Consider the following 144,179-nt stretch of genomic DNA (forward strand, 5'->3'; position numbering starts at 1 on the left):
AATTATTTATAACATACCTAAGCCACTTTTGCGACATCGGAAAAAAAATGTTTTTTTACGAGGGTGGATATATTTTGATATGTCATTTGTATTATACAAACATTGTAATTTTAGACCCACATAATGTAAAGACATACTAAAAGTTTGTGTAATATCCTATGTCAGCATGTCTATATCTCTTGTGTTTTTTTTTTCTGTAAACAGTTCTTATTTTAATGTATGCGAATAAAATGGTAGTATGCTGGACAGTCTAAATAGGCTCCCATTCTATGATTATATTTAACTCATTCAATAAATTCAATATTGAACTGACACTCATTCAGTATCTGTTTAATGAAATATCACATGTACTGTACAGCTAAAGCTGCTTGTTACTTATTAGTGCTTGTTTGTTTTCATTATGAAAGAAAATTCATATATTTTGTTGTTATTGTTTTGTTGTTTTTGTTTTTCTTTAAATTTTAAGAGGTATATTAATAACCTAGATATTGTTTTGATATATCCTGATATTTAAATACAGTAGTACACGGAAGTACATAAAATAAAACTCAAGAAAATATTTATTTTATTTGAAAACATTGAAAAAAAAATTACAATATTCACATTGATAAAAATATGCATTGACATTTTATTGAATTTAAAGAAATCCTTAAAAGAAATCCAATTATTAGATATATATATAACTGCTTAAAAGACATAAATGCTAATATGACACTCCCCCATATAAGACACTCCCCCTTATAAGACACTCCCCCTTAGAAGACACTCCCCCATATAAGACACTCCCCCCTTGTAAGACACTCCCATATAAGACATTCCCATTTATTAGACACTCCCGATTATACGACACTCCCATAATTCACAAACCAGTGACTTTTTGCATTTCATCTTAAAATAAGTGATCATATTTTTATGCCACCGCAGCATCTGCAATGCGGTGGCATATAGCGATTCACCTGTGTGTGTGTTTGTTTGTGTGTGTGTGTGTTATATAGATTATATAGTGAACTTAAAAAATCTTCTTGTGAAAAACCACTAGTCCAATTTCAACCAAACTTGGCAGGATTGATCCTTGGGTGAAGGCCTTCCAAAGTTGTTCAAAGAATTTCATTCCATGCAGAATTCTGGTTGCCATGGCAACCAAAAGGAATTATAAGAATAAATTTAAAAAATCTTCTTGTAAAGACCCAAAAGGCCTAGAGCTTAGATATTTTGCATAAGGCATTGTCTGGTAGACCTCTACCAAGATTGTTCAGATTATAGCCCTGGGGTCCAAATCGGCCCCGCCCCGGGGGTCATTGATTTTCACTAGATGTACATATAGTAAAAACTTGAAATACCTTCTTGTCTGAAGGTACCAGGCTTAGAGGTTTGATATTTGGTATGTGTTATTATCTATAGGTACTCTACCAAAGTTGTTCAAATTTTGCCTCTAGTGTCAAAATTAGCCCTGCCCTGGGGGTCATAGGTTTTCCTCATATGTATATAGTAAAAACTTAAAATCATCTTCTCTAAATTGACAAAGGCTAGAGGTTAGATATTTTGCATGAAACATTGTGTAGTGAACCTCTAGCAAGATTGAACAAATTATAGCCCTGGGGTCAAAATTGGCCCCACCCCCGGGGGTCATTGATTTTCACTATGTACATATAGTAAAAAATTTAAAAAATCTTATTGTCTGAAGGTACAAGGCTTAGAGCTTTAATATTTGTTAAATGATATCATCTATAGGTACTCTACCAAAGTTGTTCAAATTTTGCCTCTAGTGTCAAAACTAGCCCTGCCCCGGGGTCATAGGTTTTCTTTACATGTATATAGTAAAAACTTTAAAAAATCACCTTCTCGAATTGACAAAGGCTAGAGGTGAGACATTTTGCAGTAAACATTGTGTAGTGAAACTTTAGCAAGATTATTCAAATTAAAGCCCTTTTTGTTCCTAAATTAGTATTTTAGTGTTGTATTTATGCGGTGGCATAGCATTTTTTACAAATGCAATCTTGTTTATTTTACCTTCAGTGGGATGGAAAATTTTCAGTACACAATTTGATATCATATTTTTATGCCACCGCAGCATCTGCGATGCGGTGGCATATAGCGATTCACCTGTGTGTGCGTGTGTGTGTGTGTTTGTTTGTTTGTGTGTGTGTGTGTTATATAGATTATATAGTGAACTTCAAACATCTTCTTGTGAAAAACCACTGGTCCAATTTCAACCAAACTTGGCAGGATTTATCCTTGGGTGAAGGGCTTCCAAAGTTGTTCAAAGAATTTCATTCCATGCAGAAATCTGGTTGCCATGGCAACCAAAAGGAATTATAAGAATAAATTTAAAAAATCTTCTTGTAAAGACCCAAAAGGCCTAGAGCTTAGATACTTTGCATAAAGCATTGTCTGGTAGACCTCTACTAAGATTGTTCAAATTATAGCCCTGGGGTCAAAATCGGCCCCGCCCCGGGGGTCATTGATTTTCACTATATGTACATATAGTAAAAACTTAAAATACCTTCTTGTAAAGACCCAAAAGGCCTAGAGCTTTGATATTTTGCATAAGGCATTGTCTGGTAGACCCTTACCAAGATTGTTCAAATGATAGCCCTGGGGTCAAAATCGGCCCCGCCCCGGGGGTCATTGATTTTCACTATATGTACATATAGTAAAAACTTAAAATACCTTCTTGTAAAGACCCAAAAGGCCTAGAGTTTAGATATTTTGCATAAGGCATTGTCTGGTAGACTTCTACCCAGATTGTTCAAATGATAGCCCTAGGGTCAAAATCGGCCCCGCCCCGGGGGTCATTGGTTTTCCTTATATGTATATAGTAAAAACTTATAGTTAAAACTTTAAAAAAATTCTAGCAATTGACAAATGCTAGAGGTTAGATATTTTGCATGAAACATTGTGTAGTAAACCTCTAGCAAGATTGTACAAATTATAGCCCTGGGGTCAAAATTGGCCCCACCCCCAGGGGTCATTGATTTTCACTATGTACATATAGTAAAAAAAAAGACTTCTTGTCTGAAGGTACAAGGCCTAGAGATTTTATATTTGGTATGTAATATCATGGGTCCTCTACTAAAGTTGTTTTAATTATGCCCCTAGTGTTAAAATTGCCCTGCCCCAGAGGCGATAGTTTTCCTTATATGTATAAAGTAAAAACTTGAAAAACTTCTTCTCTGAATTGACAAAGGCTAGAGGTTAAATATATGGCATTAGACTTTGCGATTTGAACCTCTGCCAAGATTGTTCAAATTAAAGCCCTTGGGTCAAAATTGGTTCCACCCCGGGGGTCATTGATTTTCATTATGTACATATAGTAAAAAAAAAAAAAAAAAAATATTTTTGTCTGAAGAAACAAGGCATAGAGCTTTGATCTTTGCTATATAATATCATCTATAGGTCCTCTACCAAAGTTGTTTAAATTTTTCCCTTGGTGTCAAAATTGGCCCTGCCCGGAGGCAGTGATTCTCATTATGTACACATAGTAAAAACAGAAAATAAAACAAATGTTTTCTGAATGGAAGAAAGCTACAGCTTAGATATTTGACTTGAAATGTTGTTTGGTGGACCTGTATCAAGATTGTTTTGAATTAAACCCTTGGGTCAAAATTTTGCCTTGCCCAAGGGGAAAGTGACCTACTTTCTTATCCTTTGATGTACAGCAATGAAATTTTGACCATGTGCACAGTTTAAGTTGTAAAATTGAACTTTGATATCAGGTGATCTAGATTTTGATGATGTGACCTACTTTCTTGTCCTTTGATGTACAGCTATGAAATTTGAACCATGTGCACAGATTAAGATGTAAAGTGAACTTTGATATCAGCTGGATTTAGATTTTAACAAAGTGTCTTACTGTGTTGTCCATTGATAGAGTCATGAAATTTAGGCTGTGTGAAAATATTACCTTCACCACCAAATTCACCAGACTCAAGTGCATTGATATATTCCTACTCTGATCTTTTATTGGATTAACAATAGATTCAACCACTAATCTGATGATAAGAATTAGATAGGTCAGGGATCTATGCATTATGACAATCTTCAATTGTATAGAAACAAAAAATATCTGTTCCTACACTACTATTTAGTGTTGTATTAATGCGGTGGCATAGCATTTTTCTCAAATGCAATCTTGTTTTTGTAGTTATGGTTCTTTTGTTTCTTTCTTCTATTTTTCCAGAGTTTTATTATTGTTTTAGAAATAATATTTATGTACAATATGATAAATAGATTATTTAAGAATAAATCATATTTATTAACATATGTGTCTTCAGCTTAAAGTTTAAGTTCAATTTTTAAACTTCATTTTACAGTTACATTTCTTGTTTCAAGTTATGATTTATATTAAATGCCAATTGTTACAGGCATTCATCATGGTAAAATCATTTTAAAATATTACCCAGACAATTTATTACAGACATTGAGTTTAATGGTCATTTGTCTCTTACTGCATTTTAATTTATCCTTAAACTGCAGATATATAGCTACAGAAGCTAGTCATGTGACCAGTGCAGACCAAGATTATTTGGCATGTGCCTGCCGTCTGATCATGGTCTGCACTGTTCCTTATTCAGTTCAGTACATATTTTATAAAATTTTAATAAGAATGATTTATGGTTTTGTCCAGATTGAAGGAGAGACAAGTCTATAAATTTTTTTAGATGAATGCACCTTACTAATGAAGATGCCCTCATTGCCCTTGTCTGAAATTTAAATATAGTAGCCATTTTTTATTGCAATAAGTGGGAGAAAAAACATGGGTTTGGGGACAGTGAGGCCCCTTAATGCAACAGATAAGCCATGTAATGATAAACAAAACTGAATAGCAAATTATGCTTATTTGTTGCTAAAATTAAGTGAGCTTGTTACATGAACTTGTGCTCTATGTACTGGAAAGTACATTAGTCCCTTGTATTTAGCATAGAAATGGGTAATAATTGACAGTGATCTGACAATTTTTATAAAAATTCAGCTGAATTAAAATGGAATTAAAATCGTAATTTTTCTTACTCAAAAAGGATCCTCTCAAATTTACACACCTCATAAAATGCATACACTTGGTAAACTTTTATGAACATAATTTACATTTAGTATACTACTAATGGAACTCGGGTAAGAAATTACAATTTTAATAAAATTTCATTTGAAAAATAGTTTCTGATTTTTATCTGAGAAAAATATTTAAACTACTTTCTATGAACACGTTGTAAACCTTTTTAAATGGGCAATTAATTTTTGTCAATTTATTAAAATATCATTCAATCTATTACACAAGAAAAAATTGTTAATGGCTCAAATTATACAAATTATAAGATTTAGGGTGTTGTTAGAAAAAAAAGATAAATACTGTATCTAAAAAGGACTAGATAATTATGTAATCTCATAAGTAGGACATTGTTTTCAATAAATTCCCAAAGCACTACTTATGATTGACTTTCTATGCTTCAAGTCTTTCCATGCTAAATATCAAAAATGGATTTGACCTGAATTTTCAATCTGGACAAAACAATTCTTTTTAGGGAAAGTTCAGAAATAAGTATACTGATTAAATAGTGAACAGTGCAGACCATGATCGGAAGGCAGACTAATCATGGTCTGCACTGGCTGTACAGAGAGATACTGTCCCTGCCAACATGGCCAAAAGATAAATTTGGAACAGTCCTTTGTAATTTATGGGGGATTCAATATAGAAATGCTTAAAATATATAAAGTCTGGTTTAACTTCAGCTCAGAGATGTACCTTGGCATGATTTTATATTTCTGGCTTAGGTATAACCATTTTTTTTGGTTATTTTCAATTCACTGAAACATAACCATTTTAATTTTGTAATTTTTTTTAATGCTGCAAGCCTCGATCCTAACAACCAAAGTTAAAAACAAATCAAACTTGGGGGAAGAAAGAGAAAAATATATAAGAAGAGTTGAAGAAAGAAGTACATCTATGTATTAAATATTCATATAATGCTTTTACTAGTGATGCGCAAAATTTCTCATAATTTACTATTATTTATCATCAAATTTCTACCCCTTTGCTTTGGTTACTGCTTTTTAATTGCTCATTTGCATGTTATGACTAGTTGAAGATTATTTATATGGATTTTAAGTGCCTTAAGGTAGCTTTAATAAATTTACTTTATTTGTTCACCCTAAAGTACTTGTATTATTTGAAACATGTTTTAAATACAAAAGTATGCATCAGTTTTATTTATACAAATTAACATATTAGAGGCATTCTGCTTTAAGAACAACATAATAATATAATATTATTTTAACCACTATCCTGATGGTACAGAATGTGAGTAGCCTTTGCTGCCAGTATAAACACAGGCCAGCTTGGACTAACCAACAATCTGACCAGGCTGTATACTGTTGGTAGATTATTTTTAGTATTTTGATATTTGAAATCCCTTGAATTAAATAGGAAGAGGAAATGTTTTACTCTGGAAGCATTGATACAAATGAGTTACTATGAATTATCACTTTATTTCCATATTTACTTGGGCATTAGATTTTAATGATTCATTCTAAATGTTAATTTGATAGGGGTGTAACTGTGGTAGTTTGTAGATTATATCTTGAAATTGTGTATTTCATATTTCATGCATTAAAGTGGATTGGTCTACAATGAGCACATTTTCCGTAAATATTTCAAATATCTATAAAAACAACAGAAATGTAACTTTTGGATATTCGTGAAAAAATATTTTGCCGAAAAAGAAAGGTTGATAAAGTTTTAAGTGATTAAGTTGGAACATTTTTTTTATGATTAGCAATAATATTCTGTTTCTAGAATAAAAACAATAGAAATGTTACTTTTGGATATTCTTAAAAAACATTTTGCCGAAAAAGAATTTTGATAAAGTTTTAAGTGATTTAGTATTTTTATTTGATAACAACAATATTTTGTTATAGAACATCTTATTATCTGCTATATAAATATATGTAGTATGGGATCATGCATCTCACACTTGCAAATAACATACATATATATATATAATTCTTTAATGGTTTGATGTTATGACCGATATTAAATATTACCAACATAATTATTTATTGTATAACATACCTAATCTATCATAGACCATTTCACTTTAAGGAAAAAGTGATATTGATAATAGACCATTTCACTTTAAGGGAGTAGGGATCATAGAGATATTACAAACATAAGTTTCTCCTTTGAAGTAATACAGTCATATTATTTTTTAAAGGATGATGTAAATTTTGAATCAAGTTTGATTTGATTTGTTCTTGTATTTAGTTTTTGTACCTTTGTTAGATTGTTATTATAGCGTACAATTTTGAAATACTCTCACAATGGCATTACATGTACTTTGGCATAATACAGCAAGTGTAATATTTATTATGTTAATATCACAATAAATACACAAATCGGAATGTTTATATATCACAATAAATACACAAATCCGAATGTTTATAAAAAAACATTTTTAATAAACATTACAATAATTTAACAGTTTGCAACTTTGTTATTTATTTTTATTGTATTTTAAAATTTAAAAAAAAATAAATAAATTTTAAAAATTCAAATTTTCAAAAATTTCTGCCAGACCGATTCTTAAGAGGAAAATTCTATATAAATTTTTAGTAACAATCTATCTATATTTTTTTAATTCTCAATTTTAAGTCTTTTTTCACTGTCATACCAAGTATGTATTACATATATAAGTTACTTCCCTTGTTTTCAATCATACTCACCAAGGTGTTTGCATTCTTGGAAGACAAGCATTAAGATAACCTAAACTATAAGTCTACTTCTTTCTCCAACTGTAAATTTAAGTGTGAAAAATAAAATCAGACACTCTCGTTGAATTTTCTTACATTTTCAGGATTTTTTTTTGCTATTGGGACTCCACTGAGGTTTTTCGACATGACTGGACTGGAAATATTTTTTTGAGATTATTACTCCATTTGATGTAGGTCTATACTAATAACTTATGTGCAAAATTTCAGATCATTAGCTGGCTCCGTTTTCCCAGAATAATTATTATAATAGTGAAAAATGACCCAAAATTGAAAAGCGTTTAAACGCTTTTCACTCAAATCGGACTGAGCGTAGCACAAACATATGATTTTCAATGTATTTCTTGTGTATTTCTAAGTTATATTTCATTTATATTTCCGTTTAAATTGCTCATGTTTATCTATGCGAAAAATTAAAATGTTATGTTTTTAGGCTTATAAACCTCAGTGGAGTTCCTTTAAAGTTAAATATTTTATTTTGGCTAAATGCGATGTCTTTGTTTTTTCAAAGCTAATATCAACATTTTTTTTCAGCTTGCATTGTAAACTTAAGTGAAATCTTCACATTCATAGGCTTACCACATATTGTAAACTTGCATTGAAACCATTCATTCATTCTATCATTTATGATTTAATCATTATTTCTTCAGTTGCAATATTGAATATATAATATTTCATAAAAATATTACTCATATATTTTCATCTAAATTGTTGTCCCTGGTTTAACCAGTGTATCTTGATGTTTTTAAGAACAGTTTTTAACTAATATTTATGCACTTATTTAATGTTTAATATGCAAATTGATTGACAACTTGTTTGTTTGACATTTTTCAAATCTTACAACTTGTTTGATTAACAACATGTTAGAACTGTCAACTTATTTGATTGACAACTTGTTTGATTAACAACTTGTTTTGTTTGGGATTTTTACCATATTGTCTACAGTATTGATAGATTCACATGTACATAGTTAATATACATTTAGATTTCATTGTAAATAGTCATGTTGACTAAGAATTATTTAATCAAATATTGTGTCCGAAAGACTTGCTCACAGTGCTAAATTTTGCTCATATGGATTGTTATTATATTTGAGCCGCGTCACGACAAAACCAACATAATGGGTTTGTGACCAGCATGGATCCAGACTTATCAGGCTTGCAAACCCTATAGCAAGTAGAGAAACTGATAGCGAACAGCATGGATCCTGTTCAGGCTGCGTGCGGATGCGCAGGCTGGTCTGGATTCATGCTGGTCGCAAACCCATTATGTTGGTTTTGTTGTGACGCGGCTCAATTCGAGGGCTCGGCGCAAGACTATTCTAACTTGTATTTTGAAAATTTTTCAGGAAATGGAAAAAATATGTTATTTTATTGTGATTTCATTTTTTGAAAAAAAAATTTACAACCAATCTTATCAAAAAATAGAAATAAGTTGTGTACATGTTCATTTTTTCAAGAAAAGTGTAAAATATGCATTTTATTGCCTACATGTTAACATAGCCTAGTATTGCACTAGAAAAGCTACTTTTTCCTGAATATTTATTGTGCAAAACTATTCTATCTTGAGTTAGAATACTTTAACACTATAAAATATGTCCCTTTGATTCCTAAATCTTGTGCAAAACTATTCTATCTTAAGATAGATTACTTTTGCAATAACTTAAAAGTTAAGAATGTCTTTTATCTATCAAGTTAGAATATATGTTTACTTTTTGAAAGTAAATTTGATTTCTTAAATAATATTTTTTGAAGGGATATTAGGGTTTGGGGCTGTTCTAATACCATATTATATAGTATAATTTGATATTGTTACATATTTGCATAATTATTGGTAATTAATATACCCTACTAAAATATATAGTAGGTACAAGTGATGCCAACCTTGACTTATTATCTCATACAAACACAAAAATAGGGTAATAATTTTCATTCTAGTCATATCTTTTGTGTTTATACAAATTCTTAAAAATGAAATCTGCAGATTCTTAATATTAAATCTCATGTTGAGGCAAAAGCCCTTGTTGCAAAGTTTTTTTATATGCATGACTCTGACAGCAACCACCCTGTAAAAATAACTGACTGCAATGACACAAATAATGAAATGATGAACACATGGTACTTTGTGCTAGAAAGCATCGCATGCATGCTTGTTGATGCACAATTAAAGGACTGCTTTAACCCTTCATTGGAGGAATTTTACTATCCTTTAAATTAAAGCAGCACGCCTCCAGATTCATGCTAATTTTCATGAAAAATTTGAAAATGTATTATAAAGTAAAATATTGTGAAGTGAAAAAAGAAAATAACTTTCATATTGCAAACAGCACTTACAATCCATAATAATTACCAAAAAGAGCTAAGGCTGAAAAATACTGCAAAATCGGTTATGAATCACATATAACATGGAAATTATTACTTTTATTTTGAATCTTTTTACTTAACTATTCTTAAAATCTGAATACTTTTGTTCTAAGTTTGGTTTTATTGAAATATTTTGGTTCATCTGGAGGCATGCAGCTTTAAGTCTCTTATTATTTTTAATTTAAATAGGTACTCACTGAGTCTCAGGTAAGAAATACATGATGTTATTGAGAATTATTTACCAACACATTAGACATTTTGCAAATCTAAAAGACATATCATAATATCATTAAATCAATTTATAGAAAAATTGTTCTGTGACTATAATTTTACAAATATAAAATGATCTTGCATACAAAAAAAACCACAAATTTTCTATTTATTCCATGCTTTTTATCGGTTTTAATCTTTTTTTCCTGACTTTTGCCAAATAATGACATGCACTCTCATTAATGATGTCATAAAATCATGATGTCGCATAGTTCTTGTTGAAAAATAATCCATTAAACTTTTACGAAATAATGTTACATTTTTGAAATGATATGACTGTGTAAATAAATATATGATGATATGCAGAAAGAAATCAAAGTGCCTTAAACCATTAAAAACATATTAAATGAATGCACAATTTGTTTATTTTGCATGTAAGATCAAATAATATTTCATTTAATTTATTTGTGAACACCAGCAGTGTTATATTTTCACTTGTGGCTGTGTCAAAATATTGCATTGGATGTTCATTTTATGAAATATATTTCAATCTGTCTCTTCTAAAATACTAAACCCCCACTTTAAAATAACTGAAATATTTTATCTAAGGAAACATTTTATTCTTTTAACATTTGTACCAATAACTTATGTAGATTATATTCAATAAATGATAGACACTATTGAAACATAATAGAATTGACAATTATGCACCAGGAAAACACTTTTTTTTAAATTTTACAAAGTTTGCCAATCAAAATTTACAATTTCTTAGAAACTGACATTTTAAAAGTGTATTTAAATACAAAACACAAAATTTAATGAAACTCTTGAGAACTTTAAAAGATATATTTTAGTAGTAATTAATTGTCATAATATTGTAGTATTACTTAATTGTCATAATGTAAAAGAATGTGCTGCTTAGGTAAAAACAATCCTTATGTTAAGAAATTAAACCTCAAAAACAAAATAATTTTTTGCTGTAAGCAATAAAGGTTGCTGAAGATACATAAATTCAGTGAAGGTTCTGGCAGTTTTCAAAATTAAAAATGTCAAAAATTCAATATTCATAAACACATAACTCTGATTAAATTGTATTTCTAGATTATCTAGTATCATTAAGTATACTTTTGTAAATACACTTTAAGAAAGAATACAATTATGTACAGGCTTGAAAACTTAAGTCTTTCTATTTGAACTGGTAATAATTAGAATCTTTAAGAGTACTGGTACTAGAAAAGATGCTATAAGAGTTTCTTCTCATTTTTCTTCCCTTTTCTTACCCAACTTCCAAACAAATTATAAATTCCTTTAAGAAATAGGAGGCAATATAGTTTCACTGTAAAAAATGAAAATGTTGAGCATAAATTGCATGCAAATGTAAGAATGGGCTCCAATATGATTAAAATCAGCTCCTAATTAACACTATGCTTAAGGATCTGACGACCACCAATAGGTTGTCACCTTCTCATAACCTTTCAAACAGCCAATCATCGTAGAGCTTTCACAATTTTGCAAGTGATATGGTTTCTAATTTTAATGGCTGGAAAACCATTACTCAGTAGGTCATTTTCACAATTTTCGAGAACAAACATGGTGTTGTCCATATAGCCGGCAGGTAAACTGGCAAAACAACAATCATTTGCCTATTAAAAATTTAGTCATTAATTTCCAGTGTATTTCACATTACTTCAACAAATTTTTTTTTCTATCAAAAATCAACAATATGTTTACTTTAACAGAAAACGATATTTTGATACTTTGTCTTATTCTTATCTGTAAAGGACGGTTTTATTTCATTGCTAAAAATAGCTTTTCTGGGAAATCCAAATTACAATGAAGATTTAAAACAAATACGGGGGCAATCAGATCTACATGTAAGAAATAAGTAGATTTGAACTTTTGTCAGACTGGAAAGGGCCTTTCTATAAAATCTGCACGCTTTCATAAACACTGATTGTCGGAAAATATTATCGCCCACTTTGCATACTTTATCCCAGGATTTAACATTATATACTGTTTTAATACTTTAATACTGTTACAGACATATTGTTGCCTTTTTGCTTGTTCCTTTTTCTGTTCCCATATGAGTATTTAAAAAGAATTTTAAAAATATCATAGCACGAAAGTATTCATTGCAAAGTTGGTATAATAATGATGATAAAACTTGTAAGCACTCAAAAATGTTCCACATACAGAAAAAAATGGAAACAAGGGGACTCAAACCATACACCATATGGATGTGAATGCTTAGTGTTTCATCACTGAGGTAATTTGACTTGCTACCTATCTGCTGTGATTGTCCAGAATTTTTGAGACACACAAATAATTTGAAACAGTGTATTTTGGTTAAGATATGGGTATTTTACAGTGGTCTTCTTCACCCAAGAAATTTTGAACGGTTTAATACACCTTAATTAAAGCTTCCTAAATAAAGGTTAATAATTTGTGCGTACTGGCAACACTTCATTCAAATCAATATATTTTTTATTTTTGAATTGGATTTAATTCAGAGATGAGTTTTGCATGATTGTATTGACATAAAGCTTTTTTATTCTTCTGTTGTTGTATTGAAACTTACTGAAAGCCATGCAGTAGTCAGGAGCACTTAAATGTCACTTTCTCCATCCAGTGAACTTGATTGGCCATAAATCATAAATCTTTAAATGTAAGCAACTTTTATATTCATCATTAACTATAAACAAAGAAATTTCGAGACTAAAAAGGGAAAATTTCTTCTAATATTGTATAATACTGAGTTCTGATTTTTTATTTTTTTATTCTTTGTACAAAGAATTTGAATGTCATGCAGTCAGTAAAAAAAAAAAAAATCTTTAAAAGTGTTTTAAATTGACTGTTACACTTAGTATAAATAAATGAGGAATCAAATTTTCTTCATCTTGAAAACAAAAAAAAAAAAACACGCAAAACACATCAGAATATGTTTTTTAAACTGTAAAATTCTGTAAAATATGATCATACAAAAAGTGTCATAAATATTCTTGAAGTTATGACATCACAAAAGCTTGTGATGACATCACCAAACTTTGTTATTTTCAGTTAGAATAGTTCCAATAGCAATAACTCCTGTTAACAGCATCTTTAATTTCGCTAGACTATTCTAACTTGAAGTTAGCATAGTCTTGCATATAGGAATATCAAGTTTTTAACTTAAAAGTGATTGTCAAACTATTCTAACTTGACTTAGAATAGTTTTGCACTGAATATATTATATCACCAGATAGAATATTTTCTTAAAATGTGTAAAACTTAAAAAATAGTGGGAAATAAATTATTTCTTTTTAACAGAACATGCATTGAAGGAATTTATACAAGAAAATGTCAAAAAACCATTTTCTGAAAAATATTGAGTTAGAATAGTCTTGCGCTGAGCCCTCGAATTATTAATGTGTAAATCACAAAAAGCCTGTAGTATATAGATTAGTATAGCATGATGTTTAAATGTGTAATGATGATATGTAAAAAATGATATTTTTATGCAAGTGACATTCCTGCCATATAATCCATTGTTGTTAAAAAAATGGAAAAGTATTTTTTATACCCCCGCACAACAAAGTTGTAAGGGGGGTATACTGGAATCAGCTTGTCCGTCCGTCCGTCCGTCCGGCTGTCCGTCCGTCCGGCCGTCCGGCCGTCCGTCGGTTTTTTCTTGTCCGCCCAATAACTTAAGATTCCTTTGACCCTTAGTCTTCATATTTGGCATGGAGGTTAGTCATGATTAGTAGATGACCCCTATTGATTTTGAGGTCACTAGGTCAAAGGTCAAGGTCACAGGGGCCTTGACTTCAAAAAGCTTGTCCGCCCAATAACTTAAGATTCCTTTGACCTACAGTCGTCATATTTCGCATGGAGATTAGTCATGATTAGTAGATGACCCCTATTGATTTTGAGGTCACTAGGTCAAAGGTCAAGGTCACAGGGGCTTTGACTTCAAAAAGCTTGTCCGCCCAATAACTTAAGATTCCTTTGACCTACAGTCGTCATATTTGGCATGGAGGTTAGTCATGATTAGTAGATGACCCCTATTGACTTTGAGGTCACCAGGTCAAAGGTCAAGGTCACAGGGGGCTTGACTTCAAAAAAGCTTGTCCGCCCAATAACTTAAGATTCCTTTGACCCACAGTCGTCATATTTGGCATGGAGGTTAGTCATGATTAGTAGATGACCCCTATTGATTTTGAGATCACTAGGTCAAAGGTCAAGGTCACAGGGGCCTTGACTTCAAAAAAGCTTGTCCGCCCAATAACTTAAGATTCCTTTGACCTACAGTCGTCATATTTGGCATGGAGGTTAGTCATGATTAGTAGATGACCCCTATTGATTTTGAGGTCACTAGGTCAAAGGTCACAGGGGCCTTGACTTCAAAAAGCTTGTCCGCCCAATAACTAAAGATTCCTTTGACCCACAGTCGTCATATTTGGCATGGAGGTTAGTCATGATTAGTAGATGACCCCTATTGATTTTGAGGTCACTAGGTCAAAGGTCAAGGTCACAGGGGCCTTGACTTCAAAAAGCTTGTCCGCCCAATAACTTAAGATTCCTTTGACCCACAGTCGTCATATTTGGCATGGAGGTTAGTCATGATTAGTAGATGACCCCTATTGACTTTGAGGTCACCAGGTCAAAGGTCAAGGTCACAGGGGCCTTGACTTCAAAAAGCTTGTCCGCCCAATAACTTAAGATTCCTTTGACCCACAGTCGTCATATTTGGCATGGAGGTTAGTCATGATTAGTAGATGACCCCTATTGACTTTGAGGTCACCAGGTCAAAGGTCAAGGTCACAGGGGTCTTGACTTCAAAAAGCTTGTCCGCCCTATAACTTAAGATTCCTTTGACCCACAGTCTTCATATTTGGCATTGAGGTTAGTCGTGATTAGTAGATGACCCTATTGACTTTGAGGTCACCAGGTCAAAGGTCAAGGTCACAGGGGCCTTTACTTCAAAAAGCTTGTCCGCCCTATAACTTAAGATTCCTATGACCCACAGTCTTCATATTTGGAATGGAGGTTAGTCATGATTAGTAGATGACCCCTATTGATTTTGTGGTCACCAGGTCAAAGGTCAAGGTCACAGGGCCTTGACTTCAAAAAGCTTGTCCGCCCAATAACTTAAGATTCCTATGACCCACAGTCTTCATATTTGGAATGGAGGTTAGTCATGATTAGTAGATGACCCCTTTTGATTTTGAGGTCACTGGATCAAAGGTCAAGGTCATAGGGACTTTGACTTCAAAAAGTTTGTCCACCCATTAACTTAAGATTCCTTGACCCACAGTCTTCAAATTTGGCATGGATGTTGATCATGGACTATAAGGTGACCCCCTATTGACTTTTGAGGCTCACTGGGTCAAAGTTCAAGGTCAACAGGGACCTTGAACAAAAAAAAGCTTTTCTTCCCTCACATTGCTACAAGAATGTCCTGTCTGCAATGTATTGACTTTGACATTTCACATTTGAAGGCATGTTAGAATACATAACTTACGCAATGCACTGGCTTAGTAACCTCAGATTGGCAGGAGGTTGTCTTGCGCTCTAATGGCCACTGTTAGATTCTGACACAAAGTTGGTTATGGCGGGGTATCACGCAAGATAGTAGGCAGTTCTAGTTTTCTATACAGGTCTTTAACTTATTTGAACTATAAATATGCATCGATTTTTGTTAATATGTTGGAGAATGGTGGATCAGGTCATACGAAATTTGTTTATTAACTTAACAGTTGTATTTAGTTACTGCACAATTTGCTAAATCAGAGAACACTTCAATATGTACAATTTGCCTGATTAACAACTTGTTTGATTAACAATTTGATTGTTTTACTTGTTTGATTGACAGTGTCTTACTTGTTTGATTTACAACTTGTTTGGCTGTGTAATAAAAATTTTCTTATGGTGATGTCTTTTAGAAGATTTGAAACTTTTGTTATTAAGAGGTATACAGGAATTCACTTTGTAGAGGTGGCACTTTTTTTTAGTTTGTTTGTAAATGTTTTAATAATATTTGTCAAGAACAAACTGGAAAACTGTTACTAAGAGATCATAATGATTTTTTTTTATCTTATTTTAAAATCTATGCAAGTGTTTTGACATTGTAATAATTGTATACTTACTGACAAATATTGCCTTATCATCCGGTATCTGAGGCCCGCATGGAAGATACCCAAGATTCAGCCTTGTCCTTCATTCAACACCATTTTTATTTATGACCAAAGGTGACTCATCAATGTCTATTGCATGAAGACGCCATTGGATTAATGCACAAGTTTTACAGTTATATCTGTTCATAGGTGGCCTTTAGCACGGGTTTTGACTGTACTGATATCTTATTATTGCATTACCGGGTACATTCTGGCACTATTTTCTTGTGATAAAATATTTCATTTTAAGATGTACTCTGCATTGATTTAACAAACTGATGGCATGAAGAGGAAGGGGAGGTAATTCAATATTATTTTTTTTTGCATATACTTGTTCATGGGTTTGTTCTTTCTTTGTTCATTTTTACTATCTTCTGCATTTTATTCTTTCTTATTTTTGCTTTTTATGTATCCCCTATGTTCTGCTGGCTGTTGGCATCCCATTTTTCACAAGTAAAAAAAATGGTGTTTTTTTCTAGTGTGTACCTTCCTTTATTACTCACCCCTGTTTGTGTTCGAATCTAATTATCTTAGAATCAAAACAAAATGAAATTACCTAAGTGATTACATTTAGTCATAGATTGATTAGATGAACATGATTCATCCATACTTTAGATATGGTAACACTTTACCTGTTGATAAACACTTTTACCGACTGTTAAAATTCAACCGCGACGCACCTTCTACGTCAAAATACCGCAGATTGACACTCTTATAGTTGACCTTATTCTTGGTAAGCGTTCTCAATAAAGGATACAATGTTTTTTGTCTGTCTTTCACTTTGCTTCGCACGGTAAATTAACAACTTTCTGACAAAGCTTTGTTTATCATCAAATTAGCTCTGTATAGCTCATACTAACATCCATATAACACCATCCTCATTTAAACGTCAATTACTCTGGATAACACTACGCATCATTTTCGTTACTTTATGCAGCTACTGTAATAAAGTGCCATAATAGATTTTTAAGCAGTAGGTTTTAGTGTGTTTTATTTTACTATTTTAGCCTTATCAAGGCGTTACACTTTTAATTTATTTATTATCAAAACTCTTATCCTTTATACGCTTCTCCACCCTGCTTGGAACTTAAACATCATTACGCGCCTTCTTCGTGCCAAACTGTAAACGGTTAGGTAGCCCGTTCTTAAAGGGCCTTAACCTGAGGACATTATGACACTGCGAGGTACGGAAATATCTTTTTTTCGAACGACTTACTTATCCATTTGCCATGACGTCCTAACGAAGACCAATACAAGTGTGCAAAATTTCAGATCATCCACTCACTTCATTTTTCCAGAATAATTACCCGCCATTTTTATCGATTAACTATTCTAACTGTGAAAAATGACCAAAAATTGAAAAGTGTCATAGAGCTTTTTACAAAAATACGATTTTCAATTCATTTATATTTCTTAATTATCCTTTGCATATTTTTCTGTGTAAATTAAGTGTCTTGACTGTCATAAATTATGTAAGAAATTCAGTTTTTATCAAAATTTATGTTTTTAAGCTTTTGTCTCTCCGAGGAGTTCCTTAAATTGCAGTTTGACCAGGCTCTATACTAGTGACAAACTAACTTTCTTGATATCCCAAAAATTGATCATGGACAGTTCAGAAAATAGAAGCTGAACATGTCTAAGAAATTCAACAGGGTTAAAAGTCATCTATATATAGTTGTGTTCACCTATCAACCGACCAGTAAAAAGTCCCCCCCCCCCTTTTTTTTTTGAAGGTCACAACTGACTCTACGCAGTATGTGGTCTATAATATGTCAGTTTTACGCACAACGAGGGTAACAAAATTAAGATGTGATTTAGTTTATTTTCTATAGTCTGTTTTCTTTGTGAATGTAAATTTTGTAATGAAGATGTTATTTTTATATATACAATTGTATGTAGAAATCCAGAGGAAAAATTCAAGCTTTATTTTCAGTCATACTGATGTGCCATTATCATACATTTATCATGTATATATCAATAAAATCATCAATTCATCACAAGATAATTAAAATCAACCATAACAAACCATTTTACATACTATTAGGCATTATAGTCTTCGGCATTCTATTTTTAGATGCAACCTCAGTTTTCAACATCTGATTGGTTATTTGAAAATGCTTTTTTTCAAATGGACCAATCAGAGTGTTTTTAAATCATGACAAGCCTAAGTGCACTCTTTTTTATCTTCATTCCAGAAGAGTATAAATGTAGCTTAATGTATATAGCGAGTAAAAATGCTTTGTTTGAATCTTGAGCTTAGAAAATTATAATTTAACAGTCATGTTTTAATGTCTTTATTTTATTAAATATTTTATTTATTAGAAAAAGAAATCAATAAATGGCTGCTTGCAATTTTGTTTATGCTTACTTTCAAGTTTTTAAAATATTTTATGCAAAGTTTGATGTAAGGCTTGTTGAAGATTATCATTATTTATTAAGAATTTTATAAGTCGTGCTTGGTACTCGTAATAATAGAATTTAATTGTATGGTTAGACTATAATTAATGATGTCATATAACTATACGATGATGTCAATATAATAATAAATAAATGTCATGTAATCAATAACAATTAATAATGATTCATGATGTGCGTACTAAGTGTCTGTAAATGTTTGATATTATTGTTTTGAATAAAGACTAGAAAAAGAATTAAGTATGCCTTTGTTGTTAATTTACATAATTCTATATTGATGTTCCCAATTTAAATTGATATGGACTAATGTAAATATTAGACTTCTAAATCTCTGTTTCTGGCAACAACATTTTTACACTCACAGGTATATTTTCTCACTTTATTCTCCTTTACATTCAACAACCAAAAGGGTTACTTCCTTTCTTTACTGAAATTTGTGTTGCACAAACACCAAAGGTCATATGACACTTTCAGGCTTTACTGGTGGAGGACGACCTCTGGTGCATTTCGGGCACAAGCAGGCACCTTAGTTTGAACCATTGATATTCTGTAGCTCAGCTGGATAGCTTCACGACATGAAGGAATCCAAAGTCTCTGGTGGGATTCAAACCAAAAATGTTGAGGAACAAGTGGCTTGAACAAGCATTATTTGTAGAAATCATTCATACACCAAGTCATTTAGATTTATGGTTCTTTGACTCTGCACTTCCTCTTATTAGTCTATTTCTGTATGAAGTTTCAATCAAATATCATTGACAGTTTAGAAGTTCTACTCCAATCACATCAGATAATAACAACACGATCTGTCAATAAGATGTGCTAGCTCAACTATTACTAGTACTGTCTGTAAGTGGGGAAGATGGTCACTAACAAGTATTTAAAGTTTCAAAGCAATACCTCAAAAAAGGGTATTTAGGCGAAAAAGTGGGGTGGTACAATAAACTTAACCAAAATTAAAGGGGTGAACAATCTTGTCAAAATTCTTGACAGAGTTATGTCCTCATGCCTGTAAGTTGGGATGATGGTCAAAAACAATTATACAAAGTTTCAAAGCAACATCTCAAGGGGTATAAGAAATAAGCGCAGTGGTACAAAATACTTAACCAAAAGTGTGACCCAGACAGGACACCCAAGTGAGTAGGATAGCTCTCCCTAATATACATGTATAAATATTTAGTCAAGCTAAAAATAAGCAAGATAAAATTATTGTTTCTTGGATACTGCATTTCCTCTCTCTAGGGTTAATAAGGTAAGAGGAAGGTGATTCAAACTAAAAGATCTTTATGTGTAAACAAACGAAAAAAAACAGCGAAATACATCAGGTTGAAATTATGGCATTTTCTATTCAAAAAGTGGATTGTATGAATAGATTATGTGTTCACATTTATGAAATGAGCCGTGTCCTTTCAGCTACAGTGTATAATCTAAAATATGACCACCATTAAGGGTCCTATAGTGAGCCACAAATGAAGTAGCTATCCAGCTAGCTTACGGAACGTGGGTGGTTCTACTCAGATGCCCGTTCGTGTCTGAAATAATGCACAGAGGGGCACCTGAGGTCTTCCTCCACCAGTAAAGCTGGAACCTCGCGATATGACCTATACTGTGTCGATGTGACTTAAAACCAAATCAAACAAACAAACAAAACAAATGAAGTATTTAACATCAATGATTTTTATCTTACAGCCACTTAAATTATTTGTATTTTTTTTCAATATTCAAAGCATACTGTCACTAGACATCAAATGCAAAATAATTAGTTCTTGTAAACACCACATTTACACATTTACTCAAACACTACATTTACTTCATCATTTATGACTCGCATACTTTGAAATAGAAAGTTAGCCGTGACCCTAACTGTTATGACATCAGGTGACGCTCAATACCAAAATAGATGAAAACATACACTAAATGTTTTCCAACAGCTAGTCGGCTTCGCCGTTAAGATTTTATTAATTTGTAAGGCTAGTTGCATGTGAAGTATGTCTACAAGCAGAAGTAGTTCATAATTTTTACTAAGTTTATTACATCATACCTTCAGTTATAGCACAATAAATATTGTTAATTTAAAATAGATTATAATACAAATGCATCTTGAAAACTACTCGCTCTAACTTTTACCTAGATTAAGCAATTCCCAACAGGGCATAATTTTTACATTTTTTTTAATTGAAATTTCACACAATAAAGTCTTATGTTTCACATCAATCAATTCATAAGTATGACAACTCGTGTAACAGTTGTTCCTTGGCAATTAACTTTATATTAAATATATAAATAACAATCATATAAACAACTGTCAGGTTGCATTAATTTTCACATGTTACAAGGTGACACTGACATTATCTGATAATATTTATCCTCCTCCTATTTTTAGAAACATCCTGACTGTATTACTTCATTTATTCACATTGCCCTTTTGTAACCGTGGCAACAATTCAGTAAGGGTTTTAACGTTGGTCTCTATGTCTATTTCTATGTCTGTCATCATAGTTTTGACCATGATGACCTTGACCTCTGTCATCTCTATCACGATAGCTGTGACCTTGATCTTGACCTCTATCACGATAACCTTGACCTTGATCTCTGTCACGATAACCTTGACCTCTGTCTCGATAACCTTGACCTTGATCTCTATCACGATAACCATGATCTCGACCTCTGTCATCTCTGTAATTGTTACTTCTACCTTGCCATTGACCTCTATCTCTTTGACCCCACTGACCTCTTCCACCTTGATTCCTATTGTCTCTACAAACAAAAAAAGATATAAAAATTTATGCAATAAATCTTTAAAAAAAAAAGTTAATGGACAGTCTGTCATTCAGGAAAAGTGCATTTTTTTTATATTTTCATAATTTGGTAAAAAATATCCAGAAATTCCTTGAGTAGGTATTCAGCGGAAGCATTGTTCTGTTGAGCATATGTAACTATTTTGAAATTGTCTATTTTTCCCTAACAAGACATTCACAGATTAAAAGTTTTCAGAGTATTAACTTTAAACCATGTGACAATTACCAATATGGAATGCACTTGACTTCTTTTGAAATTATTAACTCGAGGAATTTTCTTATTCAACTGCTTTATTTAGCCATTCAACATTATGGTGTCCAGTCAGAAGGTTGGCATGACACAATACCAGTGGCATAGAGCAAGTATCCCATTCAATTGCCAGTACTATGATAGATGTACATAAAAAGAATAAAATATCTGGGCTTAATTTGTATATCAAAACACAAGCCCCTGTTTAGTAATGCCAAAGCCATACACTTTGTATTGACAAGTAGTGTTATGGATATACATGTAAACAATTTGACAGTGTGACGAGATATTACCTTTCCTTTACTTAAATTCTGCTCTGTCATTTCCGTGATTTGTGTGGTTGTTTATCAACTATATATATAACAGTAAACAGTATACATATTCAATGATTCGAGTTAAAGAACCATTGAAATATCGTTCAGAACTATGTGAACATGATCCGGGTCGCGAAATAACCTGACAATTGAGCGTAGATACTCAACTGACCAAAGAATAACAATAATAACAATCAGATATGTAGAAATATATCTGAACTATAATTCCATTATAATAGATGCAGAAAGTATACACTAAAAGTGTCACTATAACACAAAGATGTGTATTATTTACATTTTCTTGCAACGAAACTACCATAATCATATTTTGGAAAAAGAGTGACTATTATATAAAAATCTGCCAATATTTTATGTCTTTATTATTCTATAAAAGAATAATAACATTTTAGCGGATCCTTGACGGATCTATTTTGTCTGACGGCGTATGAGCCATGACTGTGCTATGTTTAGCGGAACGCATTGATTGGTTAACTAATTCCGTTGTCGAATCTTATTGGATAAGAGTACTTTTGAATGTTTTAGCGGCGGGCAAATTTCATTTCGGAATTAACACGCCAAAGTCTATAAATACAGACGCTCAATTCAGTTGAGCAGCTTTTCCAACCGTGAAACACGGACTAACAAGGTTATTATTTGAACAGTAGCTCAACCCTAACTAAAAATCCGCCAAACAACGGAAATCCGTCAAAACTTGAACAATCCGCTAAATAAATATTCCGCTAGAAGTTTTTTTACTGTAATTTACGCGAAACACGTTCATATAACCCCCTTCTTTAACAACTTTACATTGACGAACTCATTAGATCTACAATAATAATACCAAGGGCAATAATTTACATGTTTTAAAGTATTTAATTATCCTGTTTTATGCATTTGTTTAACAGAAGATCTTAATAAATAAGATTAACTGTACTTGAGCGTTTTGGTATTTTCAAGTGTTTATATTGTTTTTCATTGATTAAGTTTTATGGTAAATTACCGTACCATTTAACTTCAGTAGCCTTAAAAGTGATCCTGACAAAATCATTTCAACAGTGACAACGGTAACAGTATGTACAGTATGAATCTAATTTTGAACAGATAGAAGATAAGATGTGATCCAATTCATCTAAGACACATTTTCATGAAAGGGAAATAACATGGAAAAAATAGATGTCATAGTTATGTGACTTGCCAAGGTCACAACCTTTGTACTTGTTAGTAAGAGTGTAAATTATACAGCCATAGTATCAATCGACAGAGAAAATTTAAGTTATTTAGAAATTTTGACAGGTTATATACAGTGTATCTCTATATAAATGGTTGCTTGCTAGTAGGTGAGGGTTATATTGCGAAGAACAGTTAATATTATGGCCATATTATCGCATATAACCTATCAAAAAATCACAAAATTTATAATACACCATATTTCCTTTTTAGAAGAAAAAATATGATTTCTTCATAAATTAATTACAGCTGTGTATATAAAACTATATAAAAGTCCCAATTATCCAATGAAAAGCGACATTACAAAGTGAAACATGCAGTATGACAAAAAATGATTAAATAGTAAAACCTGTTGTCAAAATTTTTTTTTGATCTGGTAAAATATCTTGTTATACATGGACATGGTGGAATAGGTTCTGAGATGGTCTGCTTGTAGTCAGGATCGTCATCTGTGTACCTGTAATATACAATATAGTAGTGCATGATGATGAAATTCTGACTATTTTTAGACATGATTAATATATGCCCATTATAACAGCAGCAAACAGTGATGTCTAGTATTGCCTGCCCTTTAAAAGCATCATAATACAATGGTCCAACAAATTGTATTCGAGTTCTGACAAAAAAGTAACTCAGAATCTGGACAAGGCATCACTAAATCAACCCTTACCATCCTAAACATCTTAAACATCTTTCAATCTTGACAAAACTATTTATCATTTTGAAAGAATATCAAAATATGAAATGACAGAATAGTGCAGACCATGATCAGAGTGACGGTTTGCCAGCTGTTCTTGGTCTGCACTGTTTGCATTGGTATCAGCAAGCTCAAGGGAAACTTGACAACAATGTGTGGTATATATCTGACAAAAAAAGATTATCATGAGTAAATCTTAGTCCAAAAATTTAGATCTTAACGCGCTTGTGATAGTTGTATGGACATAATTATGCTTAGTCCATCAAATTCGACTTGTCAAGTAGGCATTGAGATTATTTTTGGACGGTCAATGTCTTTTTCCAGAATGACAGTAGGGAAAAACAGTCTCTTAAATGAGGCAAACCTATCACCCTTAATTTATTAGGCTAAATCATGCTAGGCAATAGGGATCAAAAATTATTTTCAGAGCCACTCAACCTGTAGGACTAGCTGCTGCTAAATTCTACCAGCGGGCTATAATTTTCAACTTGTCTTATTTTAAATTCTCTCAATTACTAACCATAAATACAAGTGGATGAGCAGAATTTTCTATCCCTCAGGCAAGCTTTCCCAGAGAACAAATATTGCAAATCATACTAGCCTGGGGTGTGAAAATCCTATTCTGGACTTGTCTGACTCGGAAGTTATCCTGGCAGACTAGTACAGATTTTTCTATTGAACTTGTTTGTGGACAAGAGAAAATCTGTGCCAGTAGAAGACATGAAATACTGCATTTCTACCCCTTATCAATGAGGAACATTCATTCTAGTAGATTTAATAAGCAACTAAATGAAGATATTTACAGGCCCGTCGTCACGATTTTGTGATTGGTGCGGCCAATTTGGTAGATTTTAGCCAGAATCTAGGGGGGTACGGGGGCATGCTCCCCCGGAAATTTTTTTTATTCTAGGATGCTCTCAGGGGCGTTTTCCCGTATATTTGGCACATTTTACAGCCTGTCGATAGAACATGTTATAGTAAAATGTCAACGATTTTTTTACAGATTTAAGTGCGTCGTAAGTTTTAAGGGTGAAATTTAAGGTTTGCATAACGGACAGGCAGGTGAACATAAAAGATGAATACATGTAATTGGTATATGGCGAATGAAAAATAAACATTCTAACACTATCGGAATTTTTTCTATACATGTATAAACAAAGCACGTCCGAAGCGTGCATTATTCTACAACAATGCACTCGCCGTTCTTATTATCTCCCTGTGTATTTTCATATTTATTCTTTTGAGCTCCGAGAATGTCCTTTCACTGGTAGCATTAGTAGCAGGCATTACTAACAAATTTTTTAACAACACAACGACCTCGATCAGTTCTAGCACCGATTGTTTTGACACAAATTTCAAAGCGTCAGGTAGAGTAACAGTACTATTTTCTGATTTGTCAAAATGTGAACGTTACAGCTGAAGCTGCACCTCTAAGATGTCTCGGTTAATATCGTTGCAATATAAATCACAAACAAAACCAAGTTTTCTAGTGAACGGTCTTCAAAGGTTGTGCGGCCTTAATAAATAAACCCTCCACGTTCTGAAGTACGCGATATCTCGGTTGGTCAAATCTCTCTTTAACACTGGCCATGGCAAGATCGATTGCTTCAAAATACTTAGGCCGGAACACGTCCTGCACTGTAATTATGTAATAGAGTAATTGAATGAGTTTATTACTGAATTTATTTTAGGAGTTGAATGAAAATTTATTTTATTCAACGAGTTCAATAAATTCAGTAATGAACTTACATGAATTCAATATTCTGTTTATAACATACCAAAAATAATTTAAGTACCTTTTGAAGTGAAAAAGAACCATTTTTCATTGACGCCCATAGAAAAACGCTAACATTTATATAGTGTGTATAACGCAAATGACGTCAAAATATATGCACGGCCGTGCAATACCATTTTCAAGGAGTCGCAAAAACGGCACGGATATGTGATAAAAATATGACTTTTGAACGGTTGCCGCGTACAATCAATAAAATATTATCAAGTTCTCGGAGAATTCAGCCATACGAGTTCATGCAAGATACTCATAATGCACATATATATACATGTATATACGGTGAACTGTACAAAGCCACGTCGATGTCAATTAACTTCACACTTAACTTCGTAGGACCCCTACATATACCTGGTCAATAAACAGTGTCCATTTGTTTCTTCGCGTCATGTTTGTATGTTACCGCGTATTGCATAAGGGGCCAGTTAAGTGTCAGATTGCTAATCAGCGATGCGTGTTTTTCTAATTTTTAAAATTTTTTTTTTTTTTTTTTTTTTTTACTCATTTTTTGGCCAAAATATTGGTCCGGCCAAGGCCGGACCGGCCGGACCATCGACGACGGCCTTGATTTACCTAAACGCAAACATCTGATCATACAGTTTCTCTAGGTCCTCTTTTATTTCACCATCATCAGCCATAGTTTATGTATCTGGAATAATGAAATATTAATATTGTTTGAAAGGCTCATATAACAAAGTTACAGAAACCAGTTTTTTTTAAAAATTTTGGCCTGGGTGTAAATAGTAATGCAATTGAATATTATCGAAATGATCCACAAGATTGATCAATGCAAACTGTGAATTAGCTTTTCTCAGTTGGTGACATTAAGCAGAGAAAACTCTAAGTCGATGCTTTGTAATGTCATGAACTGTAATGTCATGGACTGTGATGAGGGTGTAAGAGGAGGCTCTCCAGAGTGACTTGCTCCAAATTGTCACTGTTTAAGCAGGGATGGTAAAACTGATTGTCCGTATCACCCAGGTGGTAACACAGCCTGTACTGACAAGTGGAAATTTTCAAGAATTAACTATATAAATATCATGCGGACAAGTTAAGAAATACTTGAGACAAAAACAGACAAGTAAATTAAAATCAGATTTTGCCAACCCTGGTTAGTTTACCTTCCAGTTAAAATCTATGGAGAAAAGTAGTTATTACATGTATATAGGCAATTTCCAACAGCCTCGCTGTTGTGTTAACCGTCTAGCAATGTGGTTGAGTGTCAACTTTGTAATCGAGAGGTCCTGGGTTCGAAGCCCGGTCAGTGCCTGAGGGCCGTGAATGAACTACATACATATATCTTAACTTGCTTAAATCACAGGAACTTGAAATTTAATCAATAGATCACAAAATATGCGTGTATTAGTGATATAGCCCTTACCTCTATATAAAAACACATGTTTGTGATCTATTGATTAAATTTCAAGTTCATGTGCTTAAATTTACAATAGATCACAGAAGATATTTATTGAGTTCCGGGTTCGAATCTTGGTTAGGCTGCATATTTTTTCACCTGGTCAAAATATAGCATATGCTCTCACTGTAGAAGCAGGTACGTATAGTACGTTAATATACGTACCTGGTAGAAGTAAAGACATATAAGAATTAATTTCTATTTCAGACCAAGGTACAAAATGTAGATCAACTTTGTTTACAATTTTAACCATTTCCTTGACTCAGGCACTAAAAGCAAACATTAATTAATTATCTGTATAAAATTAAAACCATTTCAAGCATTGTTCAAAAGACATAATGGCCAGATTTCCAGGCAATTTGAAATTTTTACTACCTGTCCACTTTGGGTTTCACTTTTAAATGGTACCACACTCACAATGAAAGTACTTCAACTACCACAAGCAGATCGGGAACCAGCAATCAAGCGTTTAAAGACAGAGACGAAACTGGCCGGATATTTTGTGGTAAAATTGTTTCTTTGTTGTTATTTGTCATGACCCTAAGAAATGACTTGTTTTTATTTAAGTTTTTTCAATGCTTAAGATAAATATTCTCTTGTGTGACAGTAGAAAAAGAATAAATGGTTTAAATTAATGTAAAGTTACTCGTGCGTAAGTCAATTCGTACCTGATTTATTCGTACACAATCCCACTCATACCTGTGTTAATTTTTAATTTTATGTACGAAAGCGATATTTACACTAATAATGTCAATTTGTTTTAATGGTAGGTAAAGTTTTAGATTTAACTTTGAAATTTTAAAAGAAATACATCGAGAAAATTTAATGAGTGTAACTGTAAGTAGATCTAACTACATAAGTTCAATTCTAAATTTATTCAGCAAGTTCAATAAATCAGTAATGAACTTACACGAATTTAAAATTCTATTTATCGCATACAAAATTGACGCACCTATGTATATAATGCTAACATTTAGTGCGTCTTTACACTGTTTGTATAACGCAAATGGTGTTGCAACAAATTATAATCACGACCGTGCAATACCATTTTTACGGAGTTGCAAAAGCGGCACGGGTATGTGAACAAATGTTTTACTTAAAACAACGCAGATGGTGTTGCAACAAATTATATGCACGACCATGCAATACCATTTTTACGGAGTTGCAAAAGCGGCACGGGTATGTGATCAAATGTTTTACTTAAAACATCACTTTCAAATAGGAACTTCCATAAAGACTTGATCATCGGAATGGTATCAGGGTTGTGTGAGTGCAACAGAATAAGTCATCATACTCATTGTGCAATCGCAACTTTTCCATCAGTCTTCGGATAAGGACCCCAAACACAATAGTATAAATACACAGAACGGATGCTGTATTTCAGTCTAACCTACGCAAAGAAACTTAACATGTAAACAAATAGCAATTTGATGCTGGGAGTTGTTGACAAGTTTATTTCCAATATTAGTAAAAGTCCACCTAAAATAAATGAATTCATAGATACAAAATCAAACATTACATTATTTATATATTTATTATTATGGTTGTAGAAACTGAAAGAACAAAAAATTAACCTGTTGACATTTAGTAGGATTTGTTTAAAATTGTACATCAGTGGGCATTTTTAAATTACAAGTTGTTAACAGACATATTTTCAATCATAAGAGTACCGAAACAGACATTACTTTTCTTTTTGATGTCAAATATATACATTAGCGTACATTACATTTGTTTCTGTTTACATCTGAAACCACATTATAGAACTAATTTCAATCCGTATTGTTTCTGAGGTTATTATTGATAATAGCCGAGGATGTTCCGATTGACTCATTGTGAATGCGTAATGTAAAGATAATAAATAAATTTAAACTTTACAGATGTCAGATATGAAAGATGTTTGCATCAGGAACTCAGAGGAAACATTGGATGTTCACTGGGGTTTCAGAAATAGATCTGCTACGTAAGGAAGCAAATGAGAGATTCATTAAAATATTTGGAGACAATATGGATGTAAGTAGCCTACTTTTTGCTTCTTTTTCTTTTTATGCCCCTGGCATATAGTAATTGAACCGTCTGTCCGTCTGTCTGTAGAGGTTAACTTAGAACGGCAAGTTGGATTTTTCTTAAGTTCTACCTGTACCAATAGCTTCTTAGTTAACACACTTACTAAAGTTACATAACTATGGCTTCCATATTTACCAAGTTATTGCCCTTTTCAGCACTTAGAAAATGAATAATGGTTAACCTAAAATGGCAAGTTGGAAATATCTTAAGTTCTATCTATACTAATGGCTTCATAATTTACACACTTACTTATCAATACAAAGTACATGATATTGCCAAGTTATATAACTGTGTCATCCATATTTCCCACTTATTTCCCTTTTTTCACTTCGAAAATAGGACCTTGTCTGGTTAACCTATTCCGGCAAGTTGGATTTATCGTAAATTTCTCTTAATTGTTTAATTTATTTAATGATATCTTGCATATTTGGTAGGTGGATACCTTTAATGGTCCTCTTATTTTTTGTGGAGTAAGTGGTCTCTAGGGTCAAGGTCAAGGTCACTGGTTTAGAAAATAAATTTAAACATTTTTGCTCATACAGCCTTTATTTTTGGTTGATGTCTTTCCATGTTTAATACAAACATGCCAAGGGAGGTCCTCCTTCTTTTGGTGTAGTAAGGGGTCATTTGGGTCAAGGTCAATGTCACCAATGTCAAGGTCACCAATGTTAAAAATAGATTTTTACATTTTTACAGGTGTATTAACCATATTCTATAGACAGATGTCATTTATTATTGATAGGAACATAAAATTTGATGGAGTTAGTGGTCAGTTGGGTCAAGGTCACCAGTGCTAAAAATAGATTTTTACACTTTTGCTCATACAGCCTTTATTTATTGACAGATATTTTTCATATTTGGTAGGAAGATAACTTGCATGGTATTCATCCTTTTGATTTGCGTAGGGATCAGTGGGTCAAGGTCACTTGTGCTAAAAATAGATTTTTACACTTTTGCCCATACAGGCTTTATTTATGGACAGGTGTATTTCATATTTGATAGGAAGATAACTTGCACGGTATTCTTCCTTTTGATTTAGTTAGGGATCAGTGTGTCAAGGTCACTAGTGATAAAAATAGATTTTTACACTTTTGCCCATACAGCCTTTATTTATTGACAGATATATTTCATATTTGGTAGGAAGATAACTTGCATGTTTTTCTTACTTTGGATGGAGTTAGGGGTCAGTTGGGTCAAGGTCACAAGTACTAAAAATAGATTTTTACACTTTTGTTCATACAGCCTTTATTTATTGACAGATTTATTTCATATTTGGTTGGAAGATAACTTGCATGGTATTCTTCCTTTGGATGGAGTTAGGGGTCAGTTTGGTCAAGGTCATCAATGCTCAAAATAGATTTTAATATTTTTGCCCATACAGCCTTTATTTATTGACAGGTGTATTTCATATTTGATTACTTTAAGTGAGGAAGCAATTTACAGCTTAGATGCCTGAAATAATGCACAAATTTTCTTTGGCATCAGATGTCTTCCCTCACCAGTTATGCTTGAAAGTAACCATATGACCTTTACTGTGTTGGTGCGATGTAAAACCGAACAATAAATTTTTAACAATAATGATATTACATTTTTTTTTTGAACTACTAGTATTCAATTTTTAGCTTTGAAACAGACACATTTTCACAATTATCTTGATTAATTATTAAATATATAATTCATTATTACAGGAAAGCAGTCGACATGAGAATTTCCTTAACCCAGCAGAAGAAAAACTTTTAATGCGACATTTTGAATTTATTTTGAGGGAATTCTGTAAGAAGTTTAACCCTACAATGCCAAAATATGTACAGGTAACTACAGTTTATAGTTTCGACCTGTATATCCGACACAGTGAATATATTTATGTTTTAAGACACTTATTACACCTTAAATATCTTGAATGGTCTCATCTGTCTATAGACCGGACAAAACCATTTATCATTTATAGGGGAATTTTTAAAATGTACTAGTATACTGACTGAATAGCAAACTGCAGAAAATAATCAGAAGGCATGGTCACATGGGTAGATTCAATTGCCTTTCACATGGTAGAGGTTAATAGAAATGAATCAGATATGTATAAAAGTATATTTACTGAATAAAAGTCCCAACTAGACAACTGACATTGTAGTTTTTGCTGTATAATTCGAGCATTATTGGTGGTGCAATATAATATTTGTATGGACATGATGAAGGAAAATTTCTAATGCATTCAATAGTGTAATGAAGTTAACAAGTCAGACTAGTAATCTATGGATTGCTGGCCGCATAGGTTTGGACCGAGTCAGGGGCAAGCCATTGTTTCCTTGAGCAAGCAACTTTACATTCATTGCTTAATACTGGTTTGAACAGATTCAAGAGTGTTTCAATAATCTTTTAAGTTCCAACATAGACAAACTAAAATAAATTTGTATAAACTAATAGCATAAAAATTTAATTTGATATTTGTTTATTTTATTAACAATGTTTGATACAATTCCTTTTTTCCTACAGGGGACTGCTCTAACGTACTTCAAACGGTTTTATATCCATAATTCTATAATGGATTATCATCCTAGGGATCTCATGTAAGTGTCTTGTCTTTTGTTTTTTTCTTAGTGCAAAACGCTTGAAAAATGAAAGCTTTTTTTTCTAGACTTGTTCAGAGGAGAGAATGTAATTAAGAATGTCCGAAATAACTTTTAGTTCATCTCATCAGTTGTGGACTCTGGTAGAGCATTTTTAATGCAATTTAGATCACATTTTATAGCTAAACTATCCTGATAAAAGTCATGTAATACTTATCACCTAAGGGCAATAATGGGTTAACTTTTTTTTAAATTTAGTAGGAGCTAACCCATTACTGCACTTTTTTTTACTATTGCCCATATTTAATTGCAATTGTAGCAGTAATTTTCTTCAAAATAATGAGGCTAAGACCTCTTTCCAGATAAGTGAGACAAACTACTGGGTGTTGATTTGTACAATATGTCCCTTGTTTAAAAAATTTGTCTGATTTTTCTTGCAGGTTGACTTGTGTATACCTATCATGTAAGGTAGAGGAATTTAACGTGTCTATCGGACAGTTTGTTGGTAACCTGAAGGGAGATAGGGAGAAATTTGCCAACATTATCCTCGGCTTTGAACTTCTCTTAATGGATAAACTACATTATCATTTGACTGTACACAACCCATTCAGACCCCTCGAGGGATTTCTCATTGATCTTAAAGTAAGTAAAATTGTTCCATCTTTTGATAACATATTTTCAGCCGCATGTCTCCAAATAGAGACTTGTTTCAGGACAATTTTTTGCAGTTTTGCCCATTGTTTTCTCAATGGAAAATTTACAATGCAAACTGATTTAGACATTGTACTGTTTCCTGTTTTATTTTGAAATTTGTAATTTTTTTAAATTTGCATTTTGATAATAAAATCACCCTATTAACAATGGACATTCAGCAGTGTAAGATATTTGAGCAGCGTCAGGACGAAACCAACATAATGGGTTTGCAACCAGCATGGATCCAGACCAGCCTGTGCATCCGCGCAGTCTGATCAGGATCCATGCTGTTCGCTTACAAACCCTAAAACAAGTACAGAAACTGATAGCGAACAGCATGGATCCTGATCAGCGCAGGCTGGTCTGGATCCATGCTGGTCGCAAATCCATTATGTTGGTTTTGTCGTGACGTGGCTCATTTTATATTGTACTATTTTTACAGACTCGTTATTTCAAGGATAAACCAGAGAGTGTAGAGAGGTTTAGAAAAAATGCGGAGGAGTTTGTGGAGAAATCTTTGTCGACAGACGTTTGTCTTATATATTCACCTTCACAGGTATGTTTGCATGTTTGTATAGGTTAAAACAAGGATACATATACTTAATACTATAAGTGCATTGTTGTATGTTGTTTCGCTGAGTCCTTTAAGTTGGTGACTTCAAAATCATTTGCCACTCTCTCTGCTTTGGGTTCAAATATCATCGCTTTGGGTTCAAATTTCATCACTTTGGGTTCAAATTTCATCATGGATTTGGAATTCTTTTAATGTGAGGAAGCTGTCAAGCTAGCTTACAGAAAGTTGGACAGCTTTATTTATTCTTAGGTACATAGGCCTGAGTAATAAAATATATTACATCTGAAATAGATATATGATAACCCAAGAAAAATAAATCAACATGTATTTCTATAGTTATATGTAATATGTACATAGAAAGGGAATGAATGGAAATATGTTAAACTTTATTTAGCAGAGATTTTATTTGATTTTTTTGTTGACTTTGTATCTGACGTGTAAACATTCTATGCCTTATCCCATGTAGATATCGCTAAAATTTTGTTTTTGTTTATTATGGAAAACTTCGAACAATGTTTTCATTTAAAGAGATGAAACTATTCATGGATTTAACAGCAGTTGCGGTTTAACTCCAGGTGGCTAAAACATACTTTACATGGATAAAGGCAAGAGGGGAATATCTTCATCCACTAGCGTTTCTTTTCATTTTTATGGACAAAAGATTTCTGATCGCATGCCAGGAAGAAAATTTAAGCTTCGTAAATCCATTGCGAACATTAAAATAATAGTAGTTGATTATCTCTCAGGATTTCTTGTTTTTCTTATCTTGAAAATTATTTATTTTTATTTTCTTTGTTATTTAACTCTCTGGTTTAGATTGCCCTGGCTGGAGTGATATGTAGTGCTGGTGAAGAGGGGATAGCTCTAGATAAGTAAGTGCAAATATATACAAAAATGAGCAGCATCATGACAAAACCAACATAGTGCGTTTGCGACCAGCATGGATCCAGACCAGCCTTGCGCATTGGCATAGTCTGATCAGGATCTATGCTGTTGGCTTTCAATTTCTCTACTTGTTATAGGGTTGGTAAGCGAACAGCATGGATCCTGATCAGACTGCGCGGATACGCAGGCTGGTCTGAATCCATGCTGGTCGCAAACGCACTATGTTGGTTTTGTCGTGACGCGGCTCATTAGTAATATAAAGTTTATTTTGTATTAGTTTAAGACTCCCTATCTTCTCAGTTAAAACAGTTCATTTTGAGTGTTGGATGCACTTTTTCGTCCATGGAGATAAATAAGATATAAAGTTGAGAAACCCATTGTTGTGTGTTATCTTGAAAAGAATCAAAGTATTAATGTAGGAAAACAGTCAAACTTGTATTAAGCGAATGCGCAAGGGAAACACCCAAAACGGTCATTTAATGAAACAGTCTCTTAAGACAAAGCATGATAAAAAGTCAAAATTTATACATGACATCTTTCTTTTGCTGTGGGAATGTTTTTCAACTTCATTTATATAGATATTTAATAATTAGAATGCTCCGATAATCTAAATGAATGCTAATGTAAAAAAATAACTTTCAGATATTTTACAAATCAGTTTTGATCCATTACGTACATGTTTGACATTTTTCCAGAATTTTAAACTTCTCTGTTGTATTTCCTTGTCTCCAACACGAAAACCCTGATAAGTGAAGCTTTTTTCTGTTGTGCATTTTTCATTTGAAATAAACAAACTACATCTGATTGTAACAATTAATTTAATTGCTGATCAAGTTCAAGGTCAATTTAATGCAGTCTAAATATCAACAGCTAAGCGTATACACCATCTGAGTAGGGGCGGAGCGTTGCATTGTTTTATCAATATTACTGGATAATACAAGTCATGCGTATACTTACCTTTATTTGCATACACTAAAACGGTTTGGCAAATAGAGTTTTTCACACATTTATATATTGTGTTTTGATTGTTGACATTTGTGACATTATAAGGCGGCTTTCTCTAAAAACACAATTACTTGACATGTTAAAGTGGTTGTTTAATTAAAAGATTGATCTCAATTAGCTGACTAATTAGCGGTCGTTGGTCGCGTTGAGCAAAAGTCGCTTAATACATTAAAGATATAGAGAGAAAATGAACTGGGGGAATTGAAAGTGGCCGCTTAAGACAAAAGTCGCTTAATACACGTGGTCGCATGGGCAAGTTGGGGTGTATAAGGATTGTTCACAAGATGTATTAAGTTTGTTTGCTGAAGTAATAAAAAAAGATGTTAATATGTTTTGGCTAACCATGAGGTGAAGCCAGAAGGGCTTATAGAAGTAGCAATATTGATTTTGTCAACCTCAAAACATGTTTATATTGTAAAGTAGTATTTCCAGCAATTAAATTTATGAAAAATAAAAATAAAAAAGGACCACAGTACTTTTTTTATAATTTTTCAAAACAACCTTTGACTTTGTGAAGGGGAAAATATAGCACAATTAATCTAAAAAAGATAAATCAAATTTTCCATTTTAAATGTAAAGAGTAGCAACCCCAGCTTATCCGATAATCAATCGCAAATCAGCTGGAAATCCACTTAATTTTGACGGTCGGTGTACTTTTTACATCATAAAATCATTATTTCCAAAGGTATTTCAAAAGCAATTACACGCTGTGAAAGGTAATAAAATTGTCTTTAAGATGGTATAGATAAGATCATAATCAATTTTATGTTATGCCATTTGCCCCTGTTTATAACCACTGACCATTGGTGTTGTTGACATGTTGTTGATAATCGGCAATCATGCCTATCGCGTGTGACACCCATCAACTTCAAACAGAAATGCGGCGGTCTGATTCCTATTTAATATTCATGAATTTAATTTTAGAAGACAGCTGATTGGCTGACCTTTCCCAAAGGTGTGTCTTAAATTTGCATATGACCTCTAGCGCCTACAATATAGTCCACCAAAGTTGAGGCCAAAATTACGCTAAAAAAGATCGTTTTTGTTAAATTAAGATTTATTTTCTTAAATTTAAAGGTTTAACAAATCATTTGATACCAAAATTATTTTTCGGAACGAACTATAAGTATTCCGCGTTTTAATTTGAAAAAGCACGTTGTCACCCTCACTGAAGTTCATTTCCGTTCTGCCATATTGATTAAAAAAAATTAATTGAGGTCAAGTTACCTTCAGCTGATATAATTGTTTTCAACAAACATTATGAGAGATGTTTATTTGGTAATTTAACTTCTTTTACTGAAGAACTTTTTTTCTGTTCAAAGGGAACATAAAGGGGAAAATAAAGTATTTTTAGCTTAGTGAAACAGCCTTTTGGCTTTGGGAAACAGCCTGTTTCAGTTAGCTTGCAGAAATTGTATATTAAATTAGATTTATATTCATTATAATGTTTCATTTTCAGTTATGTTACCACAGTTTTATTAAGGGGTTCTCCAACAGAAGAAATAAAGAAAATGGCTACTCAGATTAAAAGTAAGTAATATTACATGTAGTATTAGGTGATAGATATAAAATATCGATGTTAATAATAGATCAGGAAATGTTTGTGGCAGTTCTTTTAAGAGATCAGTATCTACATGTATATTAATAAAGAACTAGTAAACTTTCTGGAATTGGTATATCTAATTTTTTAGCTCGACTATTCGATAAGAATAAGTAGAGCTATTGCAGTCACCCGAGCGTCGGCGTCCGCGTCGGCGTAACCACTTATGTTAAAGTTTTTGTATAGTTAAAATATTTTCAAAGTCCATTGACATATGGCTTTGAAACTTTGCACACTTGTTCACCATCATGACCCCAACCTGTAGACAGGAGAAGGTAACTCTATCAAGCATTTTGACAGAATTATGCCCCTTTTTCGACTTAGAATTTACGTTAAAGTTTTTGTAATAGTTCAAATATTTTCAAAGTCCAATGACATATGGCTTTGAAACTTTGCACACTTGTATACCATCATGACCCCAACCTGTAGACAGGAGAAGGTAACTCTATCAAGCATTTTGACAGAATTATGCCCCTTTTTCGACTTAGAATTTATGTTAAAGTTTTTGTAATAGTTCAAATATTTTCAAAGTCCATAGACATATGGCTTTGAAACTTTGCACACTTGTTCACCATCATGACCCCAACCTGTAGACAGGAGAAGGTAACTCTATCAAGCATTTTGACAGAATTATGCCCCTTTTTCGACTTAGAATTTACGTTAAAGTTTTTGTAATAGTTCAAATATTTTCAAAGTCCATAGACATATGGCTTTGAAACTTTGCACACTTGTTCCCCATCATGACCCCAACCTGTAAACAGGAGGAGGTAACTGTATCAAGCATTTTTTTTACTATCAAGCACTAAGAATAGTTGAGCGTTGCTGTCCTACCGACAGCTCTTGTTTAAGCTTCAAGTGAATATATTCTATATTATCTTTTGCATACCTTTCTGTTTTAAGTACCCCAGTTGATCTTTGTAAAAAAAATCAAATTTTGTGATTTTAGGCTTTTGCTTTGAATCTCAGTGGAGTCCCTTTAATATAGCTAAATTTCTATAATGGACTTATCTGGCATAGATTTGGAACAATCCATTCTAATTTTAAGGGGACAATACTGATATAAAGTTGCCAACTATATAAAGCCCTGTTAGACTGACTTCACTACTGTTGGAATAGACAAGTTACAATTCTTGGTTACATTCAGATAGTTGATTATAACATAAGTTTCTATATTTAACTCACTAGTGTTTCTGGAACTATATTGCCTTCAAAGTATTTTATGTTATGTTTGTAGGAATTAAGAGTATAGTTAAGAATCAGGAAGCTCTGCAGCGTGAGTTAATCGGTCCAGTACAACGGAAGCTTGAAAACTGTCGGAACCAAGCTAATAATCCTGAATCTGAAGTGTAAGAGTAATCTTTATATATAATTAGGAACTAAAGTAATGAGATTGAGAAATATATAAGTCAGCAGACTACTGATTGATAAAGCTTTTTTTGTTATGGCTGTGTTTGATAAAGTTCTGTTTTGTTAAAGCTTTCATTGTTAAAGCTCTGTTTGTTAAAGCTATTGGTGTTATAGCCTTGTTTGTTGTAGCCTTGTTTGTTTTAGTTAGCTTTGTTTGTTGTAGCTCTGCTTGATAAAGATCTGTTTGTTATAGTTAATGTTTGTTATTTTTCTGTTTGTTATAGCTCTGTTTGTAATAGCTTTGTTTGTTATAACTCTGTTTGTTAAAGCTCTGTTATAGCCTTGTTTTCTGTAGCTTTGTTATAGCTTTGTTTGTTGTAGTTAGCTTTGTTGTAGATTTTTTTTGTTATAGCTTTGTTTGTTATAGCTTTGTTTGTTGTAGCCTTATTTGTTATAGTTTTGTTTGTTGTAGATTTGTTTGTTATAGCTTTGTTTGTTATAGCTTTGTTTGTTGTAGCCTTTTTTGTTAGCTTTGTTGTAGTTTTTATACGCCCGTTTGAAAACGGGACGTATTATGGGAACGCCCCTGGCGGGCGGGCGGCGTCCAATTTTGTCCGGAGCATATCTCCTACATGTATGGAGGGATTTTAATGAAACTTCATAGAAATGTTCACCACTATGAGGAGCAGTGTCGCGCACATGAACCAGGTCTCTAGGTCAAAGGTCAAGGTCACACTTAGAGCTCATTGAAAAATGCTTGTCCGGAGCAAAACTTCCACATGTATAGAGGGATTTCAATATTACTTGGCACAAATGTTCACCATTGTGAGGCGGAGTGTCGCACGCAAGATTCAGGTCCTTGCGGCCAAGGTCAAGGTCACACATAGAGGTCAAAGTTCAGATAAAATTATGAAGATGTGTATATGGACCATTTAGTCATCATTTATTGAGGGATTGTAACACAAATGGTCATAATCAAGACTATGGCTGTGATACATATAATTTAGGTCAATATATACAAGGTCAAGGTCACTAAAGATGATGAAATATCCAGATTTTGTGCGGAGCATATCTCCTTCACACATGGAGGGATTTTAATGAAATTTCATAGAAATGTTCACCATTATGAGAAGCCATGTCACGCACATGAACTAGGTCTCTAAGTCAAAGGTCAAGGTCACACTTAGAGCTCATTGAAAAACGCTTGTCCGGAGCAAACCTTCCACATGCATAGAGGGATTTCAATATAACTTGGCACAAATGTTCACCATTGTGAGGCGGAGTGTCGTGCGCAAGATTCAGGTCCTTGCGGTCAAGGTCACACATAGAGGTCAAAGTTCAGATAAAATTATGAAGATGTGTATATGGACCATTTAGTCAGCATTTATTGAGGGATTGTAACACAAATGGTCATTATCATGACTATGGCTGTGACACATGTACTTTAGGTCAATATATGCAAGGTCAAGGTCACTAAAGATGGTGAAATATCCAGATTTTGTGCGGAGCATATCTCCTACATGTATGGAAGAATTTTTATAATACTTTATGGAAATGTTCACCACCATGATATGTATTGCTCCATGCATGATCCAGGTCAAAGGTCAAGGTCACACTTAGAGCTCATTGAAAAGCGCTTGTCCGGAGCAAAACTTCTACATTCATAGGGGGATTTCAATATAACTTGGCACAAATGTTCACCATTGTGAGGCTGAGTGTCGCACGCAAAATTCAGATCCCTGTGACCAAAGTCAAGGTTACACATAGAGGTCAAAGTTCAGATAAAAATTTGAAGATGTGTATAGGGACCATTTAGTCATCATTTATTGATGGATTGTAGCACAAATGGTAACTGTCATGACTACAGGTGTGACACATTTAATTTAGGTTAATATTTGCAAGGTCAAGGTCACTGGAGATGATTAAATATCCAGATGTTGTCCGGAGCATATTTTCTACATGCATGGAGGAATTTTAAAGTTACTTTATAGAATTGTTCACCACCATGAGACGTAGTGCCCTGCACATGAACCAAGTCTCTAAGTCAAAGGTGAAGGTCACAGTTAGAGCTCATAGAAAAACGCTTGTCTGGAGCAAAACTTCTACATGCATAGAGGAATTTCAATATAATTTGGCACAAATGTTCATCATTGTGAGGCTGAGTGCCGTGCATAAAATTCAGGTCCCTGCGACCAAGGTCAAGGTCACACATCCTGTGCATATCTTCCCTACTGATTTGTTTTAAGGTTCATTTAACAACACAGTGCCAAGAATAGAAACTTGCTTGCTAGATAACACTTATCCATAATGCCCCCATCTCCATCTAAAGCTTTCGTAAACGGGCGTATTTTGTGACTATGGCACCCTTGTTTGTTATAGCTTTGTTTGTTAAAGCTTTGTTTGCTGTAGCCTTGTTTGTTATAGTTTTGTTTGTTGTATATTTGTTTGTTATAGCTTTGTTATAGTCTTTCGCTATGACTTTGTTTGTTATAGCCTTGTTTGTTGTAGTCTTGTTATAGAATTTTTGTTGTAGATTTTTTTGTTATAGCTTTGTTGTAGCCATGTTTGTTATAGCTCTGTATGTTAAAGCCCTGTTTGTTATAACATTGTTTGTTATAGCTGTGTTTGCTATAGCTTTGTTTGTGTTTGTCTTAGTTTGTTATAGCTATGGTTGTTATAGCTTTGTTTGAAATGATATTCAATAAATTGCAAAGTTTTGTCATTTGCCAAACGATATCATACTCGACAACGAAAAAAAAATTCTTACGAATAAAGAACTATTCTTCAGATAAATACATCAATGCTATGAATTTGATTATGACAATTGATGTTTCATTCAGTAATTGGACTTTGAAATGATATGTAATCATATTAATAGAGATTTATGATGTTAATTTTAGTTACAAACGTCGATTGGAGGAGATGTTTGAGGAAGAAGAAGAAGAGCGGAGTCGGAAACGAGCTAAAATTGCTCATGTGAGTAAATTTATTAATCTGTAAATGCTAAAATTTGATTTTGATTCATAGATTTTATAGCACATAGCTGAACTTTTATTGATGGCAAGATGTCTGTTGATTGTTAAATTCCACAATTTCATTAAACTTTTCCTAAACTACCAGGTGGATTTTGTCCAAACTTCACAGGAATAATCATAAGGCTGCCATCTACAAAAAATGTATAAATACAGGATTCTCAAGTAGGTCACAAGTGCTGAAAATAGACATTAGAAATGAAATCTTTTGAATACCCTCTCCTCAGAAACTATAATGCCTAGAGCATAGATATTTAGCTTGTAGCATCACTCTATGGTTTTCTACAAAAGTTCCATGTAAGTAAATTATGTCCTTGCCCCAGGGATCATTAAGTTTACATTGATTTATAAAGGACTACATATTTAAAGTTTTCTTGTGTGAATCTACAATGCCAAAGAGAATAGTTTTTTTACTCAAGCATTGCAAGAGTTACATAAATTATGCCCCTAGAGTGAAAATATGACCCCCCACCCTTAGGGTTACCTAGTTTACATATACTTAGTACTTAATAAAAATGTCTTAAACATATTCTCCTTTAAAAAGAAGTAAAGAGGTTTGTTCAGAAATTGTCTACCCATTAATCAGTTATAGACTATCACCTAATTCAGCTCGTGGTAGAAGACAAGGACCCTTGACAGTTGATCTAAAGCTCTACCAACTGAAAAATATAGACTGATGAACATATTATGTGCATTTACTCTTTGTTATCCCCCGCCGATGGAATCGGGAGGGGGATATAGTTTTGGCGTTGTCCATCCGTCCGTCCGAATTTCGTTTCCGGAGTAGTTCTCTGCAACTACTGGCTGGAATTCAACGAAACTTTATGGGAATCATCTATATCAAGAGGAGATGCGCATATCGTCAGATTGTTCCGGTCAGACCCTTTAACTCAGAGTTATGGCCCTTGATAAGTTATGTAGTATGCATATAGAGTAAAAATCGTTTCCGCACTACTTCTCTGCAACTATTGCCTAGTATTCAAAGAAACTTTATGGGAACCTTCAATACCAAGAGGAGATGCGCATATCGTCTGCTTGTTCCGGTCAGACACTTAAACTCAGAGTTATGGCCCTTGATTAGTTATGCAGTATGCATATGGAGTAAAAATCCTTTCCGCGCTACTTCTCTGCAACTACTGGCTGGAATTCAATGAAACTTTATGGGAATCTTCAATACTAAGAGGAGATGCACATATCCTCAGCTTGTTCCGGTCAGACACTTTAACTCAGAGTTATGGCCCTTGATTAGTTATGCAGTATGCATATAGAGTAAAAATCGTTTCCGCGCTACTTCTCTGCAACTACTGGCTGGAATTCAACCAAACTTTATTGGAATTTTCAGTATCAAGAAGAGATGCGCATATCGTTGCCTTGTTCCGGTCAGACACTTTAACTCAGAGTTATGGCCCTTGATTAGTTATGCAGTATGCATATAGAGAAAAAATTGTTTCTGCACTACTTCTCTGCAACTATTGCCTAGTATTCAAAGAAACTTTATGGGAACCTTCAATATCAAGAGGAGATGCGCATATCGTCGCCTTGTTCCGGTCAGACACTTAAACTCAGAGCTATGGCCCTTGATTAGTTATGCAGTATGCATATAGAGCAAATATTGTTACCGCGCTACTTCTCTGCAACTACTGGCTGGAATTCAATGAAACTTTATGGGAACCTTCAATACCAAGAGGAGATGCGCATATTGTCGCCTTGTTCGGGTCAGACATTTTAACTTAGAGTTATGACCCTTGATAACTTAGGCAGTATACAACCAGAGCAATAATTGTTTCAGTGCTACTTCTCTGTAACTACTGGCTGGAATTCAATGAAACTTAATGGGATACTAAGAGGAGATGTGCATATAGTCTTCTTGTTCCGGTCAGATACTTATAACTCAGATTTATGGCCCTTTATTAGTTATGTAGTATGCATACATCTCATCGGCATTTCCAGATATTACTATTTAACACAAAGTTATGGCTCTGGTATTGCCCTGAATATTTATCAAGTTCAAAGAATATTACTTTTTATGCCATGATTAATATAGAAATAAAGCCTCATGTCTTCAGTTGTTGTGTTAATAATGACCAGTACTCGGCGGGGGATATAAATTCAACGAATTTGCTTGTTACCTATGTTTCTTTCCCTATTTGCTATTTCAGGAAGAGATGGAGAGTGAAAGAATGCTGCTTAGCAATTGATAATACAAGCCATCTGATTAGTTAATTTATTGATATCACAACAGACATTTTGATTGGCTGATATAACAGATGTTTTGATTGGACGGAAATTTAGATTGTCCAGCAGGGAAATTAAAAGGAAATCAATTTGACTATTGTGATGGGAAAGCTTTGTGTAACATATCAGATAGATGACTGTTATTATTTATTTTTTGAAAAATCAAAAAAGCACCCATTTCATAATAGCTTTAATTTCTAACTGTATGATGGGAATGGATAATTTGAGAGGCAAATTGCATGGAGGGACCATGATTGAAGCAATTTTTGCTGCATTAAAGTGCTAATATTTTATTTTCGCAGAAAATTAAGTATTTCTATGTTGATGTGCTTTCAAATATCTCGAGGGTTGTTTGCAAAACTGTTGTAAGTCCTTTATTTCATATAAGTTACTGCAGTTTTGCGGTCAACCTTTGATATACCAATTAATGTGTTCAATAGGAAAGCTTCTTGGTTAGTTCAGACTATAACAGAAGATGGAAATTCCATGTGGAATTTAACTTTTAAAGATAGAAATTTTGTTTTGAAAATTGATGTGGATTTATATATTTGAAAATAGAAATTTCATATGGATGGTTACATGTTTTAAGATGAAAATTTTATGTGGATTTTTGAACTTGAATGATCGAAGTTTATTTTTTATTTTTTATTTTTTTTTTCATTTAAAAGAATGTTACAACTAATTGGATAATTTATGTCTGATATTTTTGGATTTTAAGTGACACCAGGTTGTGTTCAAGCAGGAGAAATCTGTTAGACTGTGAAGATTAGAATTTTCAAATGTGTATCATAAATAATACTGATTTTCAGTTTGCAAAGAGAAATGGGTAATCCAATGATTGTAAGATGTGGTTTTGATTAAAAAAAATCATACAGGATTAGTAGTTGCTAATTTGCTGAGAAATTGGTAATGACTGGTTAGTTATTGAGGAAAGCTGGTCATATGGATCAAACAGCAATATATGACTAAAAATGTGGGGGGGTTGTGTAAAAACCAGATAAAGGAACAAATAAAAAGATGTGACATATTGAGTACATAATGTAGTAAATTTGTGTTATATACTTGACATGTCTTTGAAATCTGTTTTTGTAATGAGTGAATTAATGCTTACGATGAATTATTGGTAAAATATTGTTTAAGTTAGTTAGAAATAAATGTATAAAAAATAATTATTGTTTCTTATTTATTGATATAATTGTTATTGAAGGAATGGTATAGAATTGTGATAACATGTTTTTGTGTGTTAAAAAATAGTATAGATTTCTGATAGCATGTTTTTGTGCTAAAAATGATGAGCACATTTTTAACACCATTTCAATCCTGTCCTTCATTATTCTTCTTTACCTTAGGTATAGTAATATCAAACCCAGAAGATAATGGCCTTCATGGTCGTACTGTAAGATAAACATATATCGGGTAAAGTGTTTGTTCATGAGTGTGACCACTTGTATCACCAAAACTGAGAGCATAGGAGCTATATATACAGCAGTAAGGAAGAACTTTGCATGAAAATCTTTATCATAAAATGATATGTCTTTCATATATATATTTTAAATTATCACATTAACATACAAAATGTAAAGATTTAGTTTTTATTTCCCTATAGTTATACAGTTGTATGGTTAACCTTTTACAGAGCACCATACACTTAACTTACAGAATGGAAATTAAGTTTGGTATTAGGTAGACTGCTTTAAATATAACTAAAAAAGCACAGTTCTAATAAGTGGTAAATTTGATTCTTAACAACAGGAATATACCAATGTTTGAAGTAACAAGGGAAAATACTGTCATTTGGATGAGTTAAAATAATTTGCTTTCAACTGCATCATTAGTGAGAGATATAGGTACATGCAATCCAGGTGAAGTTTTTCTTTTCCATATTAAAACTTAAGTTCAGAACTGTTCACTATTTAGGGAAAGCAGTGTGTAAGCAGCCATCTGATGGCTCAGTCGGTAGAGCCACAGAACAGAATTCCAAAGGTCCCATGTTTAAGTCTTGGTCAGGCTGCACATTTTTCTCACCCTGTGACATTAGCGCCCAACAGGGGACCATGACTGTATATAGCTCGGAGTTTAATTCACATGGCTCTGTAAAAATTTGAGAATGAATTTCATTTTTGAGGGGGCAGTATGTTATGGTTCAGAACAGTTCACTATTTAGGGTAGAAGATTTGTAAGTTCCCAAATAGCTCAGTCGGTAGAACATTATTATTATAGATGTTGAAATATGAATTTTTTTCAAAACGGCTTATATTAAGTTTTTTTGATATATGATCAGTACATGTGCTGGGATTGACAAATATGCATTTTATTTGGATTTTAAAGGCGTTTTGAGCTCCAAACCCCAAGTGTCTGTGGAAGGACCCAGGTTGAAATTTTCTCACCCTGTGAGACGAGGAATTTAATTATATCTGAATGTTCATGAAGGACATTATCTTACTGATTTAGATGATATTATGCTATTAAGGTGTTTCATCTTGATTCACAATATGCATATACTGACCTATGCATTGTAAACATAATGGATTTTAATCCAACCAGAGGCGATTTCTTCTTTCGGCTTCCCCAATCCACTTTGATGTGCTTGCTTTAAAAAAAAATCAATTAAGCAGTTATTTTGTCTGATATAACAGGGCCATGTTAATAGAAAAAAACAGAAGTTCGTTTCCATATTTTGCATTAATCCAATGTTAAAATGTTTAATTTGTGGAAGCAATTTCGTTATTAAAAAATCTTTGCGGTGTTTAATATTCTTCGCTGTAATTTTTATTGTTTGGGTTCGTTAGGAAAATAGAAATACTCTTCAATTAAGAGAATTACTGGACACTGACAAAATCGTGACTTCCTTGTTTGTATGAAATCATGGATAAGCCACCACCGCCCCGTCGTAGACATTCAAGCACTATCAGAAGAGATGACGCAAAATCAAATGTTGATATTCTACAGCTGATGGGGTTTCCAAAACATAGAGCGTAAGTTTCCAAATTATTTCAAACAACAAATTTACATTGGAATCACACTGATGAGTGGTGAACAGGTGAACATGTTTAATTTTATTTGTTTTCAAATTATTGCTTGATTTACTGTATAGTTATAGATTTAAAGCAGTTGTTAAAGATTTGCTTAGTCAGGTAATGAGGACATATTTATAAAAAATGAAAGTATTGTTTGAGTCAACATATCAGGCTACATGTATTATGATGAGGCTACTTTATCATGAAAGGCATTCAAACTATTCTCAACCTTACCAGTTTCTCCCCTCATGTTTCACCCTATTTTGGAGGAGAACTGTAGGTGTGTCATGGTTAGAAAGAAAGGTACCCGTTTAAACGGCAACCTTATTTAACTTTTTACCTGTGTTGCATCTAGAATTTCAAAATTATGGGGATTGTCCCGCACTCAACTGAAAAATGTGGGAGATTTGGAAAAATAGGGGGACATACATTTATCTTACAATATGAAGTACCGTCAAGAATTCATTTTATGTTAAGGCATTTTTGACAGCTATCGTCTGCTCAACAACAGAAATAGAAAAAATAAAATACAGTCAAAACTGTCTTATGTGACCCTACAGGGGACTTTCTTAAGAAGGTCACATAAGACAGTGAGTCTCTTAATACAGGTTTACAATAAAACATCCAAACACTATTAAAAAGTTAAATAATACTAATACAGCATATACATTTAGTGTTAATACATTTATTTATGATAAGAGCAGTATAAGTGTGTACAGTGTTAAAATTGTATACATGTAAAATGCTATTGAATATTTGATTGTAAAATTGATTATTAAAAATTAATGTTCATATATTTAATAAAATTATTAAAATGTCATAATTATATTGTTTCTTTACCGTGTTAAAAATTTATACATGTACAATGTTATTGATATTTAAAATTCATGATTATGAAACTAATAAAATAATGTCAGAATCACATTGTGTCTTTCATTTAAGTTGTCCTATTGAAAAAATCACTTATTTTTTACTGTTTATTTTTGCTTGCAACTAGACCTCTAGTTTTGACAGAATGATGCTACATTATACTGGCATGTCCATGATGCAATGCATAAGATTTCAGTTGTAACACCATTTCATTTGCTTGGGTCAGTGATGGAGCATTTAGCATGACAGACCCTTGAGCGTCATACATTTCTCAATTTCATCTTCACTGTCATCAGAATCTAAGTTAAGTCATTGATTTTCTCGAACATTATTTTCAAAGTCCGAAATTACTTCCTATTTACGTAAACAAAGGTTTTGGATTTGTGTTTTTTCAACAAAAAGTTCTTCTGCCACTTTATACGCCGATATTCCTTTATCCAATTTTTGTAAGGCTTCATATTTCTTTCCGACATTTTTTTTCAATGATACAGGAAGTAGAATCAGAGTTATCTTTCATAACAAAGTCGCTAAAAACAGTGCTTAGCCCGTTCCGGACCGTTCAAATCACGGTCGCTAGTCACGTAACACAGTGAGTCGTTTAATACAGTGCAGCTATATAGCCAAAATCGTTGGGCGGACCCAAATAGGGTCACATAAGACAGGAAGTCGCTGAATACAGTGGGTCACTATGGCAGTTTTGACTGTATTGACAAATACTACAAAATATAGAATTACAGTCAACCCGGCCCCAAGTTAACCCGGCCCCAAGTCAACCCGGCCTCAAAATTGGTCAACCCGGCCCCAAAATTGGTCAATCCGGCCCCACAGTATTTTTATTTGGTCAATGCGGCCCCAAAATTGGTCAGTGCGGCCCCAAAATCGGCCATTCCGGCCCCAAAATATGTATTTTTCAAAGAAAACTCTTCAGGTCATTTTGTTGTATGATGGAATGAAATTGTTAATTGAATATTATTAACTATAGAACAATAGTAAAAAAACGCGAATTGGCATAAAAGTGTAGGTAAATTTAATTGCGCCGATTAAGACTTTAATACGCAATGGTGATAATAAATAATTATATAACATCAACAATTATATGTAACTTAACATTATTTCAGATGTGATAATGAAACAGTTTAAAGCAATCAATTAACAAAAAAGGTATAGCTGTGAAAACAAATCCTTTAAATTTGATGTAAATTAAAGATGGTTTCATAAGTTTTAATGCGATAATTAGGAAGAAATGCATAGAATTTCGAGTTAAAAGGTTTGTATTAATTAAGTTTACAACAATCTTTTTTCAGTTCATTTGAATGTTTTTATTGAATACGTTCATCGGTATAATTAATATTTGTTTCGTATTTTATTAACTTATTTTCAAAGAATATTTACTGTGTAAAAAAGTATTGGAATATTACTAAGTGTTTGAAAAATTGATAGTGTTTTGTGTTTAATCATTTTATGTCATTATGACTGATAACTGTATTGATTGTGGATATCTTACTTAAAAACTGTTAATGGAAACACTTTAGTGTGCTTTTGGTCATTTCTTTTTTTAACAAACAATAACATAGTAATGTCAGATTTGAACACATTAAGGTTTCTTTTCCATGATTTGTCAAGAAAAAAGTTTAGTTTTTAGCTCGACTTTTCTATGAAAAGGGGAGCTATCCTACTCGCCCCGGCGTCGGCGTCGGCGTTGGCGTCACACCTTGGTTAAGTTTTTCGTACCACCCCACTTTATTTCAGAAGTATTACAAGTATGGCTTTGAAACTTACCATACTTGTTCACCATCATAACCTCCATCTACAGACAAGAGTACATAACTCTGTCAAGGTTTTTGACAGAATTATGGCCCTTTTTTGACTTAGAAAGTGTATTGAGCTTGGTTAAGTTTTTTGTACCACCTCACTTTATTTCAAAACCATTGGAGGTATTGCTTTGAAACTGACCATACTTGTTTACCATCACGACCTTCATCAACAGACAAGAGGACATAACTCTGTCAAGGTTTTTGACAGAATTATGCCCCTTTTTGACTTAGAAAATACATTGAATATGGGTAAAATCCACTTATTGCCTTAACCCTTTGAGATATTGCTTTGAAACTTTTAATGCTATTTCACATCATTACCCCCATCTGTACGCAAGAGAAGGTAACTCTGTCAAGGATTTGCTCATGGCCATTGTTCACTTTAAAAATACAGAGATTCTTGTATTGCCTTTTACTGCAAAAACTTTTTTTATTGGCAAGCAATAAAAAAGTCGAGCGCGCTGTCTTACGGACAGCTCTTGTTTCTTAATACTTCTATCGTAGAAGGGTTAAGGTTGAAGACAGACGTCACCTTATTTTCGCGACGGTAAAAACAGTAAACTATGCATGTGTTGCTTGTTTGTTAATATTGATAGTTTTTATATAAAATATATAAAATAAATAATAAAAAATATCACCGTTAAACTTTTGTTGTTAATTTTTATTTATTTCTTGATAAGTGTTTATATTTTAAAGCAAAAAAGTAATTTAAAAAAATGGGGCCGGGTTGACCAGAAATAACATTGGTTTGGGGCCGGGTTGACCAATTTGGGGCCGGGCTGACTTGAGGCCGGGTTGACTTGGGGCCGGGTTGACTTGTACCGCAAAATATACGCAAAATGATCCAGTCGGCTGCTACACCCGATTTAGTATGTATTTTAGTCATTACCACAAGTGAAAACAAACATGGCTGAAGCATTCAACCTCATTCAAGATACAATGAAGATAAACTGAATTAAGTTAAAAAACATCGTCAGATGTGCGGTTTGGTGCGCATTGACTTCATTAAAAAAAATGCGTAATCTGCTTAAAATATGCGCAACTACTTTTAACCAACCATGATAATAAAATAAAATCCTTAGATTTTCAATATTAATGCCAAGATGTGACATTTTGTTCGCACTTTGTTGAACTCAAATTGATTATAATACATGTCCAAATATGGAATAACAATTTTCGATTCAGGTTGTACTGTACTTGATCAAATAGGAAAAATACATCTTTGAGTAGAACTGATATACAAACATTTTGTCATATCATGTTATGAAAAATTAGGTAATATTTAGAATCAATTTAAGAGTTTGCCTCTTTGTCAAATACTAATACCGATTGCTGACATTTCTATAAACAGGTTTTTATTTTTTAAACGGACCATACCCGTTTTTTAACAGATAAACATGGCACCCTTAGAGAACTGCCTGCATATCAGTCCTACAATTTCTTCTTTTTCATTGTGATGGTTTTGCCTTAATTGGTGGGATATGTCCACTTGCTGGGTGGTGCCTGACATTTACTGATTGACCTTGCAACTCATTACCTTTTTAGCTCACCTGTCACAAAGTGACATGATGAGCTTTTGTGATCGCTTTTCGTCCGGCGTGCATCCGTCCGTAAACTTTTACTTTAAACGACATCTCCTCATAAACTGCTGGGCCAATTTCATCCAAACTTCCCACGAATGTTCCTTTGGTAGTCAACTATAGAAATTATTCAAAGAATTTAATTCCAAGCACTCTGGTTGCCATGGCAACCGAAAGAATAAAAACTTATAATATCTTCTTTTAAAAAAAACGAAAGAGATAAAGCTTTAATATATGGCATGAAACATCATCTAGTCAGTGTCTACCAAGTTTGTTCAAATAAATGCCCTGGTATCAAAATTGGCCCGCTCCTGGGGGTCATTGATTATAGTAAAAAATTAAAAAATCCTCTTTTAAAAAACCAAATTAGCTAGAGATTAGATATTAAACATGAAACATCTTCTAGTGGCTGTCTACCAAGGATGTTGAAATAAATGCCTAAGGGTAAAAATTGGCCTGCCCCGGGGTCATTGTTTTTCCCTTTATGATTATAGTAAAAACTTAAAAAATCTTCTTTTAAAAAGCACAAAGAGCTAGAGCTAAGATATTTAGCATGAAACATCTTATAATGGATGTCTACCAAGTTTGTTCAAATAAGGGCTTTTGGGTGAAAATTAGCCCCGCCCCAGGGGTCATAGATTTTCCTTATTTGTGTATAGTTAAAACTTAAAAATCTTCTTATAAAAAAATGCAAACAGCTAGAGTTTAGATACTAAGCATGAAATATCTTCTAGTGAGGGTTAACCAAGTTTGTTCAAATAAAAGCCCTGAGGTCAAATTGGCCCCTCTGAGGGGGGTCATTGTTTTTCCCAATATATATATAGTTAAAACTTAAAAAATCTTCTTGTAAAAACCCCAAAGAGCTAGAGCTTAGATATTTATCATGAAACATCTTCTAATGGGTGTTTACCAAGTTTGTTCAAATAAAAGCTCCTGGTTTAAAATTGGCCCAGGGGCCTATATACAGGTGAGCGATTTCATGGTCATCATGGCCCTCTTGTTTGTGAGTGTGACTCCTCCTGTGTGGCATGGCCATTTCTTTGGGTTTTTTTTTTGCTTCAGGGCTGATTGTCAAAAATAAAACAGTGCCTGGTTTACAGTCAACTAGTGTGAAACTTTCAACTGGATTTGAAACAATTTTAAGCTCTTTACTTTTTATTCCATCCTCTAAGATAAAGGTTAACATGCGTTTCTGATTGTTCCTTATCTGATTTTTTTTTTAGTTTTTAGAATCTACATCTAGCTGGAGCTCTTGAAGAATAAAAAGAGTAACTGATTTCAAAATTAAAGGTAATTGATTATATATTTCAGAGAGAAAGCTATTGCTGCAACCGGAGACAAAGGAGTAAATCTGGCATCAGATTGGTAAGCAAAGTATATTTTTTTAAAATTTCCTCTAGCTCATACCCGGTATGGGCAGGCTGGTCTGGATCCATGCTGGTCGCAAACCCATTATGTTGGTTTTGTCATGACGCAGCTCATATGTGACTGCTCATCATTTAATCATGTTTGTTAAAACATGAAATTGTCTAAAAGTATATACATCTATTCTATATTGAAATATAGATCACTTTCCTTGAGTTTTAGAATTTTTGCATGCCACATAACCTTGGGAATTTTATGTGAAATAATAATGATGAAATGAAGTCACGTAATTGAAATACATGCTGTTTGTAACACATGCATATTACCTTAGCAACAATACAATTGCGAATGTTTTTGACTTGGTGAAAGTAAATGGAATGTTATAGTATATACATAATTTGTTTACGGGTGATCATGAAGGAAGTTATAAGCTGATATAAACACTCCCTCAAACCTTTTCCTGGAACCTAAAGTACTGAGCAATGTGTGTAAAGTTTCATGCTCAAGGAAACAATGACTTGCCTGTGACAGGGTTTAAACCCTGGGTGACTCGATTCGCATACATTGTATCTTAATGAGAATCAAACATGTTTCATAAAATTTCTCCATTTTTTTTTTTTACAAACTGGTGGATAAAGAAAGGAAATTCAAACTTAGATAGCAGTGGAAAGAATTTTCTTTAACTTTCAATGATATATAAAGAGAATCATAATATTATTGTAGCAAATGTTTCGGGGCATTGATTTTTCACCTTATGTAATAGAGGGCTATAAAAGGCCTTTTCCAAATTGGAATTTTCTACAAAATCATGCAGCTTTCCCATAACTCTGAACTTACACCAGCTTTTTTATTTCCAAAAATAGCAATTTTAATGATGATTTTTCCCAAAATCAAGATGCTCAGACTTCTTCCTAATTCAGTGAAAAAAGAAACGGGCGGGGGGGGGGGGGGGGGGCTGCAGAATTGATGAACAATGTGCTACTTTTTGAGTTGCTGTTATAGCCAGTATAGGAAACTACTTAAATAAGAGATATAACTGATTTGCTGGTTGAACATCAAGATGTGGTTAGATTGCATGTCTATGTTGATATTGATTTATTTTTCTCACAACATCAAGGATTTAGGGCATAATTACATTTTGTAACAACTTTTATTTTCCTTCTTCTTCTTCCTATAACAAAGATAATTAAAATTCCCCTATTGTTTTAATTTGAATATATTGAAATAAAGCTAGGTTTAAAGTACAACCCATCATCTAAAATCATTTCCTTTTAATGATCCAGACTCGGAGACTGTGAGATATCTCGATTTAAGATAATTAGCGAGGTAAGAGTTAATTATTGTTAAGTGATATGTATATCATTCTGCTATTATTTACTTCTTAAACAGGAAGACGTTTTAACACTTTAATTTCCCACATGCTGATACCATTAACATGCCATTGTAAAAATTCATGTTTAGAAAATAAAGCCTGTATAACTACTACTTGTATGTGGATTGAACCTGCACAAGTATGCATTGTAAATGAGAATGGGAATCTGACAGTTTGTTGTATAATGCATGCAGAGGTATTAAATAATTGTTAGGGGAAAGTACCCAATGGTTTTCCTTAAGGAAAAACGGTTGAATTTTTTTGCAAAAGGTAATAAAAGCATGTCAGTTTGTATAAGGAAATCATGAACAAAATTGTTGATTTATGGGAGTAGTTTGAGTTGAGAAAGCAGCTTAAATATTTTAAATAATTTACATAAAAATATAACCTCATAGTAATTTACGTGGTTTATTGGAATAAGATGTATGTAGATGTATGTATTTAGAGATGTTTCTGAGCAAAACTAACAACATCTCAGAAAATAAAGTACACCAGTACTTAATACATACAGACAAGAAGTGAGGTGCTTTTTCTTCATTATCCCTTTCACTGCCATAGCGACAGCTTATGCCGTCCCTGTTATTTTCGGCGTATTTGCCATATGTACAACTTTAGCCGTTTCTATAAAAATAATAGTGATAATATTAAATTAATGATAAAAATTAATAAAAATAATAATAAATTCATGTAATCAGAAACTTATAAATGTTGTTTTATTTCCTATCCAATTCATTGTCATAACATATCTTTGTGTAAATATACTAAATTGTTTCTTTAAAGAATAAATGATACGGTTTAAAGTTATATGTATTTGTCAGCGTTTAATATAAACATAAGTACATGTATTTAGTTTTTCTGCTGGTCAACTTCTATCCTTCGCCTTAATCGGGGAGGAGTTTTACTTTCAATGGGATGGTTAGACTCACTGGGTAAAATGTGGTATTCAACAAGGATTTATTTGATAATTGGGATTTATTAGATTAATTGGAATTTGTTTGAATAATTACGATTTGTTTAATTAATACGGTATGTGGTTTTGTTTGATTTTGCAGATTTGTTTGATAATTAGGATTTATCACATAAATTGCAGCAAAGGAGTGTAGTAACCATATTTAGAAATAAATATATTATTATTTATTACATGCTTTTCGGTGGTTTATAGAAATATATCAGTGATATAAAACTGGTAATTTCACTGTTTGAAACAGTGAAATTACCACTTTGATAATTTCACTGTTTTGAATTTAAGCCCCTTACGTTGTTTCAGTGTAATACCAGCGTGCACAGTACTGGGTACCAACTTAATGACGTGACGTCGTAAATGACGTCACGTTGTATTATTATTTGGCGCGCTTTTCATTCAGTATTAGGTTAAATGTCTTTTTAAAACGTTTCTTTGCATATAATAAAAAGAAAATTTGTTTAGTTTAGTGTAAGATCGAAATATATTTCACCTTGTGAACACCAAAAGTTCATATTTCACTCGTGGCTGCGCCACTCGTGAAATATTCCTTTTGGTGCTCACTCGGTGAAATATATTCCGATCTTACACTGAACTAAACAAATATCCTCTATACAATCTATAAATAGCTTTGAAATGCCTTTCCCTGATTGGCTAACAAGCAAATTTTTGTAAAAAATAACTAGTCAATATGAGAGTATATTCACTGTTTTTTCCTAAAAATAGATTTTTAGAGTATATTCACCGGTTTTTCTTCTAAAAATAGATATTCTGGAAATCTCTAAACGACGCTAGACTATGACGTGATGTCATGCCAAGTTTATTGTTATTATTCTAAAAAAAACGTTGAGTGGGGTGTACATAAGAGTCAAATAAGTATATTTTAGTTACCGTTTTACATTTTTTAGAACCATAGGGATTAGCATGCCAATGGAAAGGGCCAAATTATGGAAACAGTAGACAAGCTGAAAAATAATGATTTCTGTCATATGCAATGTCAGATGTGATAAGCCATATAAAAGCTGTTTATAAATTATATAATAAAACAGATATGTATTTTTTAGCTGTTGAATATGATGTGATATGTACTGAAAAATAAATATTGAATTCAGCTATTGCCTCGGTCAATATTAATTTTCAGTACATATAACACCATATTCAACAGCTAAAAAGTCCATATTTGTATAATATTATACTTGTGAAATAGTACTTTGATGTGACGTTATTTGCAAAATATAAAAACATTGTTTGAAAGCTCACTGAAATTGGCATACCAGTAACAAAACAAATGGCTCTTTTATCTGTTAACCATTCTTATTTAACATGTGTTATAAAAAGAATATGTATTAATGTAGATTCAATACTTCATTTATTGAACTCGTTTAATAAGTAATAGAAAGAGCATCGAAACATGAGGCTATCTGATTGGTACGAGGGGGCATAGCCCCCGAGTATAAATCAGATTGCTGAGTGTTTTGATGTTCTTTCTCTTTTTTATCATAGTCAAACATAAAAACACGTTCCCTGATACCACAAAATGAAACCCCACAAAAAAGTAACCAATGAACGAGCATCTGAATATGATATTTCCATCACTATTCCTTGCTCTGTCGTCACATTATATGTAAACCCCGTACAAAATGAACCAATCATAATGCGCACGCTCTGGATTGCGGGTAACTAATACCTGCACTCCAGTTAAAGCACTGTGCATGTATATGTATACGATTTAACTCTGACACATTTTTAACAGAAAGGTCCCCAAACTATGATACAAAACAATATTACTGTTAAATTTATGGCCATTTGTTGCATTTTGCGTTGTTTTATAATTTCTATAGAAATTAAGTAGCATAAATGCTTGACAACATTTGTTTCATAGTTACTGAAAACAATTTCACTGAGTGATTCCCAATTTATTTATTTCAGGTTGTTGTCGCATGTAAATGACCCGGATATTGATTCTCTGACCCCGCGGCAGTATGTACTCTACCTGTGCCCAGTGGGCCCGCTGCAGGAACAAATGATGAAGTTTTACAATGACTCTTTGAAAACATGCGGCTGGAACGGATCGCACTCTTACTTCCCCCATATTACACTATGTCCATTCTTTAATGTAAGTTATTTTAAAGATCATTGTCATCATAGGGGACTTATATCTATATTCATTTTCCCTATAATTAATTTATAGGGGAAAAATGAGTAAATAGATATATTCAGAATTCCATCTTTTTGATATATTCAGAATTCATTCTTTTTAGTTTTACATACATGTACTCTGAAGAAATAAATTTTTAATAACTTGGACAGTTTCAGCTATCATCTTAAGGGACTGTTGTTTATATTCATTTTCTCTATAGCTATGGAGGGGCCTCCGTGGCTGAGTGGTTAAGGTCGTTGACTTCAAACCACTTGCCCCTCACCGCTGTGGGTTCAAATCCCAACAGGGACTTTGGATTCTTTCATGTGAGGAAGCAATCCAGCTAGCTTGCGGAACATCGGTGGTTCTACTCAGGTGCCCGTTCATGCCTGAAATAATGCACAGAAGGGCACCTGAGGTCTTCCTGGAACGTTGCAATATAACCTATAATGTGTTGATGTGACGTAAAACCCAAAACAAACTATAGCTATGGAGCCCGGGGGAAAGAGGGGATATTATATGTCCATATATTTACATACATGTTGTACTCTGAAGTTATCAACTTTAAATGATCTGGACAATAACTTGCTATAAATAGATTTGTAAAATGGGTTTGCTCTGCTTTGAATATGGAACTATCCGTTATAACTAGAAGGGATTTCAATAGTAAAAGTTAAGAATAGCAGCAAACAGTAAAAATTTTGCAGGTGAAGGCATAGAGGAATCAATCTTTTACTAGCATTCAAGTAGGGGCATCCCTGGCTGAGTGGTTAAGGATGTTGACTTCAACCACTCACTGCTGCAGAATGTTAATGGTTTTACTCAGCTGAAATACTACAAAAAGCGTGCTTCTTAAGGTCTTCCTCACCCGTATAGCTAAAGTTGCCATATGGCATAATATATATATATACTGTTTTGGTAAGACGTTAAACCCAACAAAAATAAAAACAAGAAACTAGCATTCATAGAGGTGATGTTTACTGCTTGATATGTATATTGTATAAAACCACAGATTAATTGTATGTATCATTGAATTAACCCATTACTTCATGAGCATTTTGTGAAAAATGGCTGTTTTCATTGAAAAGTCTCCCGTTACAAGTTCAAATTGCTATAATACTATAAAAACTGCTTCAACACTAATCAAACTTGGCACAAATGTTGACTGGACCATTGCACTTGCAACAACATGCTCAGGCTTAAATTTTCTGTTACCATGGCAACGAGGGGACATCTCAAAATTGCCAAAAATCACTATTTTGCGTTGATTTTTTCCATCAAAATTGATTTCAAAGTGCTGCACTTTCTCAATGGATTGAGATAGAGTCAAATGCTTTTCAGCGTTGGTTACACGTTACCTTATGATCAATCTGGGGTCATTTACAGCCTCTCACAAGTCCAAAATTTTTCTTGGCGATGAGGGGGACTCCGCCCCCCTTCAAACCCCCCAAACAGAAGGGGGCACATCTCCCTTCTGGCAACCCCCTGATGTATCTTTTGTTTGGGGGGCCGCGCCGAAAAAGAGGTCACTTTTTTAACAACATTTCTCAAACAAAAACAAGTGTTTGGGGCCTAAATAAGGCATTTTTCATCATTTGAGACAACAAAGAGGGGGGGGGGGGGTAAAAAAGGCGTTAAAAGGCGTGTATATGAAGGAATGGGTTAAATGAAAATGATAAAAATACTTGAAATTACCCTAAATCGCGTTTTTTCATGTTTAAACATGGCCTGTCATATAAATTTGAAGAAAAATTGTTGTTTTGTAGATTTTTTTATTTTTTTCATTAACCCATTACTTCATGAGCATTTTGTGAAAAATGGCTGTTTTCATTGAAAAGTCTCCCGTTACAAGTTCAAATTGCTATAATACTATAAAAACTGCTTCAACACTAATCAAACTTGGCACAAATGTTGACTGGACCATTGCACTTGCAACAACATGCTCAGGCTTAAATTTTCTGTTACCATGGCAACGAGGGGACATCTCAAAATTGCCAAAAATCACTATTTTGCGTTGATTTTTTCCATCAAAATTGATTTCAAAGTGCTGCACTTTCTCAATGGATTGAGATAGAGTCAAATGCTTTTCAGCGTTGGTTACACGTTACCTTATGATCAATCTGGGGTCATTTACAGCCTCTCACAAGTCCAAAATTTTTCTTGGCGATGAGGGGGACTCCGCCCCCCTTCAAACCCCCCAAACAGAAGGGGGCACATCTCCCTTCTGGCAACCCCCTGATGTATCTTTTGTTTGGGGGGCCGCGCCGAAAAAGAGGTCACTTTTTTAACAACATTTCTCAAACAAAAACAAGTGTTTGGGGCCTAAATAAGGCATTTTTCATCATTTGAGACAACAAAGAGGGGGGGGGGGGTAAAAAAGGCGTTAAAAGGCGTGTATATGAAGTAATGGGTTAATTGTAGTTGACTTGAGGCTTTTTCTCTGTTCTAGGAACTTTACCTGTACCTGTAGGAGGGGGAATTTTCATTTTCTCTTGCAGGGGGAATTTAAGTAATTTTTGGTGCACATATATACAAATTCACATGATGTTAAGTATTACAAAATTGTTTCATGTTCCAAAAAGCAAGTTTCATTAGGATTTTGTTAAAGGTCTCCTGCTTTTGGCAAGTATAGGCAGGTAGAATTAAAACTGAATAAATTTGGGAGGTTCTTTTTTCAAAAATCAGTAAAAAATATTTACTTTTTTGAGATGTGTCAAATTTTGTCTCCAAAATTATGTAAAATGAGCGCCATCATGGTAGTATTAAACTTATAACTCATTTGAATTTGAATAAAATTTGCTTGGTTTATTTATATTGTTAAAATGATATATTATAAACAAACACTTGAGATATATAAATGCTGAAGTTGTTTGATTGTGTTTGATTGAAGAAAGCCACCTACAGATTTCTACTTTATTAACATTTAAATGTATTTTTATTGATTAAAGATACATAGACAATTGAAGTGATTAAGAAAACTTGTACTTCTTAAATGCTGTTTTTTTTACTTAATAGATTATTTGTAATGATTGTTTAATTTGCTGCAGGCACAACTTGTTTTTCTCTTCATGTAAATGTATATATACTGAAACAAAAAAGAAATTTTCTCCAAGTTTGAATGTAGATATGTTAGTACAGTTTTTCAATCCTTTTGAAACTCGATTTTTACATTGAATAAACATATCAGGCTTTTATACGGGGATTAGCTGACCGATTTTTCAAACAAAACGAGTTTTACAAGCTACTACATGTATATAAGTGTGTACATCTACGTGGTACCCTTGAACAGGCACATACTTTGCAAAAGTGTCTTTTTTGGTTCAGTATATCTGTATGTCAAAAACATAATTGATGATTTCACATTTATATATTAAAGGAAAGCTTATATGAATAGAAGTAAACTTGAAAAACCTGTGTGATTGATTGATATATTTATAAAATGAAAATAAAGGTGTTATTGATTATTTATTGTTGAAGTTTAATTCTGTATCAGTTTATAAAATACACATGTACTGTACAATTCTGGATTTAACAACAACAAATGCTTTGCTTAATTCAAGACTTTAATTTTTTTATCTGTCTTATGATTCAGGTGGGTTTTCTGGGTAATTGGGTCAAGGTCACTGATGCTAAAAATAGATTTTCCTACAATTCCTAGTACTAGTAATTTCTAGTTCCTTGTATTTAGTCATGTTTAAAAGCCATATTAAAGGATTATCAATCAATTGTAGAAGTGTCCATCATTAAATTTGGAGAAAATAATTATGAAAATTTGATGTTGGTCAGCCAACAGCATGGCACTTGGTTTGACGGCACATATTTGGCAAAGACGAGGTAGGTCCAGCAAGGTTTGGAATAATTTATATTGTATATTATATAGAGGATATTTGTTTGTGTGTAAGATGAAATTTTATTTCATCGAGTGGACTTTAAAAACAGTAATTGTTTTACTTACAGGTCGAAAACAGCAAGACCCATGTTGTGAAGGAAGCCATGAAAAACATAGAGCACTATTTGTTGAATACCCCAGGCCCGTTAAAACTGGACTTCTTTAGTCAGACTCAAATTTTATTGGACTTTTTGTACAGGATGACTATTACAGATATTTGTCAGAGCTAGTCAAAAATCTTTGCTAAAGATTGCAAGGCATAATGGTCAAGGTTTTAATCTGTTACTCTTAACACCCTTAGGTGTTACCTAGCAACTGTTAGGTGTAAACCTAGCAAACTGTAGGTGTTACCTAGCAACTGTAGGTGTTACCTAGCAACTGTAGGTGTTTACCTAGCAACTGTAAGTGTTGCATAGCAACTGTAGGTGTTACCTAGCAACTGTAGGTGTTACCTAGCAACTGTAGGTTTAAACCTAGCAACTGTAGGTGTTACCTAGCAACTGTAGGTGTTACCTAGCAACTGTAGGTGGTTACCTAGCAACTGTAAGTGTTACCTAGCAACTGTAGGTGTAAACCTAGCAACTGTAGGTTTGTAACCTAGCAACTGTAGGTGTTACCTAGCAACCGTAGGTGTTACCTAGCAACTGTAAGTGTGTTACCTAGCAACTGTAGGTGTAACCTAGCAACTGTAGGTGTAACCTAGCAACTGTAGGTGTTACCTAGCAACTGTAAGTGTTACCTAGCAACTGTAGGTGTAACCTAGCGACTGTAGGTGTTACCTAGCAACTGTAGGTGTAACCTAGCAACTGTAGGTGTTACCTAGCAACCGTAGGTGTTACCTAGCAACTGTAGGTAAGTATTAAGTAATAATTTGTTTGACAAAAGTTGCCATTGCTCTTTCTTCATAGGAAAATTCATTGTTACCTGAATCAAGTTCCATTCTACATTGAATCAAAAAAATATTTTTTTCGCATCACTGGGTATTGAAAGAGGGTACATAAAAATGCTCTTGTATGAAATTGACACCATTGACAGCTACATGTGATCCACACAATTTGGACATATATCATTCTGTACCCTTTTTAATAAAGTTTAATGATTTTTCTTAAAAACTTCATATGATACCATACTGGTTGGTTCTAGCAAATGGACTCCACAGTGATTAAAGTGGCAAGAAACTTATTTGGCAATCAAGCTAAATAATGTTTAAACCAATCAGTATGCAGATATTTTCTAATGGTTCCCGACAATGATTTTCAGGTGCTATATAGTCACTGCTTTGTTCCTTTATCTAAGTGTTTTCTCTACAATTTTTCTGGGTAAACTGATATTTAATGGGAGCTAGTCTGCAAAGAGGACCTACACATTTGTTGACTGGCCTGTTTCAATACAGCAAAAGTTAAGAATTTTGAAATGGTTTATTCTGCTTAAGCCGGTGCTAGGGAGGTAACGTGCATTTTCCAGTGCCTTCATGAACAGGCTCAATCAAACAGAACCTATTACATTTTCAATTTTGTAGATTTGGGCATTTTTTAGGAATTTTGTTTTTCTCTATGTTATGTAAATAATTTTCTCTCAACAATTAAAATTAGTCTGTTATCATACAGGTATAGATGTAGAACCACCAAAAAAGCAGCTACATATAACATTGGCATACCAGTATTCTGGGGAGCAGCATGATAAATTAACTAGTTTAGCTAAACAGATTGATCTCAGGGCTGAATGTGTGTGGGAACTCAGGGCATACTCTAGGGATCCTAGAATTGGGAAAAGTGAGGTAAGATCAGGACAGAATGTGTGTGGGAACTCAGGGCTTACTCTAGGGATCCAAGAAGTGGGAAAAGTGATGTAAGATCAGGGCAGAATGTGTGTGGGAACTCAGGGCTTACTGTAGGGATCCAAGAAGTGGGAAAAGTGAGGTAAAATTAGGGCAAAATCTTGTGAAAACAAAAAGAATTGGGAAAGGTGTGGTAAGATACGGGCAGAATGTGTGTTGGAACTCAGAGCTTACAAAAGGGATACTAGAACTGGGAAAAGTGAGGTTAGATCAAGGCAGATTGTATGTGGGAACTCAGGGCTTACTATAGAGATCATAGAATTTGGAAAAGTGAGGTAAGATCAGGGCAGAATTGTGGTTAGGATCTTGGGGTGTTCTCTAGGGATCCTAGAATAGGGAAAATTGAGGTAAGGTCAGGGCAGAATTGTGTGTAGGAACTCCGGAGCAAAATCTATGAATCCTAAAATTTGGGGAAAAAAAAAAAAATTTTTTTTTTGGAGATAAGTTTCAGAGAAAGAATTGTTTGGGGGAAAACTTGTTGTCTAAAAGATCCTAAAATTTGGGAAAAAAAAGTGAGGAAAGGGATCAGGGCAAAATTTGTTGGTTAGGATTTTTGGGTTTTTCTTTTGGGACCCTAGTAGGGAAAATTGGGGAAAGACCCGGGGCAAAATTTTGTGTTTGGGGGAACTTTGGGGGATATTCGGGCCATTGTAAAATTTGGAAAAGTGAAGGTAAGTGTTGTGGAGCAGTAATTTGGTTTGTTATAATAACAAAAATACTGAGAAAATGTGAGTCTTATGAAAAGTTCCTAAAATGTTTTTAGTTAACTGTAAAAATTGTAGAACAGTGATAAATTGTAAACTTTTACATATTCATTTTTGAATCTTGTTTATTGTGACCTTGTGCTTATTTATGAATAGGCTGAGACAAGTACATCGTGCAACAATTCTAAATTTGACATTATAAGAGTTCTTAAAGGAACTCCTGCTGACTGAGGTCCAAAAGCCTACAAACACAAAAATTCCAAATCTTTCTTAGATCAACTGGGGCAATTAAAACAGAAATATGCAAATGATAACTTAAAACTATACTGAGAAATAAATTGAAAATCATATTTTGTGCTATTGTTATCCCTATTCGAGTGAAAGCATTGCAACGCTTTTCCCAGTGTTGGTCATTTTTCACGATAAAAATAATTATTCTGGAAAAACAGAGTGAGCAAATAATCTGAAAAATTTGCACACAAGTTATTGGTCTAGATCTACATCAAAAGGGAACACTTACTCAAAAATTATTTCCAGTCCTGTCACGTCAAAAAACTCCAGTGTAGTCCCTTTAAAGAACTACATTTTCTCAATTTTTCTGATGAAATCTTGTATACACTAAGATAAATACTCAAATTTCTAGGTAAGGAAAGTGAAGCAGGCTTACAAAGGTTCACTTGAGGATGAGCTAGACTTGATAATGGGAGACTACGTGTTCATGGATATGAATGAGAGCACTAGAAGTACGGATAAATGGTATAACGGAACATCCTGGCTTACTGGACAACAAGGAATGTTCCCTGGACCATTCACAGAGAGAACGGCTGAAACTTGGACATGGGCACTGCATGAGTAAGTCAATTTAAAAAAAAAGCCCAAACAAAATACAAAAAACTTCTATTGCAGGTTTCTTATATAAAAAGAGTATTATGCTATCTCAAGTAATTATTAGTCGCCTACCGGTTTAACCGGAGGGGACTTTAGGTTTACCCTGCGTCCGAAAATATTTTTATTGAAATTTGATATATGGATAAATGGCAGTATGGAGATTATACACGTCTTTTTCTTTTCATACTCATAATATAACAAAAAAGTGACTCATGCTTATGATGAAATTTTATTCGATAATAAATTAAGTTTTTGATAATATATTTTAGATCACATTTAATGGGAACAAATGAAGAGGAAGAGCTGCAGCAGCCCCACTGACTAACGGGGTGCGGCCACCACCATGTACAGGTGGTCAGGAGGAATATGAGGCCCTCTGGAAAAATCCCGATGACCTCTATGCAAAGGTTTATATTTTGATGTTTTTAAAGTGGATTGTTGGACAGTAGCACATTTTCCATAAGTGTGTCAAATATTGGCAAAACAATAGATATGTATATATCATTCAGGTATTCTCAAGAAATATTTAAGAAGAAAAATGTTGATACTTTTCTTGGATTTATTATGAACATTAATATGATAAGTAAAAATATTTTGTTTTAGAACATAATATTATCTGCTTTATATAGATAAGTGCAGTGATTTTCCTCCCTTATATAAAAAACTCTGATAAAAGGCCTTTTGCCAATTAAAATTTTTCCTTTAAATTTGTTTTTTCCCCAAATTTATTTTAAAACAAAATTGTAATTTTTCTAAAAAATAAAGAGGCTTCGGCCTTTTTCCCCAATTAAGTGAAAAAAAACCACTGAAGTAATTTGGTTTTTTTTTTTATAATTTCTTTAGGGAAGGGTGGGGAACTATAAATTAATTTTTTAAAATTTAATCTTTTTATGGTCAAAATTCATTTAAAATCCCCCATAATAAATTAAATGGGGAGTTTGGGATGTTTTGTGAAGTGCAGACAACTTTAAAAATTTCCCCAAAACCCCCCCCCCTTTTAAAATCAATTTTAAAAAAAGGGGAAGAGCTTTTTTAAATTTCCCCTGGGGCTTCAAAAACCCACACTTTTTGAAAAAAGTTTTTGTGTGCATGTTGTTATCTACAGAACTTATGATGGAAATGAGTTGAAACTTCACACACTTATTTGAGAGCATAATAGGAGGTCACTATCTAATGTCCGTAACTCTAACATAGATTTTGACAGAATTATGGCCCTTTTTGAACTAAAGAATGCTATTAACACTTGGCAATTCAGAAGGCAAAATCTCATTGATATTTGTGTTATAGGTAAACAAGCCACACAAAGAAAATAGAGGCCTTTTAATAGATCACCCAATCCCAGAGAAAAGAGAACCTGTGGTACAGAAGAAACCACCTGTAGTAGATAAGAGAAAGAACTAGGTCCACGTCAGTTATATGTGATACGTCATGCGGAGAGAATGGACTTCCTGTTTTGGGAGAAGTTATTGTGACACAATATTCGATGATGCAGGTATGCGTTTTCTGAATGATTTTGTTATTATTATCTCATAATCTGAAAATGATAACTGCTTTTGTTTTTTACTCCCTCCAATATAATTATAAAATTCTAACACTATCGAAAAAATTTTCTACATAAACAAAGAAGGCCGGAAGCTTGCATTATTCTACAACGAATCACTTGCCGTTCTTATTACCTCCCTGTTTATTTTCAAACCGACACATTGACAGCGCCATTTTGATTGAAAAGATCTGATAAATATAAAAAAAATTGTTAAATGTTGTTGTCAAAAACTATCTAGAATGAAAGAAAATGGTCTATCTTAGAAAATGAATCCGAACACCAATATCTTCAATTCAGCCGTTAAGATGAACAGACGTTTAAAGTGTTGTTTACATGACATCACAATGTAGCGCCAAACAGCATGTGTAAAAACAATCAAATCAAAAACTATATCAGTGTCGCAAACGAGTTAAATTTCACATTTATTTCACTATTAATACTTTATATTGAAAAATATAGAGTGAAATAAAAATAAACAAAGTTTTATCAACTTTTTAAAATTTGTTGTTCTCAAAATGTTTCTACACACGGTAGACTTAACAACAGTTTTTTTCAACCCGCTGGAACAGCCTTTAAAGAACGTTTCTATTGGAAACTTTGAGGCGAAAACAAATTTAACCACCAAAAATAAAGTCCAACTATATAAAAATTACTTTTTTTTTTGGGCGTGTTAAAAATGGAAAAAAGAATTTTTCTAGAGTGCATTTTTTTTTAATAATGCAGGGTTTTTTCTTTTCAATTGCTTGTTAAATTAAATCACTCAGGCCTTTTGGCCCTTTGGCGTTTAAAATTAACTACAAAATTTGAACTAAAATTCGTGAAATTATTCTACAAAAATTTGCACTCAGAATTGATATCTATTTCCTAAATAGATAACAATTTTAAGTGAATTTTTGTGAATTAATATAAGTTGCAAGAACTTGTGTCACAATCGAGCTAAAATAAATATGTTTAAACCAAACTGTATACATTTATATTTTCAGGTAATTATACACCTGTGGATTTAAACATGCCAAAACAGATACCAAAACGAGCGTCTAATCAGTGGGACTATGCTAAAGATGCCCCACTGACATGTCTGGGTAAATTCCAGGCATTTGTTACAGGTATGTTGATAAATTAAACACCTCAAAGTTCCATATTCTTTTTTCCTTTTTTTCCGGGTGGGGGGATTACCTCTGTGCTTTATTTCAGGTACAAATAGGCACCTGAGTAGTTACACTGACATACCATAAGCTAATTGGTTAGCTTTCTCACATGAAAGAATTCGAAAACGCTAGCAAGGCTCGCATCTACAGCGGTGAAAAGGCAAGTGGTTGGGAGTGAACAAACTTAACCACTCAGCCCGGACAACTCCCAAAAAGTTTTTGTATAGATTAATTGATTGAGTTAGTTAGCTTTTTGACACAAAATGGATCATTTATTAAACCCATAACAGGTGGATTTTTTTAATTCAGAAATTTTCCCTTCTTAAAAATTGGAAATGTCATTAGTTTAAAGTTGTTTGGTATTTTGATATAAAAAAATTTCCCAGGGGCCCAACAATGAATAAAACCCTGGTCAGACACAGGGATATGCCGTCCTGTCAGCTAAATAGGTTGAGCGTTTGATGTGAATAAAAGGTGACCTAAATTTTAAATTCCGGAAGTGCAGCTTCACTTTTTGTTGGTGATTCATCATGAAATCCTTTCTTTAGTCATTCGCTCATGGTACCTCCTGTCCTTGCAGGTACGGAAAGTATTCACGTTCCTTGTTGAAATAAAGGCCAACTAGTACTTTGGTAATGCTTTGCTTAACAGTCTGCCTGGAACGTTGCCGGTGGAAATTGTACTCTGGTTAAGTCAATGTGGCTAACTTGCCGTGATAGGAGTAAAAACTACCAACACCACCACCAGGGTTAACGATTAAATAGGCCTTGCAGAATTTTAAAATCAAAATTTAAAACCACCAAAGATTCAAACTATTTATTACTTGTTTTTATTTGTTTCCCTGTGACAGGTGAAAGCTTTAAAGACAAAAAGGGTGTTAGTATTTCATCATGTCTATGCCCGCCCCATCATTTAGATGTGTACAAACAGTCACTGAGATTCTAAGAAGTGAGTAAATTTAAAATACATCTACTGCCATATTGAACACACCTGCAGATGTTTTCTAATTCAAAAATTTCATCAAAATTCCACATTTAAATTTGGTGAATTCTGCTTTTATTAAACTTGGTTTACTATGGTGGCATGCCTTTCGGGTTTGCACTTAACAGTACCATTCATTTTAAACAGGTTCAATCAAACTGAGCCTGCAACATTTGAACATGAAACAGGCTCAATCAAAACTTGGCGTGAAACATTTTTTAATTTTGCCATTTTGGACTTTCGATTTGGGATTCCTATTGTTTCTATTTTACCTTATACTAAATGTTTATCTAATTTCTTTTTTTATTTCACTCTTGGGATTCCTAATCCATACCTATTCATGCTAATATTACTTTAAGCTTTGATCAAAGGTTTTGTGTAATTAAGTTTAATACATTGAAGATATAAGAAAAGTATTGACAACAAAACACTCGTTTGAATGTTGGAACCAGGATTATTTTAGTTAAAATGCGAATAAATCTTAATATCTCTAAAGGTATGGGACAACAAAATATTCCTATAAGAGTGGAACCAGGCATATTTGAATGGCTAGGCTGGGTACCAGTTAGGATTACCTAGGTTTTTTCACACCAACAGAATTGAAAGGACACGGGGTATAACGTGGACGTTAACTATCAAACCAGTTATCACAACAGCCAAGTTTGACATGGAGGAGGATATTCAAGATTATTATTCAAACGATCAGGAGAAACTTCGAAAAGAATACTCGCCAAACAATCAACATGAAGGTAGTGATGTATCATACATTATTCTTTAATACACAATCTGTTCATTTTGAGTTATTTAAATTGGTGAAAACCAAAAAAATACAGTTTCTTTACGTTTAGTTCAGGACTAGCAAAATCTGGTTTTGACTTACTTGTCCAATGTTACCTAAATCATATATTTACTTTGCTGTATGATATCTATTGAATATGTATGTTGATTTTTCAGGTGGAAATGTATTAATGTTGGGACATGCAGGCTCAGTGGAGGTCTGTGTTAGACAACTTGTTGGCAAGAGTCCAAGAAGTACGCAAGATTTTCGCGAAAATTTTTGCCCAAAAGTTCCGTACTGTGGACTTATAGTTTGTCAGGAAGACCCACAAACGAGAAAATGGTCGGTGATAGACACTCCTATATTACCGTTTACGCATGGACAGAATAAAAAAAGTCGTAGTGAAAGAACTTCTCTATCCTTCCTAGTTATAACTACAGTGCTTTCATTGTTGTTACCGAAAACCTTTTTTAGCTGTTACAAAAAAAAACTTTGATCTATTATGATCGCCTATGTCGTCGCTGTTGATATCATGAAAAGCTGTAATGTTGCCCAATATTCAAATATTTTAAATGGTATCAACAGGATTAGCCTGTCTCTTTTAAAAAAAAGGCAAGCAAATATAGTCCATGTGTCGCCCTTTTCTTTCCCGCAAAAAAACTTTGTTGTAGCCCCCTTTCTTACACAATTTTTAAAGGTATCAACATGAAACTGAAAATTTAATAATCATATATCTAGAAAAAGTTGTTTATGACCCAGAATATTTATGGGAAAAATTTTTTTTACGGTAAATGACAAGAAATTAAAAACTCTTGCAGTGCCCCTTTTTAAAGGATTTTAGCTGGGAAATTTATTTCAATGCCCAAATTTTCCCCCTGCTTTTATTTTACGTGTTTTAAAGGGAGGTGCCCAAAAAAGAAAATTGTTTTTGATTTTTACTTTAAATTTCTCCCGTTCTGCTGTTGAAATTGTTATGCAGGGTAAAAATATTTGTATATTTATATTCGAACTCTGTATTATGGACGCATCTCTTGTTACTGATGTATTCCGAATATTTTGTAAAATGTGCAGTCATGCATATGTTCAAATGAAAACATCTTTGCAAAAAAGCAATGTTTTCATTAAAATATAAATTATTATTAAAGTACATCAATGAAATTAAATGCAGGCACATATAAAACAATAAGTATGTCGATAATTCGGAGTTCCAGTTGCATATTTAGGGTTTGATGCAAAATAGTCCTATTTTACATGATATACAAGAAGGAGTTACACACATTTTGCATCAAACCTTGAGTTATGAAATAAAGGCCATGAAGCACTCTATTTTAAGATTTTAAGCTACCCCCTTAGTGGATAGTGGAGATTTTTTGTCATTGAGTCCTCTCCATTTTTGAAATCAGTTAAAGCTTTGATGTTGCTCAACTTTTTGTTCAAGTTTATTTCTCAAACACTTTCAGAGGTATTCACTTACAGCTTATTTATGATCATTTGCTTACATGCAGGATTGACTGCAAAAAATTTCAGTAAATTTATTAAATAAAAAAAAGGAAATTAAAAAAAATTTTGCGGTTTAACCCCCAATTTTAAAATATAAATTTTGCTTCATTTTTTGAAAATTTTTTTAAAAAATTTTTTGATCTGACATGTTTTTTCAGTGATTTTTGTTTGTGCTTTTAAGCATAAAACGAGTATAGAAAACATGTTTTTTTTTAAAGTTTAAAAATATATAATTACTAATCTTTGTTGTTGAAGTATTTCATCGCACATTTAAGTTAAAAATAGAAATTTTAAAACCTTTTTTGCTGCAAAACCCCCAGTTTCTTGCCAAAAATTTAAATTTAAAAATTAAAAAAAGTGTTTTTTAAACAGCAAAAACCTTGTATGATTTTTCAAAATGTTTTTTAAGGCATTAAAAAACCACAAAATCCTTAAGGGTTTTGACCGGAATATGGCCCAAAAACCCCGGGTTTTTTATTTGAAGCTTAAGATAAAGTTGAAAGAAGGGAAATGAGGCAAAAATTTTCTAAAAAAACATTTTGGGGGTTAAAAATACATTTATTTAAATATGCAAAATTTTTTGAAAATCAAAATTCTAAAATATTCAGTGCTTTTTCTTTGTTTTACGGTATTTAACTCTTTAAGCAAGAAGGGAAAAATTTTTGGTATTTTCAAGGAAAAACATTAAATTTTATCAAAATCAATTTTTAAAGGTCAAAACCAAAATCATTGGTTGGGGCCCTTTTTTAAAAAAAGAATGTCATAAATTTTAAACCAATAAATAGTTTACACTTTGAGTTTTTCATGTTTCAAAAGATTACTTAATGTGATAGCTCAATTTTAAAAGCTCCTTTTGGAGGTTTGCAGTTTTAAAGTTGGGGGGAAAAATTTATGTGAAATATACAAACCCTTAAAAATTTTTATCATTGGGTTCATTGGGACAGCACCTTTTTATAAAACATACGTCAAACATGACCATTGGCTTTTAATGGCTTGTTCATTGTTTCCAGTTTGAAATTTGTGATATGTTTTGGTCATCTACATTCCATTATGTTACTTGCTGTTAGATTGTTTAACTCTTACCACGCTATTAAAATATTTTAAATGGGCTTGTTCATCTTTCAATCTGGACAGAAGGCTCGGATGAGCTGGCTGATCTTGGTCTGCACAGGTTGCATTGGTCGAACCTCTTGCAGCTTGCTGGCTAATAGTGAAAGTTTAAGTTCCAACATGATGTCAAAGACATGTTGACAAGATTATAATTTGATACAATATGACCAATGGACAAGAGTAAGTTTTTAAGAGCGTGCTGTCTGATGGACAAGAGTGAGTTTTCAAGAGCTTGCTTGTCTTAATGACAGCTCTTGTTGGTATTACAATTGCTTGTAAAGGATACATACATTATCATTTTACTGTGGTCAATGTCATTTTATTTTGGTGAGACCTTTTGTGCAAACATGACCTGACATTTTTATTCAGAAATTTTTATTGAACAATTTTTTTTATACACCTTGTTTTTTTTTCATTTTAATATAAAAAACTTTGTTTTATGATTATTTTGTATTTTGTAGATTCTTGCTTGACCCAAATGTGGCCTTTGCTTCCTGCCTATTTATTGTGTTCACTTTGTCCATGTTGTCTAATAGTATGCAAATTATGTATGTTAATTGATTGTTGATGTTGGTCTTGAATTGTTTTTCAAAAGAAACGCAAAATATTGAACAAATTTATGACTGATCTTGAAATGTGAAGTACATGTATCTATCATATTTTATGATCGGTATTATTCAATGTATATTTGGAGGAAATAAGATTTACAAATGTTGTAAGAAAAAAGGAGTAAGAAATTGAGCTCAGAAAATGTTTAAATATATGTCCGAAGAAGAAAATCCTCATAAACTTTCATCAATATAGTTTGATCAAATGCTCATGATATTTTGTTAAAGAATTGTTGATGTGTACTTTATTACCATTATAATTAATTACAGATATTTTGATAATTACATTTACAATGATTATTGTAAAACACATTTTAGTAGTAATATTGTCTACCCATAAGATATAATGGCTTTTCTGGCCTTTTATTTATGTATTAGGAACTATATGTCACAGATCATGTTTATGTTTCTCATGTCAAAAAGTTGGGGCATAAATGCCAAATTGACACACTTTATAACATTTCGTAGATATTTCTTTGCGAAAGAACAAGATAATGCTCAAATATTTTCTTTTGTGATATTTTTTTTATATTAAGGAGTTTTATTTGATATAAATATGTATATTTCTAACTGATTGTAAGACATTTTAGCTTTATAGATAGAATTAAGGTATTTTAGCTTTTTGTTAATGGGTAAATTTACACGTGCATTCAAATGGGATGCACATGTGAAACCCATGATGATTTGGTATTTTAGTTGACAATTTGGTGTAGAAAATAGAGGATATTGAATGAGTGTAGATTTAATTAATTTATTTACAAAAAGTTATTACAAATGAATTGCCCAAGAGCATATTTTACAAAAAGTTATACACATGAAGTTCTTAGAGCATATCAAGTACCAAAGAGCATATTTTACAAGGAGTTATTACACATAAAGTGCCGAGATCAAATATACAATAAGTTATTGCACATCAAGTACCCAAGAGCTTATTTACAAATAGTTATAACACATTGATGCCCAAGAGCATTTTTATAAACAGTTATCACACATGAAGTGCCCAAAAGCATGTTTACAAAAATTTATTATTTTACTTATCAAGTGCCCAGGAGCATTTTATTACACATAAAGTGCCGAAGAGCATATTAACAGAAAGTTATTAGTACATGAAGTGCCCAAGAGCATACATACATATGTATTTACAAATAGTTATTACAAAATAACATAGATGAAGACTTTATGTAGATAATGAACTTACACTTAAGTATTGTTATTTTTGTGTTATATACATAGTTTTGTATATTCTAGAGATAATTATTAGCCCTATTTATGTATTTAAGATAGTTAACTTAAACCATTCCATAATGGCAACACAGCTCACAGTGATATATGTTAGTTTAAATTTTAATTTTCTAGGTGATAAAACAACAAAAAATGTTTTGGATGTTTTTTTTTTAATTTTGCCAGTACAAGATAAGCATGTTAACAATTTTGGTATTTTCTTACTATGTATATATCTATATAAAGATGTAAAGATGTTTAAATATATCCAGTTATAGATTTCTTGTACAGTTACTATAAATGTTAACAAATTTTGCAACATCTGCAAAATATTTCATATATAATATATTATTATTCAGATATAATCAGTAAGTGAAATGACATATGTATTTCACTTTCTAAATATACAATGTAGTAACAAAATCCAGGGGAAGTTCCTGAATCAATGTTATTAATATTAATTTAAATGTTGGCTATCATGTTACTATTTATAAAGTTATTTTGATAGCATTAAACCAGGAAAAATTTGTTATTAACTAAAGACTGAATATTCTGTGAAAGTGATGTAAAATATTTTTTTACACCAAAATGCCATCTTTTTGTCTTCAGTGCATCACAAATAGATATCCTTACATGTTCATTATTCGAATTAAAGTACGTAAATTTATTGTGATTGGTTAATTAACCCTTAAATACTCTAAATATCTCGTACATTTTCAATCTGGAAAAGACCATTCATCAAGTTGAGGGAGAATTAAAAAAATAAGTATTAACAGAAAAGCATGCACTGACCGTGTAAAGGTGCAGGCTGATCTTGGTCACCACTGGTCCAATGGGTAAAATCTGTTTGAGCTTCAGAAACTTTTCTCATTTAATTGGGAAATGGCCTTATCCTCTTGATTTTGGGAAAAAAATGTTAAAATAGCAATTTTGGGAAGTAAAAAAGCTAGTGTAAGTAGTATATGGGCCGGTTTGGACACAAGACTGCGCATGCGATGATGTCATTCTAAAAATATAACGATAATGTCATTCTAAATAGAGAATCCAATATGGCGCCGCGCATGCACAGTCTTGGGGCCAAACCGACCCATATACTACTAGTGTAAGTTATGATTTTTGGTAAAACTGCATGATTTCAAAGATAATTTCAGTTGAAAAGAGGTCTTTAAATTATAGAAGAAAAAAATCACTGAGTTTATAGGTTTAAGGTTTAACATCATACAGATAATTTCTTCAATATCATCTTAACGTTATACATGTTTTTCCAAAATTTACATGCCCAGTTTTGAATTTGGAACAGTTTATTGATTATGTTATGTGGTCGAACTGTATTGTTGTACATGCTTGCTTGACTTTAAACTGATGTTATACTCAATTTCATGATTGATAAAAGGCGTGTTTTTGTATAATACATTTTTTTCGCTCACAATTATTTTAGTATGTAAATTAACTATAGCATATTCATAAAGACAGGGCTGCTGGCAGCCTTCATTTACCTTGTATACATGCATTTATGATATGTTTAAACATATTTGTGGTCCTTTTTCAGCCTTTTACTTGTAAAGTTCTGTGTCCTGTTTAACAACCCTCTTGTTCTGCTTAAATCATATAATGGATTTGTCATGCTTTGAATTTGAAACTGTCCATTATTAATATTAGGGATTTTGATATTGAAATTTTTGATAAATAAAGCAGCAGGTAGTACAGAGCGTGGTCAGACTGCTTAGGTACAATGTATCATTTTATATAGGCTGAAATCTGACCTGATTTTATATTACTGGCAAAAGTCTGTTATCATCAGCACTAGCTTTCAAACATTTTTAAATGTTGTTAAAACTAAAAAAAATGAAGTTATTGCATCAGTTTGTTAGTTAAGGTAACTGTCATTAAATAGAGAAGCATTTAAAAATGTAAAATTTGAATTTTGTTATTAGATCAATGGGGACACTTAAAAAAAAAGCCAAAATATATATAAGAAATATACTCAGATATGACAAAGCTATTTAAGAAATATTTTCAGAATAATTTTAAAATTGTATTTTTATGCTATTTTAGCCCAATTTGAGTGAAAAACATTTCTATGCGTCTCAATATTGGATCATTTTCACAATTACAATTAATAAATTAAATAATTATTCTTGCAAAACAGTGAGCTAATGATATGAACTTTTGCAGACGAGTTATTGGTCTAGACCTACATTAAATGGAACATTAATCTCAAAAATTATTTCTTGTACCGTCTGTCAAAAAACCTCGGTGGAGTCCCTTTAAATTATATAAATAAAGATTTTATTAAGACATATTTAAGGGAAACATAGTTATGCTCAGTAAAAGTTACCCATAGATATGTTTGTGAAGTCTATTGTTTATTTGTTGGGTAGAAATTTATGTTATTGGTCAGTACAGGTCTATTATCATTGTAAACATCTCTTACAAGATTTGTTTAAGTTATAAATATTTCCCAGTTATAGAATTATTTTTCTCCCTGTTGTGTTTTTCTCTCCTATATGTTTATTGACTACGTATGTCTCTGTACTGACCTTTAACCATAACCTTATTAGTTTAAACAGAAACTATTTTAGTTTGGATGTGCAAAATTATATAATTATGCTTATAGACATGTTCTAAAAGTCAACCCCATCCCGCCCACCGCTTAGCTATAATGGAGAGCATCGGATAAGTAATCCAGGGGTCACTGGTTTGATCGTGAGTATTTGTGAAAATTGATCTTGTACATTGTGTGTAATGGTCATTTGTCTCTCACCGTTGATTCAGAAATTAAGTGGAATTAGTATTCGGACACTTTATAAATGATAATGCGGGTAAGATATGCAAGGAAAGCCTGAAAGTTAGATTGTCCACAGAGATATGACCAATATTATCTGTTAAAATTGGTGTAAACCCCAGAACAACATACAAACTTGAACCAACCAGTACTAAGCAATCAGTATAACGTTTCTTCCTCAAGGGAACAACAGATTGCCGAAACAACACGGCGAGCAATCCTTAGATTACTAGTCTGATGCTTAAATCACTCGGACAGAGGAAAATGATATTACCGGTTATATACCCAGAAAAGCCTGTAAGGTGGATTGTCCACAGAGATATGACAAAAAATATCTGTTAAAAATGCTGTAAAAACCAAAACAACATACAAACTGGAACCAACCAGTACTCAAGCAATCAGTATAAAGTTTCTTGCTCAAGGGAACAACAGCTTGCCGAAACCACACGGCCAACAATCCCTCGATTACTAGTCTGAGGCTTAAATCATATTTTATTCATTCCATAAGTAAAATTTTTAAATTTTCATACTTGGACACAAAATACCTTAAAATGACAGATTCATTTTGACTTATTGAGAAACAAATTTGACAGCTTCATTTTGACTAATTCAAATTCAAATTTGACACCTTTATGTCCTTAACATTCAAGGTCATACATGTATTATTAAATTTCAGATATATTTATGTGAACTTTATTCAGTATCTTAACAAATTAAATTTATACTTTGTCACAAGATGTCTCAAGTAAAAACCTTTGACCCTTAAATTACATGACCTTTCAAAGACAGATGTTCAGAATAAAGAAATTCAACTAGCAAATTGTTATTTGTTAACTTTTATTTTATTTTTTTCCAAAAAGTTACTTTAGATTTTTTTCTTACCTGTATAGGGTATAGAACCATTTGTGTTTTACAAGCATATCTTGTGTTATTTTGTGACTTTGCTGTAAAACTGTATAATTGGTAAGTTGATAAACTGTATTCATGTTTTTTATGTATGAATTAATAAAGTGAACAAATGTTTCATTTTTGTTTTTATGCTAACGTATGTTCCAAGCTAAAAAAATTGAGATTTTTTTCTATTTTGTGTTTGATTTAACTGTTCAGTGGTAAGACATTTAATGCACAATCCAATGGTAACATTAAATATAAAAATAATCCAATTTCCATTAATCTCAAAACACAAAGTTAACTTTACCAAAATACCTACTGCAAAATCATATTTGTGGTTTACATGGATAGGTCAATCCATGCATTTAAGATCCAACAAAATTTCACTTGTCAGCTGTAAGATTATTTTGTATCCCACTATTTTCAGTTCACCTTTTGGAAACCTGGTGAGTCCATGAATTTAAGAACACGTGAAAATCATCTTTGTGACAAAACCATGAAATTGCATGCCTATGAAATTTAGTGAATGTACAGTATATCAAAATTGTGTATGGAGGTTCCAAAAAGGTGCTGTAAAAGGCACTTGAAGAAACACGGGCCAAGGGGCCTATATACAGGTGAGCGATTCAGGGCCATCATTGCCCTCTTGTTCACTTAAACCTTTTCATTTCTTAAGGTATCAACTTCAAACTTTAAATATATGTTCCTTATTATCAGCCCCATCTTATGTGTTAATGTTCAGAACTCTTGCACAAATATTACAAGAATAATCTCCCCTTGAACTTAGAATTTTCCTTTAAAATATAATTTTTTACTCTACCTTTTTCATTTCTTAAGGTATCAACTTCAAACTTCAAATATATGTTCCTTATCATCAACCACATCTTTTGAGATAAGGTCCATAACTCTAGCACTAATATTTTCAGATTTATCTCCCCTTGAACTAAGAATTTTCCTTAAAAATATTACTTTTTACTGTTTCTTTATTTCTAAAGGGATCAACTTTATACTTCAAATATATGCTCTTATCATAAACCACATCTTATGTGACAAGATTCATAACTCTAGCACTAATATTGCAAGAATTATCTCTCCATTAACATGGATTCTTTCCTTGAAAAATGCTATTGTTTACCATTACTTCTTTAGTTTTAAAGATATCTACATCAAACTTCAAATACATATTCCTTATAATCAACCAGATCTTATGTGACAAGGTTCATATCTCTTGAAGGGGCTCCTCAGTTTTATATTAAAGTATATACAAAAATCTTAAAAAAATCTTCTTGTCAAAATCCACAAGAGCCTTGCTATTTGGTACGTAAAATGATCTAGTGGTCCTCTACAAGATTGTTCAAATAATGCCCCTAGGATGATAATGGGCCAAGGGGGCTTATGGATTTCTAGCTCACCAATGTCAAAGAGTAACATTTTAGGTGAGCTTTTGTGGTCGTCCGTCGTCTGTTTCGTCTGTTTTACTGTTTCAATGCATAAAGTTATATTGTAAGTGACTTGTATTTAGTTTCAAATGACAACCAAATAATGGTGATAATTAAACCTGGTTTTCATGGCGTTGCCATGTTTTTTGTTATTCATTATTGCTCCATGTTCTTTTCTTTTTAACAGATTTATCTTTCAGATATCTTTGTCACCCAGACTGTATTCAAATAAACAGTGTAATTTCAAGTCTTCGTATAAATAAAACAATTCTTCATTTACTTGTAGTCTTTGTTATTCTCTTACAGTTTTACACATTGGCCACAATATTTTGTGAGATGCATTTTTGCGATGTTATTGACGCTTTTAAACCAATTCTAATAGATATTAATTTTATCAACATATATATCTCAAAAAGTCATATAGGTTCAAAAAAATAAGTCACCCGGTCAGATCTTGGGGGGAAAGCTTTGTAAAACAGAAATCACCTTTTACCCAGTTCATTTGAAACAAAGAATGTTTGTCTTCACAAACTGTAAATATACACCAAGTTTCAGGTGAGCGACCCAGGGCCCAATGACCCTCTTGTTTTATTTTTTATGCTATTTTAGAATCAGTAGCAATTATTTCTAATAAGAATCACATTTTGCAAACTTGGTTATCACTTGTTCAAAGTAATTTTGCACTGGTTCATACAATATCACTTTTCCACCCTGAATGTAAAGTTGTTTTATTAAATACTGAATACATTTCATCAAAACAACCTTTTGCTTTTTTCCTCTATTTAGTTTAAGTTACAATTTTTCCTATTTCTGTTCGAGAGTAAGATAATTCAACCTGAAATGTTAACTTTTTGGTCGATTTGACTAGTATACCTATGTAATCTTAGATAAATATTGACCGTAGGTGTCATACAGACATGTTAATACATGTATATCTATGTCGCAGTCCAAAAGATAAGGGGGTTTCTGATGGACGCTGTGGGTTAAAGTACTTGGGACCTGGACAGAGGGTCTGTAAATACACAAATGATGCGCTTTCAAATAACTTTAATAGCAATCAAAAATCGCGGCTCTCGCCATCAAAATCTTTCAAAATAGTGCAAAATACAAAATATCAATGAAAATGATGAATGACAAAATGGAAAGAATGAATTAGAGCATCAAAACAATCTACCAATTTACCTGTAAATACACAAATGATGCGCTTTCAAATAACTTTAATAGCAATCAAAAATCGCGGCTCTCGCCATCAAAATCTTTCAAAATAGTGCAAAATACAAAATATCAATGAAAATGATGAATGGCAAAATGGAAAGAATGAATTAGAGCATCAAAACAATCTACCAATTTACCTGTAAATACACAAATGATGCGCTTTCAAATAACTTTAACAGCAATCAAAAATCGCGGCTCTCGCCATCAAAATCTTTCAAAATAGTGCGCATGCGTAGTGTAGTGAATCAATGAAGTAGAAAGTATATGATCAATATGGGGATGAATGAAAAGTATGATGAAAATTAAAGCTATAGGACATTTAATAGGACAAGCAATAACACATACAAACATGTACCGTACTACGTATATGAACCTGTGACATCTAAATACTGCGATTATGTAATTATCTAATTTTTAAGATACCGGTATGCACTTGGGACATTTGTGAAAGGTTCTTATCATTTTTACTTTGAAGAAATAAACAAAAAACAATCAGTGTTGGGAAACTAAAACTTAAGGGAGGCAAGTTGAAGTTGAGCTGGACTTGTCTTTTTACAAGTTTATTTGAGAAATTTGTTTCTCTATAATCACTGAAAAACAGTTGTAATCACTGAAAAACAGTTGTTCCTGGTGAGCGATTCAGGGCTATCTTGGCTTTCTTGTATGAACTTAACTTTATGCATTCTGGGGTTAAGGCAATGGCGAAAGAGGATTTATCAATAGAATTTTATTTTTTTCACGCACAGAAGTATAAAAAAGCCATTAAATGAAAATGAATATTACACTAGTGTAACGACAATTTAACATGACATATTGTGTTATTCAAACATCAAAATAGGCTAAATATTAAAATTACACTATACATGCATCAATGAAAAGAATGACCTTTTTACTGTATATCATTCTTTTTTTGGGTTTGTAATAAATAACAATCAATCAATTGTATTCAACTTGCTAATTGAAACAATATTCATAATGCTCGCCAAATACTCTCATGATATTTCTTGTAATATAACAAAAACATTTAAACCAGATGCATTCAAAAATGGGAACTCCAAAAGAAATTATTACCTATAATAAATAAGACATGTTATACTCCTTGCATACATTTTGAGAGTAAGGCATATATAAAAAATGTTTATTTTTCTTTTCTGAATCATTTGTTTTACTGATTAGATGTCATACACTTCAATGTTGTTATCTGAAAGTCTAAATATACACATCTTTGTCATTTGTTGATTACAACAAACTGATGTAATGCCCTTTTTTCTGCTATCATCTTTTATAACCTCTCCTATCAGCGCACCATCACATGTAAACTGTAAAACATTATTGGATTTGAATCCAGATACCAGCACACTTCCTGCTTTAGTAAGATAACAACAGTTAGCCCCCTTTAATTGTTCATCATCATAAAATGATGTAATTACCTGACCATTGTTGTCCAGTACTATCAGTCCATTAAAGTAGTCAGCAACATAAATCCTAGTAGCATCCTTACTGACAGCTAGACTAAATATTTTAGAAAACAACTTATGTCCTGATTGATCCTTACTAAACTGATTGAGTTTCCTACCAGACAATGTATACATATAAACTGATGTGTATAAATCTGAAATATATAAGTTATTGTTTGCATATGCAACACCGACACATGTAAAATCAGTGTTTATCTTGTTTGTTGTTCTCATTTTTCTCTCAAGAGAAATGAAATGAACTCCCTGTTGTGATATCAAAGTTACTGCTACTTGTGTGTTACTGATCATACACACTTGCCATGGCTTTCCAGGTAGATCACAGTAGTCTGTGACAGTATAGTTATAACTGTGTAAACGTTTAAGCTCGCTGTTGTAGTTATCTGCTAGAAGTATTGTACCATCATCCATACAGCAGGCACTGGTGACATAACAATCGTTTTTATCTGACTTAACTTTAACATTATATGATTGATTTCCTTTAATCTGAAATAAATTGACAGCAGTCTTTGTAGGTTTCTCTGATAGTGTGCCTAGGGTCTTCTTTTGTTCTAACTGTGTAAGAATTGTTCTGTCAGGTTGAAACTCTATGTCTTCTACTGTACTTTTTATTTTGGCATGCTCCATATATTTGTTGGCAACATTTGCAGCATCTTCTCCCATCTTCACATAAACAAACACTTCAGAATGATTTGTGTTTGTAGATGCTAACTTATCATTAGCTGATTTAATCCTGGACTTGTTTGCTTGTAGCTGTTTTAAACTGTCTTCGATTTTGTCTTCAAGACATTTGACTCTACTTTCTATCTCATCAATAGAACTTTTCTCCAGCTTGTCAAGTTGGCCATTGATTTCTTGTCGGAATTTTCTGATATCAGCCAGAAACTCTGCTTTCCTCTTTAACAGCCTTTGTTTATCTTGTTTAAATCTATCAGCTTGTTTTTCAAGGGTCTTGGCTATTTCCTTGAGTTTTGTTTGAATGTCTCTCGATTCAACTTGGTAAGTATTGTTTTGGATAAATTCTGGTATGTAGAATGTATCCTTACATAATCTGAAAAATAAGTTCAGACAGTTTATGAGGCTATGAGGTGATGGATGTTAATATATTATTTACTGTTATATATTGAAAATTGAATATTATGTAAAATGCCTTACTAAACATTCCATATACTTTTTACTCAAAAATATCTTTGTTTAAATACTATAGTTTACCTGTGATCAACTGCCATACATGTAGAACAGCCAACATTATCATGGTTCTGACAGTACATATCAATGTGTTTATGACTGTGTCTGTCACATCTCTCTGCTGGTGCCCTCGACAGACCTTTACTGGTTCCTGACTTAACTTGAGATTTATCCAACACCTTGTGACCAGCTAATACAGGCACTTTACTGTGAACTTTGACACAACTAACACAGAAATAATCGTTACAATCAACACAGTATTTTTCACCTTCAGTGTTTCTGCCTTCATTTCTACACATTGAACATAATACATCAAATATTTCATCCGAAAGAATATCCGTATCAATTTGTCGACCTGTAGCCATTTTGTCTTTTTCCCAACTAGGTTTTTAGTTGATCTTTTTACATTGTAAAATCGATAAAAATGGTCTCTATTTCTTTCACAGTTATTTTAAATTTTAAACATTGATGTACTCTATAATAGTGATAACTGTAAGCCTTAAGTATCTTCTACATTGTACCTCTGGGAAAATATCAATTTCTACATTATAATTTTTTCATTGATATAAATCCTCTCCTTTCGCTAAATAATGTTAAAATGATTTGACCAACTTTGAGTTAAATTTATCAAAGGAACCTTTATGCCTCTTTGCACAAGTCTAACTTTATCTGTGTAATATGATCTACCCAATACTTAATTATTAAACTTTAAGGTATATAAAGACTATTTACATAGGGCTGGTTTAACATTATGGTACAGAAATCAATATAACCCGGTAGACGATATCTAACCTTAGATAATGAAATGAATAAAAAAATAACGAACTTTATCTTGGCATAGCAACAGTTGTGTATAGTCTGATTTTATTGACCTGTCAATTATGAATACATTAAAGCACTCATTTAAATATTCGATCCCACTTCGGTTGTGTCCGTTTATTTACGAGAATTAATATGGGGAATATATAAATAAGGTTTGGAAATATGGCTTCTCGTAACATCCGTAATAGCGCAGTCGGTTAAGTGATTACCTAATGCATGACAAGTCCATGGTTCGATGCCTTCTTCTGACATTCTTTTTAGACTTATTCTTTCTTAATTTTTAAGTTTATTTTAATGAAAATGGCCAAGCGCTTGCTAAATTGTCTACACGGATAAGAAACAACTAAATTACACTGAATTGTCACATTTTGTAAAGTATTTACGGCACTGAAATTACATTTATTGATTTAAATCCGAATGAATTTTCAGTATTAATTCTTAAACAGTGTTATATACAAAAGTATAGTATTTACAAAAAAGTGCAAAACATATTAAAAACAGAACAACCATAACTTCAAAAATGTTGAAAATAGTTATGAATAAGAAAAAAACCTGGACATACTCTGTTTCGATCTGACAACGCGTTGGACATTCAGATAAACTATCCCCGTAGTTCACCCTATTGCGCTATAACGGTCAATGTAACTAAATCATAGAAAATAGACGTAATTAATCACATCTTACTGCGTTCTTCTCACGGAATTTACTGAACATTTATCGAATATTAATATATTCTGTGCATTGACCGTATAATCAGTATGAAATTGACAGGTTAATAAAATCAAACAATACATTTAATTATTAGTCCTTTGTTGTTGTATTAAGGACACTCTAAAAAATGAGCTGGTGTAATATAAAAATTATTTATTTGTCAGAATTCAATTCATTGGCTTTGATTGGTTATGAGTATTTTTGCCATTTTAAATAGGACTTATGTGAGGGTTTGTCCATTAAAAGTTCTAATTAGACCTCATTATCAAAGGAAGACTCATACGAATATAGGAAAGAGTACAAAATCACCTCTTTAAATTCAGATTTTAGAAATAATGCAAGTTAAAATCTTAAAGTACATGTACTTGTATTTTATATATTGAAAATACATTGTATACTGGTTTCCTAGCAGTTTCCAATACAAAAAGTTGCCCTTTTTAGCTCACCTGAGCTAGGTCAGGTTGAGCTTTTAGGATTGTTGAATGTCCATCGTCCATCCACATTTATTCGTTAACATTCTAGTGGTCACATTTTTGCTTCAATCATTATCAAACTTGGTCAGGATGCTTGTCTAGGTATTTGCTCAAATGAGTTCGAACATGGGCCATCTCAGATGAAAAACTTAAAGTTCACAGGAGGAAAAAATAGAAAAATCTTGTGAGCACTTTTGCTCGGGTGAGCTTGATTGGTCAGGTGAGCAATCTAGGGTCATCTTGGCCCTCTTGTTTTTCCAAAATTTCATTTTGTTATTTCTAAGAATTGTAGAAAATTGTTGGAGTTTTGGTAATTTGTCAGATTTTTTGGTAATTTGTTAGATTATGGTGATTTGTGGTAATTTGATGGTTATTTGTTAGATTAAAGGTAATTTGTTGGATTTGTGTTGGTTTTTTAGTTCATCTGAGCACAAAGTGCTCAAGGGTGAGCTTTTGTCATCACTCTGCGTGCATCGTGCGTCCGTGCGTCATGCGTCCTTCAAAAAATGGCGTCAAACTTTTCAAACAACATCTCCTCCTAAACCACATGGCCAATTGCAACCAAACTTTACAGAAATGATCCTTAGGTGAACCCCTTTCAAAGTTGTTCAAAAATTTAAATTCCATTAAAAACTCTGGTTGCCATGGCAACCAATAGGAAAAACTTAAAAAATCTTCTTTTAAAAAACCCAAAGAGCTAGAGCTTAGATAATTGGCATGAAACATCTTCTAATGAGTGTCTACCAAGTTTGTTCAAATAAAAGCCCTGGGGTCAAAATTGGCCCCGCCCCAGGGGGTCTTTGATTTTCCCTATATGCATATAGTAAAAACTTTAAAAATCTTCTTTTAAAGAGCTCAAAGAGCTAGAGCTAAGATATTTAGCATGAAACATGTTCTAATGGGTGTCTACCAAGTTTGTTCAAATAAAAGCCCTGGGGTCAAAATTGGCCCCGCCCATGGGGTCATTGATTTTCCTTATATGACAGTGTATAGCAAAAACTTAAAAATCTTTTTTGAAAAAACCCAGATAGGTAGAGTTTAGATATTAAGCATGAAACATCTTCTAGTGAGTGTCTACCAAGTTTTTTCAAATAAAAGCCCTGGGGTCAAAATTAGCCCTGCCGCCCCAGGGTGTCTTTGATTTTCCCTAAATGCATATAGTTAAAACTTAAAAAATCTTCTTTTAAAGAACCCAAAGAGCTGGAGTTAAGATATTAAACATGAAAGTGAGTGTCTACAAAGTTCGTTCAAACAAAATCCATGGGGTCAAAATTGGCCCCACCCCGGGGGTCATTGATTTTCCTTATATGTGTATAGCAAAAACTTAAAAATCTTCTTTGAAAAAAACCCATATAGCTACAGTTTAGATATTAAGCTTGAAACATCTTCTAGTGAGTGTCTACCAAGTTTAACAGATAAAAGCCCTGCCGTCAAAATTGGCCCCGCCCCAGAGGGTCTTTGATTTTCCCTATATGCATATAGGTAAAAACTTAAAAAATCTTCTTTTAAAGAATCCAAAGAGCTAGAGCTAAGATATTTAGCATGAAACATCTTCTAATGAGTGTCTACCAAGTTTGTTCAAATAAAAGCCCTGGGGTCAAAATTGGCCCTGCCCCAGGGAGTCATTGATTTTCCCTATATGCATATAGTAAAAGCTTAAAAAATCTTCTTTGAAAGAACTCAAAGAGCTAGAGCTAAGATATTTAGCATGAAACATTTTCTAATGAGTGTCTACCAAGTTTGTTCAAATTAAAGCCCTGGGGTCAAAATTGGCCCCGCCCGGGGGTCATAGATTTTCCTTATATGTGTATAGCAAAAACTTAAAAAATCTTTTTTGAAAAAACCCAAATAGCTGGAGTTTAGATATTAAGCATGAAACATCTTCTAGTGAGTGTCTACAAAGTTTGTTCAAATAAAAGCCCTGAGGTCAAAACTGGCCCCGCCCCGGGTGTCATTGATTTTCCTTATATGTGTATAGCAAAAACTTAAAATCTTCTTTGAAAAAACCCAAATAGCTGGAGTTTAGATATTAAGCATGATACATCTCCTAGTGAGTGTCTACAAAAGTTTTTCAAATAAAAGCCTTGGGGTCAAAACTGGCCCCGTCCCAGGGGTGTCATTGTTTTTAACTATATGTGTATAACAATAACTTAAAAAATCTTCTTTTAAAAAACCCAATGAGCTAGAGCTTAGATGTTAAGCATGAAACATCTTCTTATTGGTGTCTACCAAGTTTGTTCAAATAACAGCCCCTGGATTAAAATTGGCCCTGACAGGGGGTGGGGGGGAGTAGATCATTTTTTTTCTTTGTATGTGTGTAGTAAAAACTTAACATCATGAAACATCTTCTAATGGGTGTCTTCTAAGTTTGTTCAAATAAAAGCCCTGGGGTTTAAACTGGCCCCGCTCCGGCGCCTTTATACAGGTGAGCGACCTCAGGGCCATCATGGCCCTCTTGTTTATGTATTAGGATTTGGATGATTTATTCTTGATTGATTGGAATTTGTTTTATTTAATATGGGATATTATCATACACCCGCGCCTCTCTTTTGCGACTTAGTAAAAGTGGTATTGCACGGGCGTGCATATATTTTGATGTGACATCATTTTTGTTATACAAACATATCTTAAAGACTAGCTTAATGTAAGCGTTATTCTATAGACACCTCAATGAAAAATGAATCTGTTTGATTTTAAACAGATTTTATATTCCTTAAAGAATATTATATTTCTGTATATTCATTACAGAATTTATTAAACTTGTTAAATAAAATAATATTAAGCTTGCCAGCAGCTTGCATAATATAATTTTTTTCACCTTGTTCAATAAATTCAGTATTGAACCTACACTCATTCAATATCCTCTATCTATTTAATTTATGTTTATTTATTTATTTGATTTTTAGGGATTTTTTAAAGTATTAATTGGGATTTATTAGATTAATTGATTAATTGGGTTTTGTTTGATTTATGGGTTTTTTTGATTGTGCAGATTTGTTTGATAATTAGGATTTATCACTTAAACTGCATTTTAATTACCCCAATTAGTAATAAAAATGATATTACACTAGTGACATCATTTGCAAAATATGCAACCATTGTGTGTAAGCGCGCTGAAATTGGCATACTGGTAACAGGACAAATGGCTCTTTTTAACTATAAACCATATTTATTTTATATATGTAATAAAAAGAATATTTGTATTTATGTAGATTCAATACTAAATTTTTTGAACTTTGATGGCCATTTGTTGCATTTTGCGTTGTTTTATAATTTGTATAGAAATAGTAGCATAAATGCTTGACAACATTTGCTTCAATTTTACTGAAAACAATTTCACAGAGTGATTCCCAATTTATTTATTTCAGGTTGTTGTCACATGTGAATGACCCGGATATTGATTCTCCGACCCCGCGGCAGTATGTACTCTACCTGTGCCCAGTCGGCCCGCTGCAGGAACAGATGATGAAATTTTACAATGACTCTTTGAAAACATGTGGCTGGAACGGATCACACTCTTACTTCCCTCATATCACTCTATGTCCTTTCTTCAATGTAAGTCACTTATAGTGATCATTATAGGGGATTTTATTTAGATTTAATTTCCCTATAATTAATTAATGGGGAAAAAATTAGGAAATATATATATATATATATATGGATATATTCCTAAATCCATATTTTTAGTTTTTACATACATGTACTCTGAAGAATAAACATTTAATGACTTGTTGAATCACCCTTAGGATATGTTGCCTGCTTTTTAAATTTGTCTTTTGACGTCTTATCTGTGATACGCAGGCTTCATAACCTCTGATCCCCTTTCAAAATTCCATTTTATTTAGTTCCGCCCATTGTTTTCTCGTTTAGGGCACACGTATTTTTTTAATTGGGGACCATACGCCGCTTTTCATGGAATGGCACTACTGTGTCACATTGAAGGTTCCATGATAACCGCCGTATGAACACATCTGCGGATGTTTTTAAATTCAAAATTTTACTATTTCATGTTTAAATGTTGAATTCTGCTTAAGCCGGTGCTAGGGGGCGTGGACGGTAACTTGCACTTTCCAGTACCGTCCATGAACAGGCTCAATCAAACCGAGCCTGCAACATTTTCAATTTTGTCGTGTTGGGCTTTCTTTAGGGATTCTGTATTTATCTATTTTATTGGACAATTTCAGTTACCATTTCAGTTAAGGTCGTTGACTCAAACCACTTGTGCCTCACCGCTGTGGGTTTGATTCACCGACAGGGACTTTGGATTCTCTCATGTGAGGAAGCTATCCAGCTAGCAAAAGTAAAAGTTGTGTCCCTTGTAATGGCTGCACGTGTTTTTCTCGCTGAATAATAATTGTCAATAAATACTAAGTATGGGAATAGACGTTGTTGCTTATAGAATAAGGATTGGATTATTTTTGATGCCACGCAAGTGCCGAACTAGATTATGTACAGTGTGTATTAGCAAACGTAGTGTAAGTGTTTGTTTACGACTAGTAGCTTTTCTCGCTGTGTTAACTTTACTGGGTGGGGATGTGGAAACTAACCCCGGGCCGCCAAGGTCACAGAAACAGCGTACACTTTCTTTTGCTGAAGTGACGAGCTCTCCCTCAGGATCGGTAACAATTCCGACAACATCCCAGGAAAATGCAAAGCGAACAACAAGAGCAACGGCAGGGCAGGATAGTGAGGTATTATCTTTTCTTCGAGATATGAAAAATGAAATGCGGACTGATTTAGCGGCCATTAATTCAAAAATTGACGATATAACTTCTGCTGTAAATGCTTTAAAATCAGAAAATCAAGCACTTAGACAAGAAAATCAAGATATGAAAAAACAAATGCAGAAACTATTTATAAAAGTTGACAATTTTGAAGGACAATCCCGTCGAAATCATCTTAGATTCCATGGAATAAATGGCAAACTAGGTGAAAAATGGGAGGACACCGATGTAAAGGTTCGGGAATTTATCAAAAATGACTTGGGTGTACCAGAAATGGAAAATGTGCATATCGAAAAAGCCCATCGTGTTGGCAGTAGGTTTACAGAAACATGCTTTAAGGATCGCGAAAATATTATCCAAAAAGCGAGACAAGTTTTGAATAGAGGGTCTCCTTTTTCAGTAAGGGAAGATTTCACAAAAACGTGTTCAGTTACAAAGGCGTGAACTAGGTCAAAAACTAGTACATGCTAGAAATAGTGGACAATACGCGTCACTACGCTATGATAAACTTATTGTTGACGATAGTGTTTACAAATATGACGATCTAACCAATTAGATTACCAGAATCGGATCTACACGAGTGAGAGGCGAACGTGTTACAGGACCACGTGATCGAAATTTTAGGCGGGAAACAGTGTCACATGATACATTTGTTAGCGATGGCGACCAATCAGGAAACGAAGGAGGAATCGAAAGTGAGGTTTTAGGCGGAGACTAGGAAACAGGTCAAGGCCCAAGTGTAAATATAAACATTGTCACGTGGAACATTTGCGGTTTAAAGAAACATGTACATGACTACAATTTCTTAAATTATTTACAAAGGTTTGACATTATTGGTTTGATAGAAACTTGGAATGATGTTGAAAATGAATTTGCAAATATTTTGTATGGTTATACGTGTTTTGATAACATACGTTTAAAATCTTCTGGCTCTTTACGTAACAGTGGTGGTGTTTCCGTGTATATTAAATCGCACCTGATAAAAAACAATTTTATTTCACGTATATGCACCGACTTTAACGATTGTATAGTTTTATATATTACAAGTGCTTTGTATAGATCCATGCAAGATATTATTTTATACATTGTTTATGTTTCTCCAGAAGGATCAAATATTTATGACAAAAAGTCCGAAAAAAATGGAATTAAAACCATTCAAAGTAAAATTGAAATATTAAATAATATGTATCCAAATGTATATCTATACTTAGGTGGCGATTTCAATGCACGTACGAAGGATTTGTTAGATTATATTCCACATGACAATTTAGATGTTATATTTAATACAGAAGTTGATTATGATTCAGACTATTTCGAAATTTCTAGAAATAACAAAGATATTGAGAGATATAATTTATTTGGGAGATCTCTTGTAGAATTGTGTTGTATTCATAGTATCCATATTTTAAATGGTCGTTTGTACAATGATGTTGCAGGTAATTTTACTTGTTTAACTTTACAATGGAGCAAGTGTTGTTGACTATCACATTGTCTCGCCTGGTATTTTTTCTCATATAAGTTATTTTAAAGTTGAAGAACGTCACGTGTCAGGTCATTTACCAATTTGTGCAAGATTGACTTTAGAGCAAACATTTGTTAGATGTAACAAGAAAAATGAAACCTTTAATGGAATACATGTCGACAAATATAGATGGAATGATAGGCATATGGCGGATTTCTTACAATTATTTACCGCGGAGTATAATTCATTACGAGATAATTTACTTAATGAAATAGATCTAAGTATTAACAATGCAGTTAATCATATCATTAATAACAATACAGTTAATCATATCATTAATATTTATAAAAAAAAATCATCAGCAAATATGCGCGTTAGATATTTAGCGCGAAATAGTGTAAATAATAATCAACCCTGGTTGGATCGAGAATGTGAAACAACTAAGCAGCTTAAATACGCAGCTCTACGACGTTTTCGCTGGACTAATAACACATTAGACTTTCAACAATTTGTAGCGCTCCGAAAACGTTTTAAAAAAACTTGTTATATAAAAAAGTATCTTTACCAAAAGTCTAAGCGCGATCAACTAATTACGTTACGATCAAATCCCAAAGCCTTTTGGAAACTGTTAAAATCTAGAAATGGTAATATAAATGAACAATCTTCATTGATAGATACGGGAGCTTGGTTTGATTATTTTCATGAGTTATTATTTAAAAGTAACCAGCCTTACATATATAAAAGTAATTGGGACTTTAGAGTTAATCAAAAGTATAAACAAATTGAAATGTGGAAAATCACAGGGAAGTGATGGCATCGGAGCAGAATTCTATAAAAAAAAAACGTCATTAATCGCACATATCCTTTGTAAATTGTTTAATAAAATATTTAGTACTGGGGTTTTCCCAGACATTTGGAGGGATAGTATTATAGTACCCGTGTACAAGTCTGGGCCTCAGTATTACCCTTCTAATTATAGAGGAATTTCCTTAATCAATGTTATGTATAAGATATTTTCGAATATTATATATGATAGGTTATATAATTGGGCTGAGAAAGTTGATAAAATAGATGAATCCCAAGCCGGATTTCAAGCCGGTTACTGTACAATTGATAATATTTTTATAATACAAAGTATGGTACAGAAATATATTAGTAAACCGGGCGGACGATTTTATGTTTTTTATGTAGATTTTAAAAAAGCATTTGATGGACTTCAACATTTTAATTTATTCAATACTATAAACAGATGTGGCGTTAGGGGGAATTTATTTCGTGTTCTTTTATCAATGTACTCAAAACTGCGTGGATGTGTACAAGTTAGTACTACCAAAACTACAGACTATTTTAAATGTAACATAGGTACAAGACAAGGGGACATAACATGTACGATTATGTTTAATCTGTATATAAATGAGTTATCTCCCTTCCTGCGTAATAAGGGACATCGCGCTATATTTATTACGGATCAAATTCCCGATATTATATGCATTCTTTTCGCTGATGATGTTGCAAATTGCGCCGATACTGCGATCGAACTTCAGTCTCAATTAAATTCAATTTCAGATTTTTGTAATAATACCGGTATGTCTATAAATGATAATAAAACTGAAATTATTGTATTTAGAAATGGTGGACCGCTCAGATCATATGAAAAATGGTTATACAACGGCAGTTCAGTAAATGTCACCTCAATGTACAAATATATGGGTCTTTTATTTACAACTTAATTATCTTGGACAAAAGCAAAAACTAAACTTGCTGCACAAGGTAGGAAATCTATTTCAGCTATTAAATCATATCAAAGAAATTTTGGACAGTTTTTTACACTCTGATTATTTTAAATTATTTGACTCTATGGTAAAACCTATACTAACCTATGGTGCCGAAATCTATGGAAGTGAAATCTCCGAAAATCTTGAACAAGTTCAAATACAATATTGTAAAGATTTTCTAGGTGTAAATTATTCTGTTAATGACAATGTTGCACTGGGAGAATGTGGAAGGATGCCTTTATGTATTGATCATCATGTAAAAATTATCAAATATTGGTATAAACTTCTTTGTATGCCAGAACATAGATATCCTAGAAATTGTTATTTGATGTTAACTAGACAAGATAATGTTGGAAAGAAAAATTGGGCTACTTCAGTAAAAAACTTATTGTATACTTATGGGTTTGGCTTTGTATGGCTAAGTCAAGAAATTGGGGATATCAATCTATTTATTTGTCAATTTAAACAAAGAATTATTGATTGTAAAACACAAAATTGGATGGAAGAAATTCAGAATTCACCCCGATGTGACACCTATAAATTTTTCAAATCTATGTTAAATCCTGAAAAGTATTTATCTATTGATATGCCATTTTATGTAAAAAGATCATTATCGAGATTTAGATGTTCTAGTCATAAATTATATATAGAAACTGGACGACATTTGGGTATACCAAGATATGAGCGAATTTGCCAACACTGTTTGCAAAATTATAACAATTCGTTCATCGAAGATGAATTTCATGTATTTTTTATTTGTAATAGATTTTCCCAACAAAGACAACGTTATATATCTCCATGGTACAGTCATGATTATACATTCCATAATTTTTGTAATTTGATTAAAACTAAAAATGAAGAAAACATAAAGAATATTGCTTTTTTTGTTCATGAAATTATGAAAATTGTTGATAATTAATATCAATAGGAAAGCATGTCATATATAACAATGTATATTGTAGACACAGCTAAATATGTATTTCTGTTTTGATTATATTGTGTATTTTGGGCCGGAGGCCTTTATTTACAAAATAAAATGTTGATGTTGATGATGTTGATGTTAGCTTAGTGAATGTCGGTGGTTATACTCAGGTGCCGTTCGTGCCTGAAATAATGGTAGGGCACCTGAGGTCTTCTTCCAACGTCGCCATATGACCTATACTGTGTGGGTGTGACTTAAAACCCAATCAACTCTGAAGTTATAAACTGAAACTAATCTTGACAAAAATGGCTCTAAATTTGTAAAATGGATTTTCTATGAATTTGGAACTATTTATTATTATTTGAAGGGATTTCAATATTTAAAAGCCAACGGTAAAAATTGTGCAGCTGAAGGCATAGACGAGTTGTTCTTCTGTTAATGCATAAATAATGCAAAAAGGGGCATCTGAGGTCTTTCCTCTCCCATATATAAGCTGGAAAGTTGCCATATGACCTATGCCAGTATTGGTGCGATATACCAAATACCCCCCCCCCCAAAAAAAAAAAAATAAAAAATAAATAAATAAATAAATTAAATAAGAAATAAAAAAACCCTCGCATTCAAAGATGTAAAGTCCCCTGCTAGATAGGTATATAAATGTAAGACCACCAAGATTATATTATTGTATGTATGAATTGTATATCCTTTAAAGTTTCCTGCTTTTGGCATTGGCAAAAAAAAATTGGGGAATTTTTTTTTATCATGGGATAATGATAACTTTTTTGGTAAGGTGAATGGTGGCAAATTTTGTCTCCAAAATTTGTAAAATGAGCTTCCTGGTATTAATAAACTGATAAATCATTCGAATTTGAATAAAATTTGCTTCGTTTGTTTATATTGTTAGAGAAAGGTACATAATGTATTGTAAACAAACACTTGTGAGATATATAAATGCTAAAGTTGTTTAATTTGTAATGATTGTTTAATTTGCTGCAGGCATAACTTGTTTAATTCTCTGCAGGCACAACTTGTTTTTCTCTTCATGTAAATGTATATATCTGTATGTCAAAAACATAATTGATGATTTCACATTAAATTTTATATAAATGAAAGCTTAGATGAATAGAAGTAAACTTGAAAAACGTGTCTGATTGATTGATATATTTAAAAAATGAAAATAAGGCTGTTATTGATTATTTATTGCTGATGTTAGTTCTGTAGCAGTTTGCAAAGTACACATGTACTGTACAATTCTGGATTAAGCAACAAAATAAGTGATTTGCTTAATTCAAGGCCGTATATCAGTTTAACGATTCAGGTGGATTTTCAGGGTAATTGGGTCAAGGTCACTGAAGCTAAAAATAGATTTTATTACATTTCCTAGTACTAAGGCCATGCTTGTATTTAGCCATTTTTAAAAGCCATATTAAAGGATAATCAATCAATTTTAGAAGTGTCCACCATCAAATTTGGAGAAAATCATGATGAAAATTTGATGTTGGTCAGCCAACAGCATAGCACTAGGTTTGACGGCACATATTTGGCAAAGACTAGGTTCAGCAAGGTTGGGGATAATTTATATTGTATATTATATTGTTATTACTTACAGGTTGAAAACAGCAAGACCCATGTTGTGAAGGAAGCCATGAAAAACATAGAGCACTATTTGTTGAATACACCAGGCCCGTTAAAACTGGACTTCTTTAGTCAGACAAATTTTATTGGACTTTTTGTACAGGATGACTATTACAGATATCTGTCAGAGCTAGTCAAAATCTTTGCTAAAGATTGCAAGGCATATGGTAGGTTTTAATCTGTTACTTAACTACCTTAGGTGTTACCTAGCAACTGTAGGTGTTACCTAGCAACTGTAGGTGTTACCTAGCAACTGTAGGTGTTACCTAGCAACTGTAGGTGTTACCTAGCAACTGTAGGTGTAACCTAGCAACTGTAGGTGTTACCTAGCAACTGTAGGTGTTACCTAGCAACTGTAGGTGTAACCTAGCAACTGAAGATTTAACCTAGCAACTGTAGGTGTAACCTAGCAACTGAAGGTTTAACCTAGCAACTGTAGGTGTTACCTAGCAACTGTAGGTGTAACCTAGCAACTGTAGGTGTAACCTAGCAACTGTAGGTGTTACCTAGCAACTGTAGGTGTAACCTAGCAACTGTAGGTGTTACCTAGCAACTGTAGGTGTAACCTAGCAACTGTAGGTGTTACCTAGCAACTGTAGGTTTAACCTAGCAACTGTAGGTGTAACCTAGCAACTGTAGGTGTAACCTAGCAACTGTAGGTGTTACCTAGCAACTGTAGGTTTAACCTAGCAACTGTAGGTTTAACCTAGCAACTGTAGGTGTAACCTAGCAACTGTAGTTGTTACCTAGCAACTGTAGGTGTAACCTAGCAACTGTAGGTGTTACCTAGCAACTGTAGGTGTTACCTAGCAACTGTAGGTGTTACCTAGCAACTGTAGGTGTTACCTAGCAACTGTAGGTGTTACCTAGCAACTGTAGGTGTTACCTAGCAACTGTAGGTGTAACCTAGCAACTGTAGGTGTTACCTAGCAACTGTAGGTGTAACCTAGCAACTGTAGGTAAGTATTAAGTAATAATGTGTTTGACAAAAGATGTCATTGCTCTTTCTTAGTAGGAAAATTTATTATTACCTGAATCAAGTTCCAATTTAAATTGAATCAAAAATTAATGTTTTCGCATCACTAGGTATTGAAAGAGGGTACATAAAAAGGCTTTTGTATGAAATTGACACCATTGACAGCTACATGTGACACACAATTTGGACATATATCAGTCTGTACCCTTTTTAATAAGTTTAATGATTTTTCTTTAGCACTTCATATGATACCATACTGGTTGGTTCCAGGAAGTGGACTCGAAAGTGATTAAAGTTGCAAGAACTGATTTGGCAATCAAGCTTAAATAAATATGTTTAAACCAATCAGTATACAGATATTTCTAATGGATTCCGACAAACATTATTCGATGTCATATAGTCACTGCTTTGTTCCTTTATCTTAGTGTTTTCTCTACAATTTTTCTGGGTAACTGATATTTTATGGGAGCTAGTCTGCAAAGAGGACCTACACATTTGTTGACTGGCCTGTTTCAATACAGCAAATTTCAGAATTTTGAAATGTTAAATTTTGCTTAAGCCTGTGCTAGGGAGGTAACATGCATTTTCCAGTGCCTTCATGAACAGGCTCAATCAAACAGAGCCTATTACATTTTCAATTTTGTCGTTTTGGGCATTCTTTAGGAATTCCGTTTTTCTCTATGTTATGTAAATAATTTTTTCTCAGCAATTAAAATGAGTCTGTTATCATACAGGTATAGATGTAGAACCACCAAAGAAGCAGCTACATGTAACATTGGCATACCAGTATTCCGGGGAGCAGCATGATAAATTAACTAGTTTAGCTAAACAGATTGATCTCAGGGCAGAATGTGTGTGGGAACTCAGGGCATACTCTAGGGATCCAAGAATTGGGAAAAGTGAGGTAAGATCAGGGCAAATGTCTTGTGAAAACAAAAAGAATTGGAAAAGGTGTGGTAAGATCCGGGCAGAATGTGTGTGGGAACTTGGAGCTTACAAAAGGGATCCTAGAACTGGGAAAAGTGAGGTTAGATCAAGGCAGATTGTATGTGGGAACTCAGGGCTTACTCTAGAGATCCTAGAATTGGGAAAAGTGAGATAAGATCAGAGCAGAATTGTGTGTGGGAACTTGGGGCTTACTCTAGAGATCCTAGAATTGGGAAAAGTGAGGTAAGATCAAGGCAGAATTGTGTGTGGGAACTTGGGGTGTACTCTAGGGATCCTAGAATTGGCAAAAGTGAGGTAAGATCAGGGCAGAATTGTGATTGGGAACTTTGGGCATACTCTAGGGATCCTAGAAATGGGAAAAGTTAAGTAAGATCAGGGCAGAATTGTGATTGGGAACTTTGGGCATACTCTAGGCATTGTAGAATTTGGAAAAGTGAGGTAAGTGTTGTGGAGCAGTAATTTGGTTTGTTATAATAACAAAAATACTGAGAAAATGTGAGTCTTATGAAAAGTTCCTAAAATGTTTTTAGTTAACTGTAGAAATTCTAGAACAGTGATAAATTGTAAATTTTTACATTTTCATTTATGAATCTTGTTTATTGTGACCTTGTGCTATCCATGAATAGGCTGAGACAAGTACATCCTGCAACAATTCTAAATTTGACATTATGGGAGTTCTTAAAGGAACTCCTGGTGACTGAGGTCCAAAAGCCTACAAACACAAAAATTCCAAACCTTTCTTAGATCAATTGGGGCACTTAAAATAGAAATATGCAAACGATAATTTAAAACTATACTGAGAAATAAATTGAAAAACATATTTTTGTGCTACTTTTATCCCATTTGAGTGAAAGCATTGCAATGCTTTTCAGTGTTGGTCATTTTTCACAATAAGAATAATTATTCTGGAAAAACAGAGAGGGCAAATAATCAGAAATTTTGCACACAAGTTATTGTTCTAGACCTAAATGGAAGACTTATTCAAAAATTATCTCCAGTCCTGTCATGTCAAAAACTTCAGTGGAGTCCTTGTAAAGGAATCCATTTTCTCTATTTTCCTGTTGAAATCTTATATAAACTAAGATAAATATTCAAATTTCTAGGTAAGGAAAGTGAAGCAGGCTTACAAAGGTTCTCTTGAGGATGAGTTAGACTTGATAATGGGAGACTACGTGTTCATGGATATGAATGAGAGCACTAGAAGTACAGATAAATGGTATAACGGAACATCCTGGCTTACTGGACAACAAGGAATGTTCCCTGGACCATTCACAGAGAGGACGGCTGAAACTTGGACATGGGCACTACATGAGTAAGTCAATGTAACTCTTAACCTGTTGGCTGCCAGGGAATCTACCTATGTGCTGACCAAGATCAAACAACACCTGTGTGCCATGTGACCAATATCTGTACTAGCCTCTTTCCAGTCAGTAGATATTTTAAAATTTTCCCAAAAAATATGAATTACCGCGGATTTGAAGCAATTTTTTACATAGGTCCAATTCGCTTTTCGTATTTTCTGATAAACGTAAAACTGAAGGACTATCGTGCAATATGTGTGCCAATTACAAGGTATTCATGGAAATGTAAATTATATAAATGACAACATTGATCAGCAAGAGTTCTACTTTTTGGTGACATGTAGAGCAAGTTGTTCATTATACTCATATTATAACAAAAAGTGACTCATGGCTTATGATGAAATTTTATTCGATAAATTAAGTTTTGATAATATATTTTAGATCACATTTAATGGGAACAAATGAAGAGGAAGGAGCGGCAGCAGCCCCACTGACTAACGGGGTACGGCCACCACCATGTACAGGTGGTCAGGAGGAATATGAGGCCCTCTGGAAAAATCCCGATGACCTCTATGCAAAGGTTTATATTTTGATGTTTTTAAAGTGGATTGTTTGACAGTAGCACATTTTCCATAAGTGTGTCAATATTGGCAAAACAATAGAAATGTATATTTAAAAAACAATAGATATGTATATATCATTCAGGTATTCTCAAGAAATATTTCTTGGAGAAGAAAAACGTTGATACTTTTCTTGGATTTATTATGAACATTAATATGATAAGTAAAAATATTTTGTTTTAGAACATAATATTATCTGCTTTATATAGATAAGTGCAGTGATTTTCCTGCTTATATAAACAACTCCGATAAAAGGCCTCTTTCCAATTGAAATTTTCTTTAAAATCATGCTTTTTCCCAAAAATCTTAACTAAGTGATAATTTTTCCCAAAATCAAGAGGCTTCGGCCTCTTCCCAATTAAGTGAGAAAAACCACTGAAGTAATATTGGTTCATGTTTTTGATAATTACTTTAGTGACACATACTATGAACTAATAATATAATTATCTATTATGGACAAATTCACTTAAATCCCCATAATCATTAATGTAGTACACCCCTAATGGGCACCATAAGGAACTGTAAAATTGACAACATAGGACAGTTGTATGCCTTAAATGTCACCTGTATGCAAAAGTTAAATAAAATTTACCGTGTGGTTTATGAGTTATGGACATTTTTCTGAACAAGGGCTTTTGTTCAGAAATGAGGAAATTGTAAATAATCTATATTATCATCATGAAAAATGTTTTCCTATTGCTCATTGTAAAGAAACAAAAAATCGACATTTAGGTACCAAATTAAACTAGCAAAGTGATTGTTTTTAAACGAAATGTTTTTAATATGTATATAAATGTGACCCTACCCCACCCACTTTTAACACTTATGTGACCATTTCCATGTGTAAAAAGCCTTTTTTAAGCTATTCCTAAAGTTTATTTGACCATTTCCATATGTAAAAAGCCTTTTTAAGCTATTCCTAAAGTTTTCCACAATGAGGGGCTGTTTTCAAAAATTTTCCTAAATTTTCTTAAATGTATATTGGTTGGTCTTGCAAAATATAAAATACTTTTACCGTGTAGTTTTTATTCTATAAAACTTTCAAAATATCTGGTATCATATTTTGCTATTAAATTTGGCATTATTTAGTAAATAAATACCTACAAAAAATTATATAATTAAATGAAACAGTTTTATTCTTCCGTTAGGGATCTGAGAGATTAATAAAAAAAATGTGAGAAAGTATAAAAGAAAGAAAAAAAATGTCCCTTCTGAGGTTTGAACCCACACCCCTCAATTTCTATACACTTTACAGTGATTCTAGCCTATTTGAATACTCTTCAAAGTGGAGATAGTGCATTAGGGGTGTACTACCTTAAATGAGAGATTTGATGTATGTGAAGTGCAGACAACTTTAACAATATAACAGTTTTAAATCAACTATTCTAAGAAAAGGAAGAGCTATTACACTCACCTAGAACGGCCTCCGGAATAAGTTTGCAAATCCGGAATTTTCGCAAACTCAACTACCCTTTTTAACATAGTTTCAATACAAAAAGTTAAATCAAACAGTAATTTGGATAAAAATTAACGATTATTGACCGTTTACACAAAGACAGCGCAATAATTAAACCCTGGGTGAGCGTTCAAAGTGTGACCTCCCATGGGGTTTTTCAGTTCTCCCACGGGTTTTTATGTATCCCACTGAGACTTTAGTTGGGTTTAAACCCCATTTCTTATAGTGGGAGAATAAAACCGTGGGAGGAAAAAGAATTTTTTTTCTTAAAATTTTTACATGTGTTGAATATATAATACTTATAATAAACTTATTAGTATTCGAGGAATATATTTAAAGAATTTTGCAATTCTCCCATTGGCTGAACTTACCCATTTAGTAAATGGGAGAAATCTCCCAAAATTAAAATGGTGCGGAAACCTCCCAAAATTAAAATGGGAGAAATCTCCCATGATGGCTAACTTGGAGAAATACCCCATTAGAGCATTATGGGAGAATTCAGCTATATCTTTTTTTGTTTTACATATTGGATCGGAAGTTTAACAGTAAAAGTTTGTCTACATGTTAATATTCTGTTCCGACCTTTTTAAAATGAAATAGGGCCGGTCCAATTAGTTATTTATTTATTTACTCAATTAATTAATTATTAATTTATTTATTAGTTAATTAATTAATTCTAAATAAATAAATAAATTCATTCATTCATTTATTCATTCATTCATTCATTCATTCATTTATTCATTCATGCATTCATTCATTCATTCATTCATTCATTCAATTAATTATAAATACATGTATATAAATAAATAGAAAAATAAATAATTAATTTAATATATTGATAAATCAATATATATTAATAAACTAATAAATTAATACACTTATTAATTAATTAAATAAAGAAATAAATAAATTAATTAATTAATAAATTAATAGATTGATAAATTGATGAATTAATAAATAAATAAATTATTTTTTTTAATAAATTGATTAAATAGATAAATTAATTAATTGGTTTATGAATTAATTCAGTCATTAATGTTACAAATGTCCCGTTAGTCTCATATTGAATTTAATAATATCTGAAATATTATGATTTTGCTTGGATTATTAGTCCCCTACCGGTTTACCGGAGGGGACTTTAGGTTAACCCTCCGTCCGTCTGTCCGTCCGTCCGTCCGTCAGTCCGTCCGTCCACAAAACTGAATCCCGCGATAACGCAAAAAGCACTGAAAATATTCTTATGAAACTTGATATATGGATAGATGGCAGTATGGAGATTATGCACGTCTTTTTCTTTTCTTCCTATGTTGAAAATTCTGGTTGCTATGGTAACAAATAGACTGAAAATATGGCAAATTTTACACATAACCTGGATCCTGCGATAACGCAAAAGTACGGAAAATACTTTTATGAAACTTGACATATGGGTAGGTGGCAGTCTGGAAATTATGCACATCCTTTTCTTATCTTCCTTTGTTGAAAATTCTGGTTGCTATGGCAACAAAGAGACTCAGAATTTCAAGATTTCTGATTATAGTTTTTAAGTTTTTTTCACTATAAGTTCTTTATTTCTTAAGGTATTTTCTTCAAACTTTAAATATAAGTTGCTAGCCATCAACCACATCATATGTGACAAGGTTTACAACTCTAGCACAAAATTTATCAGAATTACCTCCCTTGTACTTAAAATTTTCATGAGAAAAATATTGTCGTTTTAATAACTTCTTTTTTTCTGAATGTATCTACTTCAAACTTCATATATGGGGTTTTAACCGGTAGGGGACTTATGGATTGCTTGCAATACTATGATAATTGCTTGTTACCTTAAGTTTCATAAACATTAATAGCGACTGTTTTTCTTTAATCATATAAATATATAAATGTATATTTCTTTCCATTAATTTATAGTATTTGTACTGTGTAGTCAGTTATTATTTATAGTAGGATATAATTTTATGATTAGTATGATATTTTATCGTGTAATCATAAATGTTTTACTAGTCTCTTATAATTCAATGATCGAATGGTCATGTACTTTACTGTGTTTTATGTTTGCTTATGAATTGTACTTGTGTATGTGCATGAATGAGACTTAAATAAATAAATATTATTATACATTGTAGAAATACTCAAACATTTTTTTAAACAGTATGACAGTCACCTGTACATTAAATTCGGCGGTGTGTGGTCAGTGCAGATCTATTTACCAATGAGATCAATTAACTTTTACAACCCTTCATGATTAGACTTTTTCTTAACAGCATAATTATATAAGACACACACACACAAAAAAAAGAAAAGAAAAACACGGTTTAAAAAAACTAATAAAAAATAAAAAAGAAGAAAAAATGGATGTTGATCATTTGAAAATGAATAGTTCATATATAATAATGTAAGTTAACAAATTATATATACATGTACGCCGTAAATTGCATAGTTTGTAACAGAAATTAGAGCGTTTAGGGTGTTTTTCGTCTGTTTCATTGATCTCTGTCTTTCTTTGTTTACAATTCAGTTGAATAATTGAACGGCTATTTGTGTTAAAAACGGCGTATTTGAAAATCGTGTAGGCACATTCATTTAGAGCACTTAAGTATCAAAACCATTTTTTTTTGGATATGTATAACTTGTACAACACGCCAAATGAAACATAACAGCATATATTTTGATGTATTTGCGAGGAAAAGAAATACAGATAAGTATAACTGACATGAAGGTTAACAAAGTTAGGTAGGGATATTCCTACGTCATCAATTAAAATGGCAAAAGAAATTACCGATTATTTATTTATTTATTTATCTTTTTATTTATCTATTTTTTTATCTATTTATTTATTTATCAATAAGTTAATTAATTAATTCTATATGAATGAATGAATGAATAAATGAATGATTAAATAAATAAATAAATAAATTCATATAATTAATTATAAATATATAAATAGATAAAAAAAATAATTAAATGAATAATTTAATAACTCAATAAATTAATAAACTTATAAATAATTAAACTTATAAAAAAATTTAAAAATTTAATCAATTGATAAATTAATAAATAAATAATCTAATAAATTAATAAATTGATTAGATAAATAAATTAATAAATTTATAAATTCACAAATTAATTCATTCGTTAATGTAACAAATGTCCAATTAGTCTGATATTGAACTAGAATAGATCTGAAATATTATGATTTCGATTGGATGATTACCTTAAGTTTCACTTCCAGTATAACAGTCACCTGTACATTAAATTTAGGCGGGGTGTGGTCAGTGCAGTTCTAATAACCAATGAAAACAAAGGAATTATCTTTCGGATAATAACTCAATTGATTGGATAGCAACATAAATGACTGGCAGGTCTGATTGCCCCCTAAAAAAATGTTGACACCACTTGAACATGTGAAAAACATAACCATCGAAGGTCATAAATTACATATTATATTACACATCCTTTTGTTCACAGAGCTCAATTAAGTTTTATTACCCTTCATGATAGGGCTTTTTCATAACAGCATGATTATATAAAGGACACAAACACACACACACAAAGGAAAAAACGAATAAAAACACGGTTTTAAAGAATGATAAAAAATAAAGAAATAAGAAATTGATCATTTGAAAATTAATAGTTCATACATGTACGCCGTAAATTACATAGTTTGTAACAGAAATTAGAGCGTTTAGGATGTTTTTTAGTTACAAGTAGGCGTCTGAGCCACACTTTTGAAAAAAAAGTTTTTGTGTGCAAGTAGTTATCTACATAACTTATGAAGGAAATGGGTTGAAACTTCACACACTTATTTGAGAGCATAATAGGAGGTCACTTTCTAATGTCCGTAACTCTAACATAGATTTTGACAGAATTGTGGCCCTTTTTGAACTAAAGAATGCTATTAATACTTGGCAATTCAGAAGGCAAAATCTCATTGATATTTGTATTATAGGTGAACAAGCCACACAAAGAAAAAAGAGGGCTATTAATAGATCACCCAATCCCAGAGAAAAGAGAACCTGTGGTAGAGAAGAAACCACCTGTAGTAGAGAAGAAAGAACTAGGTCCACGTCAGTTATATGTGATACGTCATGCAGAGAGAATGGACTTCCTGTTTGGGAGAAGTTATTGTGACACAATATTCGATGATGCAGGTATGCGTTTTCTGAATGATTTTGTTATTATTATCTCATAATCTGAAAATGATAACTGCTTTTGTTTTTTACTCCCTCCAATATAATTATAAATTCTAACACTATCGAAAAATTTTTCTACATAAACAAAGAAGGCCGGAAGCGTGCATTATTCTACAACAATGCACTCGCCGTTCTTATTACCTCCCTGTGTATTTTCAAACCGACACATTGACAGCGCCATTTTGTTTGAAAAAATCTGATAAATATAAAAAAAAAATTGAATTTTGTTGTCAAAACTATCTAGAATGAAAGAAAATGGTCTAACTAAGAAAATGAATCCGAACACCAATATCTTCAATTCAGCCGTTAACGCTGAACAGACGTTTAAAGTGTTGTTTACATGACATCACAATGTAGCGCCAAACAGCACGTGTAAAAACAATCAAATCAAGAACGTTATTTCAATGTCGCAAACGAGTTAAATTTCACATTTATTTCACTATTAATACTTTATATTGAAAAATATAGAGTGAAATAAAAATAAACAAACAAAGTTTTATCAACTTTTTAAAATTTGTTGTTCTCAAAATGTTTCTACACACGGTAGACTTAACAACAGTTTTTTTCAACCCACTGGAACAGCCTTTAAAGAACGTTTCTATTGGAAACTTTGAGGCGAAAACAAATTTAACCACCAAAAATAAAGTCCAACTATATAATAATTATCATATTTTTTCTTGGCGTGTTAGAATGGAAATAGATATTAATTCTAGAGTGCATTATTGTATAATAATGCACGTTTTTCGTTCAATTGCTTGTTATAAATCACTCAGGCCTCTTGGCCTTGGCGATTATATAACTACACATTTGAACTCAAATCGTGCATTATTCTACAACAATGCACTCAGAATTGATATCTATTTCCTAAATAGATATCAATTTTAGGTCAATTGTTGTAGATTAATGCACGGTTTGAGTTCAAATCTGTAGGATAGGCCTTATAGACATTTAGCATAGGTGTTATTTTCAAGGCGTCATTTGGTTTCTTAACACATATTTGACGTCATATGATGCGTAAGCATTCCTTTTATATGCTGTGCATATATTTTGTTATAATGCACTTGAATTTCCAATCTTTTTGATTGGGTTATATTATGAAGCATGTTAGAATATGTCTTGGACAAATTTTCCATATGTAGAATGTTGTGATAAAGACTAAAACAGAATAGCACTGTCATAATTTAAATCTAGATTTGTTTATAAATAAGATAGAATTCCGGATAACTAAAACATATACATTAATTGAAATGGATCTGTTATTTTTTCCTCATGTCTATGTTGATATACATATATATAAAAACAAGAAAAGATCTAAATTAAAATCTAAGTAGTTTGAAATATTTTTTTTTGGCAAGTTTTGTGGGAATTTTTTCTTTTTTTTTTTCAAGCATTTTTTAGAAAATTTATTTGATTACTACTGTAACACCGGGGGATCTGATTTTAAACCCCCACTAACGTCAGAACATGTTTTGTTATATACCCATATTTTTTCCTTAAAAAAAAAGTGTTGTTTAAGTTGAAAAAATTTTTAAATGACTAAAAAAAATATTTTAAACCAAAAACTGTATACATTTTAATTTTCGGGAAATTATACCCGTGGATTTAAAATCCAAAACGATACAAAAACGACGTCTAATCAGTGGACTATGCAAAGTGCCCCTGCACTGGGAATTCCCGGGCATATTTACAAGTTTTTGAAAAATTAAACCTCAAGTTCCAATTTTTTTTTTTTTTTTTCCGGGGGGGGTTTAACCCTTGTGCTTTATTTAGGTAAAATGGGCACCTGAGTAGTTACACTGACATTCCATAAGCTAATTGGTTAGCTTTCTCACATGAAAGAATTCAAAAACGCTAGCAAGGCTCGCATCTACAGCGGTGAAAGGCAAGTGGTTGGGAGTGAACAAACTTAACCACTCAGCCACGGACACTCTTAAAAGTTTTTGTATAGATTAGATTGATTGAGTTAGTTAGCTTTTTGACACAATAATGGATCATTATATTAAACCCGTAACCAGGTGGATTTTTTAATGAATATTTCCTTGCTTTAAATTAGAACTGTCCATTAAAAGTTGTTGGTATTTTGATATAAAAAATTCAGGTGCCAACAATGATAAACCCTGGTCAGACAGCAGGGATATGCCGTCCTGTCAGCTAAATAGGTTGAGCGTTTGACTGTGAATAAGGTGACCTAAGTTTAATTCCGGAAGTGCAGTTCACTTTTGTTGTGATTCATCATGAAATCCTTTCTGCAGTCATTCGCTCTGTACCTCTGCCCTTGCAGGTACGGAAATTATGGGTTCCTTGTGGAAATAAAGGCAACTAGTACTGGTAAACTGCTTAACAGTCTGCCTGGAACGTTGCGGTGGTGAAATTGTACTCTGGTTAATTCAATGTGGCTAACTGCCGTGATAGGAGTAAAAACTACCAACACCACCACCAGGTTAACGATTAAATAGGCCTTGCAGAATTTTAATCAAATTAAACCCACCAAAGATTCAAACTATTTATTACTTGTTTTATTTGTTTCCTGTGACAGGTGAAGCTTTAAAGACAAAGGGTGTAGTATTTCATCATGTCTATGCCTCCCCATCATTTAGATGTGTACAAACAGTCACTGAGATTCTAAGAAGTGAGTATTAATACATCTACTGCCATATGAACACACCTGCAGATGTTTCTAAATTCAAAATTTCATCAAATTCACATTTAAATGGTGAATTCTGCTTAAACTGGTACTATGTGGCATGCACTTTCGTTTGCACTTAACAGTACCATTCATAAACAGGTTCAATCAAACTGAGCCTGCAACATTGAACATGAACAGGCTCAATCAAACTGAGCGTGAAACATTTTAATTTTTCCATTTTTTGGGCTTTCGTTGGGTTCCCTTGTTTTTATTTTTCCTTAATACTGTTTATTATATTCTTTTTATTTCACCCTTGTATTTCCTAAACCATACCTTTATCTAAAATTACTGAAAACTTTTATCAAATGGGGTTTGTGTAATTAATTAAAAATTAAAATTAAAAAAATTTTCACAACAAAACTCGTTTGAATGTGGAAAAAGGGTTTTTAGTTAAAAAGCAAAATTTGATATCTCTAAAGGTATGGGACAACAAAATATTCCTATAAGAGTGGAACCAGGCATATTTGAATGGCTGGGCTGGTACCAGTTAGGATTACCTAGGTTTTTCACACCAACAGAATTGAAAGGACATGGGTATAACGTGGACGTTAACTATCAACCTGTTATCACAACAGCCAAGTTTGACATGGAGGAGGATATTCAAGATTATTATAAACGATCGGGAGAAACTTCGAAAAGAATACTCGCCAAACATCAACATGAAGGTAGTGATGTATCATACATTATTCTTTAATTACAATCTGTTCATTTGAGTTATTTAAATTGGTGAAAACCAAAAAAATACAGTTTCTTTACGTTTAGTTCAGGACTAGCAAAATCTGGTTTTGACTTACTTGTCCAATGTTACCTAAATCATATATTTACTTTGCTGTATGATATCTATTGAATATGTATGTTGATTTTTCAGGTGGAAATGTATTAATGTTGGGACATGCAGGCTCAGTGGAGGTCTGTGTTAGACAACTTGTTGGCAAGAGTCCAAGAAGTACGCAAGATTTTCGCGAAATTTGCCCAAAAGTTCCGTACTGTGGACTTATAGTTTGTCAGGAAGACCCACAAACGAGAAAATGGTCGGTGATAGACACTCCTATATTACCGTTTACGCATGGACAGAATAAAAAAGTCGTAGTGAAAGAACTTCTCTATCCTTCCTAGTTATAACTACAGTGCTTTCATTGTTGTTACCGAAAACCTTTTTTAGCTGTTACAAAGAAAAACTTTGATCTATTATGATCGCTATGTCGTCGCTGTTGATATCATGAAAAGCTGTAATGTTGCCTATTATTCAAATATTTTAAATGGTATCAACAGGATTAGCCTGTCTCTTTTAAGAAAAAAGGCAAGCAAATATAGTCCATGTGTCGCCCTTTTCGTCCTGCAAAAACTTTGTTGTAGCCCATTTCTTACACAATTTTAAAGGTATCAACATGAAACTGAATATTTAATAATCATGATATCTAGAAGTAGTTGTTATGACCTAGAATATTTATGAAAATTTGTTATTACGGTAACTGACAAGACTTAACACTGCTTGCAGTGCACTTGTTAAAGGATTTTAGCTGAAGTTTGATTTCATATGCAATTTTTCACTGCTTTATATATAAATGTAAAATTTAATGTAGATGCAAAAGAAGAAAAACGTGGGTGATATACTTCTTGCTCCCTGTCTCAGCAAGTTAAGTCTACTGTGGAAATTGTTTGTTTAGGGTAAAGATATTTCTATATTTATACTGGACCTCTGTACTATGGACACATCTCTGTTACTTATGTATTCCGAATATTTTATAAAGTGTGCTGTCATGCATATGTTGAACTTGAACAGTTCTGACCCAGTTTAGCAAAAAAAAATGCAATGTTAACATTAAAATATAAATTTAAAAGTACATTACTACATTATGTAAGTAAAGTACATTATTGAAATTTTAAAGCAGACAAATAGGAAACAAAAAGAGTGTTGATATTTGGGGTTACGTACTACATATATCTAGTTACATAGTTAGGGTTTGATGCAAAAAAGTCCTATCTCTTATGACATAAAAGGAGGAGTTACAATCATTTTGCACCAAACCTTGAATTATGTTAAAAAGGCCAGGGAGCTGTAATTTTCAGCTACCCCTGTACAACATGGTGGAGATTTTTTGCAGTTGTGCCCTCATCATTTTTGAAATTAGTAAAAGCTTTGATGTTGCTTAACTTTTTTGTGAAAGTTTATTTTCAAACACAGCTTATTTACAATCATTTCCTTACAATATATATATAGTTTTGCCTTCATTTTTGATGATTTTTTAAAAGGTTTTTGATCTGACTATGTTTTACAGTGATTTATGTTTGGTGCTTATAAGCATAATACGAGTAGTAGAATACATGTTTTATTAGATGTTACATAATATATAATATCTAGATCTTTGTTGTTGAAGTATTATCATCAGTACACATTTAAGTTAAATATAGAACTTTAAACCTTAAAGCTGCAAAGCTCCAGTTTCTTGCAAAATTTATTAAAATTTAAGGAGTGTTTTTAAGTAGCAAAAATATTGTCTGGTGAACAAAATAGTAATATAATTATATAAGGCTTTGAAAAATCCTCAAATTACTTGATATCTTAAAAAATAGCACTTTTCCCATAGCAACAGTTTAGAGATAATTCAAGCAAATTTTGCTGAAAGCATGCAAAGTGTTACATTAGTTAAGAATAAATATATTTATATATTTCTTAAACTCACTATACTATAATGTATTCTTTGCTCCTCTTAGTTCAAAGTACTTAACGCTTTGAAACAAGAAAGAAAACAAACTATAAACTTATGATGCAAAAAATGTCATAAGCTGTAAAATTTAGGTATATTCTGCTTTATGACACAAGGAAATAACATATTTAATCAAAATCAGATTTAATAGTCAAGAGGTAGATCATAGGTCGGCTATTTTGAAAACAGAATGTCATCATTTAAATCACAATAAATGGTGTTTCACATAAGTTTTTTCATGTTTCAGATAAAATTACTTAATGTGAAATTGTTCAATTGGATATGCTCGTCTGGAGGTTTGCAGCTTTAATGTTGAGAGATATTTATGTAAAAATATACAACTTTATAATTTTAGCATCACTATCATGGCACAGCATCTTTTTATAAAGCATACATCAAACATGACCATTGGCTTTTAATGGCTTGTTCATTGTTTCCAGTTTGAAATGTGTGATATGTTTTGGTCATCTACATTCCATTATGTTACTTGCTGTTTGATTGTTTAACTCTTACCACACTATTAAAATATTTTAAATGAACTTGTCCATCTCTCAGTCTGGACAAAACCATTGATTATTTTATTATGGAAAATTTCAAAATATTTACTGGCTGTATGGCAAACAGTGTAGACGGTGAGTAGAAGGCTCGGATGAGCTGGCTGATCTTGGTGTGCACAGGTTGCATTGGTCGAACCTCATGCAGCTGACTGGCTACTAGTGAATGTTTAAGTCCCAACAGGATGTTAAAGACATGTTGACAAGACTATGATTTGATACAATATGACCAATGGACAAGAGTGAGTTTTAAAGAACACGCTGGTTGATGGACAAAAGTGAGTTTTCAAGAGCTTGCTTGTCTTATGGACTGCTCTTGTTGGTTTTACCATTGCTTGTAAAGGATAATACATTATCATTTTTACTGTGGTCAATGTCACTAATTTTGGTAAACCTTTTGTGCAAACATGACCTGACATTTTTGTTCAGAAATTTTTTTGAACAATCCTTTTTTACACTTAGATTTTTTTTTTTCATTTTGATATAAAAACTTTGTTTTATGATTATTTTGTATTTTGTAAATTCTTGCTTGACCCAAATGTGGCCTTTGCTCTCTGCCCATTTATTGTGTTCACTTTGTCTAATAGTATGCAAATTATGTATGTTAATTGGATTGTTGATGTTGGTCTTGAATTGTTTTTCAAAAGAAACGCAAAATATTGAACAAATTTATGACTGATCTTGAAATGTGAAGTACATGTATCTATCATATTTTATGATCGGTATTATTCAATGTTTATTTGGAGGAAATAAGATTTACAAATGTTGCAAGAAAAAAGGAGTAAGAAATTGAGCTCAGAAAATGTTTAAATAAATGTCCGAAGAAGAAAATCCTCATAACCTTTCATCAATATAGTTTGATCAAATGCTCATGAAATTTTGTTAAAGCATTGTTGATGTGTACTTAATTACCATAACTATAAATTACAGATATTTTGATGCACATTTAGAATAATTATTGTAAAACACATTTTAGTAATAATAGTGTCTACCCATAAGCCATAATGGCTTTTCAGACCTTTAATTTATGTATTAGGCACTATATGTCACACAGCATGTTTCTGTTTCTGGTGTCAAAAAGTTTGGGCATACATGCCAAATGGACACAATTGATAACATTTTGTAGATTTTGTTTTTGCAAAAGAACAAGTTAATGCTCAAATATTTTTTCTTGTGATATTTTTTATATTAAGAAGTCTTATTTAATATAATTATATACAATATATGTATATTTCTAACCGATTGTTAGTTGATTTAGCTTTATAGATAGACTTTAGGTATTTTAGCTTTATGTTATTGGGTAAATTTACATATGCATGCAAATGGGATGCACATGTGAAGTGAAACCCATGCTGAATTGGTATTTTAGTTGACAAATAGAGGATATTGAATGAGTGTAGATTTAATTCATTTATTTACAAAAAAGTTATTACACATGAGGTGCCCAAAAGCATTTTTTACAAAAAGTTATTACACATGAAGTGCCCAAGAGCAAATTTACAAAATCTCATTACACATCAAGTGCCCAAGAGCAAATTGACGGTAAGTTATTGCACATTAAGTGTCCAAGAGCATATTTACAAACAGATATAACACGTGAAGTGCCCAAAAGCATTTTTACAAAAGTTATTATTTTACACATGAAGTGCCCAAGAGCATTTATTACACATGAAGTGTCCAAGAGCACATTAACAAAGAGTTATTGGTACATGAAGTGCCCAAGAGCATACATACATATGCATTTAAAAAAGTTATTACAAAATAACATAGATGAAGATTTTATGTAGATAACTTACACTAGTATGATTATTTTGTGTTATATACATTTAAGTTTTATATATTCTAGACTTAATTATTAGCCCTATTTATGTATTTAACATAGTTAACTTAAACCATTCCATAATGGCAACACAGCTCACAGTGATATATGTTAGTTAAACATTTCATTTTCTAGGTGATAAAACAACAAAAAAAAATGTTTTGGGGTTTTTTGTTTTTTTTTTTTTCTTAATTTTGCCGGTACAAGATAAGCATGTTAACAATTTTGATATTTTCTTACTATGTATATATATAAAGATGTAAAGATGTTTAAATATATCCAGTTATAGATTTTTTTGTACAGTTATTATAAATGGTAACAAATTTTGCAACATCTGCAAAATATTTCATGTATAATATATTATTATTCAGATATAATCAGTAAGTGAAATTACATGTATTTTACACTTTCTAAAAATAGTAACAAAGTACAGGGCAAGATCCTGAATCGATCTGATTAATATTAATTTAATGTTAGCCATTATGTATAGAGTTATAAAGACTTTTTAGTAGTATGTTGCCCAGTAGAAAACTGTTATAAGCTAATAAAAGCAAAAGATTGAATATTCTGTGAGAGTGGAAGTGATGAAAAAATGTTAAACCAAAATGCCATCTTTTCTACTTGCAGTGCAACCCAAATAGATATCCTTACAAGGTCACAAATTATAGTGAACATTGGATGTGGTCAGACTGTATTTTTGTTGTTCAGGCTTTATTGACTTTAAACTGATCTTATACTCAATTTCATTATCGATAAAATGCGTGTTTTTGTATTATACATTTTTTCGCTCACACATTTTATAGCATATAAATTAACTATAGCATATTCATAAAGACAGGGCTGCTGGCAGCCTTCATTTACCTTGTATTCATGCATTTATGATATGTTGAATATATTTGTAGACACTCTTTTAAGCGTTTTATTTGTAAAGTTCTATGTTTTTCTTTAGCCCACCTTTTGTTCTGCTAAAATCATGTAATGGAATTGTCCTGCTTTGAGTTTGGAAGTGTCCATTAATTATTTTTAGGGATTTTGATATTGACATCCTCAAAAAAGCAGCAGGTACTTTATGATATGTTAAATATGTGTGGTTGACCTTTCCATCCTTTTATTTGTAAAGTTCTTGTCCTTGTTAACACCCTTCTTGTTCTGCTAAAATCATATAATGGACTTGACCTGCTTTGAATTTGGAACTGTCCATTATTAATTTTAGGGATTTTGTTACTGAAATCCTTTACTTTAGCAGCAGACATAACATTGTCGGATACCCACATTCAAATTTAAACCATTAACATTTAACAACTGTGGCGGTGTGTCAAAGACAGCTATTTCATTGGTTGCCTCTTGACTTCATGAGGCGATTAAAATCAATCAAAACACTTGTTCTATACGACATTAGGTATTACAAACCAAATTACGGCAACCAATTACATTCAAGAGTGAAAAGTTCAATATTTAATAAGCCTAGAAAATGTACTGTTTATTACTGATAGTGTTTACCTCCCCCGTTGAAGATTATAAATTTTTTGTTGAACTGGATTTCATTGGTTGATATTGCTTTATATCAATGCAAATCGATTAATTTTACCATCCGCTTGATTACATGTTAATTAATCAACTTTGGATATTCGACGAAGCTGACAGTACAGATTGTGGTCAGATTGCAAAAGATGCAGAGTATCATTTCATATAGGCTAGTCTGACCTGGTTCTGTACTGCTGGCAAAAGTCTGTTATCATCAGCACTTGCTTTCAAACATTTTAAAATGTTGTTAAAACTGATTGCCTGTGTGTCAGTTAAGGTTACTGCTATTAAATAAACATTTAATGAAGTTATGCACATAGGAAATTAAATACTTTATTAAGGAAATCTACTGAGGTCCGAGAGACTAAAACATGAAATTTGAATTTCTTAAATAGATCAATGGGGACACTTAAAACAGAAAGATATACAAAATATATTTAAGTAATATACTCAGAATAAATTGAAAATCATATTTGTTGTGCTATTTTAGCCCAATTTTGTATTATTTTTCACAATAAGAATACTCATTCTGGCAAAACAGAGTGAGCTAATGATACGAACTTTTGCACACTGATTATTTGTCTAGACCTATATCAAAAGGAACATTAATCTCGAAAAATTATTTCCGTCCCGTCTTGTCAAAAAACCTCAGTGGAGTCCCTTTAAATGATATAAATAAAAAATTTATTTAGACATATTTCAAGGGAAGCATAGTATAGTCAGTAAAGTTACCTATAGATATATTTGTTTAGCTTATTGTTTATTTGTTTGGTAGAAATTTATGTAATTGGTTAGTACAGGTTTATTATGATTGTTAACATCTCTTACAAGATTTGTAACCTAAGTTTTATGTCTTCCCAGTTATAGAATTATTTTTCCCCTTGTCTCTCTATATGTTTATTGTTTACCAATGTGTCTGCACTGACCTTCAACCCTGACCTTATTAGTTTAAACAGAATTTATTTTAGTTTGGCTGTGCAGAATTATATATGCTTATAGACATGTTCTAAAAGTCCTTAACCTAAGTTTTTATGTCTTCCCAATTAAAACTTTAAAAAAAAAGTTTTTCCCTTTCCTGTCTGCATGTTTATTGTTAATCAGCGTCCCTGCACAAACCTTCAACCCTGACCTTATTAATTTTAACAGAATTTATTTTAGTTTAAATGTGTAGGATTATATTATTTGCTTATAAATACGTTATAAAATTCTTTCCTAGAACCAACTGCTTAGACTATATAGAGAGAGCATCGGATTAGTAATCCAGGGGTCACTGGTTTGATGTAATTTATCTGTGACAATTGATCTTGTACATTGAGTGTAATGGTCATTGTCTCTCACCGTTGATTCAGAAATCAGGTGGAATTAGTAGTCGGACACTTTATAAATGATAATGCTGGTAAGATACCCAGAAAAGACTGTATGGTAGATTGTCCACAGATATATGACCAATAATATCTGTTAAAATTGGTGTTAAAACCAGAACAACATACAAACTGGAACCAACCAGTACTAAGCAATCAGTATAAAGTTTCTTTCTCAAGGGAACAACAGCTTGCCGAAACAACACAGCCAGCTGAATCCCTAGACAACTATCCTGATGCGTAAATCATTTAGTTATTCAGCCATAAGTAAAACTTTAAAATTTTCATGCTTGGACACAAAATACATTTAAAGGAAAGCTTCATTTTGACTTATTGAGATTCAAATTTCAAATTCACCTTATGTCCTTGACATTCAAGGTCATACATATATTATTAAATTCCAGATATATTTATGTGAACTTTATTCAATATTTTAACAAACTAAATTTATACTTTGTCAAAAGATGTCTCAGCTATAAGCTTGATCTTTGACCCTTGAATTGCATGACCATTCAAAGACAGATGTCTAGCATTGAGTAATTTAACCAATTTGTTATTTTTTATAAGACCACGACCCTTAAATTACATGACCTTTCAAAGAGAGATGTTCAGAATTGAGAAAATTAACTAGTTATTTGTTAATTTTTATAATTTTATATTCCAAAAGTGAACTTAAAGATTATTTTGTTACTGCCTGTATATGGTATAGAAACATTTGAGTTTGACAAGCAATTATCTTGTGTTATTTTGTGACTTTGCTGTAAAACTGTATTCAAGGTAATTTGATATTTTTTCATGTTTTTATGTATGAATTAATATGAATAAAGTGAACAAAAAATTTGTGTTAATACAAATTACAAAATTCACAATTCTTTGTTTATTATATGTTTGCTTTAAATGTTCTGTCATAAAATATTTAATGCATGACCTAGTAGTAATATTAAATATAATGAGAGTTCAAATTCCCTTAAGCTCAAAATAAAAAAAATTATATGGAAATTCAAAATGGGTGCCTTGAAAATTGTATATGGAGACTCCAAAAAGTGCTTTGAAAGGCACTTAAAGAAACATTACCTCAACATATTGCTGATATATATCGCTATATACTGGTTCAAATTTTTTCACGTTGTAATAAAGTGGGCTTTTTGTGCCCCCTCCTGGGAATGGGGCATATGATCTTGATGTCATATGCTGTCTAGTTGTAGACTGATAAATCGATGTAATATGGGGACATATGTGTCCGATTGACACATTTCTAGCTATGTTTGCCTTATATGGACATAAACATAAAAAATATTTTTTAATCCTTCAAATTACATTATTTATTCTTCCTTATTTTGTATTGGCTCTATGTCAAACTTGAATCATTCTGCATTGTACAGCTAAAAATTTGTAACCCTATATTGTTATTACGTACAAACGAGGGGCCTGACCAACACGTTTTGGTTCAATTTAATTAAGCGCACCATTAAATGCATTAAAAACACTGAGCCATATATGTTGATAATATGGCAAGATACCAAAAGTGTCCGTGCTAGTCCACACTGCTTCCTGAATTTGTATTTATCTACAATTAAAATAAACAAATAAAACAAAGAACATATGATGATGATTTTGGGACAATCTTTGATTTGCATGTGTATTACTTAATATCATAATAGTCAACTTTTAAAACTGTTAAAAGAATTTACTTCCAAGCAGAACTCTTGTTGCTATGGCAGCCGAATAAAAACCCTTAAAATATCTTCTTTTTTAAAAACTGAGAGAGCTAGAGCTTAAATATTTGGCAAGAACATCATCTAAGTCAGTGTCTACCAATTTTGTTCAAATAATTGCCCTGCGCTCAAAATTGGCCCCGCCCCGGGGGTCATTGGTTTTCCTTATTTGAATATAGTAAAAACTTATAAATCTTCTTTTAAAAAACCAAAAAATCTAGAGCTTAGATGGCAAACAACAGCATGCTCAATCGTTAATTTCCTGTTACCATGGCAACGGGGGACGTCTCAAAATTGCCAAAAATCACTATTTGGCATTGTTTTTTTTCCATCAAAACTGATTTCAAAGTGCTGCAACTTCTCAATGAATTGAGATAGAGTAAAAGGCTTTTCAGCGTTGGTTACTAGTTACCTTAAGATCGACCTGAGACCATTTTTAGCCTGTCACATGTCCAAAATTTTCTTGGCGATGAGGGCTTCAAACCCCCCAAACAGAAGGGTGCACATCACCCTTCTGGCAACCCCCTGATGTAATATTTGGATGGGAGACGGCGCCGAAAAAGTGGTCAATTTTTTACCCTATCTAGTTACTAGTTACCCTAAGATCGACCTGAGGCCTTTTTTAGCCTGTCACCTGTCCAAAATTTTCTTGGCGATGAGGGGGACTGCTGCCCCTCTTTAAACCCCCCCCAAACAGAAGGGGGCACATCACCCTTCCGGCAATCCCCTTATGTAACATTTGGATGGCGGACGGCGCCGAAAAAGTGGTCACTTTTTTAACAACATTTCTTAAACGAAAAACAGTGTTTGGGGCCTAAATACGGCATTTTTGCACTGTTTTAGGCCTCAAAAAAGGGGGGGGGGGGCAAAAAGCTGTCGAAACACGCTTATGTAAGGGAAAAGGATAAAGGTTTTTTATCAAGTTTGCTCAAACTAATTTTATTTTCCCTATTTAAAGGGCCGGTTGCTTGAGCTGAAAATAGAAAAAAACTCAAATTGCGTGAGTTTACCAGATGAACAGTAACAATGAACTTCGGACATTTGTGAAAGGTTCCTATCATTTTTACTTTGAAGAAATAAACAATCAGTGTTGGAAAGCATTATAACTAGAGAGGCAAGTTGAAGTTGAGCTGGACTTGTCTTTTTACAAGTTTATTTGAGAAATTTATTTCTGTAATCACTGAAAAATAGTTGTTTTTGGTGAGCGATTCAGGACTATCATGGCTTTCTTGTATGAACTTGACTTTATGCATTCTAGGGTTAAGGCAATGACTAAAGAGCATTTAAGAATAGCATTTTATTTTATTCATGCACATAAGTATAAAAAAAACCATTACATAAAAATGAATATTACACAAGTATAACCACAGTGTAACATGACATAATTGTTTTATTCAAACATCAAAATAGGCTAAATATTTGCATTGAATGACTTTTTACTGTATACCATTCTTATTTTGGGTATGTAATAAATAAAAATTAATCAATTGTATTAACCTCGTTAAAAGAAACAGTATTATGCTCGCCAAATACTCGCAGGATATTACTTTTTTCATATTGTTCAAACAATTTAGTAGTTTATTGTAATATAACAAAAAACAATTCAACCAGATGCATTGAAAAATGGGAACTCTGAAAAATATTATTACCCTAACTTGTTTTTTTTCTTCTTTTTTGAATCATTTGTTTTACTGATTAGATGTCATACACTTTAATGTTGCTATCAAAAGACCTACTAATACACATCTTTGTCATTTGTTTATTACAACAGACCGACATAATTGTTCCTTTTCCACCATCAGCTTTTACAACCTCTCCTATTAGCTCACCATCACATGTAAATTGTAAAACGCTACAGGAGTAAGATACCAGCACAGTACCTGCTTCAGTGAGATAACAACATCTAGCGTTCTTTAATTGTTCATCATAAAATGATGTAATAACCTGACCATTGTTGTCAAGTACTTTCAGTCCATTATAATAGTCAGCAACATAAATCCTAGAAGCATCCTTACTGACAGCTAGACTTTCTATGTTAGAGAGCAACTTATGTCCTGATTGATGATTACTGAACTGATTAAGTTTCCTACCAGACAATGTATACATATATACTGATGGGGACGTGTCTGAAATATATAAATTATTGTTTGCATATGCAAGACCATAACATGCAAAATCAGTGTTAATCTTGTTTGTTGTTTTCATTTCTCTTTCTAGAGAAATGAAATGAACTTCCTTTTTTGATTGAAGAGTTACTGCTACCTTTGTGTTATTAATCTTACACATTTGCCATGGCTCTCCATGTAGATCACAGTAGTCCGTGACAGTATAGTTATAACTGTTTAATCGTTTCAGCTTCCTGTTGTTGTTATCTGCTAGAATAATTATACCATCTTCCATACAGCAGGCACATTTGATGAAACAATCTTTTTTATCTGACTTAACTGTAACATTATATGATTGATTTTCTTTAAACTGAAATAAATTGACAGCAGTCTTTGTATGTTTCTTTGATAGTGTTCCTAGGGTCTTCTTTTGTTCTAACTGTGTAAGAATTGATCTGTCAGGTTGAAACTCAATGTCTTCTACTGTACTTTTTATTTTGGCATGCTCCATATATTTGTTGGCAACATTTGCAGCATCTTCTCCCATCTTCACATAAACAAACACTTCAGAATGATTTGTGCTTGTAGATGCTAACTTATCATTAGCTGATTTAATCCTGGACTTATTTGCCTGTAGCTGTTTAAAGCTGTCTTCGATTTTGTCTTCAAGATATTTGACTCTACTTTCTATATCATCAATAGAACTTTTCTCCAGCTTGTCAAGTTGACCATTGATTTCTTGTCGGAATTTTCTGATATCAGCCAGAAACTCTGCTTTCCTCTTTAACAGTCTTTGTTTATCTCGTTTAAATCTATCAGCTTGTTTTTCAAGGGTCTTGGCTATTTCCTTGAGTTTTGTTTGAATGTATCTCGATTCAACTTGGTAAGTATTGTTTTGGATAAATTCTGGTATGTAGAATGTATCCTTACATAATCTGAAAAATAAATTAACAAAGTTTATGTATGTGAGACTATGAGATAAATGTTGAGATTATATGTTATTTTCTGTATCATATAATCGGTATTTGAGATATCATATTTATGTTAAGACTTTTAAGTATCTATTGAACATTCCATATATTAACTGAGAAAATATATTAATGTGTTTATATAGTAAATTTTACCTATGATCAACTGTCATACATGTAGAACAGCCAACAGTATCATGGTTCTGACAGTACATATCAATGTGTTTATGACTGTGTCTGTCACATCTCTCTGATGGTGCCCTTGGCAGACCTTTACTGGTTCCTGACTTAACTTGAGATTTATCCAACACCTTGTGACCAGCTAATACAGGCACTTTACTGTGAACTTTGACACAACTAACACAGAAATAATCGTGACAATCAACACAGTATTTTTCACCTTCAGTGTTCCTGCCTTCATTTCTACACATTGAACATAATACATCAAATATTTCATCCGAGAGAATATCCGTATCAATTTGTCGACCTGTAGCCATTTTGTCTTTTTCCCAACTAGGTTATTTAGTTGATCTGTTTACATTGTAAAATCGATAAAATGGTCTCTATTTCTGTCACAGTTATTTTAAATTTTAAACATTGGTGTCTTCTATAATCATGATAACTGTAAGCCTTAAGTATCTTCTACATTGTACTCCTGGGAAAATATCAATTTCTACATAATATTTTTTCAATTCATTTATATAAATCCTCTCCTTCCGCTAAATAATGGTCAAATAATTTAACCTACTTAGGGTTTAATTTATCAAAGGTGCCGTTATACCTCTTTGCACACAGTGTAACTTTATCTGGTGAAACATGATCTAAAGTTTATTCATATTCAATACTAAATTGTTAAATTTTAAGGTATATAAAGTGTTTACATAGGGCTGGTTTAACATTATGCTATATAAATCAATATAACCTTGAAAAAAATCTACTCTTAGATAATCAAATGATAAAAAAATAACGAACTTCATCTTGGCAAAGCAAGTGTTGTACATTTATAGATTAGTCCTTTGCTGTTGTATTTTGGACACATACAAAAATGAGCTGGTGTTTTCGCCTAAATTATCATCAAACTTTGTCAGGTAACTGCTCGGATGAGTTTGAACATGGGTCATCTCTGATGAAAAACTTAAAGTTCACCGGAGTTAAAATAGAAAAATCTTGTAAACACATTTGCTCGGATGAGCTTGATTGGTCAGGTGAGCAATCTAGGATCATCTTGGCCATCTTGTTTTTCCAAAATTTCATTTTGTTATTAATTTTCCTAGAATTGTAGAAATTTGTTTGAGTTTTGGTAATTTTTGTTAGATTTTTTGGTAATTTGTTAGATTTATGGTGATTTGTGGTAATTTGTTGGTAATTAAAAAAAGGTTGGATTTACAATCGCAACTACTCGGCCCTTTCCGTCAGTCTTCGGATAAGGACCTCGAATAGTATGAAAACACAGAACGGATGCGGTATTTCGGTCTAACCTACGCTAAGAAACTAAACATGTAAACAAATAGTTATTTAATGCTGGGAGTTGTTTACAAGTTTATTTCCAATATATGTAGTAAAGGTTCACCTAAAATAAGTGATATCATAGGTACAAAAGCAAAAAAATAATTATTTATATATTTATTATCATGGTTGTAGAAACCGAAAGTACAAAAAACCAACCTGTTGACATTTCGTCAGATTTGTTTAAAATTGAACATCAGTGGGCATATTTAAAGTACAAATTGTTGTCAGACATTTTTTCAAGCAAAAGAGTACCGAAACAGGCGTTAGATGTCAAATATATACATTCGTTTTACATTATCTCTGTTTTTGTTTACATCAGTAAACCACGTGGTAGAACTACTTTCAATCCGTATTGTTTCCGAGGTCAATATTGTAGATAATGGCCGAGGCAGTTCCGAATGGTTGGATTTAAGGTAATTTGTTGGATTTGTGTTGGGTTTTTTATGTATGATTTATTGGGATTTCTATGATTGATTGGTATTTGTTTATTTTATATGGGATATTACCATACACCGTGCCTTTGACGTGACATCATTTGCAAAATATACAAGCGCGCTGAAATTAGCATACTGGTTACAGGACCAATGGCTCTTTTTACAAATATAACTGTAAACCATACCATTCTTATTTTAGATATTTGATGAAATGAAAATTGTATTTATGTAGATTCAATACTTAATTTATTGAACTTGTTTAATATAACAATATTATTGTTCAAATTACGGATGGCCTTTTGTTGCATTTTGCGTCATTTTATTATCAGTAAAGAATAGTAGTTCAAAAGCTAGGCAACATATACTTCAGTTATATAAACAATTTCACAGTGTGAGATTCTCAGTTTATTTATTTCAGGTTGTTGTCACATGTGAAAGACCCGGATATTGATTCTCCGACCCGCGGCAGTATGTACTCTACCTGTGCTGCAGGAACAGATGATGAAGTTTTACAATGAATCTTTGAAAACATGCGGGTGGAATGGATCACACTCATATTACACTATGTACTTTCTTCAATGAAAGCCACTTTTAGTGATCATAGGGGAATTATGTATATATTCATATCCCTATATCTATGGGGGAAAAGGGAATAAATTGATATATATGTTCCAAATTCGATAAAACTGAACCGGTTAACCCAACAGGTAGAGTATTGGACTGTGAGTCTGGCAGGCTTGATTCCCGGTCATGAAATCTTTTTTTTCATAAAGTCCTTTCTTCGGTCATTCAATTTTACTTTTGCTGTGGCATGTACAGAAGTTTCAGTTCCTTGCGACCGTGAAGGCATTTAGTACTGGTAAACTGCTTCGCAGCATGCCCGGAAACAATGTGGTGACTGAACTGTGTTCTGGTAAATTCAATGTGGCTTTCGGTTGTGATCCAGGGTAAAAACTACCAGCTACAAAAAATCCATATTTTTACATACATGACTGTACTCTGAAGTTATCAACTTTAAATGACCTGGACAATAGTTGGCTCTTTTTAAAAAAAATTGGATTTGTTCTGCTTTGACTTTGAAATTATTCATTCCATAAGTATAACTTTAAACTGTTCATACTTGGAAACAAAATTACCTTAAATTGAGAGCTTCCTTTTGACTTATTGATATTCAAATTAGACAGCTTCATTTTGACTTATTAAAATTCAAATTTGACACCTTTATGTCCTTGACATTCAAGGGCACACATGTATTATTACATTTCAGATATATTTATGTGAACTTTATTCAATAGTTTAACAAATTAAATTTCTACTTTGTCACAAGATGTCTCAACTATTAGCTTGACCTTTTGACCCTTGAATTACCTGACCATTCAAAGACAGATGTCTAGCATTTTGAGAAATTTGACCAATTTGTTATTTTTCATAAGACCCCCCTGGACCGTTAAATTGCAAGACCTGTCACAGACAGATGTTTAGAATTGAGAAATTTAACTAGTTATTTGTTAATTTTTATCAAATTTTATTTTCCAAAAGTGAACTAAGAAATTAATTTTCTTACTACCTGTATAGGGTATAGAAGCATTTGAGTTTTACAAGCATGCCTTGTGGTTATTTTATGACTTCTGCTGTGAAAATATGTATTATCTTGGGAATTTTATATAATTGTTTTTCATGTTTTTATGTATGAATTAATTAAGTGAACAAATATTTCATCTTTTTTATGCTAATGTATGTTCCAAGTGACAAAATTTAAGGATTTTTGTCTATTTTGGAGTTTGATTTAACTGTTCCTTGGTAAAATATTCAATGCACAATCCAGTGGTAATATAAAATATAATAAGAATTCCAAATTCCCTTAACCCTCAAAACACAAAAAATTAAGTTTACCAAAATACCTACTGCAAATATCATTATTATTCGTGGGGAAACTTATATTCGTGGCTTTACGTGGATAGGTCAATCCATTTAAGATCCACCAAAATTCCATTTTTGTCTGCTCGTAAGATTATTTTCTATATCCCATTATTACATTTTACCTTTTTAGCTTTAAAGAACCAACATAAATCATTGTTCATGCAAAGCAATGGGGAGGAGAAGGATTGGTCATAAAGCCATGAACAGAATTAGAAAGTAGAGTTACTAGGAGTAAAATGCCAAATTGTCTGTGAATAAGCTAGTGGAATGTCCCAACAAAGCTGCGTGTCTCTAACAAAGACCAAATGGTGTGCAAGAGCGGATTTGAAGTTACTGGGGACAGCGTGCTTAGCCGCTAACGATTCCACCCGTTGTCTTCGATGAGCCCAGAAAGATTCAATTTCTCTCACGGTATTCTCGTAGACAAAAAATGGAATAATTCAAGGCTATATAGAAATAGGAGATGCGGGCCCCTTAATTTATGACCAAGAAGCCCCTCGTGGCACTCTAGGTGGGCCAGGAAGGGAGGACATATCAGTTTTCGAGTACCTTGTACTAATCGAATGGCATGGTGCTGATTAATAACAGCTCAGCATGACTCAAAAGGGCGCAAAGCATCCGTTCGTGTGGAAGCGAGGTACTGAGTTTGGTGGACGCTTGATTAACAGCATTGTCGGGTACAAGGAACATAATATCTATGTCAGACAGCCAGTATACGGGACAGCACCGACACTTTTGAGGTATGCGGTACACTTTTCTACAGAATAATGACGCAGTGTTATATAATACTTGTGAGATTTAATGAGTTCGGTATATAAATTATTCAAGTCTCACGTCCAAACATTTGTCCCTGCCGTGGCATCCTCGCCGTCACATTATTACAAATATCGGGTTACTCAAACTTTAGTCTGTAAATATGATTTTTAGCTTATTAGATATTATTTACGTTTGACATAGAGCCAATTACAATCCATGATAAAGACATAATAATTAAGATTAATATGTACATATTTGGCATTTTCTCTTACTTAGATCAAGAGCAAATGCTTAGAGAGGTCCATACACACAATCCACATACCTATTTTACTTCAGACCTCTTATAAGAACATGCATACCTGCCACTCCAATGATATTTGCTAATCATGGTACCCCAATTTTCTTAATGAAGCTTGGAAACTAAATTTGTACAAAGACGGTGTGGTAATCTGAATAAATACTGGCAGGCATCACGGTGAGTACATTGTTCTTCATGCTCGTACAGCCAGGCTCCTTTTAGGTACACTAACAGTTATTTAAACCTTGACCTATCTACTTGCCATTGAATTTCCCCTATTTATCAAAGATTTTTTTTGCTCTTGTTGGGTAGTCTTTATCTTCAAATAACAAAACACAATGATTACAAGATAATCTTGACACAACAAAGGGAATTTTAATGTGCAGTTTTTAAGATACTCATCCTGCAAAAAAGCCCCGCACCGACCATTATTTCGTAATTTATGCATTGAAAAATACAACTGTATTTATGGGTCAGATAATAACATACTGGTTTAACAGAAAATTCAATAAACAAAATTCCATTATGTGTATAGGCTAAGCCGGTATACACTACAAAAAATGTTCGTGATCTCTTCAATGAAAAGTCGCCGCTAAGGCATAGAAATCCACACATGACACAGTCATCGTTCTGAATTGTCACCTTATAATCATCACTAACAACATGAAACATCTCTTATCACAAATAGCAATAATACAAATTTTACAATAGTCTAGTAAACACAGCATGCTTGTAAACGCAAACTGCTAGACCATTAACTAAGTTAATCTGTCAGTAACCGTACAAAAATAATTTCATCCTTCCTTGAAAAAGAATTTAAAACTTAGACAAAATAGCATCTTGATATACTGCTCTCCTGACCTGTCTATCAGTCTTGCACGACCTTACGGGCTCCAGTCTTAGGCAACCAAATAACAATGTATCCTCAATTTCAATGTTTAACTATTCAGTCCTCTTGACGGTGTAGGTAAGTTATCTAGGGTCAAACGCTCAATAGCGCATACATAGTTGCATGAACCATGCCTTGTGCGAAACCTGTGTCAAGAAGATTAGTGTGACAGTAGTAAATATTGATCCCAGCACAAATATCAAATTAGTATCCCATGTGTGACCTGATTTCAAGGGCTCCTACACGGTGATCACACATATCTATATTTAGATAACTCAACAATCATGCAAAGCTGATGACGCATATTGTATAATCAAAGCAGGAAGCTCTCATTTTCGACAGCGATTGTTTCAAGTAGAACATTTAAAGGGTATACTATGGAGGGTGAACTAATTCCAAAGTCAAGCAAACAAATTCATTTACAAAAGAGCCAGTAGGCCAAGTTCAAGTAGTTATACTTTCAAGAAAATGTGTAATTATATATGGGTAGCTGTGGAGCTACCCCGGATGCACAACAGAACCGACATGGCCAACACGGGCCCCAGTCACACTGTGGTTCTGTGCCGCGAGCCGCCAAGCCAGTTTATTAGTTACTGGAGCTGCCCTTTACCTTTTAACGGTCCGACCGTACTTTTGTAAAAAAAAATGGCAAGATGAAAATAACTTATACATAACACAAAAATAGAGACAATTCCTGTATTGAGTCGATATGTTTGCAGCAACAGCCTAATTATGATGTTGACATGAATGGTTATATATATTCAATTCTTGAATATATTCGATAAAACTGAAGTCGTGAGAAGACTTATGAAAGAAAAAGATCATGACGGGGAAGTACCTGAAAAAAGAGCAGTTACCAGATTTCACTCAGTCATAAGTCGCACTCGAACCGGTGAACGTCTTGGTCAGTGGTACTCGAAAAGGTGTGAAATAGAGGAACTTACATTACTCACAATTATGTTCTTTCTTACTTGACTCCCCTCCAACTCTCCCAGCACAAATTAGTTGTTTAGCTGGAGTTACAAGATTATATAGGCATGAATGACATAAAAGCACCATATACTGATTAGGTGTTTGAATACTCTTTATAAATAAAGTAGCCCCCACGACTACCCAATTCGCTCTAATGGCGTTCAAGGCAAAGATGTAATGTCAATATTACTTTAAAATGTTTCCGGAAAATGGAAACGTTACACTCATTGGATAGTCTTGAGCAGTCAAAGAACAAACTTTTCATCCTATAAAGAATTAATATGTGATTTCTCACTCTGGAGCCACTGTTGGGGAGGTGTAGAGTATTTCCAGAATTCACACTTAATGTAATAAGAACAAAAACATGACATTACAGTTAAAGTCCTGAAAATATATTTCAACTAAAATACTCAACCAATATTCTAGGTTAGTGTAAGTTTCAAGTTTTATTCAGTTACATGACTGTTTTTCAACTACTTGAGGTTTACTCTGCAGTCGCTTTAATTTTTCAAAATAGCCATATAAGCGGATATAATACGCTTCAAGCTCCAAACTCATTAAAGAGGTATTCTTTACAGATCATGTGAGAGGCTATCTTTAAAATATCGTCATTTAGCAATCATGATCAATTGAGATATATGTCTGTTATTGTGCAGTTTTGCAATTCCGTAAAGATATCCTTTATTAGGTTCACATCTGGCGGGGGTGTGTATTGCGCCAGCCTTGAAAAGGAAAGAATCACCAGCTGCGCAAGTCAATTGCTGAAAACTTATCCCAGAGGGAACAATCGAAGTAACATAAATGCAACTAGATGTTGTTGATTACAGTATTTGAAGCGTCCGCTTCTGACTCATTTATTACTATAAAGATAATCAAAAATCAAGTTCGGGAGAATTACTTTACATAATTCTAGAGAGGGCAGTTGTTGGAAAATTGGGTCTGACTGTCTTTCTACACCAGTTTACTAGATATTTGGTGGGGACAGACTAATTGATTTATAAGTCACTGGGAAAAAATATCACCGGTGATTGGCGGTGTTCAGCAGGTGCAGCGGATATCAGCGACCTATTCGATCAGATTCATGTGGATTGGGCTATCGGTTGAAGAATGCAACCCTGGATTACATCCCGCGGGTTTGGACAACCGGGTTAGTAAAACCGATGCCGGACTTATATCGGAAGAAATAATCGGCTAAATGTTATTTAGTAGTACATAATTGAATCTATTCGGTGAATTAAAAGTGACTTCGTCTAAACTTAGAATTCGGGTTTAAAAGTAATATAACTCAGAGCGTTGTTATTCAGTTGGTTCAGGTTAACATGAAATTTGTTGCGTAATCACTAATTGGGTGAGTTGCAAACAGGGGAAAGTTGGAGACACAATTTAATTTAAAACTTTTTATTTATGAATTAACAGTTTCCCGTGAAAAAAACTACAAATTTTAACACCAAAGACAGTCTATGATAATCAGATTAATTTATAAATATTTCTTTTTAAGATTAGCAAAGAACAGCATTATCACATAAAAACTGTTTTTACACTATTTACATGGCTACATTGAATGTCCGAACTGTATCAAATCAAGGTTGCATATAAAATTTAGTTCTTTTTTATTTCAACTGAATTACATAATGGATTATGAAAATTCCAGATTCCACTATACTGTATTTGTTCATCTACTATCCGATTATCAAGACTTCCGAGAAGCGTGAATCGATTATCGGTGTGATATGCGTTGAGCTTTTCTAGTAATTAATCAGGTGAAATATACCACTAATCGGTACCCATACACTAGGATGGCAGTGGGTCTTCTTTGTAACTTGATACTTTATGCGACATTGGAAGTTAGGTGAAAGAAGCAAAGACTTTAAACGAGTGGATTATGGTAGAGAATTTAGTATATTGATAATTTTATCATGACACAGTAAAGGTCATTAAAAAAGAGCAACATTAAATGATTAGATAAAACCGGTCATTTACCACTAGTGGGAACAATCGAGTTTAACTGACTCCATTTCTGCATTATTCTAACATACAAAATAGGACTCAATATGAAAAAATTGCAACTAGCGAATTAGTATTGATACATCAATTGGAAAAGAATGCCTTTGGTACAGTATACCATTCTTATTTTGGGTTTGTAATAAATAAAAATAATCAATTAATTATATTTAACTATTAAATGAAACAATATTATGCTCGCCAAAAAATAAGAGATATTACTTTTCTCATATTGTTCAAACAATTTAGTAGTTTTTCTTGTTACATGTATATAATAAAATAACACTTGAACCAGACGTTTTCAAAAATGGGAACTCCAATAGAAATTATTACCTATAATAAATAAAACATGTTATACTCTTTGCATACATTTTGAGAGTAAGGCATATGTAAAAAAAATGTTTACTTTTCTTTTGTAAATCATTTGTTTTACTGATTAGATGTCATACACTTCAATGTTGACATCAAAATGTCTACTTATACACATCTTTGTCATTAGTTTATTACAACAGATTGACTGAATTCTTTCTTTTTCACTATCAGCTTTTATAACCTCTCCTATCAGCTCACCATCACTTGTAAACTGTAAAACATTTTTGGGATTTATATCAAACCAGCACCTACCTGTTTTCAGTGAGATAACAACACCCACCCCTCTAATTGTTCATCATTAAATGATGTAATAATCTGACCATTTTTTCCCATACTATAGTCCTTTATTGCAGTAGAAAACATAAACCCTTTTGAGCTCCTTACAACAGCTACCCCCGGTTTTTTTAGGAACAACTATGTCCTGTTTTTGGGCCTTTACTAAACTGTTTAAAATTTTTCCCTACCGACAATGTATACATAAACTGATGTGAAATAATCGGGAAATATAAAAATTATTGTTTGATACCCAAACCAAAAAATGCAAAATCTTTTTGTTAATCTTTTTGTTGTTTTCATTTTTTTTCTAAGAAAAAAAAACTGAATTTTCCTTTTGTGATGGAATATTTTATGCTATTTTGGGGTTTGCTGATCATCACACTTGCCTTGGAGCTCCGGGGAGATAAGTAGTCTGTAACAGTATATTTGTACTGGAAACCGTTTAAGCTTGCTGTTTTTGTTATCAGCTAGAATTTTTTTTTTGTACCACATCCATACTGCAGGCACTTTGATATAAATTGGTAAAGATAATTAACTTTTACATTAAATTTGGGATATTCTTTAATCTGAAAAAATTGCAGCAGGCTTCCTGATATTTAGGGTTTTTTTTATCTTTAACTTTGTAAGAATTTGTTTTTGTCAGGTTGAAACTCTTTTGTTTTTCTACTGACTTTTTATTGGCATGCCCAAAAAAATATTTTTTTGGGAACATTTTAGCAAACCTTCCCTTATCTTTACATTAAAAAAAACACTTCAAAGAATGAGTTTGTTTTGTAGATGCTAAATTACCATTACCGATTTAATTGCTTTTTGTAGCTGTTTTTAAAATGTCTTTTGATTTTGTTTCAAAACATTTGACTCTACTTCTATCTCATCAATAGAATTTTTTCTCAAGCTTGCAAATTTTACCATTGATTTTCTTTTGGGAAATTTTCTGATATCACCAAAACCCAAAATTTCTTTCCCCTTAAAAAAACCCCGTTTATTTTTTAAATATATCAGTTGTTTTTCAAGGGTTGGGCTATTTTTTCAGTTTTTTTTTTGAATGTCTCTCGATTCAACTTTTAAGTATTGTTTTTGGGTAAATTCTGGGATGTAGAAGTATCCTTACATAACTAAAATAATTTAAAAGAGTTTTTGTATTTAGATTACGAGATAAAATTTTAATTTTATGTTACTTCCCTTATCATATAATTCGGGATTTGAATTTTTCTATTATTTAAGACTTTTTTAAAAACCATTGAACATTTCCCTATATTTAAATGAAAAAATATTAAAATTTTTTATATAAATTTTACCATGATCAACTGCCAACATGAGAACAGCCACAGTGTCATTGGTTTTTTACATACAATCAATGTGTTTATGACTGTGTCTGTCAATCTCTCTGCTGGGGCCTCGACAGACCTCTGTTCCTGATTTAACTTGAGATTTATCCCCAAAACCTTTGACCAAAACATAAAGGGACTTTACTGTAACTTTACACAACTAACACCCGAAATTATCGTTACAATAAACACAGTATTTCCCTTCATTTTTCCTCTTCATTTCTACAATTGAACATAATACTTAAAATTCACCCGAAGATTATCCGTATCAATTTGTCGCCCTCGAGCCATTTTTTTTTCCAGCCAGCTTTTAATTTTGTTTTTTACTTGAAAATTTTCGAAAAAATGCTCTATTTCTTCACAGTTTTTTTAAAATTTAAACTTTTTGGGTGTCTTCTATAATCAGGGATAACTGTAACCCTTTAAAAGATCTTCTAATTGTACTCCTGGAAAAATTTTTCAATTTTCATAATATTTTAAATTCTTTTTATAAAAACCCTCCTTTCTTAATAAGGGTCAAAAATTTAACCATTTAGGTTTAATTTATCAAAGGTCCCTTATACCCTTTTTGCACTCGGGGGAAAACATGTTTTAAGTTTTTCATTTAAATTTTTAAGGTATTTAAAAGTGTTTACATGGGGCGGGTTTAACATTTATGCATTTAAATATTATCCTTTTGCGTCTTTTTATTACAGTAAGAAAGTAGCATAAATGCTAGGCAACGTTTGCTTAAAATTTTATGAAAACAATTTCAAGAGGTTTCCCAATTTATTTATTTAGGTTGTTTCACTTTGTGAAAAAAAACCCGGATATTGTTCTCCGACCCCGGCTATGTACTCTACCTTTTCCCAGTCGGCCCACTGCAGAAAAGATGATGAAATTTTACAATGCCCTTTTGAAAACAGTGGCGAAACGGATCACACTCTTATTTCCCCTCATATTCACCTATGCCCCTTTCTTTATGTTAAGCACTTTTTTGTGATCATTATAGGAATTATGTATATATTCCATTATAAACTCATTTGGGGGGGGGGGAGGGAATAATTTGAGTATATATGTTTTTCCCCAAATTCCGATAAATGGAACGGGTATAACCCCAACGGTAAAGTGGTTGGGGACTGTGAATCTAGGCAGGCTTTGATTCCCCGTCATTTTGAAAATCTTTCTTACTATAAGTCCTGCTACAGTCATTCAATTTTACTTTGCTTTGTGGCATGTACAGAAGATTTCACTTCCTAGCGACCGGTTTGAAGGCAGCTCAGTCACTAATTTAACTGCTTGGCGCTCGCCCAGAAACAATGTGGGTGACTGAACTGTGTATTGGATAAATTCCCAATGTGGCTGTCTGTTGTAGATCCGTGCACGTAATTCGGAAAAACTACAGCTACACATATTCCATTATATTTACTACATGTTCTCTGAAGTTATTAATTTAAATGACTTGACCAATGAATTGGCTCTAAACTTTGTAAAATCGAAATTTTGTTTCTTGGCTTTGACTTTGAAAATGATTCATTCCATAAGTATAACTTTAAACTGGTTTCCAATTTTTTACCCCTTTGGGGGAAAAAAAACAAAAAAAATACCTCAAAATGAGAGCTCATGACTTATTGATATTCAATTCGACCAGCTCATTTCTGATTTATCAGAAATAATATTTTGACACGGCTTAATGCGCCTTGACATTCAGAGCGTGTCACACATGAATATATTACATTTCAGAATATATTTATTGTGAACTTTATATCAATACGTTATAACAAATTAAATTTGCTGTTACTTTGTCACAAGACTGTCTCAACTATTAGGCTTGACCTGTTCGCGCCCATTGGAATTACCTGACTCATATTATAAGCATGACTGTCTCGTGGCATGGAACAACTAGTTTGACCAATTTGGTTTGTTTTCAATGAAGACCTGGGACCCCCTTAAATTGCAAGACCTGTCACAGACAGATGTCTCAATTGGACTATTTGTTAATTTATTTAAATTTTATCTTTTTCAAAAGTGAAATTATTTTCTGTACTTACACTGTGTACTTGGCGTATAGCCGTAATAGAAGCATTAGAGTTTGTACACACGCATGGCTACTATGTGGTTACTAGTCTTTCATGGACTATGCCTGTAAAATTGTAGATTATCTAGTTTGATAAAGAGTTTTCATTGTGTTTTTTATGACATGAATTATTAAGTGAACAAAGTTCTCTTTTTTGCTATTTATTTCCCCAAAGTGAAAAAATTTAACGATTTTTTGGCTTATTTTTGAGTTGATTTTTAAAACTGTTTCCTTGGTAACAAGTATTTAATGCACAATTCCCAGGTGGTAAACATTAAATAAATAAGGAATCCAAATTCCCTTAACCTCAAAACACAAAAAGTTAGGTTTACCCAAAATACCCTACTGCAAATCATTATTATTCGTGGCGGAACTAAATTCGTGGGTTACGTGGATAGGTCACTCATGCTGAAAATCCCATTAACAAATTCGGCTTTGGTGGTCTGCTGTACTATTATTTTGTGTATCGCCCATTATTTAATTTAGCCTTTAGAGAATAAACCAGTCAAAAATTAGAAGAACCAACAAAATCTTTCTGACAAATGCATGACAAATTTCATCAATGAAATTATAAGTGAAGAAACAGTGCCTGTAAAAGGCACTTGAAGAAACAGTGTACCTCAACGTATTGCTCAGATATATTTTTACAGGTTTACAAATTTTCAACTTATAATAAAATGGGCTTTTTCATATGCCCCCACTTGGTGGCCAGGAGGGGACATATAGATTTGAGTCTTACTATCATGCTGTCTATATAACAGTGTAATGTGGGGGCATTTGTGACCTATAGACACATTTCTAGCTATTTTTGCCTTACATGGACATAAACATGAAAATTGTTATTTAATCCTTCAAAACTTTATTTATTCTTTCTTATCCTTGTATTGGCTCTATGTCAAACTTGAATCATTCTTATCTAGAAAATCTGCATTGTACAGCTAAAGGTTTGTAACCCTATATTGTTATTACGTACAAACGAGGGGCCTGATCAACAAGTTTTGGTGCAGTTTAATTAAGCGCACCATTAAATGCATTGAAAAACACTGAGTCATATATGTTAGAAATATGGCAGGATACCAAAAGTGTCAGTGCTAGTCCACACTGCTTCCTGAATTTGTATTTATCTACATTTTAAAAAATACAAATAAAACACAAATGAGACAATATGATGGTGATTTTGGGACAATCTTTGATTTGCATGTGTATTACTTAATATCATAATAGTCAGATACTGAAAAAAAATTATAGTCGGATCTCAATTGGAACCCATAATCTTTATTGACTTCAACTCTCAGACATTGTCGTTAAGGCTTATATAAGGCATGAATTACATATAGCACATGGTGTCCTGACTTTCAAAGTAGCACGCCTCCAGATTCCTGCTAATTTCCTTAAAAACTTTTAAAACGCATTAAAAAGTAAAATATTATGAAGTGAACAAAGAAAATAATTTACACCTTGCAAGCGGCACTTACAGCCTTTGTAATTTACCAAAAAGAGGTCAAAATATACAAAAATAACTCTTACTCTGTTAGTAATGCAGTAGAAATAGGTTAAAATTGTGCAAAATTGGTCATTTATCACACATAACATGGAAAATATTACTTTTAGCTTGAATCTTTTTACTTTTCTTAAGAAATTAGTACATTTTTCTCAGTCTGATCAGGATCCATGCTGTTCGCTTACAAACTATAAGTAGAGAAACTGAAAGCGAACAGCATGGATCCTGATCTGACTGCGCGGACGAGCAGGCTGGCCTGGATTCATGCTGGTCGCAAACGCCTTTCGTTGGTTTTGTCATGACGCGGCTCATTTCATTTAAGTGTGGTATACCACCTCAATAACAAAAAACAGGATCTTTAAATGAATCGTCCCACATTTTGGTATCATATATTATGCCATTTCGCTTTTTGTCCGGCGTCTGTCCGTTAACTTTTACTTTAAACGACATCTCCTCAGTAACCGCTCAGCCAATTTCATCCAAACTTCACAGGAATGTTCCTTTGAAAGTCAACTTTAAAAATTGTTCAAAAAATTTAATTCAAAGCAGAACTCTGGTTGCCATGGCAAGCGAAAGAAAAAAATTAAAATATTTTTTAGAAATCCAAAAGAGCTAGAGCTAAACTATTTGGCATGAAACATCATCTAGTCAGTGTCTACCAAGTTTGTTCATATATATGTCCTGGGGTCAAAGTCGGCCCCCGCCTCGGAAGGTTATTGATTTTCCTTATTTGTATATTATAATAGAAAAAAGCCCTTAAAAATCTCCTTTTAAAGAGCCCAAATAGCTAGAGCTTAGATATTAAGCATGAAACATCTTCTACTGGGTGTCTACCGAGTTTGTTTAAATAGAAGCCCTGGGTTTAAATTGGCCCCGCCCCATCGAGGTCATTGATTTTCCTTATTTGTATACAGTAAAAATTTAAAAAATCTTCTTTTAAAACCCCCAAAGAGCTAGAGCTAAAATATTTAGCGTGACACATCTTCTTATTGGTGTCTACCAAGTTTGTTTAAATAAGGGCTCTCGGGTTAAAATATGCCCCGCCCCAGGGTCATTGATTTTCCTTATATGTGTATAGTAAAAACTTGAAAATTCTTCTTATAATACACCCAAAGAGCTAGAGTTTAGATACTAAGCATGAAATATCTTCTAGTGAGTTTTTACCTAGTTTGTTCAAATAAGAACCCTTGGGTCAAAATGGGCCCTCCCAGGGGGAGGGGGTCATTGTTTTTCCCTATATGTTTATAGTAAAAACGTAAAAAATCTTCTTATAAAACCCCCAAAGAGCTAGAGCTTATATATTTATCATGAAACATCTTCAAATGGGTGTCCACTAAGTTTGTTCAAATACAAGTCCCTGGTTTAAAATTGGCCTTGGCCAAGGGGCGTATATACTGGTGAGCGATTTCAGGGCCATCATGGCCCTCTTGTTCACTATTACCTTTTCATTTCTTAAGGTATGAACTTCAAATATATGTTCCTTATCATCAACCACATCTTATGTGTTAAGGCTCATAACTCTAGCACAAATATTGCAAGAATTATCTCCCCTTTCACTTAGAATTTTCCTTAAAAATATTATTTTTACCGTAACTTCTTTATTTCTTAAGGGATCAACTTTATACTTCAAATATTTGCTCTTATCATCAACCATATCTTATGTGACAGGGTTCATAACTCTAGCACCAATATTGCAAGAATTATATTCCCATAAACTTAGATTTTTTTCGTTGAAAATTGTTTTTTTTTACCATACCTTCTTTAGTTTTAAAGGTATCTACATCAAACTTCAAATGCATATTCCTTATCATCTACCAGGTCTTATGTGACAAGGTTCATAATTCTTGAAGCAATATGTTCATATTTATCTCGTTTTGAACTTGGAATTTTCTTGAAAGAAAATTATTACTTCTTTATTTTAAGGTATCTACTTCAAACTCTAAATATATATTCTTATTATTACACACATGTTGTTTGCAAGGTCCATAACTCTAGTGTGACTGTTTCCAGAATTATTCCCCATAAACCTGGAATTTTTTATGTAAACAACTGTAACTTCTTGTCATAAGAAGAAATAAATTTATATCATAATTGATTTTTCTTTCATAGTTTTGTCTTTCTTACTGCGTCCAGTATTTAATTAGTCGAGCTTCGCTGTCTCCTGTGACAGCTCTTGTTCCTATTTCTATTAGAGAATAGATAATTCAACCTGAAACGTTAACTTTCTGATCGAGTAAACTAGTATACCTATGTTATCTTAAATAAATATTGACCGGTGGTGTCATCCTGACATACAAAATACATGTATATCTAAATACTGAGATTATGTAATTATCTATTTTTTTAAGATACCGGTAAATAAAAAAAAGAAAGATAGCAATTCCGTTAGACAGTCATAGGCAAATTTTATCAATTAATGGATTGAGGATCACCAAACTTGGTCTTTAGCATTCTTTAATTTTTTTTATGAAGTTTGCTCAAATTAATTTTATTTGCCCAATTTAAGGACCGCTTGAGCTGAAAATAGAAAAAATCAAGTATCGTGAGTTGATATGCTTTCACTTACCAGATGAACAGTAACAATGAACTTGGGACATTTGTGAAAGGTTCCTATCATTTTTACCAAGAAGAAAAAAACAATCAGTGTCAGGAAACCTTATAACTAGAGAGACAATATGAAGTTGAGCTGGACTTGTCTTTCTACAAGTTTATTTGAGTTTTTTTCTATAATCACTGAAGAACAGTTGTTTCTGGTGAGCGATTCAGGACCATCATGTCTTTCTTGAATGAACTTGACTTGATGCATTCTGGGGATAAGGCAATTACTAAAGAGAATTAATCAATATAATTTTATTTTATTCGTGTACAGAAGCATAAAAAAGCCATTAAATGAAAATGAATATTACACAAGTGTAACCACAATGTAACATGACATATTGTGTTATTCATCAAAAAAGGCTAAATATTAGCATCAAACTATATGTGCATCAATGAAAAGATTGACTTTTTTACTGTATTATAACCCTTCTTATGTTGGGTATGTATTGAATAAAATTAAACTTGTTCAATGAAACAATATTATACTCGCCAAATACTTGCATGATATTACTTTTTTAGATTGTTTAAACAATTTAGTAGTTTTTCTTGTAATATACCACCCCCCCCCCAAAAAAAAAAAAACCAATCAAACAAGGTGCATTCAAAAATGGGAACTTTGAAAGAAATTATAACCTATAATAAATAACTTGCATACATTTTGAGGGTAAGGCATATATTAAAAAAAATGTTTATTTTTCTTTTGTAAATCATTTGTTTTACTGATTAGATGTCATACACTTTAATGTGGTTATCTAAAAATCTACTTATACACATCTTTGTCATTTGTTGATTACAACAGACTGACACAATTCCCGCTTTTCCACTATCAGCTTTTACAACCTCTCCTATAAGCTCACCATCACATGTAATCTGTAAAACATTATTGGAGACATATCTAGATACCAGCACGCTACCTGCTTCAGTGAGATAACAATTTCCAGCATCCGTAAAATGCCCATCATCAAATGATGTAATAACCTGACCATTGTTGTCCAGTACTTTCAGTCCATTATTGCTGTCAAAAACATAAATCCTAGTAGCATCTTTACTGACAACTAAACTGCATATATTAGAGAACAACTTATGTCCTGACTGATCCTTACCGAACTGATTAAGTTTCCTACCTGACAATGTATACATATATACTGATGAGTCTCTATCTGAAATATATAAATTATTTTTTGCATATGCAAGATGGACACATTCAAAATCAGTGTTAATCTTGTTTGTTGTTTTCATTTTTCTTTCTAGAGAAATGAAATGAACTTCATTTTGTGATGGAACAGTTACTGCTACTTGTGTGTTATTGATCATACATACTTGATGTGAATATCCAGGAAGATCACAGAAGTCTGTGACAGTATAGTTGTAACTGTGTAAACGTTTAAGTTTCATGTTGTTGTTATCAGCTAGAATAAATGTACCATCATCCATACAGCAGGCACTGCTGATGAAACAATCTTTTTCATCTGACTTATCTGCAACATTATATGATTGATTTCCTTTAACCTGAAATAAATTGTCAGCAGTCTTTGTAGGTTTCTTTGATAGTGTTCCAAGGGTCTTCTTTTGTTCTAACTGTGTAAGAATTGTTCTGTCAGGCTGAAACTCTACGTCTTCTACTGTACTTTCTATTTTGGTATGCTCCATATATTTGTTGGCAACATTTGCAGCATCTTCTCCCATCTTCACATAAACAAACACTTCAGAATGATTTGTGTTTGTAGACGTTAATTTATCATTAGCTGATCTAATCCTGGACTTGTTTACTTGTAGCTGTTTTAAACTTTCTTCGATTTTGTCTTCAAGACATTTGACTCTACTGTCTATCTCATCAATAGAACTTTTCTCCAGCTTGTCAAGTTGACCATTGATTTCTTGTCGAAATTTTCTGATATCAGCCAGAAACTCTGCTTTCCTCTTTAACAGACTTTGTTTATCTCGTTTAAATCTATCAGCTTGTTTTTCAAGAGTCTTTGCCATTTTCTTGAGTTTTGTTTGAATGTCTCTCGATTCAACTTGGTAAGTATTGTTTCGGATAAATTCTGGTATGTAGAATGTATCCTTACATAATCTGAAAAATAAGTTTAGACAGTTTATGAGGCTATGAGGTAATAAATGATAATATATTATTTACTGTTATATAGAGAAAATAGAATATTGTGTAAAGTGCCTTACTTAACATTCCATATACATTTTACTTAAAGAATATCTTTGTTTAAATACTATAGTTTACCTGTGATCAACTGCCACACATGTAGAACAGCCAACAGTATCATGGTTCTGACAGTACATATCAATGTGTTTATGACTGTGTCTGTCACATCTCTCTGCTGGTGCCCTCGACAGACCTCTGGTTCCTGATTTAACTTGAGATTTATCCAATACCTTATGACCAACACATAAAGGCACTTTACTGTGAACTTTGACACAACTAACACAGAAATAATCATGACAATCGACACAGTATTTTTCACCTTCAGTGTTAGAGCCTCCATTTCTACACATTGAACATAATACATCAAATACGTCATCCGAAAGAATATCAGTATCAATGTGTCCACCTGTAGCCATTTTGTCTTTTTCCCAACTAGGTTATTTATAAAAATCGATATATATTAATAAAATCGATAAAATGGTCTATATTTCTATCACAGTTACTTCAAATTTTAAACATTGATGTACTCTGTAATAATGATAACTGTAAGCCTTAAGTATATTCTACATTGTACTCCTGGGAAAATATCAATTTTTACATAATATTTTTTTCATTGATATAAATCCTCTCCTTTCGCTAAATAATGTTAAAATGATTTGACCTACTTTAAGTTTAATTCATCAAAGGTGCCTTTATGCCTATTTGCACAAAGTCTACTTTTATCTGTGTAATATGATCTAAAGTTTATTCATATTCACCACTAAATTGTTAAAATTTAAGGTATACCGGTATAAAGACTATTTACATAGAGCTACAAAAATCAATATAATCCGGTAGAAAATATGTAATAGAAAGAGCACCGAAACACGAGGCTATCTGATTTCTGCGAGGGGGCGTAGCCCCCGAGTATAAATCAGATTGCCGAGTGTTTTGGTGTTCTTTCTCTTTTGTATCATAGTCAAACATAAGAACACGTTCCCTGTTGACACAATTGTAAACCCCGGGAAAAAGTAACCAATGGTCGAGCATCTGAATATGATATTTCTGCCGCTTTCCCTTTCTCTGCCGTCACAATATGTAAACCCCAGCAAAAATGAGCCAATCAACGGGCATGATCTGGAGTGCGGGTAACTGATACCTGCACTCCAGTTACCGCACTGTGCATGTATATGTATACGATTTAACTCTGACACTTTTTCAACAGAAAGGTCCCCAAACTATGATACAACTACTCTTAGATAATCAAATTATAAATAAGATTACACACTTTATCTTTGCATAGCAAGCGGTGTACATTTATGTATTAGTCCTTTGTTGTTTTATTTAGGACACATTCAAAAATTAGCTGGTGCAATATCAAAATTATTTATTTGTCAGAATTCAATTAATTGGCTTTGATTGGTTATTATGCAACAGATTTAATGCATTTATTCTATCTTGCTTGATGACATTGGAACTTGCATTATGCTTAATTCCATCTTGCTTGATGACATTGGAACTTGCATTATGCTTGATTCCATCTTGCTTGATGACATTTGAACTTGCAATATGCTTAATTCCATCTTGCTACATGACATTAGAACTTGCATTATGCTTGATTCCATCTTGCTTAATGATTTTTAAACTTTGCATTATGCTGGATTCCATTTTTTATTTTTTCATTCAAACTTTCGTAGTGACCCATTCGTTCATTGTGTGATAACTATAAAACTGGAACAAGCCGTTTGGAATACTAAAATGTTAACGTCATATACCTTTATGTATAAGCTACCTTTCTTCATGCTCTATACAAACCATTTACGGTTTAGTTTTTTTGTATTACTTTTATGTAGAAGTCATTTTAAATTGACTATTTTTTGTTCCCTGATGGATTTTGTTAAAATGTGACTTATTTGATTTGTAACTCGCATGGCGTGATAACTATTAGCTTTCGCTTATATCAATTATTCAGTGTTTATGCTTAATAAAGCTCGGTGTCTGAGGCTTTGTGGATTATGTTTGATCATCTTACATTATGATAAACAATTAAAACAATGTCTAGCGATTTGTGAACTGTTAAGGGGCAAGAACTCTGTTCTCGATATCAACGGATTTTTTCCACGATTCGCCTATCATCGGAATTTTCCGTATAGATAGTAGATACTGCGTACATGTATATATAAATACGTACCAAGCGCTTAATACATAAATTGCAGTGGGCAAGTAGTAAAGGATTATGCAATATAATCTTATATATGTCTACAGTCTAATAGAATAAAATATGTTAGTTAACAGTTATTCATTGGGGCAGTTATACGTACAGTGGCCGATTCTGGCCATGGCTTAAGGGCTGCACCTACCCCCAGCTCATTCCAAAGATACTTTCATGAGCTGGGATGGAATATATACGTGTCAGTTTCATGCAATATTGGTCATAGTGTACTCCCTTACCAAAACATATAATGCTGTCATCCAGTTGTTAAGCACCTGCCTAGGTACTGCGAAGGGGTTTATCTAATGACTTGGACATTAAAAAGCAACATTCATTGGCATTTTAACTTAATAAATGTCTCAGAGTCACTAATAGTGGCGAAAAGGTATGTAACACATCAGGTATACATGTATAATAAGGAAAGAAGGAAGTTGTTTATTTTTGTAACATGTGCATAGTCAATTACAAAATTTGGGCATATGTGTGTCTGATTATAGATCAGGATTATAAGGATGTTTGAGGTAACGGGTCAGATAAACATGACACTTCATGTAAAAACCTTGTATGATGAATGATTTAGAAAGAATAAGCCGTAGTTTATACGAGTATAACCTAAAAATATCAGTTGATGACACCTAATAATTTTTAGGCAATTTGGTCAGCATTCAGGGTCACAACGACGCTAAATCATTCACCAATCAATAACTTGTATAAAAGGCACTTTTACGGGCAGGTGAAGTACTAGGGTTCGTTGTCGATGCGCAGTGATCATGTATTGCATTATATTTGTAATCAGTGAATATATTGAAGCATATGAATGCTAAGACACATCAATTCGCCAGTTATTGATCAAAATTAATAATTTATTGTGACATAATGTCGACAATGTAAGTGGCAGATTTATAGCAAATTAAAGGTACTGATAGAAACTTACCATGTTACATTTAGTTATATCAAGAACAAGCAAAGAATGTTATCTTAAACGCCAAACATAATACGCTGTCCTTAAAAAGATACAATTAATCATAAAGCATATTAAAATAGGTGAGTTTGATGGTTTAGTAGGGAACACATAAGGTTGCAATTACATGAAAGTGCATTCAGTAATCATAAGGCATGATTGAATTCAGCAAAACGCAGGTTTTCATTGTCATAAAGAAGTATAGAAGCAAGCATAATGTAAGTCCGGATATCATAAAGCAAGATGGAATAAATGCACTAATTCTGTTCCATAGGTTATGAGTATTTTTTTTGCCATTTTAAATAGGACTTACGTGAGGATTTGTCCATTAAAAGTTCTAATTAGACCTCTGAATGATTATCAAAGGAAGACTCATATAAGGAAAGTGTAGAAAATGACCTCTTTAAATTCAGATTTTTAGAAATAATGCTAGTTAAAGTCTTAAAGTACATGTTCTTGTATTTTATCTATTGAAAATATATTGTATACTGGTTTCCTAGCAGTTTCTAATACAAAAAGTCGCCCTTTTAGCTCACCTGAGCTGCTCAGGTTGAGCTTTTAGGATTGCTGAATGTCCGTCGTCCATCCACATTTGTTCGTTAACACTCTAGTGGCCACATTTTTGCCTTAATCATCATTAAACTTTGTCAGATGCTTGTCTAGGTAACTGCTGAGATGAATTTGAACATGGGTCATCACGGATGAAAAACTTAAAGTTCACAGGAGTTAAAAATAGAAAAACCTTGTGAACACTTCTGCTCGGATGAGCTTGATTGGTCAGGTGAGCAATTTAGGACCTTGGCCCTCTTGTTTTTCAAAATTTCATTTTGTTATAAATTTTCCTAGAATTATAGAAAGTTTAGAGTTTTAGTACTTTTTGTCAGATCTTTTGGCAATTTGTTAGATTTATGGTGATTTGTGGTAATTTGTTGATGATTAAAAAAAAATGGATTAAAGGTAATTTGTTGGATTTGTGTTATTTTTTTATGTATTAGGATTTGGATGATTTATTGGGATTTCTTTGATTGATTGGAATTTGTTTTATTTAATATGGGATATTATCATACACCCGTGCCTCTTTTGCAGTAAATGTGGTATTGCACGGACGTGCATATATTTTGATGTGACATCATTTTCGTTATACAAACATATCGTAAAGACTAGCTTAATGTTAGCGTTATACTATAGAAACTTCAATGAAAAATGAATCTGTTTGATTTTAAACAATTTTTTTTTTTGGTATGACTTTGTGATAAAAAGAATATAATATTCCTGTAGATTCATTTCCAAATTTATTTAACTTTTTAAATAAAATAATATAAAGCTTGCCAGCAGCTCGCACAACATAATTTTATTCAACTTGTTCAGTAAAGTCAGTATTGAACATACACTGACATAGTCAATATCCTCTATCTATTTGATATATGATTTTAGTAATAAAAAATACACTTGTGTAATGCATAGATCCCTGACCTACCTTATTCTTTTTATTAGATTAGTGGATACAATAACAATTTCACCACAGCATATTGGTTAACATTCAGAGCACATGTCAATGTTTGTGGTTAAATCTATTGTTATTTAAATAAACGGTCAGAGTAAGGGACCTATCAAAAGCATTTTGACGTGCCTTTATTCGTAAAATACGCAAACATTGCGTGAAAGCGCACAGAAATTGGCGTAACAGGACAAATATAACTGTAAACCAATCCTTTTTTAGATATGTGATGAAAAGAATATCGTATAATTATGTGTAGATTCAGTGCTTCATTTATTGAACTTGTTTAATAAAACAATATTATTGTTGGATTTATGGCTATTTGTTGCATTTTGCGTTGTTTTATAAGTTGTATAGAAATAGTAACATAAATGCTTGACTACATTTGCTTCAATTTTACTGAACAGAATTTCACAGAGTGATTCCCAATTTATTTATTTCAGGTTGTTGTCACATGTTAATGACCCGGACATTGATTCTCTGACACCACGGCAGTATGCACTCTACCTGTGTCCAGTCGGTCCACTGCAGAAACAGATGATGAAATTTGACAATGACTCCCTGAAAACATGCAGCTGGAATGGATCGTACTCTTACTTCTTTCATATCACACTATGTCCTTTCTTTAATGTAAGTCACTTTTAGTGATCATTATGGGGGAATTATGTATATATTCATATCCCTATAACTTTGGGGGGAAAGGGGGAATAAATTGATATTTATGTTTTCCAAATTCGATAAAACTGAACCGGTTAACCCAATAGGTAGAATGTTGGACTGTGAAACTGGCAGGCTTGATTCCCTGTCATGAAATCTTTTCTTTCATAAAGTCCTTTCTACGGTCATTCAATTTTACTTTTACTGTGGCATGTACAGAAGTTTCAGTTCCTTGCAACCGTGAAGGCAACTAGAACTGGTAAACTGCCTTGCAGCATGCCCAGAAACAATGTGGCGACTGAACTGTGCTCTGGTAAATTCAGTGTGGCTTTCTGTTGTGATACGGGGTAAAAACTACCAGCTACAAAAATTCCATATATTTACATACATGACTGTACTCTGAAGTTATAAACTTTAAATGACTTGGACAATAATTGGCTCTAAATTTGTAAAATGAATTTGTTCTGCTTTGACTTTGAAATTATTCATTCCATAAGTATAACTTTAAACTGTTCATACTTGGAAACAAAATACCTCAAAATGAGAGCTTCCTTTTGACTTATTGATATTCAAATTCGACAGCTTCATTTTGACTTATTAAAATTCAAATTTGACACCTTTATGTCCTTGACATTCAAGGT

At 32.7% G+C, this 144,179-nt stretch overlaps 6 protein-coding genes and 1 long non-coding RNA gene across 7 annotated transcripts; 3 read left to right on the plus strand and 4 right to left on the minus strand.

The window, feature by feature from the left end:
- Positions 1-20,910: 20,910 nt before the first annotated feature.
- Positions 20,911-27,881, minus strand: LOC132737093 (U1 small nuclear ribonucleoprotein 70 kDa-like). Its single transcript, XM_060724335.1, has 4 exons — positions 27,763-27,881; positions 26,547-26,622; positions 23,837-23,944; positions 20,911-21,655 (listed from the first exon to the last, which is right to left on the minus strand). Exons 2-4 carry the CDS (start codon positions 26,609-26,611, stop codon positions 21,355-21,357), a joined length of 474 nt encoding a protein of 157 aa, XP_060580318.1. The 5' UTR covers positions 26,612-26,622; positions 27,763-27,881; the 3' UTR covers positions 20,911-21,354.
- LOC132737083 (cyclin-H-like) lies at positions 27,765-43,993 on the plus strand. Its single transcript, XM_060724324.1, has 11 exons — positions 27,765-27,892; positions 29,265-29,397; positions 31,140-31,262; positions 31,945-32,018; positions 32,459-32,660; positions 33,154-33,267; positions 34,102-34,157; positions 36,635-36,705; positions 38,010-38,121; positions 41,023-41,098; positions 43,314-43,993. The coding sequence occupies exons 2-11, from the start codon at positions 29,281-29,283 to the stop codon at positions 43,350-43,352; spliced, it is 984 nt and encodes a 327-aa protein (XP_060580307.1). The 5' UTR covers positions 27,765-27,892; positions 29,265-29,280; the 3' UTR covers positions 43,353-43,993.
- A 2,191-nt stretch (positions 43,994-46,184) lies between these two features.
- LOC132737056 (ecdysteroid-phosphate phosphatase-like) lies at positions 46,185-107,960 on the plus strand. Its single transcript, XM_060724290.1, has 11 exons — positions 46,185-46,364; positions 51,982-52,035; positions 56,298-56,484; positions 94,207-94,399; positions 95,943-96,112; positions 97,260-97,468; positions 97,899-98,037; positions 103,480-103,681; positions 106,260-106,352; positions 106,829-107,074; positions 107,278-107,960. The coding sequence occupies exons 1-11, from the start codon at positions 46,255-46,257 to the stop codon at positions 107,523-107,525; spliced, it is 1,851 nt and encodes a 616-aa protein (XP_060580273.1). The 5' UTR covers positions 46,185-46,254; the 3' UTR covers positions 107,526-107,960.
- On the plus strand, positions 61,954-64,235 carry LOC132737115 (uncharacterized). The gene is made up of 3 exons (XR_009626683.1): positions 61,954-62,174; positions 63,582-63,790; positions 64,096-64,235. It is a non-coding gene; the product is annotated as an uncharacterized LOC132737115 (long non-coding RNA).
- On the minus strand, positions 78,861-82,293 carry LOC132737104 (uncharacterized). Its single transcript, XM_060724343.1, has 2 exons — positions 81,733-82,293; positions 78,861-81,571 (listed from the first exon to the last, which is right to left on the minus strand). Exons 1-2 carry the CDS (start codon positions 82,071-82,073, stop codon positions 80,218-80,220), a joined length of 1,695 nt encoding a protein of 564 aa, XP_060580326.1. The 5' UTR covers positions 82,074-82,293; the 3' UTR covers positions 78,861-80,217.
- A 9,825-nt stretch (positions 107,961-117,785) lies between the features above and the next one.
- LOC132737121 (uncharacterized) lies at positions 117,786-119,942 on the minus strand. Its single transcript, XM_060724360.1, has 2 exons — positions 119,320-119,942; positions 117,786-119,130 (listed from the first exon to the last, which is right to left on the minus strand). The coding sequence occupies exons 1-2, from the start codon at positions 119,658-119,660 to the stop codon at positions 117,786-117,788; spliced, it is 1,686 nt and encodes a 561-aa protein (XP_060580343.1). The 5' UTR covers positions 119,661-119,942.
- Positions 119,943-135,826: 15,884 nt separating this feature from the next.
- On the minus strand, positions 135,827-138,647 carry LOC132737044 (uncharacterized). Its single transcript, XM_060724281.1, has 2 exons — positions 138,310-138,647; positions 135,827-138,147 (listed from the first exon to the last, which is right to left on the minus strand). Exons 1-2 carry the CDS (start codon positions 138,645-138,647, stop codon positions 136,797-136,799), a joined length of 1,689 nt encoding a protein of 562 aa, XP_060580264.1. The 3' UTR covers positions 135,827-136,796.
- Positions 138,648-144,179: the final 5,532 nt, after the last annotated feature.

This window comes from Ruditapes philippinarum, unplaced genomic scaffold (assembly GCF_026571515.1).
Source record: "Ruditapes philippinarum isolate M1 unplaced genomic scaffold, ASM2657151v2 ctg2594_1_1_1_1, whole genome shotgun sequence".
Taxonomy (NCBI): Eukaryota; Metazoa; Mollusca; class Bivalvia; order Venerida; family Veneridae; genus Ruditapes; species Ruditapes philippinarum.

Bases quoted from the DNA above. Each gene is read 5' to 3' on its own strand.
- LOC132737093 (XM_060724335.1), bottom strand. From the start codon at position 26,611: ATGGCTGATGATGGTGAAATAAAAGAGGACCTAGAGAAACTGTATGAT. The intron at 23,945-26,546 runs GTAAATCAAGGC...TGTATATTACAG, and splicing joins GATCAGATGTTTGCGTTTAG to GTACACAGATGACGATCCTG. The intron at 21,656-23,836 runs GTTTTACTATTT...TTTTGTTTGTAG, and splicing joins AAAAAAAATTTTGACAACAG to AGACAATAGGAATCAAGGTG.
- LOC132737083 (XM_060724324.1), top strand. From the start codon at position 29,281: ATGTTTGCATCAGGAACTCAGAGGAAACATTGGATGTTCACTGGGGTT. The intron at 29,398-31,139 runs GTAAGTAGCCTA...TCATTATTACAG, and splicing joins TATTTGGAGACAATATGGAT to GAAAGCAGTCGACATGAGAA. The intron at 33,268-34,101 runs GTATGTTTGCAT...TCTCTGGTTTAG, and splicing joins TTATATATTCACCTTCACAG to ATTGCCCTGGCTGGAGTGAT.
- LOC132737056 (XM_060724290.1), top strand. From the start codon at position 46,255: ATGGATAAGCCACCACCGCCCCGTCGTAGACATTCAAGCACTATCAGA. The intron at 52,036-56,297 runs GTAAGCAAAGTA...TATTTATTTCAG, and splicing joins GTAAATCTGGCATCAGATTG to GTTGTTGTCGCATGTAAATG. The intron at 98,038-103,479 runs GTTTATATTTTG...TTTGTATTATAG, and splicing joins CCGATGACCTCTATGCAAAG to GTGAACAAGCCACACAAAGA.
- LOC132737104 (XM_060724343.1), bottom strand. From the start codon at position 82,073: ATGGCTACAGGTCGACAAATTGATACGGATATTCTTTCGGATGAAATA. The intron at 81,572-81,732 runs GTAAACTATAGT...CTTATTTTTCAG, and splicing joins TGTATGGCAGTTGATCACAG to ATTATGTAAGGATACATTCT.
- LOC132737121 (XM_060724360.1), bottom strand. From the start codon at position 119,660: ATGGCTACAGGTCGACAAATTGATACGGATATTCTCTCGGATGAAATA. The intron at 119,131-119,319 runs GTAAAATTTACT...TTTATTTTTCAG, and splicing joins TGTATGACAGTTGATCATAG to ATTATGTAAGGATACATTCT.
- LOC132737044 (XM_060724281.1), bottom strand. From the start codon at position 138,647: ATGGCTACAGGTGGACACATTGATACTGATATTCTTTCGGATGACGTA. The intron at 138,148-138,309 runs GTAAACTATAGT...CTTATTTTTCAG, and splicing joins TGTGTGGCAGTTGATCACAG to ATTATGTAAGGATACATTCT.